The sequence below is a fragment of the Salmo salar genome, chromosome ssa02 (genome assembly GCF_905237065.1).
Source record: "Salmo salar chromosome ssa02, Ssal_v3.1, whole genome shotgun sequence".
NCBI classification, from domain to species: domain Eukaryota; kingdom Metazoa; phylum Chordata; class Actinopteri; order Salmoniformes; family Salmonidae; genus Salmo; species Salmo salar.
In genome coordinates this window covers 16,445,345-16,589,523 of record NC_059443.1, presented here as the reverse complement: position 1 = coordinate 16,589,523, position 144,179 = coordinate 16,445,345, and the positions used below count along the sequence as shown (strand labels likewise).

Here is a 144,179-nt window from a genome sequence, read left to right as displayed (position 1 = left end):
TCCTTTATGTAGGTCTCCAAAGCTACCCGTTCAGGTCGAGAGATACTGTATAACCGTCCCTTGGGATAGGCAGCTCCAGGGAACAGGTTAATGGAACAATCATAAGGTCGGTGGGGAGGAAGTGACAGAGCCTTCTGCTTACTGAACACTTCACCCAATTCGTGATATGTTTCAGGAACCAGGGCCAAATCTGGGGGGGGTAGAATAAATGACCTGACTGGGAACAGAATGGGAACAGGCCGTCTTAAGGCAGTTAGCATGACATTCAGTGCTCCAACTAGTTACCTTGCCAGTCACCCAATCGAACGTGGGATTGTGTTCTCTCAGCCAGGGGTATCCAAGAACCAGAGGAACATGGGGAGAAGGCAGAATGAAGAAGGAGAACCTCTGATTCCCTGACAACAGCATCTTAACCGGTTCAGTCCTCATAGTGATACGTGCCAGACTACTGCCGTTCAGAGTGGTTGCTTCAATGGCTTCCGGTAACTTCTCCTTGGAAAGCCCCAGCTGTTCCACCAAGTCGGCATCTATAAAGCTGCCATCGGCACCTGAGTCAATAAAAGCGTGAATCGCTAAACTCTGATTCTTGTTCATGAGTGTAGCAGGAAAAAGGGGTCTAACAGGACTATTGAGAGGGGGACAAGCGGAGATGTAATGTCCCGAGCTACCACAGTAGAGGCAGCTGTTGGTCTCACGTCTACGTTGGCACTCCTCCTTGGTTAACCCGTGCTGCCCCACTTGCATGGGTTCAGGATCTGGAAGCAGGACCCCTCCGCTAATCCCGTGAGGTGAATAATGATCGACTCGTTCCGGTCCACTTCCTGACCCGAATGGTAACCGAGCAGCTGATTGATTGGACGTGCCCCATTGCTTCTCCCTCCTCTCTCGGATTCTGTTATCCACCCGAATAGCTAATGCTACCAGACTGTCCAGGTCACTAGGCTCAGGATAGGAGATCAATTCATCCTTGAGTTGCTCCGACAACCCCTGGTAAAAAAACGCTTGTAGTGATTCCTCATTCCACCCACTCTCCACAGCCAATGTCCTGAATTCAATAACAAATTCTGCCACACTGCGAGCTCCTTGGCAAAGAGAGAACAAACGCTTAGCTGTGTCCTTACCTCGGACAGGATGGTCAAAAAGCTTCCTCCGGTCTGCTGTGAACTCCTGGTATGACACCATGCAGGTGTCCTGTCGTTCCCATATGGCTGAAGCCCACTCCAGAGCTCTTCCACGCAGCAGTTCAATAACAAAAGCTATCCTAGCCTTGGCTGTGGCGTAAGAGTGGGGCTGCAGATCAAACACTAGCCCACACTGCATAAAAAACGAACGTCATCTTCCCAAATCCCCTTCGTACTTATCTGGCGTCGGAACCTTGGGCTTACGGAAGGGAACATCTCCAGAAGCGACAGGTGAGAGGGATGAAGTAGGTGGTGGATGATCCGCCGGCAAACTGAGCTGAGCCTGGATACTCGTCAGACTAGCAGAAAAGTTCCAAACCGAAAGTGCGATCTCCTGTAGCGCCGTGCTGTAGCGCCGTGTTGTCCCAACATCTTCCCCTGAAGGGTAATGGCATGGGCGAACGGAGTACAGGTCCGCTGGGTTCATTTCAGGCCGGATCGTTCTGTCACGATTCTCTAAAGCTGAACCCAGAAGCAGACCAAGACAAGGTGAGTAAAATGAAGATGAGTATTTACTCACAGACTCGAGGTGAAAATAGAATAGTCCAGGAGACGGAGCGGCAGCGGAGGTGAGTTGATGAGAGTGAATAGGCAGATCCAACGATGTCACTGAAACCACCGACGACCAGGCAAGGGGGGTGAATGTTCCGGGAGGATGACTGTAGACAGAGTAAACGGGGTTGAGTAACCGACAAAAAGTACAGAACAACAAAACTAACTCTGGTAACATGAGGCTGATACGCTGACACAACATACTGTTCATTGCTAACGATCCGGCAGGGAATGGATGTCAGGTCAGAGCTTATGAAGAGAAGAGGTGATGATCAGGACCAGGTGTGCAGATGGCTGATGAGATGGAGGTGCGGGTAATTGAGAGATCTCCCGCCTAGCTTCGTCGCCCGGCAACCAGACAGAGTGTGTTCAGAAACCTCAGGAAACAACTCCAACACAAAAAACAGGCAGCTCAGGCAGAACACAGACTCAGGAAGCGGGATTCATGACACCTACATATATCTATAATGTCTGTACATCCCATAATATATACTGCTCCAAAAAATAAAGGGAACACTAAAATAACACATCCTAGATCTAAATGAATGAAATAATCTTATTAAATATTTTTTTCTTTACATAGTTGAATGTGCTGACAACAAAATCAGACACAAATAATCAATGGAAATCCAATTTATCAACCCATGGAGGTCTGGATTTGGAGTCACACTCAAAATTAAAGTGGAAAACCACACTACAGGCTGATCCAACTTTGATGTAATGTCCTTAACCTCTTACATCTAGATGTTCCGCTAGCGGAACACCGCTCCAATATCCAATGATAGGGCGTGGCGCGAATTACAAAGTCCTCGAAAATCCGAAAACTTCCATTTTTCAAACATATGACTATTTTACACCATTTTAAAGACAAGACTCTCCTTTATCTAACCACACTGTCCGATTTCAAAAAGGCTTTACAACGAAAGCAAAACATTAGATTATGTCAGGAGAGTACCCAGCCAGAAATAATCAGACACCCATTTTTCAAGCTAGCATATAATGTCACAAAAACCAAAAACACAGCTAAATGCAGTACTAACCTTTGATGATCTTCATCAGATGACACTCCTAGGACATTATGTTATACAATACATGCATGTTTTGTTCAATCAAGTTCATATTTATATCAAAAACCAACTTTTTACATTAGCATGTGACGTTCAGAACTAGCATTCTCACCGAACACTTCCGGTGCATTTACTAAATTACTCACGATAAATGTTCACAAAAAACATAACAATTATTTTAAGAATTATAGATACAGAACTCCTTTATGCAATCGCGGTGTCCGATTTTAAAATAGCTTTTCGGTGAAAGCACATTTTGCAATATTCTGAGTAGATAGCCCGGCCATCACAGGCTAGCTATTTTGACACCCACCAAGTTTGGGACTCAACAAACTCAGATTTACTATAAGAAAAATTGGATTACCTTTGCTGTTCTTCATCAGAATGCACTCCCAGGACTTCTACTTCAACAACAAATGTTGGTTTGGTTCCAAATAATCCATAGTTATATCCAAATAGCGGCGTTTTGTTTGTGCGTTCAAGACACTATTCGAAGGGTAACGAAGGGTGACGTGCCGGCACGTATCGTGACAAAAAAATTCAAAATATTACATTACCGTACTTCGAAGCATGTCAAACGCTGTTTAAAATCAATTTTTATGCGATTGTTCTCGTAAAATAGCGATAATATTCCAACCCGGAGACGTCGTTTTCGTTCAAAGACTGAAAATGTAAAATGGACTCTTCACGTGCATGCGCGCACCCATCTCATTGTTCTCAGATCGACCACTTTCCAAATGCGCTACTGTTTTTCAGCCAGAGACTGCAGAGTCATCATTCAACGTTCTGGCGCCTTCTGAGAGCCTATGGGAGCCTTAGAAAGTGTCACGTTACAGCAGAGATCCTCTGTTTTCAATAAAGAGGCTAAAGAAGGCCAAGAAATGGTCAGAGAGGGCACTTCCTGTTTAGAATCTTCTCAGGTTTTGGCCTGCCATATGAGTTCTGTTATACTCACAGACACCATTCAAACAGTTTTAGAAACTTTAGGGTGTTTTCTATCCAAATCAAACAATTATATGCATATTCTAGTTTCTGGGCAGGAGTAAAAAATAGATTAAATGGGTATGTTTTTTATCCGGCCGTGAAAATACTGCCCCCTATCCATAACAGGTTAACCTCTCACATCTAGACGTTCCGCTAGCGGAACACCGCTCCAATATCCAATGATGGGCGTGGCGCGAAATACAAAGTCCTCGAAAATCCGAAAACTTCCACTTTTCAAACATATGACTATTTTACACCATTTTAAAGACAAGACTCTCCTTTATCTAACCCCAGGTCCGATTTCAAAAAGGCTTTACAGCGAAAGCAAAACATTAGATTATGTCAGCAGAGTACCCAGCCAGAAATAATCAGACACCCATTTTTCAAGCTAGCATATAATGTCACAAAAAACAAAACCACAGCTAAATGCAGCACTAACCTTTGATGATCTTCATCAGATGACACTCCTAGGACATTATGTTATACAATACATGCATGTTTTGTTCAATCAAGTTCATATTTATATCAAAAAACAGCTTTTTACATTAGCATGTGACGTTCAGAACTAGCATACCCACCGAAACTTCCGGTGAATTTACTAAATTACTCACGATAAACGTTCACAAAAAAACATAACAATTATTTTAAGAATTATAGATACAGAACTCCTTTATGCAATCGCTATGTCCGATTTTAAAATAGCTTTTCGGTGAAAGCACATTTTGCAATATTCTGAGTAGATAGCTCGCCATCACGGGCTAGCTATTTAGACACCCACCAAGTTTAGCCCTCACCAAAGTCAGATTTACTATAAGAAAAATTGGATTACCTTTGCTGTTCTTCGCCAGAATGCACTCCCGGGACTTCTACTTCAATAACAAATGTTGGTTTGGTTCCAAATAATCCATAGTTATATCCAAATAGCGGCGTTTTGTTGTGCGTTCAAGACACTATCCGAAGGGTGACGAAGGGTTACGCGCCCGACGCGTTTCGTGACAAAAAAATTCTAAATATTCCATTACCGTACTTCGAAGCATGTCAACCGCTGTTTAAAATCAATTTTTATGCGATTTTTCTTGTAAAAAAGCGATAATATTCCGACCGGGAAACCCTGTTTTCGTTCAAAGACGAAAAAATAAAAACATGGTGTCACCTCGTGCACGCGCCTCAGTCTCATTGTTCTCAGATCGACCACTATCCAAATGCGCTACTGTTTTTCAGCCTGGACCTGCAAAGGCATCATTCAGCGTTTTGCCACCTTCTGAGAGCCTATGGGAGCCGTAGGAAGTGTCACGTTACAGCAGAGATCCTCAGTTTTCAATAAAGAGAGTGTAGAAGGCCAAGAAATGGTCAGAGAGGGCACTTCCTGTAAGGAATCTTCTCAGGTTTTGGCCTGCCAAATGAGTTCTGTTATACTCACAGACACCATTCAAACAGTTTTAGAAACTTTGGAGTGTTTTCTATCCAAAGCTAATAATTATATGCATATTCTAGTTTCTGGGCAGGAGTAATAATCAGATTAAATCGGGTACGTTTTTTATCCGGCCGTGAAAATACTGCCCCCTATCCATAACAGGTTAAAACAAGTCAAAATGAGGCTCAGTAGTGTGTGTGGCCTCCACGTGCCTGTATGACCTCCCTACAACGCCTGGGCATGCTCCTGATGAGTTGGCGGATGGCTCCTGAGGGATCTCCTCCCAGACCTGGACTAAAGCATCCGCCAACTCCTGGACAGTCTGTGGTGCAACGTGGCGTTGGTGGATGGAGCGAGACATGATGTCCCAGATGTGCTCAATTGGATTCAGGTCTGGGGAACGGGCAGGCCAGTCCATAGCATCAATGCCTTCCTCTTTCAGGAACTGCTGACACACTCCAGCCACATGAGGTCTAGCATTGTCTTGCATTAGGAGGAACCCAGGGCCAACCGCACCAGCATATGGTCTCACAAGGGGTCTGAGGATCTCATCTCGGTACCTAATGGCAGTCAGGCTACCTCTGGCGAGCACATGGAGGGCTGTGCGGCCCCCCAAAGAAATGCCACCCCACACCATGACTGACCCACCGCCAAACTGGTCATGCTGGAGGATGTTGCAGGCAGCAGAACGTTCTCCATGGCGTCTCCAGACTCTGTCACGTCTGTCACATGTGCTCAGTGTGAACCTGCTTCATCTGTGAAGAGCACAGGGCGCCAGTGGCGAATTTGCCAATCTTGGTGTTCTCTGGCAAATGCCAAATGTCCTGCACGGTGTTGGGCTGTAAGCACAACCCCCACCTGTGGACGTCGGGTCCTCATACCACCCTCATGGAGTCTATTTCTGACCGTTTGAGCAGACACATGCACATTTGTGGCCTGCTGGAGGTCATTTTGCAGGGCTCTGGCAGTGTTCCTCCTGCTCCTCCTTGCACAAAGGCAGAGGTAGCGGTCCTGCTGCTGGGTTGTTGCCCTCCTACGGCCTCCTCCACGTCTCCTGATGTACTGGCCTGTCTCCTGGTAGCGCCTCCATGCTCTGGACACTACGCTGACAGACACTGCAAACCTTCTTGCCACAGCTCGCATTGATGTGCCATCCTGGATGAGCTGCACTACCTGAGCCACTTGTGTGGGTTGTAGACTCCGTCTCATGCTACCACTAGAGTGAAAGAACCGCCAGCATTCAAAAGTGACCAAAACATCAGCCAGGATGCATAAGAACTGAGAAGTGGTCTGTGGTCACCACCTTCCGAACCACTCCTTTATTGGGGTTGTCTTGCTAATTGCCTATAATTTCCACCTCTTGTCTATTCCATTTGCACAACAGCATGTGACATTTATTGTCAATCAGTGTTGCTTCCTAAGTGGACAGTTTGATTTCACAGAAGTGTGATTGACTTGGAGTTACATTGTGTTGTGTGTTCCCTTTATTTTTTTGAGCAGTGTACATATATTCCGGACTGACATTGCTCCTCCCAATATTTCTTAACTCCATTATTTTACTTTAGATTTTGCGTGTGTTATCAGATATTACTGCGCTGTTGGAGCTAGGACCATAAGCATTTTGCTAGACCCGTAATAACATCAGCTAAATATGTGTATGTGAACAATAACATTTGCTGGCATTCCTAACTAAAGCCTACATGCTCCCGGTAAGTGACGGTTGCAGTAATTCAGGGGGAAAAAGCTAAGTGGTGGCTAACTGATAATACAGTTGCCCTACGACAAATGCAACTATTGGATATTAACATAAATTCAACAGTTAGACATCGACATTTACAGGATAGCCTGCCCTATACATTACCGGTAACGTCAGAAAACAAACTGCTCGATAACGAATTCAACATGATAATTGCAAAATACTTTTCTATGTTGAAGGGACAAACAGAAACACGTGCTACTGTACATTTCTTTGAGAATGAGTATAGTCTATAAGCATCTGATCGAACGATCGAGTCAAGTGATAAAATGAAATAGTATATAAACTCACGTTCTTGAATGTGTGCTAGACTGAAGTCCTCTAACCAGAATAAAACAGCAGCTTTAAGTTGTCTACTATGCCTTTCTTAGAGGCCCTCTGACATGCAGCCTACGGCAACTTGCTCCGGTATCCTGCCTTCCACGATCAGAGAAGTTCATTAACGGCACATTTCACAAATTGCACTTTTTTCTTATAGTGAGAGTATGAAAGATTGAGTATTTTTTCTGATGTGAATAAGAAACGGAAGGGGAAAGAGCAGGCCAACGTGGAGGAAAAACTTAAGGGCAAATCCTCTGCATGGACGTCGTTTGTCGTCGATAAGGAGGTCGGTGCTGTGAAGTGCAACACAACATATTGTTTTGGTTGCCTAACATAGGCTTGGCCTATTTAGTTTTAGTAGGCTATAACCAATGTATCACCATGTAGCCTAATAGGACTATTTTCATATTATTATAACCAATTTTATTACTCCTATATTTTTTATGTGTTATTTTATGGGTCATTTTCGTTATTTTAAAATACAGTTATGACTAATGTTGAATGACTCAAATCAAGTGTGATATGTGTCAGCATAAAGCTGAGTGACTCACTCATAAGATAGTTCTGTTCCGTGGGTTTTGTTCAAAATAAGTTACAGGCCTACTATAATGCAAGGTTACCAACACAGTATTTGTGATCATCTTTAATGAAGAACATTTATGACCAAGTTAATCTCCTGCTCATGTGTCCCGTAAATATTGTTGCCTTATGTTGAAAGACTGCCGATGTATTGATTGTGTAAATAAGGCATGTTATCCATGGATACAATAAATATCAGGACAATCTCTTAAATTATGAATATTTAATTAATCTGGTATTCAGACCGGAGTGGATCAGACCCAGCCATCAAACCCTAACCCATCAGAACCAAACTCAGACGGCATAGCTAATTCTATAAAATATACATTTAATTTAGAACAAAACATATTAGGCTACTATAATGGTTTAGACCTAAAATATAGCCTATACCAATCCATGTATACCTGTCTATAACACACACACACACACACCGCTGGCCAATGCTGACATCCTAAAAACACCACATACAAATGTTCTAATCTCATAAATTCGGGCAACTGACAAAATAAATAAACAGATTCTCCGAAAACCTCAATATTATCCATCCAACTATAGTGTACTAATAAGAAATAGTAAGTGTACCCAACTAATCCCAACATGAACATTATACAGGAATGCAGATCGGGACTCCCATCTTATAGCCTCCATCTTTCCGTAGCCTGTTCAACATTGATTTTATATATATATAAATATATATATATAAATACACACACAGTGCCATCGGAAAGTATTCAGACCCCTTGACTTTTTCCACATTTTGTTATGTTACAGCCTTATTCTAAAATGGATTAAATAAAATAAACTTCAATCTACACACAATACCCCATAATGACAAAGCTAAAACAGGTTTTTGAAAATGTTACGAATTTATAAACAATTCTAAACTTATTTACATAAGTATTCTGACCCTTTGCTATGAGTCTCGAAATTGAGCTCAGGTGCATATTGTTTCCATTGTTCATCCTTAAGATGTTTCTACAACTTGGAGTCCACCGGTGGTCAATTTAATTGATTTGACATGTTTTGGAAATACACACACCTGTCTATATAAGGTCCCACAGTTGACAGTGCAGGTCAGAGCAAAAACCAAGCCATGAGGTCGAAGGAATTGCCGGTAGAGCTCCGAGACAGGATTGTGTTGAGGCACAGATCTGGGGAAGGGTACCAAAAAATGTCTGCAACATTGTAGGTCCCCAAGAACACAGTGGCCTCCATCATTCTTAAATGAAGAATTTTGGAACCACCAAGACTCTTCCTTGAGCTGACTGCCCGGCCAAACTAAGCAATCGGAGAGAAGGGGCTTGGTCAGGGAGGTGACCAAGAACCCGATGGTCACTGACAGAGCTCTAGAGTTCCTCGGTAGATATGAGAGAACTTTCCAGAAAGAAAACCCATCTCTGCAGCACAGCCAGACAGAAGCCACTCTTCAGTAAAAGGCATATGACAGCCCGCTTGGAGTTTCCCAAAAGGCACGTAAAGACTCTCAGACCAGGCAGGCTACATCGCATTCGGCCGTGATTGGGAGTCCCATAGGGCGGTGCACAATTGGCCCAGCATCGTCCGGGTTTGGCCGGGGTAGGCTGTCATTGTAAATAAGAATTTGTTCTTAACTGACTTGCCTCGTTAAATAAATGTTACATTTTTCTTTTTTTTATGTAAAAAATAGATTCTCTGGTCTGATGAAACCAAGATTGAACTCTTTGGCCTAACTAGACAAAGTGACTGAGCCCTTTAATTTTCAGTGTAAGGAAGGAAGAACAATCAACGATACTACTGTAAGGTCATATGGAAGTGTTGCTTCTGCTTTTCAACTTGGCGTGATAACTATTATCAAGTCACAATCTTAAAGTTACAAACAGACTATCTGCAAAGAAAATCGTATTGGACTCACGGTAGCGCCGTAAAGCTGGCTAGTTCATTTTGGGCCTACCCCCACACCAAGGCTAGTTAGCGTTGCTAGCTAACAACTCAGAATACATTTACATTTTAGTCATTTAGCAGACACTCTTATCCAGAGCAACTTCCAGTAGTGAATGCATACTGCCCCCCGTGGGAATCAAACCCACAACCCTGGTGTTGCAAACACCATGCTCTACCAACTGAGCCACACGGGACCAGAATAATGACCAAACTCACCCCTGGATGTGTCAATTGTCAACAATTGACCCAGGGTAGAGTGTCTACTCTTCATCAGATTAAAGAAGATGAACAGCTGATTGACTCTGATTGAGTCCGCCAAAAATGTGGTGAACGAAGCCCATGGCTTGTCACTGCGGCCTCGGAGGAGCCTGCGGCTGTGAGACGTGCTTTGGTCCCGCTGGAAGAGCCTTGGCCATTACCGGGAGCTGTGCTCGAGCACCCGGTCTGCTCCACTCCCTCTGCTCCACCTCAGGAGCCATGGATTACTGTACGGAAACCAAAAAACCTTGGCAGGAAAATGCCAAGGCAAAGTGATGCCTTGGAACTGGGAAACAGATACCGGGCATTGTAAGAGTTGGAGATTTCTGCCGCTGGCCCCAAAGGAACAAACAATTTTGCCCGGAAGCAAGTGGACCCCTGCCATCTAAACAATTTACAATGAAACAGGTCTATAACTAGCCCCAAACAACCTTCTAGGAGGAAGACAACTCAAGAGAGATGCAGCAGTCCCACTATCCTTATTGTGGGCTCATCTATGATCCAAAATGTTTCTATTAGGAAAGCAGAGACCATCTGTTACCCGGGTGCCCGGATCCAGGACACTGACTGTATGATCCCGCTACTCATTAGTAAACACCCGACTGCTTCAGCTATCACTGTCCATGTAGGGTCAAATGATATTCAACTACAGGAATCTGAGCAACTTAAAAAGGACTTTAAATCACTGATTCATACTGTAGTTAAATCAGGTAAACAATGCGTTATTTCAGGTCCATTCCCGTCTCCACGCTCTACGGATAATAATTTCAGTCGTATACGCCAGCTACACATCTGGCTTAAAGGTTATTGTTGTTCAATAAGCATACAATATGTGAACAATTTTACAGCTTTTCTACATCGACCAAATGTATTTCTCCGGGATGGATTACATCTGAATAGGTATGGTACAAGCATTCTCTCCTCAAACCTGGCTCTCACTTTGTCCTCATACAGGGCATATGAGAATTGACAATATATAGCCATGGGGGTTGATACTCGGAGTTGGTCGATTCCCCATCAGGCTATACTGACTGCTCCCCCCATAGCTTTAAATAGTTCTACAGGTGCTGCTAACATGGATGAAACTTTTACATTTTAGTCATTTAGCAGCCACTCTTATCCAGAGCGACTTATAGTAGTGAATGCATACATTTCATACATTTTTCCCCCGTACTGGTCCCCCGTGGGAATCAAACCCACAACCCTGGCGTTGCAAACACCATGCTCTACCAACTGAGCCACACTTTTGATGGACTTTAAGTTATTGTTACACTACTGTCAAGGTACCGTGTTGCCACTTCTTCGCACATGCAGAGGGGTATTGTTAGAAGTAATCTCATCTCCATCCAACTCAGGCCTGTCAGTAGTTACACAAGGAAGCGTCGCTCATCTAATATTACCTTGAATGCTCCATCTGATATGAGCTCTCGAAATAGTGGCCTAGGAATTATTCATTTGAATGCTAGAAGCTTAATTCAAAAACTAGATTTGATTGAAATACTGGTCTCACAATCACATGCTGACATAATGATTATATCTGAATCCTGGCTCTCTGTCTCTGTTCCAGACTCAGATGTTCTGTTAGCTGGGTATAATGTCTATAGAGCAGACAGAGTGGGTAGAGGTGGAGGTATTGCCATATATGTTAAATGCAACCTAGACGTCACTGTGTCCATTTCAACTTCTGTTCCAAAACAGTACGAATGCTTAGTTCTAAATGTGGTCCTTGGTCATAATGCACTATTAACGCTAGTGGGAGTTTATCGCCCACCCTCAGCTCCGGTATCTGCTCTATCGCCCACCCTCAGCTCCGGTATCTGCTCTATCGCCCACCCTCAGCTCTGGTATCTGCTCAATCGCCCACCCTCAGCTCCGGTATCTGATCGATCACCCACCCTCAGCTCCGGTATCTGCACTAAGCAAATTGTTTGAGTTAATGTCTAATTATGTAAACTCTGAATTATTGATTATCGGAGATCTCAATCTGGACTGGCTGATGCCAGCATCATTTAAATTAAAATATATTTTTAACAAACTAAATCTTACTCAACTAATAACTATACCTACCCGTCCTAATCCAAAAGACCCCCAAAAATCTACATTAATAGACCTTATCTTACCAAATACACCTCACAAATATATAGCTAGTGGGTTATTTGCTAATGACATCAGTGACCACTGCCCTATTGCATGTATCAGAGATACTAGGCTAAAAAACCCTGACCCCCGTATAATTCTAAAGAGAAATTATAAACACTTCTCAGAGCAAGCTTTTAACCATTACCTTTATTATTCAGAGCTTTTATCCGTAAACGGCATAATGGACCCAGTTTTAGCGTTCTCTTTCTTTTCATCAATTTTTACCTTCATGGCTGATAAACACGCCCCGTTAAAGCGACTTAGGGTAAAAAATCAAACTAATCCTTGGTTTTCCTGTGATTTGAAAATCCTTTTTCTGCAAAAGAATCAAGCATGGGCCTTGGCGAGGAATTACTGGTGTGATTGGCTGCTTTTTAGGCAATTGAGAAATAAATGGACCGGAGGAATAAAAAAGGCAACATCTAGGTATTTTCTTGATGCTATGACAGAGTCTGCTGGTGATTCCGCTAAATTCTGGAAAACTGTCAACTCACTTAAACGAGGAAACTCCTTGACTTCCCTGCCGAAGCAAATTACATCGGAATCTGGGATCATCAGTGATCCGAACTGACATTTGTGATGTTTTTAATAAGCATTTTATTTCTGGTGGTTTTCTTTTTGAAAGAAAAAATGGCCAACGTGATCCTGACCAGTCTATTGTTTCAGTCCCTCGGCCTTCAGCTGATGTGGAAAACAGTAAGCCGGTTTTTAATTTTCAAAAAGTCACAGAAGATGAGGTCTTATCTGCACTATCTGCTATAGATTCTAAGAAATCATTAGGCGCTGATAATCTGGATCCATATTTACTCAAGTGTGCGGCACCTATTATTGCTGGTGTAGTGACGCATATTTTTAATCAAACATTTGTCGTAGGAAAGATTCCTAAATCTTGGAAAACGGCTTTTGTTTTACCACTCCTCAAGGGAGGTGATGGTAGTGAATTGGATAATTATCGGCCCATCTCTGTGCTCTCCTGTTTGGCTAAAATTCTAGAGTCACTGGTGAATAGGCAACTACAATCTTTTTTAACTGTTAACAATACTCTTTCTAGTAATCAATCTGGCTTTAGACCTAAAAACAGTACTATTGCGGCCACTGTACGTGTTGTAAATGATATTACTAATGCCCTAGATAATATAAAGTACTGTGCCGCCTTGTTCATAGATTTGTCTAAAGCTTTTGACACTGTAGACCATGTGATACTTTTGGATAAGCTGTCGTTAATAGGACAGGGACTGGATGCCTGTCGTTGGTTTCATGACTATCTAAAGGATAGAAGTCAGGCTGTTAGAGTCAACGGCATCCAGTCAGAGCCATTGGAGTTGGTTAAAGGGGTCCCACAAGGTTCTATACTTGGTCCATTACTGTTCACTCTACATAAACAATATCAGTGTTGAGATAAGAAAGTGTCAAATTCATTTATATGCTGATGACACTGTCATGTACTCTATCGCTTCAACGGCTGACCAAGCATTATCACTATTGGAGACAGATTTTAAGATATTACAAGGGTGTTTTATACAGCTGAAACTTGTTTTAAATGCAAAGAAAACACATTTTATGATTTTTAATAGGTTCAAAAAGTTGGTTGAAAATACACTTGCACTTACGAGCTTAGATGGTTCTCGAATTAATCAGGTCTCTGCATATAAATACTTAGGGATATGGTTGGATGATAAACAGTCTTTTAAAATGCATATTGACGAACTTTGTAAACGGCTAAAAATCAAGTTAGGCTTCCTCTATAGAAACAGGACATGCTTGTCCTCTACAAATAGAAGACAAATTGTGCAAGCTACTTTTATGTCTGTTATAGATTATGGGGATATTATTTACATGCATGCTACGGCATCAACACTTAAATTGCTGGATGCTACTTATCATTGCGCACTTAGGTTTATTATGGGTGCTAGCTACAGAACTCACCACTGTGTTTTATATCAAAATGTGGGTTGGACTTCGCTGTCCGTGAGACGAGAACAACATGCTCTCGTGTTTGTCTATAAAGCACTTCTGAATAAGCTACCTTCTTATTTATCATCACTCATCAATATTAGAATTAGAATTCCTAAAACCAGTTCTCAAGCATGGATTACACTTGAGGCCCATGCGATTTCCATAGAGTTGTGTATGGCTGCCTTTTCCTGTTACGCTCCTTGCCTATGGAATAGCCTGCAGACTAAACTTAAAACTCTTGTCCCCCGTGCTCATTTTAAATATTTATTGGAGCATTTTTATTATTGTATTGCTTGTAACTGTTTCGGGTAATGCAAGTTCTTGTGCTGTTAGTAGAATAACCTGTGTGTAAATGTAATCTGTTGCTGTATTTTTTTTGTTATCTGTGATCGTTTGTTTGTCTTGTTTAGTTTTTTAATCATTGTACCTAAACTGTATGTGTAAACATGTATATGCAGGGCCCAGCTGTAAAAGAGACCTTGGTCTCAGTCTGTGTTCCTTGTTGAAATAAAGGTATAAAAAAATATATATACACTGCTCAAAAAAATAAAGGGAACACTTAAACAACACAATGTAACTCCAAGTCAATCACACTTCTGTGAAATCAAACTGTCCACTTAGGAAGCAACACTGATTGAGAATACATTTCACATGCTGTTGTGCAAATGGAATAGACAACAGGTGGAAATTATAGGCAATTAGCAAGACACCCCCAATAAAGGAGTGGTTCTGCAGGTGGGGACCACAGACCACTTCTCAGTTCCTATGCTTCCTGGCTGATGTTTTGGTCACTTTTGAATGCTGGCGGTGCTTTCACTCTAGTGGTCGCATGAGACAGAGTCCACAACCCACACAAGTGTCTCAGGTAGTGCAGCTCATCCAGGATGGCACATCAATGCGAGCTGTGGCAAGAAGGTTTGCTGTGTCTGTCAGCGTAGTGTCCAGAGCATGGAGGCGCTACCAGGAGACAGGCCAGTACATCAGGAGACGTGGAGGAGGCCGTAGGAGGGCAACAACCCAGCAGCAGAACCGCTACCTCCGCCTTTGTGCAAGGAGGAGCAGGAGGAGCACTGCCAGAGCCCTGTATGTGCATGTGTCTGCTCAAACGGTCAGAAACAGACTCCATGAGGGTGGTATGAGGGCCCAACGTCCACAGGTGGGGGTTGTGCTTACAGCCCAACACCGTGCAGGACGTTTGGCATTTGCCAGAGAACACCAAGATTGACAAATTGGCCACTGGCGCCCTGTGCTCTTCACAGATAAAAGCAGGTTCACACTGAGCACATGTGACAGACGTGACAGAGTCTGGAGACGCCGTGGAGAACGTTCTGCTGCCTGCAACATCCTCCAGCATGACCGGTTTGGCGGTGGGTCAGTCATGGTGTGGGGTGGCATTTCTTTGGGGGGGCCGCACAGCCCTCAATGTGCTCGCCAGAGGTAGCCTGACTGCCATTAGGTACCGAGATGAGATCCTCAGACCCCTTGTGAGACCATATGCTGGTGCGGTTGGCCCTGGGTTCCTCCTAATGGAAGACAATGCTAGACCTCATGTGGCTGGAGTGTGTCAGCAGTTCCTGCAAGAGGAAGGCATTGATGCTATGGACTGGCCCGCCCGTTCCCCAGACCTGAATCCAATTGAGCACATCTGGAACATCATGTCTCGCTCCATCCACCAACACCACATTGCACCACAGACTGTCCAGGAGTGTGAGCATGCCCAGGCGTTGTATGGAGGTCATACAGGCACGTGGAGTCCACACACATGTCTGAACCTCATTTTGACTTGTTTTAAGGACATTACATCAAAGTTGGATCAGCCTGTAGTGTGGTTTTCCACTTTAATTTTGAGTGTGACTCCAAATCCAGACGTCCATGGGTTGATAAATTGGATTTCCATAGATTATTTGTGTGATTTTGTTGTCAGCACATTCAACTATGTAAAGAAAAAAGTATTTGTAAGATTATTTAATTCATTCAGATCTAGGATGTGTTATTTTAGTGTTCCCTTTATTTTTTTGAGCAGTGTATATATTTAACTAGGCAAATCAGTTAAGAACAAATTCTTATTTACAATGACAGCCTACACCGGCCAAACCCAGACGACGCTGGGACAATTGTGCGCTGCCCTATCGGACTCCCAATCACAGCCGGTTGTGATACAGCCTGGAATCGAACCAGAATGTCTGTAGTGATGCCTCAAGCATGGAGATGCAGTGCCTTAAACCGCTGAGCCACTGATGCAACAGTGACAAAATGAAATGTGATTGATGGAGTGAAGTTGTAACGGAGTTCTCTGTTTTTCACACAGTCCTAGTGGGGTGTCTGCTGCCTGTTGTAGACACTCACAACCTGGTCCAAAACTACCTCCAACCTGGTCCCTTAAAGGTATAGTTTGGGAGTCAGATGAACTTGTTAATACCATTTTTATGTTTCTACATCCAGTATGATGGAAGTTGGAGCTAGTTTTGCGAGCCAAATCTAACTAGTGTTAGCGCAATGACAAAGTCTATGGGAACAGCATGCTTGCTGTAAGGGCTAGATAACTTCATATGTTCAAATAAAGCATAACTATGAAGTTGTATTTACATTGTACTGTAAAGATAGTGATTAGTGTTCTGCAGAGGTGGACCAGGAAGAGGCCTCAAGATTAAAATACTGTATACAAGGGCCACATGTTTGAGTTCATATATTCTCATCAGACAGCGATCTGGACTGATCAAGATGGTCTTGTCCTGACATTTTATGGGTTTCTTGTAAACACATTGACAGTCTACTTAGCCTACTACAAAACCAAAGATGCAGTCATGTCAAAATGAATTCAAGTTCATTCCTTATGTATTGTCAGTTCATGCATAATCTAGTCCATCCTATTTTTGTCTTTGTTCTATTTTATTAGAAAAAGCCCAGTCTTCTATTTACATGCAAGGGATTCTACAGCCATCAATATCCTGGTGCAAGTGATGCTCATCTTATGTGCTCGTTCCTTGTCTATTTTCAGAATAAACACCAAAGACCTGGGATCGCTGGCTGGGCAAGTGTTTATTTACACATCACATAAATAGCAGTACAATCACATCTGCTTCTAAAACTGGTGAGGCCATACCCAGAGAAGAATAAGGGTGAAAGGGACGTGAGAGGGAACAGGTTTTAGGACTTCCATTCCTATTGACTAAAATCCATATCTGGATACACACTGAAAGTGTTTCAACTTTTAATCCAGTATTCTGTGTCATGGTTGTTCCCACAGCAGTCTCTCAGCCGAACACAGAGCAACTGTACAGGTCAATTTACAAATCAGGTCAATTACATCAAACCTACATACAGAAATGTCTATTTGTTTCAAGTGGGTCACTATGGATATGAACAGTAAATACCAAAACAGAACAGGAGTTTTCCGGTTTACCTCCCTGACTCCAGTATGACAATGCCTTATTGGATTCACAATCTGGGATAAATATATGGGCTGCTTAGGTAAACATCTATAACACAACTGATTCAACTAGTCAACTGACTGTTAATGGTCTTCAATCTAGACCATGATTAGTTTGAAGCAGTGTTTTTAAACTTGCCTGTTGTAAATGTGCAGAGTTAAAGCTATCAAACTAACAACCCGACGTGATGGGGAGACAGTGTTCCAGCTACACAGCCACCTGGCTGATAGAGCTGAAGGTCATCTGAACTTAAGAGAACACTGTCCCCTCCAGTTGCAGGTTAAATACACACCATAGGTTTAAATAGGACATATCCAATACATTTCTAACAGGGTAAATGTCTGAGATATTCAAATCTTGGCACAATCCTATTCCCTGCAGGTCCAACTCTTCCTCTCTTCCTTGGCTGATGGTATCAAACTCTTCCTTCAGTTAATTTGAATAGCACTGGGGTTACCCTGATTTGACTGCTGGAGGGGCCACTGGAAGACACCTGAAAAGACAATCACTCAAATAAATCTGCCAAAAGGGAGCACATTGATGATACAGCTCTTTAAAAACACAGAAGGCAACAATATAGTTAAATGATGAGAGTCAGGTTAGGTGCCCAGGCTTAGTGACTGTATAAAAGCCTGTATAACACAAGTGTTAAACCTGTATTCGCCAATATTTTAGCCCGTAAACCGCCTGCTTACTTAATCTGGTCCTTGTAGCGCCAAGCAACAATGACGAGGATGGCAAAGAAGGAGAAGGTAGCAGCTAAAATGCCAATAGTGAGCTCTTCTTCCTTAGATAACTTCCCAGTACCACCAGGGGTGGAAGTGGGGACATTTGGATCTGTTTGTGGGAGAGGACAGGGGAGCATTTGAACACATAGAACACTAATCATCATCTAAGACTGTTATACACTACTACAGATTGCTGATCTTCAGAATAGATTTATAGAAATTCCTCGAACAACAAAGTGAAATACCGTTTGAGTATTGAATGGCACTCACCCGTCCAATCAGTTGAAACAATGCTTGTGCAATCTGTAATGACAGTACAGGTATGATTAGTTGAAACAATGCTGGGGCAATCTAATGACAGTACAGGAATGAGTCCCTACAACAGAGGGCTGGATCAGCTGGGAAATGCTCATAGCAGTGACTGGTTTGAGACACAATAAAGCAATATACCATAGTGTATAATAAACTACAACTTCCAATAACACCTTAGCAATAATAAATTGACACCTATGACCATTTCCTGAAATCTGCTTTGTTTGTTCCCTCTTGACTATCCTCTTGCCAGGTTGTACTGTCATGGGCCCTCACAGAAACTCACTGGCTTTGATGATAGGCATGGAGTTGCCTTGACCCTCAAAGACTGGCTTGATGATCTCTGAGTCACACACAGCGTAGACCTTCTGGTTCTCAACACACAACAAGCATTTTCCAGATTGCGCGGGGGAGGTGGTGGGGCAGGGAGAGAGGTCAGCCATTTTACCTCGCGACCACAGAGTCAAATTAGCCGTCAAACGGTCATAAACATACTCAACGGTTGGGCAGTTATCATGGTTACAGAGGTAACAGACCTGGGAGGTCTTCTGAGCTGCAAGACAGAGAGATGAATACAACAGGAAGAGAGCTAGTTAAACAGTACTCAGACAACATTAAATATCAAAACATTACTCTACATCCCCACTGCGCTTTAATATACAAGTTATTTTTATAGAATTCAAAATGCACAAATGAAATGGTGAGATCAACTTGATGAACACATGCATGGCAGGCATGAGAACAGCTCACCTTCAACAGAAGCACCAGATACAGCCCAACCAGCCAGACACAGAGCCAGGCAGACTAAGAAAAAAAACAACAAGGACCCATGCATGTGCAAACACCCACTCATGGTCTTATTAACGGTTTCTATATGACTAAATTCTATGACTAAAACTCAAAACACACATTGTTGACTTACTTGGATGTATCGCCCCACTCATGTTTGGATGTTACTGTGGCATAAAGCAAATAAACATTGTGTAAACATTATGCAAACCTTTGCTGCCATTGATCAATCTAATGTCCTCAAGATTACTGAGCAGGTGGAACTAGGGGCGTGGGGTTACAAATATTTTTGACAACACAATCAATTTTTTCCCCCAGTCATGAAGTAGTTATATTATATTCTAGTAGGCTATAGTCTCATCCCCACTGGACTGATCATCCCCAGGGTCTGTTTTAAAGGGTTCTGAGTCTCTGTGGGACAGTGGCGATTTTAGCATGTACAGTTGAAGTTGGAAGTTCACATACATTTAAACTCAGTTTCACAATTCCTGACATTTAATCCGAGTAATATTTCCTTGTCTTAGGTCAGTTAGGATCACCACTTTATTTTAAGAATGTGAAATGTCAGAATAATAGTAGAGAGAATGATTTATTTAAGCTATTATTTCTTTCATCACATTCCCACTGGGTCAGAAGTATACATACACTAAATTAGTATTTGGTAGCATTGCCTTTAAATTGTTTCACTTAGGTCAAACATTTCAGGTAGCCTTCCACAAGCTTCCCACAATAAGTAGGGGGAATTTTGCCCCATTCCTCATGGCAGAGCTGGTGTAACTGAGTCAGGTTTGTAGGCCTCCTTACTCGCACATGCTTTTTCAATTCCGCCCACACATTTTCTATAGGAGTGAGGTCAGGGCTTTGTGATGGCCACTCCAATACCTCGACTTTGTTGTCCTTAAGCCATTTTGCCACAACTTTGGAAGTATGCTTGGGGTCATTGTCCATTTGGAAGACCCATTTGCGACCAAGCTTTAACTTCCTGACTGATGTCTTGAGATGTTGCTTCAATAAATCCACAATTTTCCTGCCTCATGATGCCATCTATTTTGTGAAGTGCATCAGACCCTCGTGCAGCAAAGCACCCCCACAACATGATGCTGCTGCCACCACCGTGCTTTACGGTTGGGATGGTGTTCTTCAACTTGCAAGCGTCCCCATTTTTCCTCCAAACATAAATGGTCATTACAGCCAAACAGTTCTATTTTTGTTTCATCAGACCAGAGGACATTTCTCCAAAAAGTACGATCTTTATCCCCATGTGCAGTTGCAAACCGTAGTCTGACTTCATGGCGGGTTTGGAGCAGTGGCTTCTTCCTTGCTGAGCAGCCTTTCAGGTTATGTCCATATAGGACTCGTTTTACTGTGGATATAGATACTTTTGTATCTGTTTCCTCCAGCATCTTCACAAGGTCCTTTACTGCTGTTCTGGTATTGCTTTGCACTTTTCGCACCAAAGTACGTTCATCTCTAGGAGACAGAACGTGTCTCATTCCTCAGCGGCATGATGGCTGCATGGTCCCATGGTGTTTATACTTGGGTACTATTGCTTGTACAGATGTACGTGGTACCTTCATGCATTTGGAAATTTCTCCCAAGGATGAACCAGACTTGGAGGTCTACAATTTGTTTTCTTGAGGTCTCTTTCTGAGGCTTTTAACATGATGTGAAGCAAAGAGGCACTGAGTTTGAAGGTAGGCCTTGAAATACATCCACAGGTACACCTCCAATTGACTCAAATGTCAATTAGCCTATCAGAAGCTTCGACATCGTTTTCTGGAATTGTCCAAGCTGTTTAAAAGGCACAGTCAACTTAGTGTATGTAAACCTCTGACCCACTGGAATTGTGATACAGTGAATTAAGTGAATTAATCTGTCAGTAAACAAGTGTTGGAAAAATTACTTGTGTCATGCACAAAGTAGATGTCCTAACCGACTTGGAAAAACTAGTTTGTTAACAAGACATTTGTGGAGTGGATGAAAAACGAGTTCTAATGACTCCAACCTAAGTGTATGTAAACTTCCAACTTCAACTGTAAATCTTGGTGGGGCAAAAAAAAATAAAGTGGGATGCATGCAAAGCCACTACACAACAACACATGAATTGCACTATAACGATGACAAACAGTGCCCACAAACTATTAGGGCCTACATAAAGCTGTCCCAAAGCCGTCCCAACATCTTACCACTTCTACACCTGGATATCAGCGGAACCTTGTCTGGCAGCGAAACAGTTCATTCAGCCTCATTTACTGCTTTTAAAAAACAACATTGCTGATATGGCTGGGATTGGTGTCCCTAAACTGGGACGTTTGTTAGCTCAATATGCGATAATGTGACTAGAAAATGTTGTATACAACAGCCAACTTTCCAGGACATAGACATGTCTTATATGGGCAGAAAGACAACAAAAACATGCTATAGTTTTAGGATAATACAAAACACTTATCACTGCAACTGGTTTGATACATTCACCTCTGAAGGTAGATAATGTACTTACATTCAGTAATCTTGCTCTGATTTGTCATCCTGACAGAGATCAAATGTAGCAGTTTCGTTTGATAAAAATCAATTTTTATATTCAAATGTAGGAACTGGGGTCTACAGTTTGACCCCACTGCTGTCTCTTTCTCCACACCCACCCTGCCATCTAGATGTGTGAAAGTTAGTGTATTTTCTGTAGGGAAGCTAAATGATTCATCATGCTTGACATTCATGGGAGTGTGTAAATTAAATTGTTTTATTACCATTGCATTTTTGTATGTTCTCTACAGTTATGTACTTGAAAATGTATACATTTACCAATTCTGCACATTTGGGCAACCTCCTGGCAGACATACAAAATATTGTGTAGTGATGTAATTATTCACTGGATCAGTGTGAAACTGCACACAATGCCACCATCTTGTGGCCAAAATCTAAATTATACTTCCTAAATGTATGGTTTCAAAGCTGAACAAAAATGTTATATAATTATACTTTTTTTAAACGCATGATTGTTTGTATTATCTTTTACCAGATCTAATGTGTTATATTCTCCCACATTAATTTCACATTTCCACAAACTTAGTGTTTCCTTTCAAACACTTCCGGCGCCGACAGAGATGGCCGCCTCGCATTCCTAGGAAACAATGCATTATTTTGTTTTTTTATGTATAATTTTTTACATTGTTACCCCAGGTAATCTTAAGTTTTATTACATACAGTCGGGAGGAACTATTGGATATAGGAGCAACGTCAACTCACCAACATTACGACCAGGAATACGACTTTCCCGAAGCGGATCCTGTTTGGCCTACCACCCAGGACAATGGATCGGATCCCAGTCGGCGACCCAAAACAACGACGCCATAGAAGAAGGGACAGACGGAGCGGTCTTCTTGTCAGGCTCCGTAGACGGGGACATCGCGCACCGCTCCCGAGCATACTACTCGCCAATGTCCAGTCTCTTGACAACAAGGTAGACGAAATCCGAGCAAGGGTAGCATTCCAGAGAGACATCCGAGACTGTAACATTCTTTGTTTCACGGAAACATGGCTCACTCGAGACACGCTATCTGAGTCGGTACAGCCACCTGGTTTCTTCACACATCGCGCCGACAGAAACAAACATCTCTGGTAAGAAGAAGGGCGGGGGTGTATGCCTTATGATTAACGAGACGTGGTGTGATCATAACAATATACAGGAACTCAAGTCCTTTTGTTCACCTGACTTAGAATTCCTCACTATCAAATGCCAACCGCATTATCTACCAAGAGAATTCTCTTCGATCATAATCACAGTCATGTATATCCCCCCCAAGCAGACACATCGACGGCCCTGAAAGAACTTCATTGGACTCTATGTAAACTGGAAACCACATGTCCTGAGGTTGCATTTATTGTAGCCGGGGATTTTAACAAGGCTAATCTGAAAACAAGGCTCCCCAAATTCTATCAGCATATCGATTGTGCTACCAGGGTTAGCAAAACCCTGGATCATTGTTATTCTAACTTCCGCGACGCATATAAGGCCCTCCCCCTCCCTCCCTCGGAAAAGTTGACCACGACTCCATTTTGTTGCTCCCAGCATATAGACAGAAACTAAAACAGGAAGCTCCCGCCCTCAGGTCTGTTCAACGCTGGTCCGACCAATCAGATTCCACGCGTCAAGATTGCTTCGATCACGTGGACTGGGATATGTTCCGCATTGCGTCGAACACGCTGATTCGGTGTGCGAGTTCATTAACCTCTCTAGGGTAGGGGGCAGTATTTTCACGGCCGGATAAACAACGTACTCGATTTAAACTGGTTACTACTCTTTTCCAGAAACGAGAATATGCATATAAATTGGCAGATTTGGATAGAAAACACAAAGTTTATAAAACTGTTTGAATGGTGTCTGTGAGTATAACAGAACTCATATGGCAGGCCAAAACCTGAGAAGATTCCATACAGGAAGTGCCCTCTCTGACCATTTCTTGTGCTTCTCTGGCATCTCTGTCGAAAATACAGCATCTCTGCTGTAACGTGACAATTTCTAAGGCCCCCATAGGCTCTCTGAAGGTGCCAGAAAGTGGAATGAGATCTCTGCTGTCTCTGGGCTAGGTACAGGAGCGCTGTTTGTGAGTGGTCAGGCTGGTGGCTCAGAGACAGGAGAAGTGGCCATGTTTTTCTTTCAGCCTTTGAACGAAAACAACGTCGCCCGGTTGGAATATTATCGCTATTTTACGAGAAAAATAGCATAAAAATTGATTTTAAACAGCGTTTGACATGCTTCTAAGTACGGTAATGGAATATTTTGAAATGTTTTGTCACGACATGCGTCCGCGCGTCACCCTTCGGATAGGGACCTGAACGCAAGAACAAAACAGAGGATAATTTAACATAATTATGGATTATTTTGAACCAAAACAACATTTTTGGTTGAAGTAGAAGTCCTGGGAGTGCATTCTGACGAAGAACAGCAAAGGTAATCCAATTTTTTTACTAGTAATTCTGAATTTACTGAGCCTCGATGTTGGCGAGTGTGTCTGTTTAGCTAGCCTTGATGGCCGAGCTATCTACTCAGAATATTGCAAAATGTGCTTTTGCCGAAAAGCTATTTTAAAATCTGACACCGCGATTGCATAAAGGAGTTCTGTATCTATAATTCTTTAAATAATTGTTAAGTATTTTGTAAACGTTTATCAAGAGTAATTTAGTAAATTCACCGGAAGTTTTCGGTGTGTATGCTAGTTCTGAACGTCACATGCTAATGTAAAAAGCTGGTTTTTGATATAAATATGAACTTGATTGAACAAAACATGCATGTATTGTATAACAATGTCCTAGGAGTGTCATCTGATGAAGATCAAAGGTTAGTGCTGCATTTAGCTGTGGTTTTGGTTTTTGTGACATATGCTAGCTTGAAAAATGGCTGTGTGATTATTTCTGGCTGGGTACTCTCCTAACATAATCTAATGTTTTGCTTTGCTGTAAAGCCTTTTTGAAATCGGACAGTGTGGTTAGATAAAGGAGAGTCTTGTCTTTAAAATGCTGTAAAATAGTCCTTTGTTTGAAAAAAAAATGGAAGTTTTTGTATTTTTGAGGAATTTGAAATTCGCGCCACGCCCATCATTGGATATTGGAGCAGGTGTTCCGCTAGCGGAACGTCTAGATGTAAGTTTTAACAAGTGCATCGGTGATGTTGTACCCACAGCGTCTATTAAAACATTCCAACCAGAAACCGTGGATTGATGGCAGCATTCCCGCAAAACTGAACGCGCGAACCACTACTTTTAAATCAGGGCAAAGTGACCAGAAACATGACCGAATACAAACAATGTAGCTATTCCCTCCGCAAGGCAATCAAACAAGCTAAGCGTCAGTATAGAGACAAAGTGGAGTCACAATTCAACGGCTCAGACACGAGAGGTATGTGGCAAGGTCTAAGGTCAATCACGGACTACAAAAGAAAAACCAGCCCCGTTGCGGATCACGATGCCTTGCTTCCAGACAGACTAAACTTTTTTTGCTCGCTTTGAGGACAATACAGTGCCACTGACACAGCCCGAACCAAAACCTGTGGGCTCTCCTTCACTGTAGTCAACGTGAGTAAAACATTTAAACGTGTTAACCCTCGCAAGGCTGCAGGCCCAGACGGCATCCCCGCGTCCTCAGAGCATGCGCAGACCAGCTGACTGGTGTGTTTACAGACATATTTAATCAATCCCTATTGATTGTGGTGGTATCTTCGTCCGTCTGTTAGACTGGATCCGTCGTCCGTCCTTTCCTAGCCCACGTTACAGCGGCCGATGCTAACTCAACGGCTAGGAAGTAGCACTTCTGTAGTGAATAAGCTCAAAGTTCATAACATTCGCCATCAAAGCTCACGCCGAGGTTGGCATAGTTCTGTCCTTGATATGTGTGTCTCCTAACGTGGAGGCTGCAGCCCTCCCGTACTGGAACTCCTGGTTATCTTTTCGTCAAAGGATTATATAGTGGAGAGGGGGAGGGAGGTGTTTCATCGTTTATAACCCCTGTCTCTTCACAGGGTTGGCCACTGATCGAGCAGGGCACTTTCCTTATGAAAACCCAAATCTCTCATTCGGAAGCTAAAATTACATTTCATCTCCTAACAAACATTTTCAATATCAAACATTTCAATTGCATAACACTTCCATGTGACTCTGATAACTAGAGGGTGTATACTTTCTCAGATACAATTTATGTCGTCCTGTCATCAGTCATAATGTCTCAGATGACAACCGAACTGACATACATACTCATTACGTTCCCAAGCATATTTCCAACTGTTTTATTAACCAAATATGTGGTACCTTTCTCCATTTGTTTGATGTTCCCAGACTCTCTATATTTAACAGGACAGCAGTCCTTCAGTAGGGTCAGTAAGAGAGGAAGAGAGAAAGGTATTTATGGGGGGGGGGGTCATAAACCTTACCCACAGGCCAACGTCATGACAACTTTCTTAGCTACAGTATACATATCTCCCTGGCATATTACATCATTTATGCAGCAGCATACAATACATTTTTGGACTCACCTTGTTGTGCTGTGATCACTTGAACAGGAAGGTGGCGTAGCGGTCCAACATGGGCAAATTTTGTCAAAGTCTGTAATTCTCTGGATTTATGGTGCTTTCAAGACAACTGGGAACTAGTTTTTTCCCCCAAGGTTGAATCATGATGACATCATTGATCTTCAGGTCGTAGCTCTAGAATGAGGCCGGATTTACAATTCCGAGTTGGATGACCATTCAAAATGTATTTTTCCCCAGTCAGAGCTCGTTTACTCCCGACTTCCCAGTTGTCTTGAACTCACTGAAGTCAGATTTCGCAGTTCCGAGTTAACAGTTGTTTTGAGCGTGGCACAAATAATGCTCCATTGACAGCATGGCCAACGTTGAATGTTTAGCATTTTAAAACTTGGGAAAAAAGAGCCACTTAATCCCAGATTTGGGACCCCACAGCCTCTCCACTGAATAGCAGGCTAGCGATTGCTTTGCAATGCATGCAGTTAGCCACTAATTCCTTACAAACCACTCGGTGAATTCGCCATTTCCAACTTGTGTAACGTTAATGTCCAAAGGCCGATGAGCTCCGATATGTTTTATCTAAAATGTCTCTTAATTATTTATCTTCATATGACAAGGATTAAAAAGGATTTGCCAGTAGATTGTAGACTTTATTCATGATGACTGCTAGCTAAGATTTTCAAAGTCCAATCAAAGCTACTGTAGATATCATTTTATCTGTGGTCAATGACCTTGAGCCTTCTTGAATGTGCACTTCTAATGTAACTCTATGGCAGCACCCAAGGGGCTTTAATTTTCTAGCTCTACCCTTAGACTTGGAGGTGATGTAGCGTTCCCATGAGTGACAGAACACTGAGACAATCACAGATTTACTAGAAAACAACCCCTGCCCCACCACCGCAGAAAGCACTGAGCTAGGCTGAAACACAAAAGGAGACCATGTTTGTATGCGGCTTTATTAACTCAATGATAAATACATCTTTTTTACATTGTTTGCAAACTGATGTGTGACAATGCCAAAATGACATGCAAAAATAGGCAAAAATGTGGGGCTCCACTGGTGTGGGATATCAACCATCCTCCGGGATATCCATTTTATCCCCATTGTTTCGCAATTCCTTGTCTGATCCTCAACTACCCTAAAGCTATCAGTTTCATAAAAGGTTAATAGGCCTATTTCCACCTTCATTTATTCTGGTTAGTCTTATTGAGGCAATAAAAATAATCTACAATCCACCTCATTTGGACATTACAGATGTATTTATTGTAATCTGACCCTTTAGACAAGCAGGGCTCCCCAGGTGGTGGTGCACACTGCCTGGCCTCCAGGACATCAAAGTTGGAACCGAGAGACTGGAAAACAGCTTCCATCTCAAGGCCAGACTTATTAAATAGTCACCACTAGCCGGCCTCCACACTGTAACTGCCCTGTACTTAACTTACTGTCAAAAGTCGGCTACCACTTTGTATTCAGAGATTTATGTGCATAGTCATGGAACACTGGCAACAATGTTTACAAAGTTTTATCCACTTCATATGTATATACTGTATTCTAGTCGAGGCCTATCCTTTTTCACGATTCACTTTCCTATCCTACATATGATATCCATAATGTCAATACATCCCATCATATACATATATTCCGGACTGACATTACTCGTCCCAATATTACATATATACATTTACAGGACAACATGCCCTATACATGACCGGTAACATCAGAAAACAAACGGCGTGATAACGAATTCAACATGATAATTGCAAAATACTGTTCTATGTTGAAGGGACACAAACAGAATAACGTGATACTGTACATTTCTTTGAGAATGAAGTATAGTCTATAAGCATCTGATCGAACGATCGAGTCAAGTGATAAAATGAAATAGTATATAAACTCACGTTCTTGAATGTGTGCTAGACTGAAGTCCTCTAACCAGAATAAAACAGCAGCTTTAAGTTGTCTACTATGTCTTTCTTAGAGGCCCTCTGACATGCAGCCTACGGCAACTTGCTCTCAACTTTTTCGCTGTGTGCGTATCCAGCCTTCCACGGTCAGAGAAGTTCATTAATTAATAAAAGCGCTAGAAATGACTCCGCCCTCAACATTTAATTTATTTTTATTTACCTTTATTTAAACTTGGCAACTCAGTTAATAAGAACAAATTATTCTTTACAATGACGGCCTATCAGGGAACAGTGAGTTAACTGCCTTGTTCAGGGGCAGAACGACAGATTTTTATCTTGTCAGCTCAGGGATTCGATTCTGCAAATTTTCGGTTACTGGCCCAACACTAACCACTAGGCTACCTACCACCCCTTGGCCTTTATGTTGGTAATTTATGAACAACAAAAAGGCACATTTTACACATTGTATTTTTTTTTTAGATGTGAATAAGAAACAGCAGGCCTACTTGGAGGAAAAACTGAAGGGCAAATCCTCTGCATGGACGTCGTTTGTCGTTGACAGGAGGGGGGGAAAAATGTCAGTGCTGTGAAGCGCAACACATACAGATAATTATTAACATAGGCATGGCCTATTTAGTTTTAGTAGGCGTTACCAATGTATCACCATGTAGTTGAATAAGTTATGAAAAAAGGTATATTTTAATGTCACATTTTATTAGTCTTATTTTTGTAAATGTGTTATTTTATGGGCCATTTTTGTTATTTTAAATAGAAGTTTACTAATGTTGAATGACTCGACTAAAGTGTGATATGTGTCAGCATAAAGCTGAGTGACTCACTCAAACTAGTTATGTTCCGTTGCATTTGTTCAAAATAAATTCGGTTGCTGGCCCAACGCTCTAACCACGATGGCTACGGCTACCTGCCGTAATCTACGGATATAAGAAATATCAGGTCAATCTCTTAAATTAGGAATCTTTAATTAAGATGGTATTAATTTCCTGCAATTCTACATGACTGGAGACGTTACAATAATATATATTTTTTCATGACAAGCTACTCCGACATACATACGGAGATCAATACAACAAACGATCCATTTATTAAATGCAACCAATAGCATAGCCCAATGAAGAGTGGATACACAGATTTTAGGCCTACAATATGAGGGGGAAGTTATAGTCCAAACTTTCCAGTTGCACTCACCCATTAAAAAAAATTAAAAAAATAAAAAAAAGATTCTTCCTGCAACTGTATTTTGACATATCTTATAGCTGCTGCCTGCTGTTCATTGACAGCCACAAGTTAAACGTCAGCTGTTTTATATGTGCTGTGCTGACTGCCCAATTGATGGATTTTTGGCTGCAGACTATAAATGTGACAAAACACAAGCTACAGCAATATTCTAAAACCTGTAAATAGCCCATCCAACAAACTACCTACCTCATCCCCATATTTTTTGTTGTTGCTCTTTTACCCACCAGAATTTATACTTGCACATCCTCATCTATCATTCCAGTGTTAATTGCTAAATTGTAATTACTTCGCCACTAAGGCCTATATATTGCCTTCCCTCCTTACTTCTTTTGCACACTGTATACAGATTTCCTATTGTGTTATTGACTGTACGTTTGTTTCTTCCACGTGTAACTTGTTTTTGTCGCACTGCTTTGCTTTATCTTGGCCAGGTCGCAGATGTAAATGAGAACTCGTTCTCAACTGGCCTACCTGGTTAAATAAAAGGTGAAATAAAAATTGAAACCAATGTAGGCCTTTTTAGACAAAGAATAAGTCGAATGACTTGAATAGCCTATGGGAAAAGTGTACAAATATGTATTCGCATCAGTAGGCTAAGTGACTGAAATGAATCAGAAAAGTATTGTAAAGTTCAGGAAATCGTCAGGGAAGCTCATCAGGTAGGCTATAATGCGTGTGTGTAGAATATCTGCATTGTTTTCAAATTCTAGATTAATGAGGTGAATGCTCTTGATCAATTTAGCTAACATTTCCCAGCCTAACTGTAACCAAATATCGAAACGGAGATTCAGTGAAAACAAAAATCTGACATTGATTTATCAAGATGAGTTCCCATGCTTGTCTCAAAGCAGCACAATGATACTGTCCCAATCAAAACGGTGCTGGAATTATCAGTTGACCACACATGGCAATTGCTTTACATGTATTATAACCAGTGTTAGTTATTTTTTATTATATTAGGCCATCACTGTCAATCGTGAATGACAATTCTTCACGTTTTAGAGGTCAAACGTCCATGCATACCAACCATTTGATCTCAATTAGTTTCACGGGAATATGAATTGCAATCTTCTTGAATGATGTGAGGGAGGCTAACCGGCCTAACTAATCACATAATATAACTTTATTGGCTCAGTGTTGTCACTCATGGGGACACTCACCACAATCTACAGGGAGAGCTAGGCAGATGAAGTCCCCTTAGGTGCTGCCATAGATTTACAATAAAAGTGCCCTTCCATTGGCCACAGATAAAAATGGCCAAATCATGTCACCATCATACTTTCAAAATCTTAGGTAGCAGGCTAGCAAGCTAGATAAGCAGTCATCATGAATCATGTTGATAATCTACTGGCAAATCCTTTTCAATCCTTGTCATAAAACAGATTATAGATACAATGTATTGGTGTTCATCGGCCATACATATTCAGAAGTGGGAAATTCAACAATGAGTAGTCAGGAAGGAATCAGTGTCTAAATGAACGTGTTGCAAAGTAATCACAACTTTGCTTCCCTGTCTGTCATTTGGTGGTCATATGGTTAAAGTCTGGGTTTAAGGATTTTAAACATCTGTCTGAATGGTCTCTTTTCCCAAGCTTAAAAGGATAAACATTCACACGCAACTCCATGGGCCAGAAAGTTGAATACATTGGCCATGCCATCAATCCAGCATGACTTCCTCTAGAGAATGCCAGACTTTAAATGACAGTTTTCCCACAAGGACTGCAGCACCACCTTCCTGTTCAAGTGACCACAGCACAACAGTAAGTCCAAAAATATATGTCTTGTATGCTGCTGCATAAATGTTGTAATATGCCAGGGAGATCCACTAATTTGAAGGCCATTTAGTGTATTCGGCTATTTCAGCCACACCCGTTGCTGACAGATGTATAGAATCGCACACACCGCCATGCAATCTCCATAGACAAACATTGACAGTAGAATGACCCGTACTGAAGAGCTTAGTGACTTTCAACGCAGCACTGTCATAGGATGGCACCTTTCCAACAAGTCAGTTCGTCAAACTTCAGCCCTGCTGCCCCGGTCAACTGTAAGTGCTGTTATTGTGAAGTGGAAACGTCTAGGAGCAACAACGGCTCAGCCGCGAAGTGGTAGGCTGCACAAGCGCACAGAAAGGTTCCGCCGAGTGCTGAAGCACGTAAAAAAATATACAAATAATACATTTAAAATTGGCTGTCCTCAGTTGCAACACTCACTACCGAGTTCCAAACTGCCACTGGAAGCAACATCAGCACAAGTACTGTTCGTCGGGAGCTTCATGAAATTAGTTTCCATGGCTGAGCAGTGTGCGTCTGATGAATCACACTTCACCAACTGGCAATCCGATGGAGTAATCTGGGTTCGGCAGATGCCAGGAGAACGCTACCTGCCCGAATGCATAGCGCCAGCTGTAAAGTTCGGTGGAGGAGGAATAATGGTCTGGGGCTGTTTTTCATGGTTCCGGCTAGGCCCCTTAGTTCTAGTGAAGGGAAATCTTAACATTACAGCATACAAGGACATTCTAGACGATTTTGTGCTTCCAACTTTGTGGCAACAGTTTGGGGAAGACCCTTTCCTGTTTCAGCATGACAATGCCCCTGTGCACAAAGCGAGGTCCATACATAAATGGTTTGTCGAGATCAGTGTGGAAGACCTTGACTGGCCTGCACAGACCCTGGCATTGACCCCATCGAACACCTTTGGGATGAATTTGAACACGGACTGTGAACCAGGCCTAACCGCCATACGGAAAGCCTTCCCAGAAGAGTGGAGGCTGTTAAAGCAGCAAAGGGAGTCCAACTCCATATCAATGCCTATGCTTTTGGAATTAGATGTTCGTGGAGCAGGTGTCCACATACTTTTGTTCTTGTAGTGTACTTGTTGCGGGAGAAAGGGATGAAAATATTGTTATTGCCCATTTTAATTTCACTTTCATTCATCCTATATTTGTTGCAGAATATTGTTATGTTCGTTTTTAAATAAGATAGCTTTAAGACAAATGTTGAATGACACGAGCCAAGTGTGATATTTCTCACCATAAAGCAAAGTGACTCACTCGTCATACGCTAGTTCTGTCCCATGGCTTTCGTTGAAAAAATAAAGTTAAGTTATTAATGCAGAGTTACGGACACATTATTGGAATATGCACTGCTGTCTGTCACGCGATCATCACAAACTGGTTATGGCAGGTTGCCTATTCTGAATGCACTGGGTGAGGTAGGAGCTGATACGCGTGCAGCTGTCCCGGTTGGAGGACAAGTATAGGGAGAGAGACTTGTTGCGTTTCAGAGAGTTTGAGCTCCCATTTATTTTCGCCCTTTAAAATCGTCCATTTAATTCCATTGACTTGTGTGCTAAAAATTAAAAAACGTTCGCTTCAGCACATTTTACATCATAATATTCCTTCTCATACACATAGTAACAATCTTAGAGTAGCCGAACTATAATTATAATTCTCTTCAAAGCATTTACAAATATATAAATGAGATCCTTCCAATCTTATCAAGATGTAACTCAACATCCTACAGCGCATCGTAAAATTAGAGTCTATACATGCATGAAAAAGGAAGTCAACTGTAAACAATATTTCGAGTTACTTACGTTTGAGTATTGGACGCACAGATAACCGTAGAGAGGTTCTTTACAACTGCTTGGATTGTATGGCACAGAACTAAAAGACAAAATTGGTTGCAGGTGTGCGGCTCAGAGCGTAGAGCTGTATAGAGAGCTCTAGTGCCCACAATTCTGTATAACGTCAGCGGCGCCATTTGAGGACTGATACGAAGCGATCTCTACACATATTTGTGGCTCAGAGGCGCCTGCAATTAAAGGGACAGTTAACAAAAAGGTGCAATTAAAGGGACATTAAACTAAAGTTCAAGAAAAATTAGAGCCTTTTCTACAATCATCCTACTCAAATATAAGGAAAACATTTCAGAATACACATTCACCATCTACCTATAGTGATAGAAAACGTCAAACTTCAAGTCAAATCAATTTTGCTGGCATACACAGCAATAAAGCTGCATTTTTAATATTTTAGATCCATTTGGGTTAGATATACACCCGACCCTACTTGGACCCGGCCCTCTCTCATCTTGTATGTGTTTCGGGTCGAATCTGGTCCACCTCGGATCCAAATTGGGTAGGGTATTGATTTAAAAAAATTGGCAGATTCTGTTAGGTTGGGGTGGGAAGTTTGTGTGTCCAATTTGGTTCGGTCTAATTTCCGGATCCCAGAAGACCTCTAGTTTAGGAACTAAACTTTTCAAATGTCAAATTTTGGGTCTGGTTGGTATTTCACATATTTTCACACAGACCAGAGGCCATGAGGCTCCGGACTGGGGAGTGTCGCCGGAGGCTCCGGACTGGGGAGCGTCGCCGGAGGCTCCGGACTGGGGAGCGTCGCCGGAGGCTCCGGACTGGGGAGCGTCGCCGGAGGTTCCATGCCATGGATCATCACTACCGGTTCCGTGCCATAGATCATCACTGGAGGCTTCTTTCGTGGAGCTGGAACAGGTCTCACTGGACTGGGGAGACGCACTGGAGACCGGGTGCGCAGAGCTGGTACAGGGTATACTGGACCGTGGAGGCGCACTGGAGGGAGAGTGCGAGGAGCAGGCACAGGAAGGTGAAAGGTGGCAGAGCTAGAGCAGTGTTTATCAGACCATGAGACATCCCAAAAATCGGTCTTCTCACGTAAACGTCTGTAGTGTCCGAATAGTTTGACCTACCACTCTATGGAAAGGCAGGACCCTCTGTGCAAACTTGTCTTCCAAACCCTAGGAAACCCATTAGACTAATTTCCCCCGTTTCTAATGTGCAGTGTTAAAGCTATCAAACTATAACAACCTGGCTTTCTAATAGAGCTTACTGTTTCCTCAAGTTAAACCATAGGTTTGAATAGAAACTAGACAGGAAGTAGACAACATTCACCCTGAAAATATCTGATGAGATGTTCACATCTTAACACCCTCCTTGCAGGTCCATCTCTTCCTCTTTTCCTAGGCTCACACAATATGAACATTTGTCTTTAATAACTTTAACTGGGTCTGGTGTTCCTCTGAGTGGACTTCTGAAGTGGACATCTGAAGTGGACATCTGAAGTGGACACTAGACAACACCTGTGACGATAACCACAAGAAAAAATATCACATTGCCAAAAGAGAGCACTTCACTGATAATATACTGTACATTTCAGTCATACAGCTCAGCTTAGAAGCAGAAGGCAACAAACAGGCAGGTGCCCAGGCTAAGTGACTGTATAAAATCCAGCTAAGTGACTGTATAAAAGACATCAAAACACGAGTGTTAAACCTGTAATCTCCTATAGAGAGGGACATGTTTAGCCAGTAAACCCTGTATCCCCGCCCCCGCCTGCTTACTTGATCTGGTCCTTCTGAGCAAAGCAACGATGATGATGATGCCGAATAAGGCGATTGTGACTGGCACACCAAAAGTGATCTCTTCTTCCTTATATAACTCCCCAGTGCCATCAGGGGTCAATGTGGGGACATTTAGATCTGTTTGTGGGAGAGGACAGGGGGAGGAGTTGAACACAAAGAAAACTAATAATCATCATCTAACACTGTTATAGACTACTACACATTGCAGATCTTCAGAATAGATTTGTAGAAATTCCTCAATGAACTACAACAAAGTCTCTCTCACACACAAGCAAGAACTCAAGAGTTTGTATCTTTATTCTTGGTGCACGTGATCTTGAGTTGAGCATTGCTGTTCTGTGGGTCTCTGCACTCACCAGGATGCCTGGCTAAACCTCCAGCTCCACCTGGTGAAGACAAACACACTGTAGAATACCCAGACTGCTGATCTCTGTTATAGTATTTGCTCTTGTGATGTAAAATTACCATAAGATATGTTTGAAATACAGTTTGAGTATTGAATGGCACTCACCTGTCTGATCAGTTCAAACAATGCTGGAGCAATCTGTAATGACAGTACAGGTATGATTCCATACAACAACAGAGGGCTGGATCAGCTGGGAAATGCTCTTTTTTTTTTAACTAGGCAAGTCAGTTAAGAACAAATTCTTATTTACAATGACGGCCTAGGAACAGTGGATTAACTGCCTTGTTCAGGGGTAGAACAACAGATTTTTACCTTGTCAGCTCGGGGATTCAATCTAGCAACCTTTCAGTTACTGGCCCAACACTCTAACCACTAGGCTACCTGCCGCCCTCATAGCAGAGACTGGTTTGAGACACTATAAAGCATTACACCATGCTCTATAACAAACTACATCTTCCAATAGCCCCTTAGCATTAATAATTGTCACCTATGACCATTTCCTGAAGTCTGCTTTGTTTGTTCCCTCTATTGACTACCCTCTTCCCAGGTTGTACTGTCATGGGCCCTCACAGAAACTCACTGGCTTTGATGATAGGCATGGAGTTTTCTTGGCCCTCAAAGACTGGCTTGATGATCTCTGATTCACACACAGCGTAGACCTTCTGGTTCTCAACACACAACAAGCATTTTCCAGATTGCGCGGGGGAGGTGGTGGGGCAGGGAGAGAGGTCAACCATTTTACCTCGTGACCACAAAGTCAAATCCGTCAAATGGTCATAAACACACTCAACGGTTGGGCATTTATCATGGTTACAGAGGTAACAGACCTGGGAGGTCTTCTGAGCTGCAAGACAGAGAGATGAATACAACAGGAAGAGGGCTAGTTAAACAGAGGACTCAGACAACATTAAATATCAAAGTTACTACACTTAGTTTTAGATCAGTCTGGGTCAAAACATTACTCTACATCCCCACTGCGCTTTAATATACAAATTATTTTTATGGAATTAAAATGCCCAAATGAAATGGTGAGATCAAGTTGTCACCACTTTCATATTTCACTTTGAAACGTTCACTGACTGATCCCTGTTTCAGCACTCTGGCTTTTCTTTTTCCAGGGCACCAAGATTCCAAAACTTTGTGTAAATCTGTGAAACTGTGACATGGTTTGAAAAACAATAATGTCGGGGGAAGTGACTTATTCAGAGTGTATAAAACAAAGTACAGTATACATTTCATTTTTACGCCATAACGAACACATGCCATGGCAGGCATGAGAACAGCTAACCTTCAACAGAAGCACCAGATACAGACCAGCTAGCCAGACATAGAGCCAGGCACACCGCAAAATCTGAAAACAAAACAAACAAGGGCTCATGCATGTTGATGTTACTACAAACACCCATTCATACAGTCTTGTTAACGGTTTCTCACTTTCAGTAATCTATATATGACAATCTCAAAACGCATTGTTGACTTACTTAGATGTATCGCCCCACTCATGTTTGGATGTTGCTGTGGTGTAAAACAAATACAAAACATTTAGTCTAAACATTATGTAAACCTTTGCTGCCATTCATCAATCTAATTTCCCCAAGAGTACTGAGCAGGTGGACCTAGGGGTGCGGGGTTACAAATATTTTGACAACACAACAAATCACTTTTTCCCCCCAGTCATGAAGTAGCTATATTATATTCCAGTAGGCTATAGTCTCATCCCCACTGGACTGATCATCCCCAGGGTCTGTTTTAAAGGGCTCTGAGTCTGTGTGGGGGATATCAACCAACCTCAGGGAGATACATTTTAGCCCCATGGTTTCGTGATCCCTTGTCTGTACCTCAACTACCCTAAAGCTATCAGTTTTCATAAAACGTTAACAGGCCCATTTCCACCTTCATTTATCCTGGTTAGTCTTATTGAGGCAATAAAAAAACGCTACAATCCACCTCATCTATACTTCTTTTCCGTATTGTAATCTGAACTTTTAAACAAGCATGCACGGCATTCCTGACCTATAGTCTATGCTCTGGTACGACACAATCTCACACTCAATTTGTGCAAATATGCATCAAAAGTATTTCAGCAGATTTTGTGCGTTTTTGTGTGGCTTAATTTGTATGAAAATACAAAAAAAATGCGACTTCAATACATTTTGGGGGGCAAACTTTGGAACAAGCTTTTGAAAGTTATTGGAGCAAGGCATTTTAGGCAATGGTGTTGTATACTGCCTTTTTTTGTGTCCCACATTTATTTATATAAAAAAACAAACGTGTTAACAACCCAATATTATTAAATCAGCCAGGTTGTCACCGACATACTTCTAATTTAATAGTAGCCTTACGGGTTTTGTTTTCGCTTAAAACATTGGGATACTGGTGATATGTCGGATTTTATGAGGGTTGCCAGACTGGAATAAAAACCTGTATATGTCTGTTATTTTTTAGGGATTAATGAAGGTATTTGATTGGGGAATGAGGATACATTTTCATGGTGGTAAATGAACTAATCAATAAATGTGGGGAAACAGAAGATCTGCAAAAAAAATCAGTTTGATTTAAATTCCCCTGGTGCAACTGCATGGTATTTTCAACTATAACGAGACTGGACTACAATGAAGTAAGCCTTATCAATGCAGTTGAACAGGTTAATGTAAAATAATCAATTACTGTATGTTGGCTTACACTTATGGCACTTCCAAGGCTGTTTCATGATGATTATTACGGACGTGTCAATCATGTTATATATTTAGGCTATTGTAACAAGGCATATGCCAGCATTGTAAACCGACTGCCTCTGCCCAGAGGCATACTAGGCTTTCATTGCAACGCCCGTTAGAGCTCACTTTGCCACGTATGAGCCCTGGTTAGAGTCCCTGTTGCAGCTTTCACTTTCTTCTGCTACTTAGGATCACATCCAGCTCATGTCTAGTTATGTGATCTAGTGGTGGGAAGCAATCTGTTTTCAATATTACGTTGGGTGGAATTAAATTATGTCTAGTGAACAATGTATAAGCAACAATGGGTGTGATGGATAGAAGTACTCAATACAAGTGTGATCAAGCCTTACATCAAAGTTGCCTGAAGCTGAATGGAAAGTGCTATGCCCTGACCAGTTATTCAGAATAAAATCCGCTGTGACTGTCTAATTTACATAAATTAACTTACCAGTGTGGACCCAAAACAAACACATTCTACACATGTACAAACTACCCGTTTAAAGTGTTATGACAACCATGGTTTTATTTTGTTACTGAAGCATATATATATATAATACCCTGACAATGATCCTCATCATATGGGTAGACACATAATGTAAGTGGGTTATGCAGAAAAACACAACTATAGGAATCACTGTTGATCCATCCTGTTCTGATCTAATGAGATGGATGTAGGATTTTCTACGGCCTAGAACTGAGACCTTTCCCAATCATGAAGAATAAAGCTAGGCCCCTCTTGGTTCTCATTGGCGAAGACTGAACTCAAGTTAGAGGTTATATGTTAAACTCTCCTATACCACTTTGCCCAACATGTTATAGCCAAGAGGTTGTAAATAAACACTTTTTAAGGTGATATAACATGTATCATATTATAGGGCTGTGAAACCCATAGCCGAATCGCTTCAGATTCATAATTTCACACCATTTATTTATGGAGAGCAATTTCCATTTTATAACATGTAGTGTCCATTTATTTACAGTAGTGTGTTAATTAATTATTGCTTTCTTCAGTAGAAATACAGAATATGTATAAAAATGCCAAATATACCAAAAGCTAAATCAAGCAGAGAACTACAAACATTTAACCAGTTAAAGAATAAATGACAACTAGATACAAATATTTTATTTAAAATAATTCATGCAAAGTCAAGAGTTGGCTATAATATGAGTATAAACAAAGTGAGTGTGTGTATGTGTGTAAGTGTTTGTGTGCGTGTGTATTATGTTGTGATTTATAATTTCCCATCATAAAAATGTATCTCCATTCCCCAATTGAATACATTCATCGATACCACCAAAAAATATATATTTTTCGTCCAATCTGGCAACTCTCATTAAGTTCGACATAGCCTTGTATAAAATGCATTATGAAATAAATGGTGTAATATAAACGAAAAAGTGGAGCCTTGTAAAAAATGCATTATGAAGAAAAGTGTGTAATATATGATGATGGCCTAATTTATAACAAGGTAAACCTAATTTGGTGTTTTACAAATAAATTTTTAAAAAAGTAGCATTTTCCTTTAGTCACTTCCAGTATGTGTGGGTATAGTCAACGATGCAATTTGGATGATGCATTGTCTGTATATTCTAAAATGATTTTATACAATAGGTTTCATATCGGTACCAACTTTCACTCACAAAATAATGTCACTATAACACTGGTTATAACACATATAAAGCAATTGCCATGTGTGGTGAACTGATAATTCCAGCACCGTTTTGATTGGGACAGTATCATTGCGCTGCTTTGAGACAAGCATGGGAACTCATCTTGATAAATCAATCTGTCAGATTTTTGTTTTCACTGAATCTCCGTTTCGATATTTGGTTACAATTAGGCTGGGAAATGTTAGCTAAGTTGAGGTGAGTGCTCATGATCATTAGTCTAGCAATTGAAAACAATGAAGATCCTCTCTACACACGCGCATTAGGCCAATAGCCTACCTGATGAGCTTCCCTGATGTTTTCCTGAACTTTCCAATACTTCTCTGATTCATTTCACTCACTTAGCCTACTGATGCGAATACACATTTGTACACTTTTTCCAATAGGCTATTCAAGTCATTTGACATATTTTAGTATTGTTTAAAAATGTCGTACGGTCTACATTGTTTCAATAACAATATAACTGAAACCACTATTGGCTTAATTGATTTACTGAACGTATTCTCGTAGTTGTAGGCTAGTCTACTTGCTGATAGATTATTTTAAATATTATTGTAACAGTAGGCCTACACTATAACCCCATATGTGATTGAATTAATACAAATAAGTGTTGATTAATTTATTTGGCAATAGGGAGAACACAGTGCATGGAAGAAAACAGCGCTGCAGGAAGGGGTGCTGGAAGTGCTGCAGATACATTGACATTTGCCAAATTATATAATTACTCCTGTCTCTAAATAAATTAAATCATTGAAAATACTACAGCAGCATAACTTTGCCACAGAGGATAAATATCTTATTTAAAAAATTGCTGTAGATTGTGTTTTATCACATTATGAGCTGATAGGACTAGTCTAGAGTCGGGAAATCCAGCAATTGGGCAGTCAGCGCAGCAAATATAAAACAGCTGATTGTTGTGGCTGTCAATGAACAGCAGGTAGCAGCTAGAAGTTATTTCACAATATTTCAAAATACAACTACGGAAAAAAAATTGTTTGAATAAGTGAGTGCAACTGGAAAGTTGGTGGACTATAATTTTCTACTCATATTCTAGGCCTCAGACCAGTGTATCCACTTTTTTCATTGGCCTATGCCATTGGTTGCATTTAAGACATGGGTCGTTCGTTTTATGCAAATGTAAGCTTGTCATTTTGATAATTTGAGTGGTATAACAAAATATTATTGTAAACTCTCCAGTCATGTAAAATGATGTAGAATTACAGGAAATTATTTTAGAAAAGGCCCATTTTTTCTTGGAACCATGAACGTCTCAGCCTCTGGTCTTCAGGACTGAGCCCCGAATGCTATGGAACTCTGAAGACGGCCCCGGCCTGCCCTATACATTATCCGTAACAAAATATATAAACTGCGCGATAATAACGAATTCAACATGACAACTCAACATGTGAACGGCAAAATACTTTTCAATGTTGAAGGGACACAATTAACTGAATAACTAGATACATTCCTATGAGAATGAAGGACATTGGCATTCTATAAGCATCTGATCGAACGAGAGATTCAATTGATCAAATGGAATAGTAAACTCACGTGCTCGAATGTGTGCTAGGCTGAGGAGTCCTCTAAACTGAATTAAACAGCAGCTTTAATTAGTCTGGAATTCCTTTGGGTCTCTGAATTGCAACATACGGCAACTTGCTTTCTCTATGCGTATCCTGTCCTGCCTTCGACCCTCAGAGAAGTTCATAAATGTATGATAGTGCGGAAGAGCATCTCTTGTGAAACTTTGACTCCGCCCTCAACAACCGGCGGTGGTAAAATACTTGTGGGAGAGGAAGACAAGGAGGAGGAATACATGTATAATATGTGTCTGAAAGATGGCTGAAAGATGGAGTCTTTTTTCGATGTGAAAAATAAACGGAATGAGAAAGAGTACGTGGAGGAAAAACTAAAGGGCAAATCCTCTGTACGTACATAGTTTATTGTCGATACGGAGGGGTAATGGTCGGTGCTGTAATGTGCAACACATACAGAATATTATTCTGGTTGCCTAACATAGGCGTGGACTATTTAGTAGAGTGTTTTGTTTTAGTAGCCTGTAACGACTGTGTTATCACCTATTGTTTATGTTATTTTTATAGCCTATGTTTATTTTATTTTAAATAAAAGTTACATTATTTATCACATTGGAATTAATTGATTTCAATATGTGTACTGGTGCTCAAAACAGCATTAAGTCAAAACAAAGTAGAATAGCCTGAGATTAGCTATAAAACTGCAAATGTTTCGTATAACAGCAACATTTTCTCTCAGCCTCATGGCAAAAAGTGTAGAATAGGAGAATAGCATGAGATTAGCTATAAAACTGCAAATGTTTCTGCCCCATGGCAAAATGTATTACAGCAACATTTTCTCTCAGCCTCGTGGCAAAATGTGTAGAATGGCATGAGATTAGCTTTTGCAAGAAGTTAGCTGTATATTTTCTGGGTTGGGTGGGGATAACAACAGACAATTGTCACATCCTTACAGAGTAGAATTACCGCACACTCTCCTTCCATTCGTGAAGTATATTAAAAGTGAAAAAGGGAGAAACTATCAAGATAGAAACCAAGACAGAAGTGAAGACAGCTTGAATGGTTTCATTTTTTTTAAACAACCTGTCGAACAGTAGTAGGGCAAAGTAAAGATGGATATAGATAAAGATGGATGTTACAAATCATTACTTATTTTCTGTGTGTTGAGGAAATGTACACGGGAGGAGGAGGAAGAGAGAGAGAGGAGGAGGAGAGACAGGGGGAGAGAGGGAGGAGAGAGAAGGGAGGGGAGGGAAGAAGGAGATGGGAGAGAGAGAGGGGCAAGGGGAGGGAGGGAAAGAGGGGCAGAGAACAAGCCTTCTCTACACTCCCTCCCTCTCTCTCCCCGCCCTCCCTCCCTCTCTTAGAGCCCTCCCTTCCTCTCTTAGCACCCTCCATTATCCGAGACCAGCAGTTGAAAACAGAGTACTTTGCCCTTGCCTAACAGGTTTCCTGTTCAAATAATTATTGGGATGGTGATTAGATAGACTTGAAAGGTCTGTCATAAATGTTTTTATTTTATTTAACTAGGCAAGTCAGTTAAGGATAAATTCTTATTTACAATGACGGCCTACACCGGCCAAGCCTGGACGACGCAGGGCCAATTGTGCGCCGCCCTATGGGACACCCAATCACGGCCGGTTGTGATACAGACTGGATTCAAACCAGAGTATCTGTAGTGGCGCCTCTAGCACTGAGATGCAGTGCCTTAGACCGCTGCACCACTCGGGAGCCCTAAAGTTATTTAACTCACCCAGCTTTTGATTGTAAATGTATTTATTTATTTACCTTAGGCAGATCAATTAAGAACACTTTCTTATTTACAAGGAGGACCTGGATGTCCACACAGTTGATTAAATAAAATGTGAATAACTGAAACAATAAGTGTTTGAAGACAGTGAAATTATGTTCCATAGCCTGTCAGTTCAATTATCTAGATACAGGGTCAATTCCATTTCAATTCAGTCAATTCAGGAAGAAAAACTACAATTATATGAGGCCTGCTGTGAATGAGAGATTTTGGCAGAGGTTACCAAACTAAAATAATGGCTGTTTACATTACTGCATAATTACAGCTATACCTGGGTATGAAACTGACTGAAGTGAATATGTGCCATCCATAACACAACATGAATATGAGATTACTAATATAGCTAAACTGTAGTTCTCTCTACTGTTGTGACTTTCACTAACCCAAACCAGAACCCACAACAAAGAGTAGCTAAGGCCTTACAGTGCTTTTGTTTCTGTGGGTTTAAATAACTAACAAGTTAACCTCACATATCATATCCTTACTGTAAAACTCTTACAGATTGGCCGGAGCAAGACTACCCCCTCCAACACAAAATCATAAGAAATCAGTCATCGATTTCTCAGTCAGTGCACACGCAGCATATGAGCTAAGGGACAGATTGGAATTCACTTTTTATTTATTTATCAAATTCTAGCTAGCTGGCTAAAGTAAGCTAGGGTAAGGGTTATGGTTAGATGTTAGGGTTAAGGTTAGTGTTAAGTCTAGGAGTTAGGTTATAGGGTTATATACTATCGCGACCAACAAACCTTTCATTTTTGCCTTTAGTAACCATCTGTCGTATTTAACCATACCAAACAGTCCACTATCCCAATAAGATAAGAAAAGTTCGGAACGCTTTGCTACTGTTGTGAAATCGAAAATCCAATGCGCATGTGGTGGCCTATTCTCGCCAGTCACACCGCCCAGACTACGCGAAAACCACACCAGGATTTGATTAAACACCAATCGCATAGGGGGCAGTATTGTCACTTTCGGAAAAAATACGTGCCCATATTAAACTGCCTCCTACTCAAACTCAGAAGCTAGGATATGCATATTATTAGTAGATGTGGATAGAAAACATTCAGAAGTTTCTAAAACTGTTTGAATGATGTCTGTGAGTATAACAGAACTCATATGGCAGGCAAAAACCTGACAAAAAATCCTACCAGGAAGTGGAGTTCTGATGCGTGGGCTCTTTTCAAGTCATTGCCTATCGAACACACAGTGACGTAGTAATTATTGTGCACTTCCTAAGGCTTCCACTAGATGTCAACAGTCTTTAGAAAGTTGTTTGAGGCGTCTACGATGAACAGAGACCGGACGAGAAGGCTGGGAAGTTGTAGACCCAGGGAAGGACTATTTTTCTAGAACCATAAGGGTACAGTGGTTTTTCTTTGTGGAATTGTTCAGATTAGTGATTTTGATCTGATTATGTTATTTGAATATCTTTTGACCAGTAGTAGTATTCTTATACATTATCTAGCCAAGTTTATATTCCCTTAGGTAGTCAGTTGTTGTTGAATTCAGTGGAAGAGATTTAACACAACAAGGCGGTGGTATTTATATAATAGTATTATTATATTTTGTTGTTGAATAAGGTTATAATCTTAGCAAGAGAAGTTTAATAATGGTAAGACTTGGGTTAAGTGTTTAGGACATATTCTAAACCAACAGGACAGGGATATATGACATCCGTGATGATCCAGGATCATTGAGAGTATCAGATAAACTTACTTAACTATGCAATAATCTTGATATTACTACCATAGACATGTTGATTTTTCTAAAATCCAGGAGTGCAACCAGGGAGACAGTCAAAATTTAGTCAATATTTGGAAACAACCCATATTTGATACTGACTGTTATGACAAAAAGCGACAGACAGTACGAAGGAGGGCAGACGGAGAAGTCCTCCCCTGCACTGCTGAGACCTTGATGGTTTGGGAGTAGCAGGAGGAGAGCATAAGCCAGGAAGAGAAGATAAAAGTGACACAGAAGGGTAAGATAACAGTTACTGAGTGGAGACCAGCATAGTTAACCTGTTTAGGATAGGGGGCAGTATTTTCACGGCCGGATAAAAAACGTACCCAATTTAATCTGTTTATTACTCCTGCCCAGAAACGAGAATATGCATATAATTAGTAGATGTGGATAGAAAACACCCTAAAGTTTCTAAAACTGTTTGAATGGTGTCTGTGAGTATAACAGAACTCATATGGCAGGCCAAAACCTGAGAAGATTCTATATGGGAAGTACCCTGTCTGACCATTTCTTGTCCTTCTATAGCCTCTTTATCGAAAATAGAGGATCTCTGCTGTAACGTGACATTTTCTAAGGTTCCCATAGGCTCTCAGAAGGCGCCAGAACGGGGAATGATGACTCTGCAGTCCCTGGGCGAAAAACAGTATGGGTTTTGGAAAGTGGTCGTTCTGAGAACAATGACACTGGTGTGCGCGTGCATGTGAAGACTCCATTTTCTATTTTCAGTGTTTGAACGAAAACAAGGTCTCCCGGTTGGAATATTATCGCTATTTTACGAGAAAAACGCATAAAAATTGATTTTAAACAGCGTTTGACATGCTTCGAAGTACGGTAATGGAATATTTTGAAATGTTTTGTCACGATACGCGCCGGCGCGTCACCCTTCGGATAGTGTCTTGAACGCAAGAACAAAACGCAGCTATTTGGATATAACTATGGATTATTTGGAACCAAAACAACATTGGGTGTTGAAGTAGAAGTCCTGGGAGTGCATTCTGATGAAGAACAGCAAAGGTAATCCAATTTTTCTTATAGTAAAAACATACCTGATAAAAAACGTACCCGATTTAAACTGGTTACTACTCTTGCCCAGAAACAAGAATATGCATATCATTAGTAGATTTGGATAGAAAACACTCTAAAGTTTCTAAAACTGTTTGAATGGTGTCTGTGAGTATAACAGAACTCATATGGCAGGCAAAAACCTGAGAAGATTACAAGCAGGACAAACTGTCTGACAATTTGTAGTCCTTCTGTTGCATCTCTATCGAAATTACAGTATCTGTGCTGTTACGTGACACTTTCTAAGGCTTCCATTGGCTCTTCAGAAACCGGATTGAGGCGTCTCCTGTCTCTGGGCAGATAACAGCAGCACAGTTTGTCAGTGGTCTGCCTGGTGACAGAGAGACTGGAGATGTGCATTCACGAGACCTCGCCATTTTTTTCTTTCCCTCTTTGAATGAATACAACATTGTCCGGTTGGAATATTATCGCTATTTTACAAGAAAAATAGCATAAAAATTGATTTTAAACAGCGTCTGATATGCTTCTAAGTACGGTAATGGAACATTTTGATTTTTTTTGTAACGAAATGCGCTCGCGCGTTACCCTTTGGATAGTGACCTGAACGCACGAACAAAACGGAGGTATTTGGATATAACTATGGATTATTTGGAACAAAAACAACATTTGTTGTTGAAGTAGAAGTCCTGGGAGTGCATTCTGACAAAGAACAGCAAAGGTAATCCAATTTTTCTAATAGTAATTCTGAGTTTAGTGAGCCCCAAAGTTGGCGGGTGTCTGAATAGCTAGCCTGTGATGGCTGAGCTATGTACTCAGAATATTGCAAAATGTACTTTCGCCGAAAAGCTATTTTAAAATCTGACATAGCAATTGCATAAAGGAGTTCTGTATCTATAATTCTTAAAATAATTGTTATGTATTTTGTCAACGTTTATGATGAGTAATTTAGTAAATTCACCGGAAGTTTTCGGTGGGAATGCTAGTTCTGAACATCACATGCTAATGTAAAAAGCTGTTTTTTGAGATAAATATGAACTTGATTGAACAAAACATGCATGTATTGTATAACATAATGTCCTAGGAGTGTCATCTGATGAAGATCATCAAAGGTTAGTGCTGCATTTAGCTGTGGTTTGCGTTTTTGGGACATATATGTTTGCTTTGAAAATGGCTGTGTGATTATTTTTGGCAGGGTACTCTCCTGACATAATCTAATGTTTTGCTTTCGTTGTAAAGCCTTTTTGAAATCGGACAATGTGGTTAGATTAACGAGAGTCTTGTCTTTAAAATGGTGTAAAATAGTCATATGTTTGAGAAATTTAAGTTATAGCATTTTTTAGGTTTTTGTATTTCGCGCCACGCGATTCCACTGGATGTTGACTAGGGTGGGACGCAAACGTCCCACCTAGCCCAGAGAGGTTTTAAACTGACAACGGAGTGAAGAGCAGAAATCTCAACTAGCAAGCAAGTCACAGCAATGAAGAAAGCAAATGGGGGGGGGGGGGGATTCTGTCAGGGGAGAGATTCTCGGTACAACACCGGAACATGTGGTTTGAAGCATTCCAGTATCTATCTGTAGTTTGGCATTTATTGTCATGAATCTTACCTTGGAGGCAGTTCTGCAGAGATGTCAGCCACAAAGTCATAAAATCGGATTTTAAACCTAACCTTAACCACACTGCTAACCCTAATGCCTAACTCGAATGTTAAATGAAGGCCAAAAACCGCTGGCCCAGAGAAGAAATCGCTCAATTCTGCATAAAGGGCAAGATTCATGACAAACGTCGACCTGCTCCCTATCCTGGCGTGTAGACTCTGAGACCGCAACAAGGTTATCGAGTTGGGTCAGACGATTGTCTGGCCAAAACGATCTAGAGGCTATCAGAACAGTACGATATATTCAAATAAATAGGCTATATAGGCTCAATATGGCTCTGATATTTCCGGTTATATTCCATGCAAAATAAGATTATATAGTCTACGTCTACAAGCGTGGCCGACCTTGACATGTGATACAATTCCATAACAAGGTCTAGAAACACCATGAAAGACAGCGGTACTCTATAAACAACATTCAACAACCCAACCGATACAATGAAAATAAACTCACCTGGCGGTTGTATCCTTTGGTACCGGCCCAGTATTTTCTGGCTACTGTTATCTACCGGTGCGTGCAGCCCTATTTACTGCCCTCTCCGCCTCTAGCCTACTTCAAATTACATGCTGAACAGACCTCACTCGTGCTTTTTTGTCCACCCACACCAGACGTGCTCAGGACACGCAGGTTGACATATAATAACAAACTCTGAACCACCTATATTAATTTGGGGACAGGTCGAAAGGTATTAAACATTTATGGCAATAGCTAGCTTTCTGCTGCTAGCCAATTTGTCCTGGGATATAAACATTGGGTTGTTATTTTACCTGAAATGCACAAGGTCCTCTACTCTGACAATTCATCCACAGATAAAAGGGTAACGCTAAACCGAGTTCATTTCTAGCAATCTCTCCTCCTTCAGGCTTCTTCTTTGGACTGTATCTACTACTATTCATGCAGGTCCAGGATTTGTTTTAGCCTGGGTTCGTTTGCGTTTCACACGTGTTTTATAGCAGCAAACGCTCCAGGATGAGATCTAACAGGATATGCGAAAGCGCAGTAGCTGCATAGCTCAGGACTCCTGACAGTTAGTTTTAGCTTCTTTGGTTCTGCTGCCACCTTCTGGTCAGTCGAGCGTTGGAAAAGTAAACCGATGTCTTGGCTCTTTCTGGCCCTGGCTCTGGCTGCAAGTGGTGAGTTGTCCTGTAATGCCATTGCTGCAGACTCTGTAGTATGCACCACTTATTTAGCTACATGGTATGGATACTCAACTATTGTTGTCCATGTTCAGAAGCAGGCTACTGCACCTTGCATGTAGCTTGGTAGCCGTAGTGTTTCTGCTTTAGCCAGCAACTCATCATGCATGACAATGCCAAATAAGTCTTTAAAGCAGGAACAAGCAGGTAAATGTGCTACATGTACTGTTCCTTTTCCTAATGAGCATCATTATTACTGCTAATTAGAGATGAGTCCTGGGGGATTGCAGTGAGCTGGCTTGTTGTTTATCAGGCAGCCTGGGGAGGGTAGGCCACTGCATCTGCTGCTAGGTTTAGGAACAGAACCTTACAACTGGCCTCTCTGTGTGGTAACCTACAGTACCATAGTCTGCTGTGTGTGTAGCCATATGTAACTGTGAGGCAGGGGAAGTACTATTGGGTCAAAGTTTATGGTACACCTAATGTCCAGTCATGATCATTATATTTATGGGATTCTGAGTGGCGCAGCGGTCTAAGGCACTGCATCGCAGTGCTAGAAGCGTCACTACAGACCCGGGTTTGATCCCAGGCTGTATCACAACCGGCCGTGATCGGGAGTCCCATAGGGCGGCGCACAATTGGCCGGGTTAGGGGAGGGCTTGGCTGGGGTACGCCGTCATTGTAAATAAGAATGTGTTCTTAACTGACTTGCCTAGTTAAATAAAGGTAAACAAATATATATATTTGAGATAGGGGTTGGCTTTTGTTGTCATTGTGTACCCAGTTCATCTCAAATAATGCCATTGGCAAACTCAATAGAGGTCCAATTCAATTACTCACATTTCAGTATTTACACAGTAGTATACACAGTAGTATTAAAAAAAAAAATCATACTAAAATCAAAGACTCCCCTCACTGTTTTCAGAGAAAACATTGTGAACACTGACAGCCTATTGCATTTGGCTCCTATGTGTTGATATTGAGCTGCTCAGATTTCACCCCAGCCCTATAGGGTAGTAATATCCTTCTCCTATTGGTGGTAGGCCATGTTAGATGTTTCTGTAACGTATCGGTCTCATGCTGTGTACATGACAGTGTCACTATCTGGATCCGCTGTGTCTGTTGACCTTTCCATTGGTTGAGGTTCATCACCCACCACTCCTAAAGAGTTCCTCATAGATAGATGTTTTATGTGAGTTTCCAATCTCTATGCGTTTTTCTTTGTGTATACAGTAATGGTTGAGGCTCTGTCTGGGGGAACTCAACCCTCTGGTATATGATTCTGTATGGATCATCAACTAAAGGTCAAATGTTCAGGACCAGTTTATAAAGTGAACATTTTCAGCCTGTGTCATATTTCTAACAAGGAAATTGTTAGTCAATGCAGTGAGGAACAACATTTGATCTCTTTGTTATTAATATGCCATTGTGTTCATATTGTTATGTAATGTTTAGTCAAATATGGCCACGGCTGTTTCCCAAACTCCAGTCATCCTGTGTCTTTTGACCTGCCACACTGTTACAGGGAAAGATGGTAGCATTACTTATATTACTGTGAGGCTACTTGATTGAATATAGGGCCTAGTCATTCTGACCTTCCCACCCATTGCCCAATCTCTTCATCTTCAGAAATACAAATATTTGTTTACCCGCATCTCACTCTCATTGTCATTTGTGAAAACATTCCCCTACCTCACTGAATGTAGAGAAGACTAAATGGAGAGAGCACTGAATGGAGAGAGCTTCTGCCCTGTGTAGTCTTTGATAAGCACAAAGATATGAAACAGGACTAAACCTCACTACAAGGTTGTTTTTTTACCATGTTACAAAGTTGATATGATGCCATAGGGTAATCCCAAGGATCTAAACTTCCATAAAGGTCAGTTAAAGGTCATTGTGTGGAATGGACGTACAATAACAAGATCCACAGGGCCATGATCGGTGTACCCACTCACAGACATGCTCCCGAGTGGCACAGCAGTCTAAGGCATTGCATCTCAGTGCAAGAGGCGTCACTATAGTTCCTGGTTTGAATCCAGGCTACATCACACCTGGCTGTGATTGGGAGTCTGTAACGGCTGTCTTCAGAAATGAACCAAGGCGCAGCAGGTATGTGAATACTCATCTTTAATTACCCAACAAAAGGAGTAAAGCATCCACAGGAAACAATAAACACGACGACAGCAACAGTTTGCAGGCAAAAAAAAAATAAAAATAAATAAATATATATATATTTTTTTTTTAAACGCAGTGCAAAACAACCACCCACAACCCCAAAGAAAAACACACACACCTATATAGGACTTCCAATCAAAGGCAACTCAACACACCTGCCTTCAATTGGAAGTCCCAATCAACAACACAAACATTTAACAAACACAAACCACCTGCCACATCCTGACCAAGACTAACACAATTACGCCCTCTGCTGGTCAGGACGTGACAGAGTCCCATAGGGTGGTGCACAATTGGCCCAGCGTCGTCCAGGTTTGGCCGGTGTAGGCCGTCATTGTCAATTAGAATGTGTTCTTAACTGACATGCCTTGTTAAATAAAGGTTACATTTAAAAAAATATGTACACAAAGATCATGTCTCTCATGTTTGAGTAGGTACAAGTTGCAACTAATTACTGGTTTTCATGTTAACGTGTATTTGAAAGTTCACTTGTGTTTGAGTCATTTGAAAAGATTACGTAAAAGAGATTTTAAGCCTTTTTCCAAGACACAAAACATTTCTTCTCTGAGAATGTATTTCTCTCTGATATAGTATGATAATGATGATCTTTGACATAAAATGACTGTGAACTAAGGCCTGATTACTGTAACATGGCCAACATAGCATTCCCACACACAATACTGTGGGCTTGTATGAGACACACACACACACAGAGCGTATGCACCTGGTCTGACACCTGTACAGGTAACCTCCCAGGAGGGAGGGAGGGAGAGAGGACACATACACTCTTCTCCTGCTGAACATACTGCTGTTACATACTCTACTCTACATCCAACAAAAAAACACCATTCAGTAAGTACATTTATATTTGGTTTGGTTGTGGACTCCATTATGGTTAGAACTGTGTTGGTTGTGGACTCCATTATGGTTAGAACTGTGTTGGTTGTGGCCTCCATTATGGTTAGAACTGTGTTGGTTGTGGCCTCCGTTATGGTTAGAACTGTGTTGGTTGTGGCCTCCGTTATGGTTAGAACTGTGTTGGTTGTGGACTCCATAATGGTTAGAACTGTGTTGGTTGTGGACTCCATTATGGTTAGAACTGTGTTGGTTGTGGCCTCCGTTATGGTTAGAACTGTGTTGGTTGTGGCCTCCGTTATGGTTAGAACTGTGTTGGTTGTGGCCTCCGTTATGGTTAGAACTGTGTTGGTTGTGGCCTCCATTATGGTTAGAACTGTGTTGGTTGTGGCCTCCATAATGGTTAGAACTGTGTTGGTTGTGGCCTCCGTTATGGTTAGAACTGTGTTGGTTGTGGCCTCCATTATGGTTAGAACTGTGTTGGTTGTGGCCTCCGTTATGGTTAGAACTGTGTTGGTTGTGGCCTCCGTTATGGTTAGAACTGTGTTGGTTGTGGCCTCCGTTATGGTTAGAACTGTGTTGGTTGTGGCCTCCATTATGGTTAAAACTGTGTTGGTTGTGGCCTCCGTTATGGTTAGAACTGTGTTGGTTGTGGCCTCCGTTATGGTTAGAACTGTGTTGGTTGTGGCCTCCGTTATGGTTAGAACTGTGTTGGTTGTGGCCTCCGTTATGGTTAGAACTGTGTTGGTTGTGGCCTCCGTTATGGTTAGAACTGTGTTGGTTGTGGCCTCCGTTATGGTTAGAACTGTGTTGGTTGTGGCCTCCATTATGGTTAAAACTGTGTTGGTTGTGGCCTCCGTTATGGTTAGAACTGTGTTGGTTGTGGCCTCCGTTATGGTTAGAACTGTGTTGGTTGTGGCCTCCGTTATGGTTAGAACTGTGTTGGTTGTGGCCTCCGTTATGGTTAGAACTGTGTTGGTTGTGGCCTCCGTTATGGTTAGAACTGTGTTGGTTGTGTGTTGTTGCTCTGTCAATTGCATCATTATCTAATAAGGTGTGACAGTGTGTTGCTTTTTACATTTTGAAGTAAACAATTATGTCTCACAGAAGAAGGATATTTATAATACTTTAAAAATGCCACCATTTTCAGTCTATGAATAGTTAATCTATGAAAAATGCATCACTAATGTGCAAGGACAGAGTATTAAACATGGACTAATGAACTAATTCAAATGAATAAGATATTCAGAATAGACTGGAGTGTATTTAGAGGAGACAGTCCCAGGAATTTGTAACCAATGTATATTCATATAGTGAAATAATTGTGTGATTGGTGATTATGACCATAAACCCCAGAATCCTCATGCTCAGACAGGCAGATTGCATGACACACCTCAAGGCCAAACCCAAATGAGAAGTCAAATCTTCGGAAGCCATGCAAATGACTTAGAGAGGAAAGTCTTTTACAGAAGTGATGATAGGAAAGCAGTGGTTTTGAAAGAGAGACATGGAAAGAGAGGAGGAGAGAGAGAGAGAGAGAGAGAGAGAGAGAGAGAGAGAGAGAGAGAGAGAGAGAGTGGAGGGAAGAGGGAGAGAAAGGAGGAAAAGAGTACGGTAGAAAAGCAAATATAACCGAGAGAAAGATAGAGAGATGGAGAAAGAGCGTGACATAACATAACAATTAAAGTGCATGTTTTTCTCAGCATGTTCTCCTTTACCCCCAGTGGGCTATATCCATGGGGCAGGTAACTAGGTGGGTAACTAGGTCGGTAGCTAGGCAGCTGTGAGCTCACAGCCTCAGAGGAGGAAGCCTTAAAGAATATACCCTAGTATCCCTGAGACCTGGCTCACATGGAGACACGTTGTCCAACTGACATTTTTCCGACAATAAAAGTTGTCTTTTACTGAGAACGAAGGGATGCACGATAGATAGAAACAATATTAGAATTACGTTTAGTGAAAGGTGGGAAATTATAATGATTCCACGTTTAGAATTGATGTTTACAATGGCTGACATTACCTCTCTCCTCCTCTTTAAAGCAGAGGTGGACTGTTCCACCATGGCTTCACCAGGGGAGAAGGCTCTCCTCCTCCTCTTCCTAGTCCATGCAGTCTCAGGTAAGCAGCAAACGCACCAGGCCTAATCCTCTTCCATTTTGCAACAGTGGATCATTCCTAAATTACAGTTGGATCCAAACAGGAAACAAGTGTAGCATACACACATAACATGTTGACAGTTTGTGGACGTGTGCGTGTCCGTGCTCATGCGTGTGTCTGTGTATGCGATATTCCCCTCTCAGCCCTCTACCCAGATACAATGTCACTGACGTCTCCCATGATGCTTCACACTGACCCCGCGACCCCAGGTTTCCCATCTCCGCCCGCTCGCTTCCAAGACATGGCCAAGAAACTGGTAATCAATCAAACAACCAGTCAATCAATCAACCAATCAATCAATAGTCTATGGCCTGCCTTACCTGACCAGGTGTGACCTCCCTCACCAGAGGTGTCTGTAAACTGTGACCACAATACACAGAACCATGTGACTGGATGATCTATTTTCCTGCTTTCCCCTGAAGGACACATACTACTCCCTCCACCTGGATCAAACACACACCGCTGGGTGATGTTACTACAGTACTGATCAAACACACACCTCTGGGTGATGTTACTACAGTACTGATCAGTACACACACCTCTGGGTGATGTTACTACAGTACTGATCAGTATACACACCTCTGGGTGATGTTACTACAGTACTGATCAGTACACACACCTCTGGGTGATGTTACTGCAGTACTGATCAGTATACACACCTCTGGGTGATGTTACTACAGTACTGATCAGTATACACACCTCTGGGTGATGTTACTACAGTACTGATCAGTACACACACCTCTGGGTGATGTTACTACAGTACTGATCAAACACACACCTCTGGGTGATGTTACTACAGTACTGATCAGTACACACACCTCTGGGTGATGTTACTACAGTACTGACCAAACACACACCTCTGGGTGATGTTACTACAGTACTGATCAAACACACACCTCTGGGTGATGTTACTACAGTACTGATCAAACACACACCTCTGGGTGATGTTACTACAGTACTGATCAGTACACACACCTCTGGGTGATGTTACTACAGTACTGATCAGTATACACACCTCTGGGTGATGTTACTACAGTACTGATCAGTACACACACCTCTGGGTGATGTTACTGCAGTACTGATCAGTATACACACCTCTGGGTGATGTTACTACAGTACTGATCAAACACACACCTCTGGGTGATGTTACTACAGTACTGATCAAACACACACCTCTGGGTGATGTTACTACAGTACTGATCAAACACACACCTCTGGGTGATGTTACTACAGTACTGATCAGTACACACACCTCTGGGTGATGTTACTACAGTACTGATCAAACACACACCTCTGGGTGATGTTACTACAGTACTGATCAAACACACACCTCTGGGTGATGTTACTACAGTACTGATCAAACACACATCTCTGGGTGATGTTACTGCAGTACTGATCAGTACACACACCTCTGGGTGATGTTACTACAGTACTGATCAGTACACACACCTCTGGGTGATGTTACTACAGTACTGATCAAACACACACCTCTGGGTGATGTTACTACAGTACTGATCAAACACACACCTCTGGGTGATGTTACTACAGTACTGATCAGTACACACACCTCTGGGTGATGTTACTACAGTACTGATCAAACACACACCTCTGGGTGATGTTACTACAGTACTGATCAGTACACACACCTCTGGGTGATGTTACTACAGTACTGATCAAACACACACCTCTGGGTGATGTTACTACAGTACTGATCAAACACACATCTCTAGGTGATGTTACTGCAGTACTGATCAAACACACACCTCTGGGTGATGTTACTACAGTACTGATCAGTACACACACCTCTGGGTGATGTTACTACAGTACTGATCAGTACACACACCTCTGGGTGATGTTACTACAGTACTGATCAGTACACACACCTCTGGGTGATGTTACTACAGTACTGATCAGTACACACACCTCTGGGTGATGTTACTACAGTACTGATCAAACACACACCTCTGGGTGATGTTACTACAGTACTGATCAAACACACACCCCTGGGTGATGTTACTACAGTACTGATCAAACACACACCTCTGGGTGATGTTACTACAGTACTGATCAGTACAGACACAGTTGGCCTATGTTCATGTTACCCAGCTGTAGTTTAAACCCTACACAGACTCCTTCACCTGCTATGTGTATTGTGACACCCTAGAAGGCTGACTGGCGAGGCTGTCTCACACCTCACTGTAAAGTGGTAAGACATTATACCTCAGTTTGTACTGTAGGTTACATGTAGATAGTCAATGAAGATACAACAGGTAGAAAGACATCAGTAAAAGTAACAGTTCCGTAGTTCATTCTGGTGTCCCTCTGTCCCCACAGATGATGAGATGCCTGCAAATGGGTGAGGACACAGCACATACCTCCTCTAACCTAGTAAACACAGAGGGTATCACTAATGTATCGTTGTAATAATATTGCTCATGAACAACATGCTGGAAACAGCACTACATTATTGTTGCATACATTAAAACAGTTTGATAATGGTTATTACATTATCGTGTTTCTTAATGCATGGTTGCTATGCTACAGGACACCTGGTACCCATGACGATGGACAACCCCTTTAATAACAGGCAAGGTGACCCGTGTGTGTGTGTGTGTGTGTGTGTGTGTGTGTGTGTGTGTGTGTGTGTGTGTGTGTGTGTGTGTGTGTGTGTGTGTGTGTGTGTGTGTGTGTGTGTGTGTGTGTGTGTGTGTGTGTGTGTGTGTGTGTGTGTGTGTGTGCAAATTAATGGATCTACAAGTTAGCCCCCCCTCTCGCTCTCTCTCACGCTCTTTCTCTTTCTCTCTCTATCAGTGGGGTGCAAATGGAAGACAGCATGTCTCGTCCCAACCCTCTCTCCCACTTCCACTCTCTCCTCACCTCCCTCTCTGCTGAGGAAACAGATACCTACTCAGACATGGACTCTGCTTCCCACTTCTATTTCCAGCCCAATGGCACCATGAAATACCCTGACTCTGACCGTGAATGGGTACCTCAACATTCATCTTCATTTACATAGCTAGCTATATTCAAAATATGCAAATACACTGACAGTACTCTAGTCATACACCAAGAGTGTTGCAAACAATTATTTACATAATGGGGATTGTATCCATTTTAGACACAAAGGCCATATTTGGTCTTGTTTTATGTAAGGTTTTACAGTGGCTTTTATAACCTGTTTATTAAACTAAAAGGCATAAGATAATGACATTTTTAATAAATGTTCCTCTATCTCTCTCTTTCTAGAACGTGACAGAGAGGATGTGGAACTTTTCCACTCTACCAAGCTTCATTGAGCACATGAGGAACTCTTCGGTCAGTGTCACTCAAACCCTCTCAGCCAATTACCAGCTGTTTTCAACAATACTGCATCTTCAGCCCTCCCACTAGTCGTGGTTTTGTCACGCCTGCTTCCGCTCCCCCTCCCTGGCGCTCGAGGGCGCCAGGCTACCTGTCCTTATACGCAACTGTTACCATCATTACACGCAGCTGCGCTCATTGGACTCACCTGGACTCCCTCACTTTGTTGATTGTCCCTGCATATATGTCTGCTCCTCTGTGTTGTTCCCTGTAGTAGCACTGTTTGTCGTGTCATATCTATGTCCAGACGCTGTTCTTGTTCCGCTGTGTGTCCGTCTATATTAAATGGTTCACTTCCTGTACCTGCTTCTCATCTCCTGCGTTGGGCGTGACAGGTTTAGCCCTAGCATGAGATTATAACCTGGCTTCATCAATGCTCCTGTTTTACTTCCCAAATGCAACATCTTTCTTTCTCTCTCTCAGGCTGGTCCCCAGTGCTTCCTGAGAGCGTTCATCGCCCCCCTCTCTTGGGTTGCCCTGATGATGAAGGGTGGGGACGACATGGAACCAGAGGATTATGGGAGGCTGGTGTGGGCCGCTAAGCCCCTCTTACAGAACATGCCCCCGCCTCAGATGACCCTGCCTCCCTGGATACAGAACCCCCACCTGGAAGAGATGTGAGTGGATGTGGGGCTGGAGTGTGTGTGTGTGTGTGTGTGTGTGTGTGTGTGTGTGTGTGTGTGTGTGTGTGTGTGTGTGTGTGTGTGTGTGTGTGTGTGTGTGTGTGTGTGTGTGTGTGTGTGTGTGTGTGTGTGTGTGTGTGTGTGTGTGTGTGGTAACAGTATGGTCTGGTTCCAGGATGAAGATGTTGGGAGAGGTGTTTGGGTCTCTCTCTGAGGAGCAGCGTGTTCAGATCAGAGAGTGGGCCAAGGAGCGGGTGGTCCAGAACAACTACAACTGCAGCCACACTGCTGCAGCCTGGCGCCTCAGACCTATACCAGAACAGAAACCAGCACCGACACACAGACCAGAACAGGAACCAGGACAGACACACAGACCAGCACAGGAACCAGGACAGACACACAGACCAGCATGGGAACCAGGACAGACACCTAAACCAAAACAGGAGCCAGGACAGACACTCAGACCAGAAGTAGGACAGAACTGGCCTGCTAGACCACCACAGCCTGATATGACAGGTGAGAACCACCTCTGCAGAGATAGAATATGTTACATTATTCATTATTATAATTAAACTAAATACTGATACAAATATGTTTAGTTGAGATTTTAGATGTTACAACAACCTTTGATTTATCAAGTTCTTAGAAACAGTCTCGTTTTTTATCCTTGAATTATCAAGCTCTTAGAAACAGTCTTGTTTTGTACCTTTTGACCCAAATACTAATGATCAATCTCTTCAAGTCAAACCGGGGAAAGAAAAAGATAGATAGGATGAGAGGGACCCAAATCAAGAGGGGGAGAGAGGAAAGGAAAGAGGAGTAGAATGAGAACGAGAAGAAACTATTGAAAGGTGGGAAACCTAAAGGAAAACCAAATGGAAAGAAATTATGAGAAAATACAGGAAACAAGCTTGGAAGAAGAGGAGAAGAGCAGGGAGGAAGGAGAGAAGGATATAAGCTGAAAATGAGAGGAGAAGAGCAGGGAGGAAGGAGAGAAGGATATAAGCTGAAAATGAGAGGAGAAGAGCATGGAGGAAGGAGAGAAGGATATAAGCTGAAAATGAGAGGAGAAGAGCAGGGAGGAAGGAGAGAAGGATATAAGCTGAAAATGAGAGGAGAAGAGCAGGGAGGAAGGAGAGAAAGATACAAGCTGGAAAGGAGAGGAGAAGAACATGGAGGAAGGAGAGAAAGATACAAGCTGGAAAGGAGAGGAGAAGAGCATGGAGGAAGGAGAGAAAGATACAAGCTGGAAAGGAGAGGAGAAGAGCATGGAGGAAGGAGAGAAAGATACAAGCTGGAAAGGAGAGGAGAAGAGCATGGAGGAAGGAGAGAAAGATACAAGCTGGAAAGGAGAGGAGAAGAGCATGGAGGAAGGAGAGAAAGATACAAGCTGGAAAGGAGAGGAGAAGAGCATGGAGGAAGGAGAGAAAGATACAAGCTAGAAAGGAGAGGAGAAGAGCATGGAGGAAGGAGAGAAGGATATAAGCTGAAAATGAGAGGAGAAGAACATGGAGGAAGGAGAGAAAGATACAAGCTGGAAAGGAGAGGAGAAGAGCATGGAGGAAGGAGAGAAAGATACAAGCTGGAAAGGAGAGGAGAAGAGCATGGAGGAAGGAGAGAAAGATACAAGCTGGAAAGGAGAGGAGAAGAGCATGGAGGAAGGAGAGAAAGATACAAGCTGGAAAGGAGAGGAGAAGAGCATGGAGGAAGGAGAGAAAGATACAAGCTAGAAAGGAGAGGAGAAGAGCATGGAGGAAGGAGAGAAAGATACAAGCTGGAAAGGAGAGGAGAAGAGCATGGAGGAAGGAGAGAAAGATACAAGCTGGAAAGGAGAGGAGAAGAGCATGGAGGAAGGAGAGAAAGATACAAGCTGGAAAGGAGAGGAGAAGAGCATGGAGGAAGGAGAGAAAGATACAAGCTAGAAAGGAGAGGAGAAGAGCATGGAGGAAGGAGAGAAAGATACAAGCTAGAAAGGAGAGGAGAAGAGCAGGGAGGAAGGAGAGAAAGATACAAGCTGGAAAGGAGAGGAGAAGAGCATGGAGGAAGGAGAGAAAGATACAAGCTGGAAAGGAGAGGAGAAGAGCATGGAGGAAGGAGAGAAAGATACAAGCTGGAAAGGAGAGGAGAAGAGCATGGAGGAAGGAGAGAAAGATACAAGCTGGAAAGGAGAGGAGAAGAGCAGGGAGGAAGGAGAGAAAGATACAAGCTGGAAAGGAGAAGACCGAAGCAGAGTAAAGAAAGGAGGGAGGAAGAGGAGGAAGAGGAGGAGAGGCATGAAAAGGAAAGTAGGGATGCTGAGGGTGTTGCAGCACCTCCTGAAAAATCACCCCAAAACTACTTCCCGCGGCTATGAAAAGGGAGAGAGTGAGTTGTGTCCAAAGGACAGCGGAGAGGTGTGTGTTTGAGACACAACACCTGATTTGCGTGTGTGTCACACAGATCTTCACTCTGCAGTGTGTTTATGTGTTTATTACATCTGCATGTGTGTGTTCAAGTAATACTGGGCCCTGCCTGTGTGTGTGTGTGTGTGTGTGTGTGTGTGTGTGTGTGTGTGTGTGTGTGTGTGTGTGTGTGTGTGTGTGTGTGTGTGTGTGTGTGTGTGTGTGTGTGTGTGTGTGTGTGTGTGTGTGTGTGTGTGTGTGTGTGTGTGTGTGTGCTTGTGCGTGTGTCTACTGAACACAACTCTGGTGACTACAACCACTGTTGTGACATCATGTGTGTGTTCAAGTACTACTCTGCCCTGTGAGTGTATGTGTGTGTGCCAACTGTGTGTGTGTGTTTGCCACCCTCCTCTCTCTCCAGTGATGCCCAGCCCCTGTCCTCCCAGGCTGGTGTGGCTGAAGATGGATGTGATGAAGATGATGGGGCCCTTCCTTTCCGGGCTGCACATGGACGACATCCAAACCATCCCCAACGACCAGGTCTTTGTTTGTTGTTGTTCTCCCCACTCTGCTTTTTAATGGATCACATCAAACCACACTGAGGCCCTCAAACAGATCACAGTCCCCTATTTTAATCTATCTGTTTTCCACACTATCTCTCTCTTTCCCTAGTTGTGTCAATTCTTCCATTCGCCCCAGTTCCCTTCCTCCTTCAGAGGGGTGGGGGGGCTCCCTCCTCTTCAGGGCAGAAAGATACTCCAGAAGATCCGAGAGTGTTCCCAGAAGAGAGATGACTTGGTCCAGAACCTGGACAGGTCTGTACGTGCCTGAGAGAAGGACTGGAGCAGTATCACCTGGACATCACAGGAGGCTGCTGAGGGGAGGACGGCTGATAATAATAGCTAGAATGGAGTGAATGGAAAGGAATCAAACACATAGAAACCATGTGTTTGAGTTCAATTCCATTCCATTCATTCCATTCCAGCCATTACTATGAGCCCATCCTCCCCAATTGAGGTGCCACCAACCTCCTGTGCTGGACATGCAAATTACCATTCATTTTCTAATTGTTCAGACCATCCTGTAGTTACTTAATTACTTTACTAAACAAAATAGGCATTGACGGTTAGATTAGCAATTTTCCTGAATTAGCCAGATCTACAGTACATCTACCTTGACCATGAGCGAGTACTTAGTCACAGAAATGTGACAAACAAACAAGGGAGAGGAGTTCAGAACAGATGTTGGATGACTTACCAAACACAGTACTGAATAGCCAGTAGGGTATTTCACTTAACTCTGACCTATGACCCCTGACCCTTTCCTATCCAGACTAGGCTCGCTGGCATGTTTCTATGACGACGCCCCAACGCTAAACTCCTCCTTGAGCCGGCTCCTCCTCTCTCAACTCGACGACTGTAGCAACTCTGGAGTCAACAAGGTATCCCCCCAGTCTCTCTCTCTCACTCTTTCCAAAGTTGTTGTAGTTTATAGTTTATAACTCAGGAATCACTAAAGTAGGGATTTTACAGAGAACAATTATGGGAATAATCTGTGGTGTTTATTTTTAACCCTCCTCTTCCTCCCACATCTCCCCTCCACTTCCTCTCCCCTCCTCCTCCGGCTTCCAGCTGAAGAAGAAGCTCGTCAACACTGTGATGTCATCATCTGTGGATGATTCCAGTCCTGAGCTGCTGCGTGCGCTGGGTCCCGGTGTTACACTGCTTTCCCCTTTCCATCTCTCCCAGTTCTCCCCCGACGCCCTCAAGGACACCCTGATGTCACTGGGGTCAGAGGTGAAGTGGGGTCTAACCCAGGCCAAAACACTGGCCAATAAACTACTGCAGGGGAAGCAGGTGAGAGAGGTGTTACTCTTATCAATATGTCTTTGTCTCAGTCAGTACTATTAACAGGCTTCTTAACCTCTATGGGCTAGGTGGGACGCTTGCATCCCACCTACTCAACAGCCAGTGGAATCCCGTGGCGCGATATTCAAATACCTTAGAAATGCTATTACTTCAATTTCTCAAACATATGACTATTTTACACCATTTTAAAGACAAGACTCTCCTTTATCTAACCACACTGTCCGATTTCAAAAAGGCTTTACAACGAAAGCAAAACATTAGATTATGTCAGCAGAGTACCCAGCCAGAAATAATCAGACACCCATTTTTCAAGCTAGCATATAATGTCACATAAACCCAAACCACAGCTAAATGCACCACTAACCTTTGATCTTCATGAGATGACAATCCTAGGACATTATGTTATACAATACATGCATGTTTTGTTCAATCAAGTTCATATTTATATCAAAAACCAGCTTTTTACATTAGCATGTGACTAGCATGTGACTAGCATTCCCACCGAACACTTCCGGTGAATTTACTAAATTACTCACGATAAACGTTCACAAAAAACATAACAATTATTTTAAGAATTATAGATACAGAACTCCTTTATGCAATCGCGGTGTCCGATTTTAAAATAGCTTTTCGGTGAAAGCACATTTTGCAATATTCTGAGTAGATAGCCCGGCCATCACGGGCTAGCTATTTTGACACCCACCAAGTGTGGTACTCACCAAACTCAGAATTACTATTAGAAAAATTGGATTACCTTTGCTGTTCTTCGTCAGAATGCACTCCCAGGACTTCTACTTCAATAACAAATGTTGGTTTGGTTCCAAATAATCCATAGTTATATCCAAATAGCGGCGTTTTGTTCGTGCGTTCAAGACACTATCCGAAGGGTAAAGAAGGGTGACGCGCCCGACGCGTTTCGTGACAAAAAATGTCAAAATATTCCATTACCGTATTTCGAAGCATGTCAAACGCTGTTTAAAATCAATTTTTATGCGATTTTTCTCGTAAAAAAAGCGATAATATTCCGACCGGGAGCCGTTGTTTTCGTTCAAAGAGAGAGAAAGTAAACATGGTGTCGGCTCGTGCACGCGCCTCCAGTCTCATTGTCCTCAGATCGACCACTATCCAAATGCGCTACTGTTTTTCAGCCATGGCCTGCAAAGTCACCATTCATCGTTCTGGCGCCTTCTGAGAGCCTATGGGAGCGTTAGAAAATGTCACGTTATGCCAGAGATCCCCTGTTTTGGTTAGAGATGATCAAGAAGGCCAAGAAATAGTCAGAGAGAGCGCTTCCTGTTTGGAATCTTCTCAGGTTTTGGCCTGCCAAATGAGTTCTGTTATACTCACAGACACCATTCAAACAGTTTTAGAAACTTTAGGGTGTTTTCTAACCAAATCAAACAATTATATGCATATTCTAGTTACTGGGCAGGAGTAGTAACCAGATTAAATCGGGTACGTTTTTTATCCGGCCGTGCAAATACTGCCCCCTATCCCCAACAGGTTAACTGGAATGTTTAGGTGATCCTCTTCTATTGTATGAGGGGCCGAGTTAGGAACTATTGGTCAAGTAGAGAGCAGCTCTAAAAACTCTCATTTCTGTATCTCTACTCTTCCTTCTTCCCTCCCTCCCTCCCTCTCTCTCTCTCTCTCTCTCTCTCTCTCTCTCTCTCTCTCTCTCAGGAGGTGTCTGGTAAAGAGTTAATGTCTCTGGGTTCAGCTGTGACGGGCGTGGCCTCCTCTGTCCTCAGGAAGGTCAAATCCCAGGGGCTTCTGGGTAATAAGGGTCTGGACATGATGAGTCAAAAGATGACCAGTCTACAGAGAAAAGCATTGTTGGAGGGGGTGAGAGGGGAAGGGAGGGGTGAGAGGGGAAGGGAGGGGTGAGAGGGGAAGGGAGGGGTGAGAGGGGAAGGGAGGGAAAAGTCATAGAAGAAAATTAGATGTGCAGCAAAGATGGTTCAGGTTGATCCTAAAGTTGTGTGTGTGTGTGTGTGTGTGTGTGTGTGTGTGTGTGTGTGTGTGTGTGTGTGTGTGTGTGTGTGTGTGTGTGTGTGTGTGTGTGTGTGTGTGTGTGTGTGTGTGTGTGTGTGTGTGTGTGTGTAGCTGCTTGGGGATGTGAATGCCTCAGAGCTGATCCAGAAAGTCCCTGCCTCTCTGCTGTCCAGCCTATCCCTGACCACCTTGGACAAGGCTAACCTGACCTCCCTCGACCAACTGGAGGGCAAGCAATGGACACGTGCACAGGTGTGTGTGTGTCTTCTGAACGCAACTCTGGGGACTACGGCCACTGGTGTGACATTACACACTGTTCTCTGTCTTGCAGTCGGCCTTTCTGGTCAGAAATATCCTAGGCAAGAAGATGACACTTACAGACATGCGGTGAGAACACACACATACAGTTTTTAATGGTACTGATGATGAGGATGATAAGCAAGGTAGTTACTCCTGTAAGTCGCTCTGGATAAGAGCGTCTGCCTAATGACTACAATGTAAATGATGATGATGATGATGACAGGAAGCTGGGCTCGGCGATGCAGGGCGTGGCCTGTGAGATGATTGAAAAGGTGGCTGAAAGTGGCGTCATGGAGATGGCCCAAGCTGTAACAGAGACTCCACGCTGGCTCTCTAAGGCACAGGTACACACACGCACACATATACACACATACACACATACACACACACACAAGTCATGACTGCAACTCCTACTATTCTGTATGTAAATCTGTGACAACTGATAGGTTACATTAGGTTACATTATGAATGGAGTAGCGCTCATTAAATATCATATGAATTAGAGGACGTATTGTATCATACAGCTTACCTGGTCGTACAATAGCATACGAATTGGATGATGTAAGTTATTATACATCTTGGAGGACTGATATGTATTTCTCTGAGACCAGGGTGCTTGTTGCGTCGTAACAGCGAAGGAGAATTACGTTCGTGGTTAGGTGAACTAACAACAAAGGTTAGGATAATTTGCATAGCCTTTTAGGTGAATTGGGTCAAGTTTAGAAGAAGGGTTAATTTGGGTTAGCTAATTAAGTGATAATACCTGATAAAACGGTGTTTGGAGGATATATTGGCATGGGTGTTGTTAGGCCCGTGACAAAGTCGAGGGCCGGCAAACTGCCAATATATCTTCCAAACATCGGCTTCGAAGGCATTATCACTTTTATACAACGGGTTACCAACATATTAAAATAATGATTGACATATTTTCATTAAAAACATTATTTTGATTAATTTATTCATACTATTTCATCCTTCCACAAGATATAGTCCGGTCACAAATCTAGGGTTGCAGCCAGAAAAATAGCAAAGTAGCTGCATTTGTTTAAGCTGTTTTCTAGTGACATTTATTTGGATACATCCATAACAATTCGTTAGGACACTGTTGTTCAGAGGAGCTAGCCAACAACACCGCTAACACAATCACTTCAAACTGAAGCTGGAAAGACTGCAAACTAGCTGCACTTTGTTTTGTTTGACCTTTTTTCAATTTACATTTCTTTGTATATATCCATGAAAATGATGCCAGCTGATTCATGATTTTGACTGGCTGAGAAACCTTTCCCTTCATGTCTCGTCCCAAAACGTTCATTACTATGGGACAGCTGGAGTCGAAGTTGAATATTGAAACAATGTTGCAAATGTTGGAGAGACAGACGGCAAGGTTTATACAAATCTCCGCTGTTGAAAACTAAACACTGTCTAAAAGAAATGTGAGATAATGTCTAAATGCTTCTTATAGTGGAGATCAAGTTTATAAATTGCTTGGCTGGGCTGATGAGACAGTGGATTGTGCAGTCAGATGAAACGGAGTAAATGGGTATTTTAACGTCATTGATTTAGCCGGTGGTAATTTATGGAATAGACACCGGCTGGAATGCGATTTTAACCAATCAGCAATCAGGGTAAGACCCACCCGTTGTATAAAAAGCTACAATTGCCCCCGATACAACTCAAACACGCAACCTTTGGATTGTTAGATGGTCGCGGATTACACCCACTCATCCTCTCCGACCAACCTCCCTAAATTATTTTCTGTCTAAAGTAACTAGGCCATTAGTAGATATCATACGTCTTGGAGATGCTCAGAAATACATACAAGTTTGTTTCATATAGCTCTGAGGTCAGGCTGGTTATTACATGCTTAGGGGCTTTTTTTACATTGATTTTGAGACACTCTTTTATCTCCCGCCCTCTCACTTTGTCTGTCAGGTGTGCTGTACTGCACAGAGTCTGTTTGCAGGTTTGGAGAAAAAGAGAGCAGGCTACTTCAACAACATCACAGACACAGAGCTGGAGGAGATCCCCACCCTGCTGCTGCTTCACCTGCCGTGATTACACACACACACACTGGCAGATTTTGCTGTGTTTCAGGGGTTTCAATTGAAATCGTCCCCAATTGAAATGTATTTCTTTTAAGTGTATACCCTATATATTTCAGAATTTCCTGAAATTAAAAACATACATTAAATAAATATTTTCAATTGTGGGATAATAAACTAAGAATCAATCAGCAGGTAATGTCTGTGGAAAAATTGCTCTTTTGGGGGTGGGGGGCCCCAACACACAGACACATATACTCTTTTTCACTCTCTCTCTCTCTCTCTCTCTCTCTCTCTCTCTCTCTCTCTCTCTCTCTCTCTCTCTCTCTCTCTCTCTCTCTCTCTCTCTCTCTCTCTCTCTCTCTCACACTCTCTCTCTCTCTCTCCCCCCTCTCTATCTCGCTCTCTCTCTCTCTCAGGGCTGAGAAGATAGCCAGTCTACCTGCCTCTGTATGTGCTGTGTTCATGAAGAAGATGAAAGAGGCTAACCTGAGTTCTTTGCCTCTCACCTCTCGCTCTCGCCCCACACTGACCAACAGAGCCCTGAACTGCCTGGTAAACACACAACCCCAACCATAACCCTACAGATGTAGGATCTTTATTTGATCACTCTATTGTTGCTGAGACCGTAGGAATGCAAACTTGTAGTGTATTCAAGGTTTAAAAGGGCTTCTAAGTTTATAATTTCTACTTTAAAATGTCAGACTTGATTTGCCATAACAATATTTTTTATCAACCCCAACAACAAAAAATTCCATTGATTATAATCCACATTTCCTGTTGCTGCAGGATTATTGTCCTACTGTAGCAGACGGGCTCAAATTAAGATCCTACATGTGTAGCTTCATGTCCACATCCCAGTTCAATCCTAATCCTAACCCTGGGTTCATGTCTATATCCTAGTTCAACTCTAACCCTAATCCTAACACTAGCTTCATGTCCACATCCCAGTTCCATCCTAACCCTAATCCTAACCCTAGCTTCATGTCCACATCCTAGTTCAACCTTAACCCTAGCCTCAACCCCAACCCTAACCCTAAATCTTAGTGTAAATCACAAACACACACACACACACACACACACACACACACACACACACACACACACACACACACACACACACACACACACACACACACACACACACACACACACACACACACACACACACACACATACTGCAATGAGTGACAGAGCCCGGTGCACCCCTGTGTCCCCAGGGGAGGAACATGTCAAAGTTGTCCAGTGAGGAAGTGTTGAGTCTGGGGTCGCTGCTGTGTGAGTTGGCCCCCTCTCAGATGTCCCTCCTGGCCCCTGAGGTCCTCAACTCCACCGTGCAGGCTCTGGCCTCCTGCAAACAGATTCCTCCACGCCACTGGAGGGCGCTCTTCCAGCTGCTCAATGATACATACGGGTACGAACAAGCACATCCTCCCATCTTTCTAGATAGAACTGCTACTGCCAAAATAACATGTGACAAATATACAATTATTATTGTTTCTCTCCTCTGAAAGTGACCCGTCTGATTGGACAGCTGACACCATCAAATCCCTGGGTCCTCTCCTCCTGTGGGATGATTCTGCTGTCCGCTCACTGCGCTTTAAGGTCAGTGACTCTCTATCACCATGATCTCCCTGACAACCACATATGAAAGGCCCTTGACTAGTCTCTCCCTGATGTTGTCTACGCTTGTGAAAAAAAAGAAAGCTTTCATAATCCAAAATGTTTCTGTGAATTTCAAAAAATGAAGATAACCTCTGCTCTTTTACTATCTACCCTGACTTCTCCCCCCTCTAGTCGTGGCTGAAAGAGACTCTGTCTGACCTGATGGACAGCCTACCCAGCCCTCCGGTCCCTACCCCTCCTCAGGAGTTTAGTAGGGGTCCGGACCTCTCAGCCCTGCGATGGAAACTCTTCTCTCTCTCCACCTCCACATCTGAAGTAATGCCCATGCGCAGGAGGAGAGCAGGTGAGAGAGGAGAAACACACTGCACTAAGGTGCAGATAAGAATGTGTGTGGGATTATTTTGAATATGAACATGTTAAAGAGGTACATTACAATACATTTACCACAACCTCCCTGGACCCTCTCTCTCTAGTTCTCCCTCAGGGGGAGGCGGGCCTTACTGTGTCTCTGTTGGAGGAACTAGGCGGAGCCAATGTCTACTGGAGCCCAGCCCAGCTCTCCAAGATGGACGCCGCCACAATCACCGCTGCCGTGGAAACGCTGGGGGAGGTCCTTGATTACAGCGCCGAGCAACTAGTGGTGCTCAGAGAGAAGGCCATCCAGGTAGTTGGCCAGGCTCAGGCACAGATCAGTTTACCCTCTTCAAGTCTACAGGGGATTCCGAAACGTACCTTAGATCAGTGTCTTAATCTTGGGGCCATTTCATCCAACTCCACAGAAGTTAGAAGAATCTCGAGTGCAGGGGTGAGCATCTTCTTTTGTTCTGATGTTGAGTGTCTTTCTGAGCTGTGCTGTACTATATTGTACTACAGGCCTGGGGTCCAGTGTCAGGTTTGAATGAGAGCCAGGTGCTCCGGCTGGGCTGTGTCTCTCAGGGGTTCAACCTCACTGAGCTGCCCAGCCTCCCCTTCTCCTCCCTGGACACTCTGGAGACACTTTCCCGCTGCTCCTGGACACAACCACAGGTACTGTATATATGAACTTACACACACACACACACACACACACACACACACACACACACACACACACACACACACACACACACACACACACACACACACACACACACACACACACACACACACACACACACACACACACACACTAACTAACTACTAGACTCTAATGATGGTCATGTCTGGTTCCTGGCAGAGGGAGGCTGTGTGGAGGGGTTTTGTGGAGCGTATTAATAAGACAGTGGGAGAACTGGGAGCTGTGGAGTTGGTGGGACTGGGCCAGTTCATCTGTGGTCTGAACACTGAGGAGACTGGTCAACTCAACACTGATGCCTTCAGGTCAGACATGGACAGTGTGTGTGTGTGTTTGCGTGAGCTTGTTTTATAATGTGTTATGTATCTCTATAGGGAGGCAGTACAGTCGGTGGGCGAGGTGCAGTGCCCCCTGGCAGTAACAGAGCTTCTGAAGCAGCGTGCCGTGGCTGTGTTTGGAGAACCACAGGGATGGACCGAGGCTCGGGTCAACTCTCTGGGCAACATCATGGGTCAGATACACTCCTCTGTTCCCCTCTTTCTCTCTCTCATGCTCTATGGCTCTCTCTTATTTTGTGAAATACATTTTAAAATGTAAGCCATTTCTCATCCCTCCTCCCCCCCTCTATCTTTCTCTGCTTTATCTCACTTTTCTCCAGCTGGTTTGACTTTGTCAGAGTTTCCTTCTCTCAGTCCCTCTGCCTTCTCATTCCTCAGTCCGACCAGCGTTCCCCTCATCCCCCCAGACCGCCTCGCTGTGAGTACACTCTCTCCCTGCCTCTATCAATTCAATTTCAATTTCAAATTAAGGGCTTTATTGGCATGGGAAACATGTTTACATTGCCAAAGCAAGTGAAATAGATAAACAATAGTGAAATAAACAATAAAAAAATGAACAGTAAACATTACACTTACAAAAATTCCAAAAGAATAAAGACATTTCAAATGTCATATTATGTCTAAATACAGTGTGGTAATGATATGCAAATAGTTAAAGTACAAAAGGGAAAATAAATAAACAAATATGGGTTGTATTGACAATGGTATTTGTTCTTGCACTTTTCTTGTGGCAACAGGTCACAAATCTTGCTGCTGTGATGGCCCACTGTGGTATTTCACCATGTAGATATGGGAGTTTATCAACATTGGGTTTGTTTTCGAATTCTTTGTGGGTCTGTGTAATCTGAGGGAAATATGTATCTCTAGTATGGTCATACATTTGGCAGGAGGTTAGGAAGTGCAACTCAGTTTCCACCTCATTTTGTGGGCAGTGTGCACATAGCCTGTCTTCTCTTGAGAGCCTTGTCTGCCTACGGTGGCCTTTCTCAATAGCAAGGCTATGCTCACTGAGTCTGTACCAGTTTGCTTAGGGGGCTCTTCTCTATCTCTGCTGTGTTCCACTGAGGTTTTCTAATTACTAGGTTTATGGAAAAAAATTGGCTGACTTTGGAACCCAGCACTCCATACTCTTCTGATTTCTGATCAGGCACTCTCAACCAGCCAGCTGAAGGCCCTGGGTCCTGACAATGCTGCCATGGTAACCAATGCACAGTGGGCGGTGCTGGGGGAGGCACAACGGGCCGCTCTTGACAATGCTCTGGGTGTGGCCTACAACCGAGTGGCCTATGACCGCGCTGAACCGACTACAAACCCACCCAGCAACCTGCCCCAACTCTCAGGTGAGTAGGAGAGAGGGGACTGGGAGGGGAAGAGATGAATGCTGCGTTCATAGCAAGTGGGAAACTCAGGAAATACTACTTGTAAAGCGTTCTAGTGCTTTGAACTAGTTGAGAATGCTGATTGGCTAATGGCAAACAAGCTGAGCTCACAGATTTTTTTATTTTTTATTTAACTAGGTAAGTCAGTTAAGAACAAATTCTTATTTACAATGACGGCCTACCGGAGAACAGTGGGTTAACTGCCTTGTTCAGGGGCAGAACAACCGTGTCAGCTCGGGGATTCGATCCAGCAACCTTTCGGTAACTGGCCCAACGCTCTAACCAATAGGCTACCCGCCGCCCCATTATTAACAATAGGATATTTCCCAGTCATATGCTGGTAATTACAAATTTACGAGATGTTATGAACACAACAGGAGTGAGAGATGGAGATAGGTAGAGATAAAGGAATGCTCCTGTGGTCAGGTAAGAGAAAGATAAAGAGTTGATTAGACTATGAGGAAGAAACTGAAATGAAGATGGATAGGCAGGAGAGAGAGAGAAGTCAAGTGGCGTAATGCCTTTTTTTCTCCAGCAGGAGCATCTATGCTGGGAACTCTGGGAGTTGGAGTCTTTATGCAGCCCTTCTTGTTCCTACTGCTGGGGTTTGTCCTGTAGTGAGAAACTACACCTCCAATTGACACGCATGACATATGGAACTACTCATGCATGTGTTGAACAAGAATAGAGATTGTTAATATATATGGCATATTTTAACACATTTAACAGTAACAAATATAACTTGTATATCCTGCTTCTTATTTGACCTATTCTAGATTAAGCCAGAGCAGGTCTTGAGCACATCAAAACAGATACCTGTGACAATGTAAAAGCACTTAAGATATTTGTATTCTATTTGTTAAAGAAATATGTATCTTTCTATATCTTTGTTGCAATGGTGGGTCTCTTCTAGTAGGACAATGCTGGAACATGTAATGTGTGAGTCGGTGATCTGCATTGGTTGTTTTCTGAGAGTTGGGATCATAAGACGAGGATTATGGGTGCTAACCCAGTGCTGACAAGATTGGAAGATGAACTTAATAAAAGATTATGAACCTACTATCACTTACTCTATCTATGGATTGTTACGACTGACAGAAGCTCAAATGAGACTCAGAATATAATAATCACTTTATCTCTGGGTATTTTATTAGAAATGCTCTACACAAGAAAGAAAACATAGAATTGGGTTACAGGGAGAAAGAGGGCTGTGTGTTAACATTGTAATCTCTGAAGACTGAAGAAACTCTAGCTGGAGACACGCACACAATACCTTTATCAAAAGAGTAGAAGGGATAACAGTTAACACCGCTGATTGGGTGACTAATCTTTAAGTTAAAAAAAGTATATATTTTTTTTACTGCAGTTCAACACGCCTTACATGCTTTTCTTTAACATACAATCACTGTCCTCAACCCCTCACACCTCTCCTCCTACACCAGGAGTTTCACTATCACTCCATCTATATCTCCCTCCCTCCCTTTCAGAGAGAGAAAGAGAGGATAGCTGTCTAGTACTCATATTTACATGGTTATGGTTCAGTTATGTTCAAGTACAACCACACTTTAGTAATGGAAGGGTCCAACCCCTCCAGGTTATAGAGGGTCATCTTGAGATGGGATGTTTCCTGATTCATCTGGAATTCCTGATGTTACAAGGATGAACAGGAATACTCTGCCGGACATCTCTGTGGAGCCAATCTCATCCCTGATCATAATATATGGTTAGACGGACCGGGATGAGAATGGAGAACATTCAAGAGACCAAGCCAATCCAGAGCTTACAATGAAAAACAAATACCCACACATACACAAAACCTAAAATCAATGCAATAGTGAGAATGAGAACTGGGACTGGCTCTACACAGAGAAAGGCCAGTGGTGGCTGTCACCAATCCACTGTGAGATTCTGTGCTTGGATGAACCATAGGAAACTGAAACATTCAAATCAATAAGCAAATCACACCCCCATGTTGACTAGTATCTTCCAACACCAGTCACATTCCCTGTTGATGACGGACAACAGAACCCTAATAGAACTCAGCTGTAGACTGACTGGTGGTTAACTGTCTCCATTTTAAAAAGTACACTTCTGAATGGAAGTGTTATTTGGTAATATAACCTGTAATAATGCGTTTCATAACTAATTTACAACCAAAGGAGGTTGGTGGCACCTTAATTGGGGAGGATGGGCTCGTGGTAATGGCTGGAGTGGAATCAGTGGAATGGTATCAACTACATCAAACACATGGAAACCAGGTGTTTGATGCCTTTCCATTGGCTCCGTTGCAGCCATTATTATGAGCCGTCCTCCCCTCAGCAGCCTCCACTGTTTACAACTCAGTGAGAAGATGTTAATACTACCTCAGCTTAGACAGGTACAGCACCTGAGGTACTGCGTTCAGAATCAGTCAGACAAACACACACAGGTTATGGCTGCCATATGACAAATGTGCCAGAAAATTAAATAAGAAAAAATTGAATGAAAACAACTTATCACAACGTGCTTGTGTGTCGGATAAGTGATGACAGGAACACACTGCTGAAGAACAGTTTACAGTGAAGAGCTTTCCTTCCCATACCTCCTCTCTCTTACTAAAATATCTGCAGTTTATAGTACTCTATCACCCTCCTTCCCTCCAAAATATGATCTCCTCCTCCTCCTCCACCTTCCCCTCCCTCTCTCTTTTTTCTCTCAGACAGGTTTGTCTGTCTTGCGTGCGGTGATGAAGGCCATGCCGTGAGTCCTGAAGTGTGTGTTCAGATCCGAAACCTTCTCAAAGCGTTTCCCACACACCTTACACCCCACCCTGCCCTCCCCGTCCTCCCCCAGCGGTGTGGGGGGGTGAGACGAGGAAGAGGGAGACCCTGGCAGGGAACCCCCTCTGGGACTCCCGTCACCATGGTTACCGCCGTTGCCGGGAGATGATGTCAGGGAGCGGTCGTTATGGCCGTGACGGCTGTGGTTGTCAGGGGGCGTGTCTCGAACCCTGTGGCTGATGAAGCGGTGGCGGGAGAGGGAGGGGGCGGAGGCAAAGCAGGCTCCACACTGTAGACACTGCAGGCTGACTCCTCCCCCCAGGGCCTCGGAGCGGTGCTGGAGGATGTGGTCCAGGAAGACGGCGCGGTCCTCGGTGGTGAAGCCACACGGAGCACAGTGGAACCCAGACTCTGGCTGAGGAGGGGGGGCCGAGGAGGTGACGCGAGGTCTCTTAGCAGGGATGATGCCCTCGGACACATCGTCCTCTTCCTCCTCAGTCTTCAACCCTCCTCCTCCTCCGTCTTCCTCAGCTGAAACAGTGAACGGAGGGTTGGAGCCTCCGTCCTGCTCCGAGGAACTGTCGGCCCCCTCTGCACCCCTCCCTCGCTGACAGACAGAGAAAATTAGAGTTAATGACATTTAGCATTAATAACCGGTCTTCCTATATTAAGGCTGCAGTCGGTAGTTGTGAGAGAAAGTGGAACTCTACCTTTGTGTCCACAGCTGACATGCCGTGTCTCAGCTGGACATGTCTCTCCAACACCAGTCTACTGCTGAACGTCCTCTTACCCTCACTACACAACCTACACACACAAACACACGTTAGGGTTTAGTGTAGGGGTTAAGGTGAGATACAGCTGCTGTAGGGTAGTATAGGGGTTAGCGTGTAGTGTGCATACTTAGTAGCAGTGGATGACTCATTTAGACTCTAACGTGGGGGTAGGGTATGTAGGGGTTAGGGTGTAGTGTGCATACTCACCGGCAGTGGAAGGCTCGTTTGATGCCCTTGTGTTTGACTCTGATGTGGCGTCTGAGGCTGGACGTGGAGGAGAAGGAGTTCTCACACAGACTACACGGGAACTTCTTCAGGATCTACACAAAACACAGGCACCTTACAGTGAACAGTCCCCTCAGCTCCCCTAGTTTAAAAACAGAAAGGCTACTAAAGACAATGATGCTTACTGAGAAAAACGGCTGAAAATCTGTTCTTCAAAGAAAAAAAAGAGGGCAAACTTTCCTGGATCCCTCCACTTCATGTGAGAGGTGACTGTGCTCCAGAACTTTAGATATACATGATATGACTTTATAACCTATATGATCGGGCCCAATCCCAACTTGAGAAACACCTGGGGAGCTCAAAGGTGAGCATAAATAAACTCTGATCGTATTTTGATGGAAGAACGTAAGTGACGTATTAAGCATAACTTTTCTCAAGTGAGGATTGGGCCTGTGGTGATTAGGTGATTCGTTTAAGGGCCAGATAGGGGTTAATTTTGGGCGGGACTGGGCCCGTGGGCCGGCAGTAGAGTAGGCCTGACCTAGAGGGTCAGAAGATACAATGGATCACTGATCAGTTAGAACCGATTCAGAATCAATCTACTGTACTGCACATCAAACAGTATATCACTACTGCATGAAACATTTAACTGTCTTTATGTGTAGTCTATGTGCAGTCTGTGTTCCTGACCTTGCCATGCTGCTCGGCCATATGGGTAATGTAGTCCTCTCTGTCAGCGTAGCGGGCGTGGCAGGGAGCACAGCTCCACCCTGGGCTTGTCTTACTGCTCTCTTCCTCCTCCTCTTCCTCCCTTCCCCACTCCTCTCCGTCAGAGCTCTCCGTCTTCACCGAGCTCCGCACCCGAGGGGGAGGGGCAGGGGAGGGCGCCATGGCAACGGGAACTTCCTGTTTGACTGCGGGGCCTCTGTGAGTAGTCTGAGCGAGGGAAGGGGGAGGAGAATAGAGAAAGGAACACAGCAGATAGGGAGATTGAGGAAAGTTAAGCTACATATCATATCAACAGAACTGACTGACCCAAACCCAGTCTGGAGAAGGACTGTGTGAGAGGAGAACCCATAGATGTACCTTGATGTGCTCCAGCATGGAACTTCTCTGCGCGTAGAGCTTGGGGCATTCAGGACACTTGAACACGTGCACCTTCTGCTTGACTAAGTGGGTGTCAAAGTGTACGTACAGCAGTGGCTTCTGGGTAAATACCGTGTCACACATCACACACTTGTAGATCATCCTGTAAGGAAGGAGTGAAGGGTATAAGCTTTAATGCCATATAACACTCCTTCCGTGGCCTCCAACTGCTCTTAAACGCTAGTAAAACTAAGTGCATGCTCTTCAACGGATCGCTGCCCGCACCCGTCCGCCCGACTAGCATCCCTACTCTGGACGGTTCCGACTTAGAATATATGGACAACTACAAATACCTAGGTGTCTGGCTAGACTGTCAACTCTCCTTCCAGACTCATACTAAACATCTCCATTCCAAAATTAAATCTAGAATCGGCTTCCTATTCTGCAACAAAGCCTCCTTCACTCACTCTGCCAAACATACCCTCGTAAAACTGACTATCCTACCGATCCTCGACTTTGGCGATGTAATTTAAAAAAATAGCCTCCAACACTCTACTCAGCAAACTGGATGTAGTCTATCACAGTGCCATCCGTTTTGTCACCAAAGCCCCATATACCACCCACCACTGGAACCTGTATGCTCTCGTCGGCGGGCCCTCGCTACATATAAGTCGCCAGACCCACTGGCTCCAGGTCATCTATAAGTCTTTGCTAGGTAAAGCTCTGCCTTATCTCAGCTCACTGGTCACCATAACAACACCCACCCGCAGCACGCGCTCCAGCAGGTATATCTCACTGGTCACCATAACAACACCCACCCGTAGCACGCGCTCCAGCAGGTATATATCACTGGTCACCATAACAACACCCACCCGCAGCACGCGCTCCAGCAGGTATATCTCACTGGTCACCATAACAACACCCACCCGTAGCACGCGCTCCAGCAGGTATATATCACTGGTCACCATAACAACACCCACCCGCAGCACGCGCTCCAGCAGGTATATCTCACTGGTCACCATAACACCACCCATCCGCAGCACGCGCTCCAGCAGGTATATATCACTGGTCACCATAACAACACCCACCCGCAGCACGCGCTCCAGCAGGTATATCTCACTGGTCACCATAACACCACCCACCCGCAGCACGCGCTCCAGCAGGTATATCTCACTGGTCACCATAACACCACCCACCCGCAGCACGCGCTCCAGCAGGTATATCTCACTGGTCACCATAACAACACCCACCCGCAGCACGCGCTCCAGCAGGTATATCTCACTGGTCACCATAACACCACCCACCCGCAGCACGCGCTCCAGCAGGTACATCTCACTGGTCACCATAACACCACCCACCCGCAGCACGCGCTCCAGCAGGTATATCTCACTGGTCACCATAACACCACCCACCCGCAGCACGCGCTCCAGCAGGTATATCTCACTGGTCACCATAACACCACCCACCCGCAGCACGCGCTCCAGCAGGTATATATCACTGGTCACCATAACAACACCCACCCGCAGCACGCGCTCCAGCAGGTATATCTCACTGGTCACCATAACACCACCCACCCGCAGCACGCGCTCCAGCAGGTATATCTCACTGGTCACCATAACACCACCCACCCGCAGCACGCGCTCCAGCAGGTATATCTCACTGGTCACCATAACACCACCCACCCGCAGCACGCGCTCCAGCAGGTATATCTCACTGGTCACCATAACAACACCCACCCGCAGCACGCGCTCCAGCAGGTATATCTCACTGGTCACCATAACACCACCCACCCGTAGCACGCGCTCCAGCAGGTATATCTCACTGGTCACCATAACAACACCCACCCGCAGCACGTGCTCCAGCAGGTATATCTCACTGGTCACCATAACAACACCCACCCGTAGCACGCGCTCCAGCAGGTATATATCACTGGTCACCATAACAACACCCACCCGCAGCACGCGCTCCAGCAGGTATATCTCACTGGTCACCATAGCAACACCCACCCGCAGCACGTGCTCCAGCAGGTATATCTCACTGGTCACCATAACAACACCCACCCGCAGCACGTGCTCCAGCAGGTATATCTCACTGGTCACCATAACAACACCCACCCGTAGCACGCGCTCCAGCAGGTATATCTCACTGGTCACCATAACACCACCCACCCGCAGCACGCGCTCCAGCAGGTATATCTCACTGGTCACCATAACAACACCCACCCGTAGCACGCGCTCCAGCAGGTATATCTCACTGGTCACAATAACACCACCCACCCGCAGCACGCGCTCCAGCAGGTATATCTCACTGGTCACCATAACAACACCCACCCGCAGCACGCGCTCCAGCAGGTATATCTCACTGGTCACCATAACAACACCCACCCGCAGCACGTGCTCCAGCAGGTATATCTCACTGGTCACCATAACAACACCCACCGCAGCACGCGCTCCAGCAGGTATATCTCACTGGTCACCATAACAACACCCACCAGCAGCACGCGCTCCAGCAGGTATATCTCACTGGTCACCATAACACCACCCACCCGTAGCACGCGCTCCAGCAGGTATATCTCACTGGTCACCATAACACCACCCACCCGTAGCACGCGCTCCAGCAGGTATATCTCACTGGTCACCATAACAACACCCACCCGTAGCACGCGCTCCAGCAGGTATATATCACTGGTCACCATAACAACACCCACCCGCAGCACGCGCTCCAGCAGGTATATATCACTGGTCACCATAACAACACCCACCCGCAGCACGCGCTCCAGCAGGTATATATCACTGGTCACCATAACAACACCCACCCGCAGCACGCGCTCCAGCAGGTATATCTCACTGGTCACCATAACAACACCCACCCGCAGCACGCGCTCCAGCAGGTATATCTCACTGGTCACCATAACACCACCCACCCGCAGCACGCGCTCCAGCAGGTACATCTCACTGGTCACCATAGCAACACCCACCCGTAGCACGCACTCCAGCAGGTATATCTCACTGGTCACCATAGCAACACCCACCCGCAGCACGCGCTCCAGCAGGTATATCTCACTGGTCACCATAACACCACCCACCCGTAGCACGCGCTCCAGCAGGTATATCTCACTGGTCACCATAACACCACCCACCCGCAGCACGCGCTCCAGCAGGTATATCTCACTGGTCACCCCCAAAGCCAACACCTCCGTTGGCTGCCTTTCCTTCCAGTTCTCTGCTGCCAATGACTGGAACGAATTGCAAAAATTGCTGAAGTTGGAGACTTATATCTCCCTCACTAACTTTAACCTGTTGGGGCTAGGGGGCAGTATTTTCACGGCTGGATAAAAAAAACGTACCCGATTTAATCTGGTTACTAATCCTACCCAGTAACTAGAATATGCATATACTTATTATATATGGATAGAAAACACCCTAAAGTTTCTAAAACTGTTTGAATGGTGTCTGTGAGTATAACAGAACTCATTTGGCAGGCAAAACCCTGAGACATTTTCTGACAGGAAGTGGATACCTGATGTGTTGAATTACCTTTAAGCCTATGCCATTGAAACACACAGGGGCTGATTAATGTTTTGGCACTTCCTATGGCTTCCACTAGATGTCACCAGTCTTTACAAAGTGTTTTGAGTCTTATACTGTGAGATCTGACCGAACAAGAGCCTTGGAACGGTGATGGCCGATTAGACTCTGGCGCGCGAGGTCATGTTGGGTACCCTCGTTCCAATACGTTTTAAAAGAGAATGCATTCGTCCACCTTGAATATTATTCATGTTCTGGTTAAAAAAGGCACTAATGATTTATGCTATACAACGTTTGACATGTTTGAACGAACGTAAATATATTTTTTCCCCTCGTTCATGAAGTGAAGTCCGGCGGGCTTAGATCATGTGCTAACAACACGGAGCTTTTTGGACATAAATGATGAGCTTTTTTGAACAAAACTACATTCGTTATGGACCTGGGATTCCTGGAAGTGACATCTGATGAAGAGAATCAAAGGTAATGGATTATTTACATAGTATTTTCGATTTTAGATCTCTCCAACATGGCCGTTTGTCTGTATCGCAAAGTGTGATTTCCCAGTAAGGTTATTTTTAAATCTGGCAAGTCGATTGCGTTCAAGAGATGTAAATCTATAATTCTTTAAATGACAATATAATATTTTACCAATGTTTTCTAATTTTAATTATTTAATTTGTGGTGCTGACTTGACTGCCGGTTATTGAAGGGAAACGATTTCCTGAACATCAACGCCATAGTAAAACGCTGTTTTTGGATATAAATATGAACTTGATAGAACTAAAAATGCATGCATTGTCTAACATAATGTCCTAGGAGTGTCATCTGATGGAGATTGTCAAAGGTTAGTGCATCATTTTAGCTGGTTTTATGGTTTTGGTGACGCCTGTCTTTGAATTGACAAAACATTACACACAGCTATTTTCAATGTACTCTCCTAACATAATCTAACTTTATGCTTTCGCCGTAACACTTTTTTGAAATCGGACAACGTGGTTAGATTAAGGAGATGTTTATCTTTCAAAGGGTGTAAGATAGTTGTATGTTTGAAAAATTTGAATTTTGACATTTATTTGGTTTCAAATTTGCCGCTCTTGAAATGCACCTGCTGTTGATAGGGTGCACCACGGGTGGCACGCTAGCGTCCCACATAGCCCCAAGAGGTTAAGCATCAGCTATCTGAGCAGCATACCGATCATTGTACCTGTACACAGCCCATCTGTAAATAGCCCATCCAACTACCTACCTCATCCCCATATTGTTTTTATTTACTGTTTTTGCACACCAGTATTTCTACTTGCACATCATCATCTGCACATCTATCACTCCAGTGTTAATCTGCTAAATTGTAATTACGCTACTATGGCCTATTTATTGCCTTACCTCCTTACGCCATTTGCACACACTGCATATAGACTTTTTCTATTGTGTTATTGACTGTATGTTTTGTTTATTCCATGTGTAACTCTGTGTTGTTTGTGTCGCACTGCTTTGCTTTATCTTGGCCAGGTCGCAGTTGTAAATGAGAACTTGTTCTCAACTGGCCTACCTGGTTAAATAAAGGTGAAATAAATAAAAAATGAAAAAATATCTGAGAACACAACCAGTGTGTGTGTACATACTTGGCCTGTCCTCCAGTGAGTGTGGGGTGCTGGGTGTTGATGTGGCTCTGGGCGCTGGGGGAGGACTTGAAGGCCATCGGGCAGCTGGGACACTTATGGAACACCTCACAGTGGGCCGTCTGGATATGGGACTTGACCGAGTTTAACCCTCCAAACACCACCTGACAACTAGAACACCTGCAGACAGAGAGAAATATCATTGTAGATGTTGTCCCTAAACACTGGCTGCCCTACAGGCCAGAGCACGGCCTGTAGGGCAGCCAGAGCACGGCCTGTAGGGCAGCCAGAGCACGGCCTGTAGGGCAGCCAGAGCACGGCCTGTAGGGCAGCCAGAGCACGGCCTGTAGGGCCGCCAGAGCACGGCCTGTAGGGCAGCCAGAGCACGGCCTGTAGGGCCGCCAGAGCACGGCCTGTAGGGCAGCCAGAGCACGGCCTGTAGGGCCGCCAGAGCACGGCCTGTAGGGCAGCCAGAGCACGGCCTGTAGGGCCGCCAGAGCACGGCCTGTAGGGCAGCCAGAGCACGGCCTGTAGGGCAGCCAGAGCACGGCCTGTAGGGCCGCCAGAGCACGGCCTGTAGGGCAGCCAGAGCACGGCCTGTAGGGCCGCCAGAGCACGGCCTGTAGGGCCGCCAGAGCACGGCCTGTAGGGCCGCCAGAGCACGGCCTGTAGGGCCGCCAGAGCACGGCCTGTAGGGCAGCCAGAGCACGGCCTGTAGGGCAGCCAGAGCACGGCCTGTAGGGCCGCCAGAGCACGGCCTGTAGGGCCGCCAGAGCACGGCCTGTAGGGCCGCCAGAGCACGGCCTGTAGGGCCGCCAGAGCACGGCCTGTAGGGCAGCCAGAGCACGGCCTGTAGGGCAGCCAGAGCACGGCCTGTAGGGCCGCCAGAGCACGGCCTGTAGGGCCGCCAGAGCACGGCCTGTAGGGCCGCCAGAGCACGGCCTGTAGGGCCGCCAGAGCACGGCCTGTAGGGCCGCCAGAGCACGGCCTGTAGGGCCGCCAGAGCACGGCCTGTAGGGCAGCCAGAGCACGGCCTGTAGGGCAGCCAGAGCACGGCCTGTAGGGCAGCCAGAGCACGGGCTGTAGGGCAGCCAGAGCACGGGCTGTAGGGCAGCCAGAACATGCTCCTCAAACAATGGTTGGTGTGTGGAGTGAAATAATTGTTATATTTATTTCTCAGCTGCTCATATTAAGCACATGCTCCGCTATAAAACCCAAGTAGCCTACAAAACGGACCAGCGGGAAAGCGCACAGCCTCCATTCACTATTGGAGTGCATACAGATGACATGTCTTTTTCCCCTGCCCCTGTGATAATGAGCCATTCTAAATCAAAATAAATTTGACATATTAGTAAAGAAAAGATTAAATTAAGAATAGTCTGATGGGTGAAAATATGATCACTTGATGAGAGCACAGATGTGCAGCCTGAGGCAAGGAACAGAGTGCAAGCCTTTTCTGCTACTTTTCTCAAATCATCAGTAGCCTGTAGTCGCACCATGCAGCCCATATGTTTTGATTTCTAAGACATTTCTGTATCATTCACAACTAAAGTTCTTAAATAACTCAAAATCTAGAATATAGGACCTGTTTCAAATGATCACTTTTATGCTCAACATAGCTACTTCATATGCGAACACACTCTGTAATGGGATTGTTTTCCCCCAGTTTTACATATCAATTATACTGTTATAAAATCATATAAAATAAGGCATATATTGTCAGCTAAATGAACAAGCCTACAGCCTATGGCATGGAGCATAGCCAGATAACATAGGCCTACAGTAGCCCAACTCAAATGTTATTCTTCTGAAATACATTTTCTTCATATCAAAATGTTTCTTTACACCTGACTAAAATAAATAATCAGTTTATTCTGATGGTGTACATTACATAGATTTATTATACTTTTTTATATGGTGACGTTCCGAAAGTGCACACGTTTACGTTAATTAACGGTCAATTTCCTTGAGACCGGCAGACTTTAGCAAAATTTCATGACCGCTACAGCCCTATTTGGTGGTAAGGCAATCTGATCCTAGATGAGTGTCTACGGGAGTAACTAGGTTTGTTTCAACTACAGAGGGATTGAGGGGTGAAAGGTCACCTGTATCCGATGCGTCGTGTGAAATGGAGACAGGCCTCCCCCAAATGGGATTGGAAGGCTGGCTGCTTGGCCACACCCCCACACTCTGGGCAGACGTAGGGGGGGCGGGGGTTGTGGATGCGAGCGTGAGCAGAGGCACTGCAGCCGTTAGGAAGGAGCATGGGAGGAGAACACTCCGTACAGGACTGGAGAGAGAGAGACAAATGGGGAAAGGAGGGTGCACAGGTCAGTAAGGCAGGTACTCCTAAAGCTATTACATACAGTGTCTAGACTGAAAAAGTTCTGTGGATTTTTGAACACACACACTGCTCTACTCACAGTGTTAAGGGCTGGTTTGACCTCTTGGAAGTGGGCAGCCACCTCAGCCTTGCTGCAGAACTGCACCTTACACTCAGGACACTTGTTATTGGTGTACAGCACCGGCTCTGTCGCCTTCTTACTGATGATTGGCTGCTGCAGCTGGGGTGCGGGGCTCAGGGTTGCCGGGGTCACTGCTGAAGTCACAGCCGGAGCAGAGGAAGCTGGGACAGAGGAGGTGGAGAGGGAGGGAGAGAGCATGCCTGAAGGAGGCATAGAGAGAGACAGGGAGATAGATAGGGGAAGGGGAGTGAAAGGTAAAGAGGAAAAAAGAGTGAGAGGTAAAGAGAAAGGTGGGGTAGATAGGTACTGATAAACAGCGCTGCACTAGTATTCATAAAGCGTCTCAGAGTAGGAGTGCTGATCTACGATCAGGTCCCCCCGTTTATATAATATTCATTATGATCTCAAAGTCAAATCTGATCCAAATCAGCACTGCTACTCTGAGATGCTTTACAGTGCATTCGGAAAGTATTCAGACCCCTTGACTTTTTTCACATTTTGTTACGTTACAGCCTTATTCTAAAATTGATTAAATTATTTTTTCCCCCTCATCAATCTACACACAATACACCATAATGACGAGGAGAAAAAAGGTTTTTAGAAATAATTGCAAATGTATATATATTTTTTTAACAGAAATACCTTATTTACATAAGTATTCAGACCCTTTGCTATGAGACTCCAAATTGCGCTCAGGTGCATCCTGTTTCCAATGATCATCCTTGAGATGTTTCTACAACTTGATTGGAGTCAACCTGTGGTAAATTCAATTGATTGGACATGATTTGGAAAGGCACACACCTGTCTATATAAGGTCCCACAGGTCCCATGTCAGAGCAAAAACCAAGCCATGAGATTGAAGGAATTGTCCGTAAAGCTCAGAGAGAGGATTGTGTCGAGGCACAGATCTGGGGAAGGGTACCAAAAAATGAACAGTGGCCTCCATCATTCTTAAATGGAAGAAGTTTGGAACCACCAAGACTCTTCCTTGAGCTGGCCGCCCAGCCAAACTGAGCAATCGGGGGAGAAGGATCTTGGTTAGGGAAGTGACGGAGAACCAGATGGTCACTCTGACAGAGATCCAGAGTTCCTCTGTGGAGATGGAAGAACCTTCCAGAAGGACAACCATCTCTGCAGCAATCCACCAATCAGGCCTTTATTGTAGAGTGGCCAGATGGAAGCCTCTCCTCAGTAAAAGGCACATGACAGCCACTTGGAGTTTGCCAAAAGGCACCTGAAGGACTTTCAGACCATAAATGCCAAGCGTCACGTCTGACGGAAACCTGGCACCATCCCTATGGTGAAGCACGGTGGTGGCAGCCTCATGCTGTGGGGATGTTTTCCAGCGGCAGGGACTAGGAGCTTAGTCAGGATCGAGGGAAAGATGAACAGAGAAAAGTACATTGATCTCCAAGACGAAAACCTGCTCCAGAGCGCTCAAGACCTCAGACTGAGGCGAAGGTTCACCTTCCAACAGGACAATGACCCTAAGCACACAGCCAAGACAACGCATGAATGGCTTCGGGACAAGTCTCTGAATGTCCTTGAGTGGCCCAGCCAGAACCTGGACTTTAAGCCGATTGAACAGCTCTGGAGGGACCTGAAAATAGCTGTGCAGCGACACTCCCCATCCAACCTGACAGAGCTTGAGAGGATCTGGGAGAATGGGAGAAACTCCCCAAATACAGGTGTCCCAAGCTTGTAGCGTCATACCCAAGACTCGAGGCTGTAATCGCTGCCAAAGGTGCTTCGGCAAAGTAAAGGGTCTGAATACTTATGTAAATGTGATATTTCATTATTTTATTTTTTATACATTTGCAAACATTTCTAAAAACCTGTTTTTACTTTGTCATTATGGGGTATTGTCTGTAGATTGAGGCGGAAAAACTATTTCATCCATTTTTGAATAAGGCTGTAAACTAAAAACATATGTGGAAAAGGTCAAGGGGTCTGAATACTTTCCGAATGCACTGTATGTATACAGTCCTAGGTGAGATATGAAGGTAATAGCACACAGTCTCTCTTACCGATGGGAGTGGTGTCCTGTTGGCCTATCATCTGCTCTACACTGACAGGTCTCATGACCAGGTGGGAACACTGCATGACCAGTCCCCTCTCCTTGTGTTCCCTGGCGTGGAGCAGCAGGCTGCACTTGTTGAAGAATGCCAGCCGCTTGGCACAGTGGTTACAGGTCACCTCGATCCTCAGGGACCGCCGGTCGTAGTGGCGGGCCAGGCTGCGCTCCAGGGCAAACGCATCGCCACACTCCAGACAGCGGTAGCCCTGCGACGCAAAGGAAGAACAACATGAATACAATACCTGCATACTCATTGGTGTTGTATGTATTGGCTGGCGCAATCAAATTTCCCCTTTGGGGATTAATATGTGCCCTTGAGCGAGGCACTTAACCCTAATTTGCTCCAGGGGTGCCGTAGTACTATGGCTGACCCTGTAAAATAACACATTTCACTGCACCCATCTGGTGTGTGATCATAAAAAACAACATAAACAAGAGCGATTTATTGGTCTACTGAACACAAGGTCAAACAGAAATTGGACGTCCGCTTTTACTCCAACCACTACTAGTGCAATATTGAATCCATGCTGATATAGACCCATCAAACTCAACTCTGGACCTTAAAGCCAGTTCCACTGTGTTTTTTCATTGTTCCCATCTAATCTGGGACCGATTTAGACCTGGGACACCAGGTGGGTGCAATTCATTACCATGTAGAACAGAAAAGCAGCAGGCTCTGGACCTCACGGGGTAAGAGTTGAATACCCCTGATATAGACCTAGGTCTGTTACCTGTGCAGGCAGAGGCAGGTCCCACTCCGGTGGTAGTGGTGTACAGAGGTCTGGTCTGTAGCTGGGCAGCAGGTTCTTGCTGTTGAGGATCTTGTTGAAGGCCTCCACCAGACTGGACTGGCTCCTGGAGATAATGGCTCCTGTACTGTTCACTATGGAGGCTGGTCTACTGCCCCCCTGAGGGGTGAGGAGGGGGGAGGGGGACACAGACACACCTCCATTCAGGGTCTTCTGGCCCAGGCTGCGCACGCCGCCCCCCCCTGGACTGAATCTGGGGGATGAGGAAGAGGCGGAAGAGACAGAAGGGAGGGCTGCTGACTTGGTGATGCTGACAGCCGTAGCCGACACTTTGGGCTTGTTGCTGTCGGCGGCCATCTTGTTTTGGGCCTTGCTGGCAGCCATCAACATGGCGGTACTTGCATCCTGGAGTGTAGACACAGGCAGGAGGCTGCCACCCTTTGACTTCTGCTGCGGAGGCTGCTGAGATGCCACCCTCCGGCTGAGGACCTTACGACTCCCCGGGGAGGGTTTGGAGCCATCTGCGCCTTTTGAGGGGGTCCCCCCTGCTCCTTTGGATGCTACTCGCGTCACTGTCCTGGTGATGCTGCCTGTAGGGGTCTTGACCGTTTTGATTCGGACTTTCAGCGGGCGAACGGGGGCTGTTGGTGTTGTCGTAGCGTTGGCCAGAGCTGTCTCTGTGTCTCCTGTTTGTCTTCCATCCACAACCTCCATCTTCTCACTGTTCTCTGACCTGCTCCCCAGGCTAGGCTCACTCTCCATGGGCTCCTCTCCCTCTCTAGCCCCCTGTGGAGTTGATGCTGAGGTTGGTACAGGGCTGGAGCTCCTCTTGGGCACAGTGGACATAGCAGAACCTGTCTGGTCAGGCGGGGGGCTCTCTGGTGAGTCCCTCTCCTCGATCACATGTTCCGGGTTTCTTTCCTCCATCACAGGGCTAGAGATGGGTCTGGGGTTACTGAGGGCAGCAGCCAGCCAGGACTGACGGGCCAGGGGCTGGGCAGGAGGAGGGGAGGGAGACCTGGGGGTGGAGGGTACTTCATCTGGAGGGGGGGGTTTAGAGCTGGAGGATGTCTGAGAGATGGAGGGAGGGGGTTTGGAGGAGAGAGGAGGAGGGCAAGAGAGGAGAGGAGGGGAGGAGGGAGTTGGGGAGCTGAACAGCTCTGAAGAGGACACTTGGCGGTGTCTGCGTGGAAATTTGGGAGGGGAGCACATGGGAGAATCTGGGCTCTCTTGGATCACTAGCGGGCTTCCCAAATCCGGTTCAGAGTCGTCCTCATCCGAGTCCATGATGCGCCTCACCCCCACTCTCAGGCTTCCGTTGGAGGGAGGGGGGGAGGAAAGAGGCCCGGGAGAGCACGGAGTGTCCTCACTCAGGATGGAGGGAGGAGAGAGGTGTGGGTTGACAGAGAGTGAGGAAGAGGATGATGATGATGAGGATGTGGAGGTTATAGGACCAGCAGAAGTATGAGAGGAGAGAGGTTTCCGTCTGTTGAGAATATTAACTGTATGTTTGGTTGTGCAGGCCGACCCCCCTGCGCCTCCAATGCTGCCCCCTCCTTCACTCGCAGTGGGAGGGGAGCAGGTTGACCAGAGATCCCCGTTGGCCTGGCCCAACGCCTGGCCTCTCACACTGGGCTCCAGCGTGACTGTGGACCCCTCAAACCCATTCTGGAGGAGAGGTTCTGAGGAGACCAGACCAGGCATCCTAGGAGCCAGTTGTGAATTCAGCAGGGCCCCCTTGACTCCCATCCCAGTCTCCACCTCAGGGTCTGTCCCACTGCCCCCAGGGCTGTCCCCATCCTCTTCATCTGACCCCTCAGTCTCTTCATAGGAGTCAGGCCTCACCCTGTTCTTAACAATCACACTGACCACTGGAGGCTCACTTTGGGAGTTGGGAGGGGAGTCAGTGGGGCTGGAAGGTCTTGGCGAGGGACCTCCGGCCCCCGACACGCTGCCCCCGACCTTCCCTGACCCCTCCCCACCCTCTTCCGGCGCAGACTGGATGGCCTCTTTGGCATCGATGTCTGGAATGTCGAAGGCTGCCAACAAGTCGTCGAAATCTGGGGTTTTCATGTCCCCCATTCCTGGATTACAAAACCTGCAGAACAGACACACAGGAGTGAGAAACAAACACTGTTGTCTCCAACCCAACCGAAGCCTGAGGCAGGACCGAATACTATGAATCTTGATAATACATGACAAACCTAGATGTGACTTCCTGTTTTGAACATGCATCATCATCATCATAATGTTGAATTGCAATGTTGAATAGCCTATATTTCAGGTAGCTATGTAAGTAAATTACTAGAACCCAATAAACCTCAAACCTGGCAAACTTGTTGAATGAGTTAGCAGTTAGAAGCAACCACTTTATTTGGAAGTTAGAAACTTGTTTGAAAGTTCAAGTTCCCCAACTGCCCTCGTGTGAACTGGCTACTGAGCTAATGTTAGCAAGTTAGTACAGCAAAGACAGCTAGCAAGACCGATTGCTAGGCCTAGTTTTTTCTTGTTACACATGCTTCATGCAGTGCAGCTGTACTAGCTAGCTAGCTATTCTCGCTGAGTTTGCGAGAACACAAAATGTGGATATTTTATCGTTATCAGACAGAATGTGTATTTAGCTATGTAGCTAGCTACCACACTGAACTGTCAACCACCTCGGCACACATACACTAACTAGTTACGTTCCCTTCTAGCATTGCTCCGACAAGCTAGCGTAGCTAACATTACTTAGCTAGCTAGAATTTTCTACGTCGTCGTCAACGCAAGGAAGCCTTTTAACGCCTGCTTTTCAGGTATTTAAACCATACAATTGGAAATGATTTAAGGACATTCATTTGAATAAGCGGTTTATACGGGTATATGTGACAAGCAGAAATGTATATCTAGTTTTAATGGAGTTTTAAATGTGAAGGAAATGTGGTTTGTTTACCTGGTTCTTCGGTTCCAGACTTTCCTTTTTGACGCATGAGTTGTTCGTCACCAGAAACGATGGGGGAGATAGGTCCTGCCAGGTTCATAACGTGTCAACGTTGGAAGCTGATGTGTATGCAATTTTCCAGCTGTTTTCCACACTCCTGCCGTACATACGTGTTATATTGTAATGCCTTGTTCTTGCTCTGGCGAGTGTTGGCTATCATTTCCTGAAAATGGCAGTGGTACAATCAAATAACCTTTATGGCACAATGTCCTCCAAAGCCAAGGGCATGCTTTTGCTGCATTTGTGGTGTTGCAGGGACAACATTTAGACAATGTATCTTATGTGTTTCACAAAGCATGGCTTTTCAGAAAGACCTACAGTTACACAGGGATAGTTTGCAATAAAATCAATGTTTATCTGACATTTTTATAATAAAAGTCCATATTCCACCACATCTGTTGTGTAGTCATCAATCCCCTCTTTGGAAGGAGTATGTGTACAGCATGTCAACATTGGTACAAAATTCCACAACAACCAGACGAGGTGTTCTCTTGAATTATGTAAATGTATTTATTATTATCAGCACACAAATGTACACTTACTGAATGTGCTTGGGTTGATAAGGTCCCACTTTAGTACAAACTTTTTTTTTTTTTAAAGGCAACATGCATCATTAACCTTGACACAACAAAGATAAAGAAAGCCCTGTTGAACTGTTTGAGTATGGCAATACAAAAAAACCTAGAGGTCATTTGAGGTTACAGTTTGCACAACTATTATATTAAAGGAGCCATTGTCAACAGGTCAACGCCAGGGTATCTATTATGTTTACTGTGTAAATGTTCATTTCTTCTTCTCATCGTTTTTATCTTTCTTGCTGTCAGGTTTGGATCCTGTCTGTGAGGCCAGCGAGCCCATGGCATTCCGGATGGCCTCGTTGTTGGGGTCGACACCCGGTAGGTTCTCCAGGACGCTCTGGAGGAACTCTGGGTCCTGCATCACATCATAGTCCTCCTCATCCTGCAGAGAGAGATTAACATACGCTAGAAAAACAAGAGCCTTTGAGCATGTGTAACAAGCGGGATATGTCCACTACACATGTACACTTTCATCTCAGTGGTGTGTGAGAGTTGGCCGTACCTTAGCACCCTCTGAGTCTACGGGGGCTCCTGTGTCCATGTCCATTGACTCTGCACCAAACTCTGCTGGGTAGGATAGGACAGATGTTACAGACTGACTGTGCCATGTTATAACTGGCTATGGCTGGTTATAACAGGTGTATGTCACTGACCTCCACCCTGCATGGACATCTGTAGGGCGTAGGCAATCTGCTCGTCCTCCGTCATGCGGCTGAAGTCGGGCATAGCGGGCGTGGCCGTGTCAGCCTGGGGGACTGACATCTTCAGCAGAGCTTCGTCTGACTCTGGAACAGGGGGAGGTTAACAGTTTAGTCCCACATATGCAGTGTCTCCCTCCAGGGAAAATTCAAGTACAGAGAGGGGAGAGAGATAATGGTGTATGGGCATTGGTTGGTTGCCAGTTATAGATGAGTGATTAGTTTGTAGGTGGAGGGTTATAGTTATGTGTACAGGGTGTAGATGGAGAGTTGTGTATTTGTCTCACCGTCAGCGGTAGGCGAGGGAACCCCGGCCTCAGCAGCAGACACCACTGCTGCCCTGCGAGTCTCATCCTCCTGCCTCTGTCTCTGCTCCTCCATAGACACCCTCAGAGCCTGGAGAAGGTGCAGAAAAAGTTCATAGGAGGAAGATTGTAGCATACGCTAATAATCATCCAAAAAAGAGGCAATGCGAGAGAGAGAGAGAGAGAGAGAGAGAGAGAGAGAGAGAGAGAGAGAGAGAGAGAACTAGAAAGCGTAAAAACAAGAGTGAGAGAAGATGATCAATCCATCTAGTCCTCCCCCTCTCACCAGTGCCAGCTCTGGGTCTGCACTGGGGTCCACTCCAAACTCAAAGTCACTGGAACCCAGGCCCAGCATGGCTCCTCCCTCTCCAGCAAGGATAGGAGAGGACAGCAGGGCATCAGCCAGACTGGGGCCTGGAGGCACTGTCACAAGGTGGGACCCTGCTCCTTCCTTCCCATTCAGAGTGTTGATGAAGGCCGTCAGCTTTTCTGTGTTCACCTCCTGGAGACCAAAAGGAGTTTATGTAAGGGAGACAGTGATGGCTATAAAGAAATAATGAGACCAGATAAATATTAGGTAAGATATTTGGTACCTCCTCGCCAAAGTTAATGATGTCCACACTGACTTTCTCTTTCTTTAGACGCTTTGCCATTTTCACCAGCTAGAGAGAACGTGACAGGAAATGATGTCAGAGGGGACATGCATGCAGTTATCAACACATGCCACACACTGCATTGATAGAACACTCACATCCTTCTCGTTGTCCTCCACTGGGCTGCCCACAAAGGCAATTATACGCATCTTGTGGTTCTTCCCCTGTCTGTGCTTCAGAGCCAACTGGGAGAGGAGAGGACACAGGGTTCAGTGTCGTGACATACAATAAGATGAAGTGTATTGTATTATTGTGTAGTATACATACATGTGCCACTCTGATGCCTGTGCAGAAGCTGATGTTTCCACGGGGCTGGACAGCGTGCAGTTTAGACAGTATCCTCCCCGCGTCTGCAGTCAACGTGGTCAACACCTCACAGTTACTGCGCAGAGAACAATAGTTACTACACATTTCTTACACGCAATCACTAAAAATAATCACAAGTATCCTGGCATCCTGTAATATCTAAATGATGAATGTTTAAAAATGTTGTTGCGACCATAGGACAAACACAAAGACACATCTCACACACACAGCTCCTTACTTGGCCATGGTGATGAGGCCCACATTGTTCTCGGGGTTGCTGCGCGTCTTGGAGTGACACACAATGTTGACAGCATCTTGCTGGGCCTGAAGTCTGGTGGGGAGGAAGTCTCCATTCCTCATATACTCACTGTTGTCCACACTGAGGCACACGGACAACCCAGTACATACATACATACATACATACATACATACGTTACACAGTGTAGCATGTAGGCCAGGGAGGGGCAACTCCAGTCCTCAGGGGCCAGAGTTGTGTCACACCCCACATCATCCCATCCCTAGCAAACACAGCTGATTTAAACGAATTGCATTCTAAACTGAAGATCATGATTAGTTGATTCTTGGAGTCAGGTGTGTTAGCTGGAGCAAAACTGTGACACCAACTAGGCTCCCGAGGACTGGAGTTGCCCATCCCTGATGTAGGCCCACTAGAGCAGGGTTTCCCAAACTCGGTCCTGGGGCCCCTCCTTGGGTGCACATTTAGTTTTTTGCCCTAACACTACACAGTTGATTCAAACCACCAAAGCTTGATGAGTTCATCATTTGAATCAGCTGTGTAGTGCTAGGGCAAAAAACAAAACGTGCACCAGGCCTGAGTTTGGGAAACCATGTATTAGAGCACAGTGACAAGGTGGCTGGTATTATATCTATATTTAGAACAGTGTAGCATAAATTAGTTAATGCTGCCATTTGTACGTTTTTGGGCGCCCCCGACCAAATTCACATAGAAATGTGAGTTATGTAATTCTCATTGAAAGCAAGTATTTTACATTTGGTTTTGTACACCAGCTTCAAAACAACTGAAAACACAATATTTGTGGTTATGGAAAATATATTTCACAGTGGTTTAGATGGTACAATGATGCTCTACACTATACTTGCTTTTTTTTGTCACAAACAAATTATAACTATTAGAATTTTAGAAACCAGGAAATGGCGGAGCCATTTCTGCAACGTGCATCTTAGTGTGCCCTTTAACTGGCAACAGTTTAACATTCTGCCAACCGTTTTCCCCAACCAGGACTCTCCATTTTACCCCCTTCTCCCATACTACTGCTAATCCCTAGACAGACTGACGGTAGGGGACATATTGAAGTGCCTAGCTAGCGAATGTTGTCGATGTTGACATAGGAAGCTTTTATCCAGAGCAGCTGAGGTAATCGTTTACCGAACCTTATGTTTAAACCACTGCCTTGTTTACCAAATAACAAAGAATACTAGCTAGCTAACGATAAGTTTAGGGATGAAATGCTTGCTACATTGGCAAAAATCCATCACGACCTTACTTGAAACAACTTCTCGGAGAACATCTTGCTAGCTAACTAAGCTGCTCTAAATTCTCTGATGTGTTGTATTGCAATCATAACCGTTGCATGTCATAGCGAAGCTAGCATTAGCAAGCCAAAAATGACTCAGGAAAATGGCTAGGATTGCTGGCCGGACGTGTTTACATAACTCATGTTAGCGGCAATTTCATGATTTAAAAAAAAAAAGACGCACGTTCACATTAAACTAAACAAACTCTTCCTCTTACTTAGTTTAAAGAATAATACATATGACAATTTATTGTACCTTACCAGACCATAGTACTTTCGAGCCCCATCTTGGAATCTTTTTGTTGCTGTCTACGTCACCAGAACTGATGATCGATGGGAAATGCAGTTCAGCCCCAAAATACCTGCTCATATATTTGTTGACAATGACTTACACGTACACCACAGGAGGTTGGTGGCACCATAATTGGGGAGGACGGGCTGATGGTAATGGCTGGAGCAGAATTAGTGGAATGCTATCAAATACATCAAACCATGTAGTAATTAGTGTAAATAACTCATTGTGGACCCAATAGCACCCTCTTCTGTGCCCTTCCTTCCTTTCCAGCCATTATGAGCAGCCTCCACTGACATACGTTATGGACCAAGAGAGACTGCAATCCACATTTTGGTTTGGTTTACTGAGCAGGGAAGCTGAGCAGGGTTATCAGGGTCAAAGGTCAAAACATTCAAAAGAGCACAACTTTTGAGGGCCATGGTTGGAAATAACATTAACCAGGAATACATTAGGAGCTTTTTACAAAGAGGGTGGGTTAGGGAGAAAAAGTAGTGAACGCAAGAACACCTAATATAACATTTTTAGGGCCCTGCTTAAGGCCTTCTTTGCCTCTCCTGCAAATAAAAACCTAAAAGTCAATATACTGTAAAATTCCATGTCAAGGACATGACTCCCCCACTCACAAATAAAATGATGTGAGTTTGTGGATCTACTGTAGTGTAGACCTACCCTTCCAATCCCTAAACAGTTGTATCATGTTCAGGAATAAGGACAAGAACCAACATTTAGAAAATAAGTTTATTCTAAAATCAGAGAGCCAATATGAAAAACATCACATTACTGAAAGATGGTAGAAGGAACAGGCAGCATGAGAAGGCATTTCAGTGACTACTATATACATATACACATTTTATACAGGAAGAGTAAAAATAGAGTAATTGAAGCATAGACGGTAACCAGCAACATTGGCTCGGAGGCTGTGTGAAACATTCAACATAGAAAAGCATGGGACATCCTTGCCCCAGGACAATGGAGAATATATCACTATCAAAATCAAACATGAAATATAAAAAGTGAAATTGTCAAATAATCCCCTCCCATATGCAATACACTACTTAAATCTGACATTTCCTGTCAGAAGAATACATTATTATACGTACAATCATCTACGGTACATGTACAACTTATGAATAATTTCAGGCTACAAGGTCATAATAATACAAATACAATAAATACGATTCTTGAAACTTTAAGATGGCAGACTTGTTCATATTGCATTAGTTCATATGTTCTGTAGTGTCTGTGTTGCAAGTGTACCGCCCTTTGAGCACCAAAGGGTAAGGTGTCTGTTGTGCTGTGGTCCAGTCAAGTCACCAGACACTGCAACGGGTTTAATCCAGCATCTACACAGAAGCACACAGGCTTTAAAACAACATTGTTCTGACTGTCAGATGTTAGTTTGTAAAGTTAAGCATACACTAAGTCATGATCAGTGTTAATGGAGTCAAATCCAGACCCTGTTGTCACACTAAGGCCCTTGTTATAATAAGACACAATACCATCTATTGAAAACGTAATTCAAAACTTGGGAACATGGGGCTTGGAGTGTTTTCTTTGGTGTCCAACTGTTCTCAAACAAAAAGCACAAGACTGAACTGAGGTCTTTGAAATGATGGGGAAGCTGAGCAGGGTTATCAGGGTCAAAGGTCAAAACATTCAAAAGAGCACAACTTTTAATTGAGTGCCATGTTTGGAAATAAATTAACCAGGAATACCATATGAGCTTTTTACAAAGAGGGTGGGTTCGCGAGGAAAAGTAGTGAACGCAAGGACTTGAAATGAATCAAACCATGTAGTAAGTTATTTGTGTAAATAACTCATTTGGAACCAATACCACCCTCTCTTGTGCCCTTCCTTCCTGTGTGCTTTAAAATATGTATAGTTATCATGCAGGACAGCTCCTCTCAAACTGTGAGCGCTGCAACTCTGTTTGAAGGGTCATTAAACTCAGATCTGTTAGGAAAACATCAAGTTCATCAAAACTCATAGTTCTGAAGCATAGGTCTCCATGTAGTTTCCATATGCAGTGAGTTCATCCATGTTCCAAGTCCATACCATTTTGATTGCTTTTCCAATTTGTCATGACAGTTGATCAGAAAGAGCTCCACTTCCAGCCTCTAGTTTCTTCAGGGCATGGCTGTGTTCTTGTACTCCCCCATTCCCTTTAAACATTCCCTATTGTCTCACGGTGCAGTGATGAACATGAATCATTTCCACCACAGGCTGATATCCCGCAGTTTGTCAATCTGTCCATCTCTCTGCTTTGGACCACATGTGCACTCCCATCTACTTAGAAATGTGTCCTCACAATCAGGCCATGGTGGCCCTTTAAATCACACTGTGTTGGTGTGAAATACAAGATCTAGCATAACCACTAGGCAGTGATATGTATCCCTGTGTCTGAAATATCCTACTACAGGATAAATAGTATGAGCGGCCACCTTGCGCTTGTGTTAGCATTCTACACATTGACTGAGCAAATGGGAAAAAAATAACAAACCCATGTTTATATAAACGTTAATGTACAAGAGGTGTACTACAGAGACGCAAACAAAGTCATTCACACAATGTGGTGAGTCTCAAACTCAGTGGGGTGAAGCAGCCATTTCTGTAGCCAGCAGAAATCCCTTGTTGCTTATTAATGAAAGTCAGGTCATTGTACATAAAAGTATCAAAGTGCTTGAATGACAGTGGTAGAATTACCATTGCTTGAAGAACACTTATAATCTTTGTGCACAAAACAGTCTAAATGGCTGGGTGTGAATGACTGTGATGAAACTGAACTGCCATACGAAGACAGAAAAAGGCATGTGTAGAGTGTGCGTTAAACGCTCGCTCTGAATTTTGATTGGCTCATTCCTTTCAACCCTGCCCGTTGATTGGTCAATTTTCTTTCAAAGATACTTTTGATTGGTAGTGAGAATATAAAAACAGACTCAAACAAGAGTTTGAATGTATGTGTAACGGGACATTAAAGAAACAAAAATATGAGACACACAGCTCAGCAAGACTAGCACCAGACAGACACAAAGGCACAGATATAAAAAGGAAGACCGTAAGTGACAGGCAGCTAGCGTTAGTGTGGTCAGGTCACTGTCCTTCTGTTACTGCTCCTCTTTGTCTCTTCTCTGGTGTGGTGAACCTCCATTCGAAGGATCATCAACTAGATTCAGCTGTGGGGTGATTTTCTTTCTTGAGTGGATGGTCAGGGGGCCGGAACATAATTACAAATCATTTGTAGACTGCAAATTGACCACAAGAAAGCCCAAACATAATATTTGACAAACAATTTCAAACCTTGCTTACAAATCACACATCTCTATTTTGCATAGGAATACTTTAGAGCAGATTTCTTAAATTGAAATCATTTGGAGCTGATTTGCTGGTGTTTACCTTTTATGTCCACCAATTAAAAAAATTGCATCCGCAGGCCACCAGTTGGAGAACCCCGCTCTACTCTAAGGGCATGGCGGCCATTACTATGTTCTTGCTCTGGTCTCTCACTCCTAGATCAATATAGCACATGTGGTCTCATCAGAGAGGAAGATTCCAGGATAACCATGGAGACAGTGACAGACAGAGCCATCCCATCAGCCGGTAACACTGTGTATAGCAGTGGAGGCTGTTGAGGGGAGGACGGCTCATAATAATGACTGGAACAGTGCAAATGGAATGGAACAGTGCAAATACATGCGTTTGATGTATTTTATACCATTCCACTCAAGCCATTACCACGAGCCCGTCCTCCCCAATTAAGGTGCCACCAACCTCCTGTGGTGTATAGCCTACCCATACTGCCCTACCAAGAAAAAAGGCAGTAACTGCTCATTTGGTCAAAAATGAGTTAGCATGTATTTAATGTAGCAAAAATGACTTAATCATGTGGGCAAGTATCCTGCCTCGTATTGTGTTTGAGAAAATGGGGGTCATATTAGCAGTAACTGCACTAGGTAACTGTGAAACTAAGGTAAATAAAAGCCATTTTTCTCAGTTCCACGCTATGAGCAATTACTGCCTTTTTGCTTGGTAGGGCAGTATAGCTCTGGCCTGTACATTCCTGCCCCCAAATCCAGTCAGTCAGCTACTGTATACATCTATAATCTAAAAGAATAGAAGGTCTGTGTGATGAAGTCATATGTTCTGTCCATAGCAGTAAAAGTGTGGTCATAATAAAAATAATAAAAAACACTACATATAGAGATGATTCTCCTGTGTCCGTCCCATCTCCTGGCTGTGTGGAGGGAGGAGGGGGTGGACAGATGTAGAATGATAACATATGAGATATTATGCTCAGAGTCACTGAAAACCAAACCCACTTAGACTGTCCACAAGAAGGAATGCACAAAGTAACAGAACAGAGAGTGATATAGAGCATGGTGTTCCTCCTCCACACTGTTGATGCAGGGGTGTCTATGCCCACATCCCTCTCCCCTTCAGGCTTTGTGATAGGTGGGACAGTGTAAGTGGGTTTCGTGACACAGAGACTCCTGTAACTTAGTTGGAGAAGGGTTTCTTGCAGCATACCCGTGTGTCTGTCTGGCTGACCAAGCCTTTAGACAGCCACCACCTCCTCACACATATATATACACACACACACACACACACACCTCTCTCTCTCTTTGTTCCTCTCTCTGGCACCCAGTCACACTCTCCCTCTCTTTCACTTCCCAACCCCCCCATCCCATTCAGTCAGCCTGAAGTATGTTCTAAACCTCCCCCGCAGAAAAGGAGGGATTGATCGAAAGAGTAGTGAGGATGGAGGATGCAAGACTACTCTCCCCCTCTTCCACCCACCTCCTTGGTTCCAGAATCACCTTTTCCTCAGATGACTCCAGATCAGTTGTTACTGTGGGGGACACACAGGGAGGGAGGCCAGTGAGCTATGGGAAACACCATAGTGAAGATCTTAAGAAGAGGAGGAGGAAAAGGATAGGGCCAGACTTACAAAGCAGATGTTGGTCTCTGGGACGATGTCTGATAGTGAGATGGCATCTTCATTACCTGACTGATCACCTGATGCTTCCACTTCCGCACCCATACTGAGAGACAGAGAGAAAAGACTGATAAGGGTGTGTGTGTTCATGTAAGTGGAATTATATGAGTCAGTGGTGTAATTCATTTGTGTACCTGTGGGAGACACCGTGGTCTTGGTCTGTGCTTGTTACTGCTCTATGCACCTCAACCCCTACTGACCTAGAGAGAGAGCGAGAAACACATGAGAACTGGATGACTTGAAGAGGAGGACTGACTTTGTGGAGGAGAGGGGATGGAGGGATGTGTTACTGTAGCGGAGGAGAGGAGGAGGTGAGTCCTGTGCTTCCTAATGAGGATGTGGAAAAGTTGGCCTCTGCATCCCCTGACCCTGCCGCCAGGGGAGGGGTCCTTGGCACCAGGTCTGGCCTGCCCGACTGCATGCCTGAACAGAAAGAGGGAGTAAAGAGGGGGAACTAATAGCACAATTCCAAGTCCACCTCTAATCCCTTGTCCATAGGCACTTCATGTAGCTCTGGTCCACCTTGACCTCTGATCAAACATACAATCAATGTTTGTGTTAACTGTTCACTCACCACTGTCTCCCTCTGCGTCAGCCCTGTTGAAGTGGGATTGGTAGACGAGTCGGGAGTCCACCACAGACTGTCCAGCAGCGTGGGAGAGGGGTGTGGGGCCTCCCAGGGTATGAGCTCTCCTCAGACCCCCCGGACCCCCACCACGTGACTTCTTGGATGGGGAGAGCTTCACTGAGGGGTGGGGAAAACAAAATAACGACAGCATGTTATATCATAAAAGTAAATATTGAAAAGAGAAGATACACACACAGCAGTCTTACATGGGATCTTCTTGAACACTGTGTTACACATGAATTGTTGGAAGCGCTCAGCGTAGAAGCCTGGTCTGTGCACCGACACTGTATCCTACAGAGGAAAAGGAATAAACCAGTTATAACCTGACAGAGGCCTGACATAAGGAGTGGCAGATCTGACACATGCATCTGTGGCATCTTTCATAATGTACTACAGGTAATGTGTGTGTGTAGATCTTACCCCATCATGGACGAGGGCCTTCCACGAGTGTTCCAACTTCTTGATGAACCTGAAAAACAGTCTTAGTGAACGTAGCTCAGTTGGTAAAGCATGGCGCCAGGATAGTGGGTTCGACTCCCGGGACCATCCATACGTAAAATATAAGCACGCATGACTAAGTCGCTTTGGATAAAAGCATCTGCTAAATGGTATATACAGTGAGCTCCAAAAGTATTGGGACAGTGACACATTTTTTGTTGTTTTGGCTCTGTACACCAGCACTTTGGATTTAAAATGATACAATGACTATGAGGTTAAAGTGCAGACTGTCAAGTTTGATTTGAGTGTATTTTCATCCATACCAGGTCAGTGTATCATTTCAAATCCAAAATGCTGGAGTCAAACAAAAAATGTGTCACTTACCCAATACTTTGAGTACTGTGTCATTATATTACTATGTGAAATTGTATGTAGTCTGTACACAAGAACGCACACACACAAAGAAACACAAGCACCTACCTGTAGGACTGCAGAATGTCGATGATGCCGATAAAGACCAGCAACCTCTCTCCTTTAGAGTTCCTGGCTGGGATCCCACCCATACTGAAATGACATCATACACCACACCAACCAATCACCATCAACAAATCCTGATTTACGTGACAGTTTGCATTTTTCCCAAGGTAATATTGTGTGATGTATTGATTGACTCACTGGTCCTCAGACTCCAGGGCTCCCTTCCCGCGGGCCTCTCCCTGTATAGACTCCATGGCTGTGCAGTATAGACTTTTCTGGGCCTGGGGTCGGCGCTGGTCTGGGGTCACCGCCCCCTCTGACCCCCCACTGTCCCCCATCTGCCCCCCACCTCGCTCCCTCTCTCTACTAGCCTGCTCCAGGTTATGGATCCCCACCAGTAGACTGTAGTCCATGATTTTAAAACTCTGCAGGAGCTGGAGCACACACACAAACACATAAGAGTTACTATACAGTAGACCCAAACAGCACACACAGAACACACACACCCACCCTCCCTCCCTCTCACCAGGCAGTCTCTCTGGATGGTCTTGCTAAGGGCGTTGTAGTTGTCCGTCTCAAGCAGCAGTCCATCAGGCAGGTCCTGGATGAAGTCCAGGTCTTTAAAGGTGGGAAAAGTCTTGTCCCTCTCCTTGGCTGAGGCCCGTCTCTTATAGGTGGAACCCTTCATGTCGTACTTATGGTGCATGTGGACCACGCGGGGCAGCAGGTTGTTCATCACCACCAGGCGGATGTTCTTCCCTCCCGCCTGGATGCAGTACAGACCGTAGAACTTAGGGAGCAGGGTCCGTTTGTTCTGATTCAGGTTCTATAGAGGAGGAAGGGATGGTAGAAAGGAGAGGAGGAGAGTGAAAAAGACAAGAGGCCACCACAGACAGCTAGGTATTATCTCCTCCTTCAACGTCTCACCATGAAGGATCTCCTCCTTCAACGTCTCACCATGAAGGATCTCCTCCTTCAACGTCTCACCATGAAGGATCTCCTCCTTCAACGTCTCACCATGAAGGATCTCCTCCTTCAACGTCTCACCATGAAGGATCTCCTCCTTCAACGTCTCACCATGAAGGATCTCCTCCTTCAACGTCTCACCATGAAGGATCTCCTCCTTCAACGTCTCACCATGAAGGATCTCCTCCTTCAACGTCTCACCATGAAGGATCTCCTCCAACGTCTCACCATGAAGGATCTCCTCCAACGTCTCACCATGAAGGATCTCCTCCAACGTCTCACCATTAAGTACCTCCTCCTTCAATATCTTTCCATGAAGTATCTCCTCATGGAGTCTCCCCCCTCCTTCAATATCTCCATGAAGTCTCCCCCCACCTCCTCCTTCAAAATCTCACCATGAAGTCCCACCCCCCTCCTACCCCGATATCGCTCCATGAAGTCTCCCCCCCTCGTCCTCCAATATCTCTCCCCTCCCTCCTCCTTCAATATCTCTCCATGAAGTCTCCCCTCCCTCCTCCTTCAATACAGTTAAGTCAGAACTTTACATAAACTAGTTTTAATGACTCCAACCTAAGTGTTTCAACCACTCCACAAATTTCTTGTTAACAAACTATAGTTTTGGCAAGTCGGTTAGGACATCTACTTTGTGCATGACAAGTCATTTTTCCAACAATTGTTTACAGACAGATTATTTCACTGTATCACAATTCCAGTGGGTGAGAAGTTTACAGACACTAAGTTGACAGTGGCTTTAAACAGCTTGGAAAATTCCACAAAATGATGTCATGGCCTTAGAAGCTTCTGATAGGCTAATTGACATCATTTGAGTCAATTGGAGGTGTACCTGTGGATGTATTAAGGCCTACCTTCAAACTCAGTGCCTCTTTGCTTGACATCATGGGAAAATCAAAAGAAATCAGCCAAGACCTACATTTTTTTTTTGAAGACCTCAACAAGTCTGGTTCATTCTTGGGAGCAATTTCCAAACGCCTGAAGGTACCACGTTCATCTGTACAAACAATGGGACCACGCGGCCGTCATACCGCTCAGGAAGGAGACGCGTTCTGTCTCCTAGAGATGAACGTACTTGGTGCGAAAAGTGAAAATCAATCCCAGAACAACAGCAAAAGACCTTGTGAAGATGCTGGAGGAAACAGGTACAAAAGTATCTACATCCATAGTAAAACGAGCCCTATATCGATATAACCTGAAAGGCCGCTCAGCAAGGAAGAAGCCACTGCACCAAAATCACCATTAAAAAAGCCAGACTACGGTTTGCAACTGCACATGGGGACAAAGATCGTACTTTTTGGAGAAATGTCCTCTGGTCTGATGAAACAAAAATAGAACTGTTTGGCCGTAATGACCATCGTTATGTTTGGAGGAATAAGGGGGAGGCTTGCAAACCGAAGAACATCATCCCAACCGTGAAGCACGGGGGTGGCAGCATCATGTTGAGGGGGTGCTTTGCTGCAAGAGGGACTGGTGCACTTCACAAAATAGATGGCATCATGAGGTAGGAAAATGATGTGGATATACTGAAGCAACATCTCAAGACATCAGTCAGGAAGTTAAAGCTTGGTCCCAAATGGGTCTTCCAAATGGACAAGGACCCCAAGCATACTTCCAAAGTTGTGGCAAAATGGCTTAAGGACAACAAAGTAAAGGGACTGGATTGGCCATCACAAAGCCCTGACCTCAAGCCTATAGAATATTTGTGGGCAGAACTGAAAAAGCATGTGCGAGCAAGGAGGCCAACAAACCTGACTCAGTTACACCAGCTCTGTCAGGAGGAATGGGCCTAAATACACCTAACCTATTGTGGGAAGCTTGTGGAAGGCTACCCGAAACATTTGACCCAAGTTAAACAATTTAAAGACAATGCTACCAAATACTAATTGAGTGCATGTAAACTTCTGACCCACTGGGAATGTGATGAAAGAAATAAAAGCTGAAATAAATCACTCTCTACTATTATTCTGACATTTCACATTCTTAAAATAAAAGTGGTGATCCTAACTGACCTAAAACAGGGAATTTTTACAAGGATTAAATGTCAGGAATTGTGAAAAAAAATTGTTTAAATGTATTTGGCTAAGGTGTATGTAAACTTACAACTTCAACTGTATCGCTCCATGAATTCCCCCCCCCCTTCAATATCTCACCATGAAGTATCCTGGTAGTAGCTTCTGGAGAAACTCAGCCTCTTTGTGCTGCACCGTCTTGATAATGAACTCATCATCACTGGACACGTAGAAGAGAGAGCCGCTGGCCCCGGAGTTAGACAGCTCTATCAGGCCGTCGTTACACAGAGAGTACTGTAGGAGAGGAGTTAGTTAGCATCCTGACCACAGAACTACAACCAGACACAACCAATCAACCATAGAGAACTACAACCAATCAACCAGATTCAATTAAGTGCATTTTTGTAGTCTACTGACCAGGTAGTCGTCTGGCCGGATGCCAAAGAGTTCTCTGAAGTAGCGGAAGGCGATAGGGGCGTAGGTCTTAAACCTGAAATCACTGTAGTGGTGGGCAGGGGTCAGGTTACTGCCCTCACTGAGACAGAGAGTGACAGAGACAGAGAGAAGGGTGTTAATGAGTGCTAAATACAGGAAGACTTCTCTCAAGGTGGTGTAGCACAGTTCAGAAAAAAATGTTTTCCAGCTAATTTCATGGTGTTTTACACATTTTGCCATGAAGCTGAGAGAACATGTTTCAGTTTTAAAGCCAATTTCCTGTAATTATAAACATTTCCTTCAAGGTTTATGACATGTTCATATAGTATCTGGGGGGGCCCGACCTATATTTTGGGGGGAGTCGGGGGCCCCCATACCTTATGCAGGTGCTCCGGGGTTGTGTGCTACGCCAGTGACACACACACACACACACACACACACACACACACACACACACACACACACACCTAACCTGGGGAAGAAGATGCTCTCGACCACCACAAAGTCCTGCATGAGAACATCCCTCTCAGCCTTCTGACTCAGGCTGCCCACAGTGTGAGTGATGCCCAGCTGAATTGCTCCTTTCAGGGCTGACGACGTGGTCTGGAGGGGGAAGTAGAAGAGAGAAATGGAGGCTTGTCAAGAGAGATTGATCAATTCATTCTGTCTGAGGAATTCTCATGTTATAATTAATCTATGACTCTCAAATGCTTGTGTACATTACATTCTGCGAGTCATCATTGGGTGTGGATGTGGAAGGGTTTCAGGCTACGGGTAATTTTAGCACACATGTGGTGTGTGTGTGTGTGTGTGTGTGTGTTGACCCCATGCTGACCTTCTTATAGGTGGTCTCTCCAGTGTTCGTCTCAACTCCTCTGTGTCCAATGGTCTTCTTCATACTCTGACTGGATCCAGGCATCTGAGACAGAGAGAGACAGGATGAAAGAGAAAGAGGAGAGGGAGATGGAAGAGAGAGCATGGGGAGAAATAAAAGGTATTAAGAAACTAAGAAATGCACAGTAGAGAAGGTGTGTTTGACTCCATTAAAACAAGTTGCAGCATCATCCTGTTCTCTCCATTGTTTGGTTTTATGACACACAGCTTAAAGGTAAACATCTGCCATTGACACACAGAAACCATCAAAACCAGTTCCCCCTCCTTTTCCACATATCCTGTGTCCTCTCCCTAGACAGAGAGGTGATATACAACACATCTTCACCAGGGTCTATAGATGTTGTGTAAACACACACACACACACACACACACACACACACACACACACACACACACACACACACACACTTCCCTAAACCTAAAGGTAGTGGAAAACACAGTTTCACCAACAGTGCTCCAGCATCATCAGCAGAGTGCTGTAATTAGTGGTTTTGTGAGTCAGGGATGGTGTCTGTCTTACCTCTGGAGATGCCATTTTCCGAGAAGCACTGGACCCTTGAGATGGAGAGAGGCGAGAGAAAAAAGAAAAACATTAGAGAGCAGAGTGACGGGCCAATTTTTGTTAGGCTCCTCCATGTTCCATGCGCATCTCAGTCCTCTTAGAATCTAATAGTTACCGACAGAACCTAGCGAATATCACAGAGCTAGAGTCATGCTAGCCAGCTGTGGTGATGAACTTATCATATAGTATAGTAGTTTTTGGAGGAAGGAACCCGCATTAAAGTGTCTGATCGGGTTGTGCGATGTCTGGAATGACACATCGTCCCATCCAAACGTCGTTGATATACATTGCGCACGGAGGGGAAAAACGCAATATAAAAAGACACATTGGTTATACCAGAACTGTGATTTGGTGCATGTCATCATTGTTCTCATTCAAATTGTTACAAAAGCCACAAACAAGTTGATTAAATCATTGTTCAAAACATGGTTTACTTATTATTTTTACCTTGTTCTTGACTACAGAAGGATTTTCAAACTGGAAGGTCTATTATTCTCTTGTCCATAAAAATACTCCGATTTCAGTTATATTAGTAGACCTTTTAAAAACAAATATTACAGCCATATCAAGTGTATTGTTATTTCATCTTGGTCATCTGGAAAAGCGCATGTGACATTCTTTCTTCCATTAAGCTTCTTTCCTTCAGTTTCAAAAAGTGGATTTCACTTAGTAACTATAGTGTAGCCTGCTTTTGCTAAATCAGAAGAAAAAAAACTATGGCTGACTTTTAGTTGGGGGGAAGCACGTCTTCGCCTGTTTGGCAGTTTTTCGCTCAATTTCAGGCCATATGATTAAGGTGAGCCAGCAGACCTTACCCAAGGCACTTGCAGAATATGCTAAAAGATTATCAAGGCAAAGGATGGACAGACTACACACCTCCGTCATCCTGCTGAGTTCGATACTCTTTGTGAGACAACATTCATTTATTTTTGGTTCCCGCTTATTGAACGTGCTGCTGCAGGAGCTTATACCGATTGCCCGTTGCACAATTCAAGGACATTAATAAAACACTTCGACAATATTATAAATATTAGTTGAACTTGTCAAAGTAACGTTTACTGCAACTTATTGACAGTAGCCAATATTATTGGCTGTTTGGTTTGTAAAGAGGGATTTAACGGCAGAATTTATTTTGCCAACACTGATCAAGTAAAGCAGAAACGTACTGTATCAGGTTTGTTTAAACTTCCTATTCAATTAGTTTATCTTGCAATTGTTTTCGCTCTCTCGTTATTACTATACTATGTTTTTATTTAGGCCATTTGCAAACAACTTTCTGAGATGGAACTCCGTCTATAGATTCATTGGATGGTTGATCATGAAAGAGCAGGCTATGCCTACAACAACAAAGACACATTCCAATCGAATGGGGATTAAGGACAAAAAGGGAAATTAAGATTTTAAAACAATAAACCAGACAAGAGTGTCAGCTGCAAAAGGCCCATTGGAGAGGGGATTTACATTTTTTTAAAAACACACGTTAGGCCCGGTCTGACATTTTGCTCTGCGTTGCTGCTCTCCGCTCTTTCTACATTGTTCTCTTGCATTATGTTAATAATCTAACTACCACATGTATTGAAAATGTAGGTTACGGCAATTAGGGTGTAGGCCATTTGGCATGTCGCCCTGCTGTGTTAACAGACTCCAGCGGTGTAGTCAAATTCAAATAAGTTAAACTATCGTTTGACATTGAGATGTCATCATGAACGATGCAATCGTACAAACCTAGTGTCTGACCGAATTGCTTCATTGCAGTCTTTCCACTCCATGCACAAAACCTAATACATTTCAGCGTAATTTTGACTTGAGAGAAAATTTGTCACAGTAAATGCTTGACAACCACTCTTAGTTAATTACAAAAACAGCCATCAACCGGGTAATTTTCCAGATACAGAGCCATAGTTAGACCTACACAGCCACAGGAATGGATAGGCCTAGGCTAACTGCTGCTCCCATTCACATTCTGTTCTAGATTTACACCACTTTCCCTCTAATGCTGCTTCCATGTCAGCCTGCCCTCGATGCTGTTGTGGTTGGGCCTTTGCCTCAAGCCTAAAACAATCCAGGGGAACCCTTGTACTTCAGTCACTGCTCAGGATGCATTGCATTTGTATGACTTTTTTCACTAAATTCTAAAACACCAAATGTTGTAGCTTGCAGTTGCTACCCTTACTGACGGCCTATCAGTTACTTAGTGCCTCTCCATCTCCAGACAGTATAGTATGACAGCAGACATTCCCTCTCAGACAGTCTACCACAGAGCAGATACTGTGAGAGAGCATAGAGCAGTGGAAGGGCAACAAGTTAACTGACCACTCGCTGCATAACACACCACACACAGAAATACAGAGCGATGAGTGGACATAGCCTGGTATTAGGTTTAATGGGGAACACCGGATACAGGGAAAGGTCAGGACGGTGGGAGGAAATTACGAGAACTCTTGGCATCGACACAGGGACATACACCAGTCTCTGCAAAACATAACTCCAGTCTGATACTGTATCTAGACCACTGGGTCCTCTACAACAGGTCTCTGGCAGACATAACCCCAGTCTGATACTGTGTCTAGACCACTGGGTCCTCTACAACAGGTCTCTGGCAGACATAACCCCAGTCTGATAGTGTGTCTAGACCACTGGGTCCTCTACAACAGGTCTCTGGCAGACATAACCCCAGTCTGATACTGTGTCTAGACCACTGGGTCCTCTACAACAGGTCTCTGGCAGACATAACCCCAGTCTGATACTGTGTCTAGACCACTGGGTCCTCTACAACAGGTCTCTGGCAGACATAACCCCAGTCTGATACTGTGTCTAGACCACTGGGTCCTCTACAACAGGTCTCTGGCAGACATAACCCCAGTCTGAAACTGTGTCTAGACCACTGGGTCCTCTACAACAGGCAAATGACTAAACTTTTTCCATCACCCAAACTAAGCTTGGGACTTTCCCTGTGACTCATTGAGTTGCAATCTTCCTTTTTGGTAGGGGATGTGCTCATTACCAATCCACTCTAAGAATAAATTTGATCCTGCAGACCCCAGGCCCTAGCCTATTGTAAAACATTGCCAATTTGTGTGAAACATGCCAACATAGAGAAACACAGCAAACACATGTGTGAAAAATCTAGAAGCAAAATATGTCTGGTATTTTCTCAATGTTCTCACATCGTCATGACAATGCTTGAAATATGTGCTCCTCACAAAAGGATTCGCCATTTAAAATTGTGTGCGTGTGTGAGATGTGAGATTCGCCTTCTCACCCAATCCATGAGAACTTCAGGCCTGTAACCAATTGCAACTGCTATTTCTGAGTTTCAACATAGTGATATTACAACCAGTTGGCAAAAAACTTGTCTGCTGTTATAGTAATAGTGTGGGCAGGTCAGAGTTATGTTGAGGACAGTGAGAGGCAAGAGGAGGGAGATCTACTGAAAATATATCATGGAAAGGTGGGGTACTGATAGTGAAACAGGAAACAGCCTAACGGATATTTGTCTGTGATATTAGGCTAGGCCTCTTCAAATTGTGAGATGGATGAAATCAATCAATTAAACCAATCCACATTGCTTGAGCAAACACCACAAGGACTACTTCATTCAGGGAGTGGAGAAGCACTTTGTCTTGCTAAACCATGTTGTAGCCATTTCACTGCGAAATGCATTGCACACACAATAGAAAGCAAACATGCACAAGAGAAAACAACGGTTAACAGCCTATATTTGGTCCACTCGTCCTTTGCTTGCTCTCAGCTTGCTCAAATGCCACAAGGCCCTGTAATACCTGTAAGAGGCACTCACAGGAACGAAGCACACGCTCAGCCGCTCCCTCACACAGAAACACACACTGTAACCCCATGCAGGTACCTCTCTGCAAGGCTCTCCTCCAGAACTGAGTCCTAATGTCTATGGAAGAAGATACAGAACAACCACAACCAGTTACACATGAACAAGGCATGCATGCAACCGAATTAGGCTTCAATCACATTGCTCGCCTCTAAATTAGCCTAAATGGACCACATGCTACAGAGATCTAGAAACAAGCAGCACTCCATTTAAGAAAAGCTTGTTTTTACAATAGGATTTCAATAACATCCTAGTTCGACATTGTGTCCAAACATTTCCACAGTTACAATGAGGGTGCGTGCATACTAAACATATCTCCCAGTGCCAGCGCAGTTCACTTCAAAACACATGTTGGCTGTTTGCCTGCTAGCAGCCTGTACTGTAACCTGTATGTAGAGCAATAATATGGGACACTCCCCTATTTTTGTCTGACAGAGTAGAGTAAATGTGCTGGTTATTGGCCTAATTTATGAACTTATACAGTACCAGTCAAAGGTATGGACACCTACTCATTCCAGGGTTTTTATTTTTTACTTTTTTCAACATTGTAGAATAATAGTGAAGACATCAAAACTATGATATAACACATATGGAATCATGTAGTAACCAAAAAGGCTAAACAAATCTAAATATTTCATATATTAGAGACACTTCAAAGTAGCCATTGAATTGCATTCCAGGTGACTACCTCATGAACCTTGACAGCTTTGCACTATTGGCATTCTTTCAACCAGCTTCATGAGGTAGTTAATTTGTGGAATTTCTTTCCTTCTTAATGCGTTTGAGCCAAATCAGTTTCTTCAAGTGCAGTCACAAAAACCATCAAGCACTGTGATGAAACTGGCTCTCATGAGGACCACCACAGGAAAGGAAGACCCAGAGTTACCTCTGCTGCAGAGGATTTTTATTTTACCTTTGTTTAAATAGGCAAGTCAGTTAAGAACAAATTCTTATTTACAATGACGGCCTAAGAACAGTGGGTTCAGGGGCAGGACGACAGATTTTTACCTTGTCAGCTCGGGGATTCGATCTAGCTACCTTCCAGTTACTGGCCCAGCGCTCTAACCACTAGGCTACACGCTGCCCCCAACACAAGTTCAAGATAAGTTCATTAGAGTTACCAGCCTCAGAAATTGCAGCCCAAATAAATACTTCACAGAGTTCAAGTAACAGACATCTCAACATCAACTGTTCAGCGGAGAATTCAGCGTGAATCAGGCCTTCATGGTCGATTCGCTGCAAACAAATCACTACTAAAAGGCCACCAATAAGAAGAAGAGACCTGCTTGAGCCAAGAAAAACAACCAATGGACATTAGACCGGTAGAAATCTGTCCTTTGGTCTGATGAGTCCAAATGTGAAATGTTTGGTTCCAACCGGTATGTCTTTGTGAGACGCAGAGTAGGTGAATGGATGATCTCTGCATATGTGGTTCCCACCGCGAAGCATGGGAGAGGTGTGATGGTGCTTTGCTGGTGACACTGTCAGTGATTTATTTAGAATACAAGGCACACCTAACCAGAATGGCTACCACAACATTCTGCAGCGATACGCCATCACATCTGGATTGGCTTAGTGGGACTATCATTTGTTTCTCAACAGAACAATGACCCAAATCACACCTCCAGGCTGTGTAAGGGCTATTTGACTAAGGAGAGTGATGGAGTGCTGCATCAGATGACCTGGCCTCCACAATCAGCTGACCTCAACCCAATTGAGATGGTTTGGGATGAGTTGGACCATAGAGTGAAGAAAAAGCAGCCAACAAGTGCTCAGCATATGTGGGAACTCCTTCAAAAAACATTCCTCATGAAGCTGGTTGAGAGAATGCCAAGCGTGTGCAAAGCTGTCATCAATGCAAAGGGTGACTACTTTGAAGAATCTCAAATATAAAATATTTTGATTTGTTTAACACTTTTTTGGTTACTACATGATTCCATATGTGTTATTTCATAGTTTTGATGTCTTCACTATTATTCTACAATGTTGAAAATAGTAAAAAATAAAGAAAAACCCTGCAATGAATATGTGTCCAAACTTTTGACTGGTACTGTATATAGTGAAAACACCCTGTATCATTTGTATGTGTGTGTTCATTGGCCTAGTTCGCAGACTTAGATCCCCATAAAGCAATCAGTCTTGTTATTGCGGGACCAAAACAGACCTATCTATTCTCATGACCTGACTCAAACAGGCTAGCTACTACAGTACCAAGGGAAGATCAACTGTAACAAACACCGTAGTCAAGCTGATAAGAGCCTGTACCATAACAGGTGGAGAAGACTCTCCTGTCCTGACCCAGCATCACTGTTCACATCATTACCTCTATCAACTGATTCTGAACAAGTGAATAACGTGACCACAACCAAAAACGTCAGGACTATACCTGGGGAAATAAACCAAAAATGATCAACACTAATCACTTATCGCAGGCATTTTGCTGATATCGTTAATTTCCATCCATAGCCTATACTAGAAAAATTTGAAGTTTGAAATGAAATAAGTTGGCTAATTTGGGCTATTGTTAATGGGACAATTGATAACTACAACCATCAAACCAGTAGTAGTATAAAGGATGATTTTTTTTTTAAAGTGTGGTGAACATTAATGTTATAAACGCATCAATTCGGGCAATTTAACGCGATATGGATTTATGTACTTATCGCCCAGCTCTAGTCAGGACTCCCCGTGAATTCCTCTTCCTCTCTGTGACTTCCAGTGAAGTTCTCTGTAAATGTGCTGGAATGATGACAGAGCAGGAGTCTCTTCTTCAACCACATAGGCCTACATTACTCAGACTATTGCTTATTATCAGGGAGCCGGTGTGACAGGTAGCCTAGTGGTTAGAGCGTTGGGCCAGTAACCGAAAGGTTGCTAGATCGAATCCCTCGAGCTGACAAGGCAAAACTCTGTCGTTCTGCCCCTGAACAAGGCAGTTAACCCACTGTTCCTAGGCCGTCATTGTAAATAAGAATTTGTTCTTAACTGACTTGCCTAGTTAAATAAAAAAATTGTATCTCCCGTGGAAGCGAAATCTGTATCTATTCCACCATAACTAAAGTTACTTAGCCTAATTGATTAGTGACTGCCTGTTTTTTTCATGATTCCAAAAGCTGCAGAACAACATTACTGTGTCAACAACATAAACATGACCACCACATTCTATCCACAAAAACAATTGTGTTGGCATTACAAGTAACTATTCAACACACCTAGTTTGCTAGCTGGCCTCAGTTTGTTGGGTTGGCTAGTTAACTGGCGAGTTAATCAGCTAACATCAATTAACAGGTGTTTTGTCCTACTACGAGATGCGGCAAATATGACAAAATATCAACCAAGGCCCACTTGTTTCGAGCATAAATAGTTAACAGAGGCAGTAAATTAGCCAACTACTGTAGTTAGTTAACATTGCTGGAGTTGGAGAACTAGCTACATCTGATTGAAAATAACAACATTTTCGGGTGTGCGGCTATCCCATCCCAAGCCCTTACTACAAACATCCATAAAGTACATGACCCAATTTCAAGCGTGTGACGATAGTTGGTAACGTTAGATGCCTAGCTAGCTATCCATCCGATCCGATTGTTGACGTTAGCAAACTGGCTAACGGCAACTGTGATAACGTTAGCTAGCTCAGACAGAAAGAGAAATTGAGTCAGTTGAATTCAGACAAAATAACCATATTCAGTTACAGGCGGTGCTGAATCTGTAGCTACGTTAATTAGATTGCATTTTCGTGCAAACTACTTCAAGGAGACCTAAATTAGTTATTATAGATACCTGTCGGAGCAGTCAATCCCGAATCAACTGGAACGGCGGTCGCCATTTTGGGTTGGCCGGTATCGGAACAGATATAACAAATCTTTTGTATGGGTATCCACAAGCTAGTAGACGGCCAGCGGCAAAGTCAAAATTGGCTGTATCGTAAAACTATATGAAAACCAAAATGTGCTATTTGGTCTTAATTTGGGGTTATGGTTAGACATACGGTTAAGCAGTGTGGTTCTGGTTAGATTTAAAATAAAAACTTAAGTAGATAAATTGTAGAAATAGGCTGGTTTATGACTTTGTGTATCTCCCTTAGACCGGTTCGCTAATAAAACGTTCTAATTCGAAGGCGGGGGGAACAGAGATAATATGTATACTTTCTTTATGAAACACCATGCTAGTTCCTGATGTCGCGCTCTTCTTCTTCTTCGATGAGGTTTAACGGCGGTTAGCATCCAATAAACTTGCATTACCTCCACCTACTAGACTGGAGTACAACTCCCTTATACTTTGCTTGAAAAAATAAAATAAAAAATATCCTACCATCTAACGCTACAAAAAAATGAATAAAAATTAACACCACCCTACTACACTATTTAAATCTATTTAGTCCTACCTCAGGCCAACAACCTCAAAGGATGGGACACCACCACTTAACACATCCTGTAATTTTTCTGATGTCAAGCCCGCACACCCAAAAACCTCTCTGCAGCTGCCACCACAACCTCAATTTTCTGCGACTTAGGTTCCATCCCTGCAGTACAGTTGATAACCATTGCTATAAATGCCCAAAATCCAATCTTCCTGAAACGTATATCACTTGTTGGCATATCCCTCTGTACTGGTACAGATCTACAACTCACACCACTACTCTCAGGATCCCTCCCCTTGACCCATCTTACTCTACTTTCTTCACTGCCTCAGCATATGGCAACTACTCTAACCCTGGAAACCTCAACCTGCCTCTCTTGCACTGGACATTTTTGATCTTCAGCCCCATCGACACCCCTACAACTAACACATACCACTACCCTCCCCAATGCTACACATTCCTTTGTCTCATGCCCTTCTGCACACTTCTCACAACTAGGAACCTCCCCCCAACACACTGCTGTCACATGCCCAAAAGCTTGACACCTGTAACAATGTAATGTATTTGGCACAAAATCTCGTACAGGATAACTTAAATATCCTCACATCACTTTGTTGGGCAAAGACTCAACATCAAAACTCAAAAGAACAGACAATGACTTTTCTGTTTCACCACTCGCCACATTGTCTGCATCGCACCAAATGACGAGCATAACAAACACCGGGACTCTTCCCCTTCAGTTGGTCAACTTTTACATTTACTGTTAACCCAGTAATCAATCCTTTCAATGGTGCCATTTTCTTGAGAGCAAAACAATTCACATTTCTTGCCCCCATTCGTTTAATGTGGAGTGCCTTCTCCCTCTGACCAGCAGAAACACAAACAATTATCACAAGACAGCACCCATCTCACAGCACCCATCTCTGTTTTAACCCAGCCTGAAACCACAAATGGATCAGCCAAAAGGCAGGGGTCCAGTTTTTCCCAAAACTTCACTCCTACTGTCACACTCCTCTTTATCCTGACCCTCGGGCTCCGAGAACTTCACCACACCTACCACCTCCGATACTTCAACCTCATTCACTTCCATTTCTCCTCCTGTCTTCAGCTCAATCTGCTTACACTTTCTACAATTCTTCTTTAACAAATTATCTCCCTTTTTTCCGCCATTTTTAACCAACTCAAGCTCAGCCTCTTCCTTCCTCTCTCTCTTAGACCTCCTCTGCCTCTCTTTTCCCTCCATTCCTCCTCCGTATTCCAAATATACATCTCCTTGTGATAATACTGCACTTCTCCTGACATCCATCTTGTTCTTGCATTCTCAAGGGATGCCATTTAGCCGGCTGTCACAATCTCCACAATCTTCGTCTTGATGTTCTTCTTTATCAAAAGCTACTGCAACGCTTTTCCATTTCAAACAAGCGCGCTCTTCCCTGATGTTGCGCTCCCAGTTCAGCCAGAGGTAAACTAACATCGCAGGCATAGAAAGAAGCCTGAGCGGAGTCTCCACTTCTGTTTTTCAGGGGAAACAGAAGTTAGTTAAAAAATACTGTGTCCCTGAAAACCAGAAACATCCGCCAACGCTGCTATGGGTGGGGTATACAGACTTCTGCAACCTGATTGACTGAACACAATATGCAACATCTGGGACTAACATTCTTAGCCACTCTAGCATGGTGGTAGAAAATAGTGTTTCATAAAGAAAGCACATTTTCCACATTTTTTTCTGCCTTCTCGCCCACTAAATCAAACTGAGGAAATCGATGCCTTTGCAGCCTGAATGGAGAATGTTTCATGTAAAAACCGGTCCACCGGGGATACAAGTGTATATAACCGGCTTCATACAATGCCTTTGGACGGTAAGATGAAACGACTCAATGTCGCCATCTGCCAGGCTTTGGGCTAAACTCTGTGGCTGTGACAGCTAGTGAGGACCCTGTCTGTCTCTATTAATGCAAGTTCTACTACACTAACTTAGTCACACAGTCACTATAACATAAGGTCCACTTCCATCAACATTTCAGTTTATTCAAATAATCATTTCAATGTTGTTCATGTGTCAGATAACAACAAATTACAATAACTGGCAGTGCTTCACTCCAAAATGATTAAGACATGGCACAGGAAACATTTTGAAAATATAAAGATTTATTTCAAATGTTAGAACAGGAAAACTGGACTAGCAGTTCTGTAGCTATAAGAAAAATACAACTAACAAATCTGAAACATGAGTAAAAAATAAGTGGTCATACAAATGGTGATTTAATTCATAAAGCAGATAGAACACCTGGAGAGCTGATATATCATTATAACACCCTCTTAATGACAGACACTGACAGTAATACTGAAATATTATGTGCACTTGGATACCATATATTAATTGGTTGTCATCTGGCCATGCTAGAAAATATGGAATAAATGGCACTTTCTAACTATAAATTCGGCTTACTCTTACCCACACCTTATCCCCTGTTTGACTAAATCATGCACTTGCTCAACAGTTCTTCTGTATTAGCCAATTGTATCATGGTCATGTAGTGACTACTGCACAAATCCCCTGACCGCCAATTCAGATTGGCCCACTGCCATCAGAGTGAAACGTGAAAAGTCATCAACAAAAACAAAAATCAGGCGAGGGGGCATTTCCTCTTTCTAAGGTGTGGGGACTTTGTTGCCTTGGTGATGGCATTCATGAGCAGGCCGGAGAGGCACTTAGGGGCGTCCTGGGAGGAGGGAGGGCAGCATTTCTGGAAGACAGCAGGGGAAGAGGGCTTCTCTGCAGAACAGCGGCTCTCCGCCAGAGTCACTAGCTGGGTTCACAGTCAAAGAGAGAAGTTGTGAAAACAACAATACTAAAAAGCCTTCAATATGCTTAGACCTAAAATATAACTTTCTGTCTAAGATCCTGTAGACACTTGATGGCCAATCATGTTCATTTTATCCCATTGGGACAACCTGGTTAATATGAGATATGGGGTTGTCTGTGTGAACATGCAATATTAAGTTTTGAACTCACCTTTTCCTGAACACATGCAGTTCTCTGGTCTGCTGGCAGGGGGCAGCATTGGACCACTAAGTTCTGGACAGGAAGAGCCAAAGGGAACCTGAGAGACCAGATTGCAAGATTATCTCAGTATACTACATCTTTGTTTTACTCGATAATCAAATCAGTCAAAGGGCTTTGTTAGACAGATATGTACAAATGTGCCTGGATCAAACTAGCTGCTGTAATAAGATACTTGTGAAAGTTATTGTATACTATTGTTTTTAATCTTTTGGTAATGGTCTTTGATACAATGCAAATCTGAAATGTTAATGTCATTAACCACGTTCCCATCCACAGTTTTTATGCGAGTAAGCTCATACCGTATAAAACAAAACCACAGCAACTGTAATGGAAACAGGAGTTTTCGGTGAAATGTTATAAATGCCAACAGATAATTTGTTCGTTTGACATGGTGGGATCTTTTTGTGTCTGTAAAATGCATTATGTGAGAAATGGCGGTGGAAACAGCTTTATGTGCAAATATTGATATAATAACCATCAGAGCAAAGTAAACTTGTAGTCACGTGATAATATGGTGTGTGGTCCTTCCACTACGACACAGGAAACTATGCAGTTTATTAGGCTACAGATTAAATAAATGATGAACTTCACAGGGTAGTGAAAGTGCACAGTGATGAGCTTGATGTTCCTTTCCAATAAATATTGAGGGTCTTATTCTGGTGACATGATGATTGATGATTGACTGCCATTTGAAAAATGTAAATATTGGTTGCTGTTATCCATAATAAATCTCATAATCTAGACTAGCCTACCCACACTGTATCTGCTAGTTGTTGGCTAGAGCGCATGTGCCAAGACCAGAGTTGGCACATTTGCTATTTAGAGCAATCGTTTGTGACATCGGTAGAGTTGGAAATATGATGGAAACACACTGAACTTTAGATTTTTATTCGGGAAAATGGGAAAAAGTACATTTTGTGTGCACTACAAAAATCAACAACGTGTCAGTTTGGTTGAAAAACACCACTGGTGGGAAAATGCGCAAATTTAAAATCTGTCGCCAATCGGATGGAAACTTAGCTACAGTCACCATCTACTACAGTGAAATGTACCTTTTCTGAAAGCTCTGGTTCTGTCACCCAGAAAGATAAACAACAGGCTGGGCAGCATAAAAATGTGACTGAGGAGGAAAAAGGTTAACACACACACACACACACACACACACACACACACACACACACACACACACACACACACACACACACACACACACACACACACACACACACACACACACACACAACACACACACACACACACACACACACACAATAATGCTAAACAAACACACTTACTTCTTCTTGATGATTTTGTATGTTTCACAGATGTGTCCGAGGGTGTGAGTCTGTGGTGCGGCAGAGGCAGAGTCAAGCTTTTGGTCATAGTCTGGATGAGGGGCGCGGGAGGAGAAACAGGTGTACCTCTTCTCACCTTCTCCCACATCACAACAGGAGGAGTTGTGAAGCCTCCCCTTCTGCTCTTCCTCACAGAACCTGTCGAGCACCTCACGCCACTATGAGAGGAGAAAGATTAAAATATATATTATTTTTCACTGTATAGAGGATAGTTTATACAGATGTTTCAGTTTAGTAGCCTTCTTCAGTGTAGGTATGAATTGGATCCTTACTTTTCCCACGTTACCAAGTGCAGGTAGGCAGGCCATAGCCCACACACACACTGCTCCTTACCTTTCCCTCAGCACAGGGTAGCACGTCCTCCTGTCCTTTACAGCAGTGTTTGAACCCTCTCTCCAGCCGGTTCACGGCCTTTGATTGGCGGGCCAGCCAGCCAAAGCCTGTACGTGGCAGGCACTTGGGGGTGTAGAAAGGGCGGTGGTTGCGTAGACGGCAGACCAATCCGATGTTGTCGAAAGTGGGGCGTCCAGGGGGGAAGCTGATGTTAGAGTCTCTGGGAGTAGCTTGGGGGCTCTTCTTGGGCTTCTCCCCTCTGAGAGTACGTGGACCGGGCTGGGACCTGGGAGGAAAGGACACAATTCATGTAGTCATTAGTTGCCATAAAAAAGGACAATTTTTTATGCTAGGGCTGTTTTTCTTTATGTTTACTATTTTCTACACTGTAGAATAATAGTGAAGACATCAAAACTATGAAATAACACATGGAATTATGTAGTAATCAAAAATGTGTTAAACAAATCAAAATATATTTTATATTTGAGATTCTTCCACGTAGCCACCCTTTGCCTTGATGACAGCTTTGCACTCTTAGCATTCTCCCAACCAGCTTCACCTGGAATGCTTTCCAACAGTCTTAAAGGAGTTCCCACAAATGCTTAGCATGTGTGTCCAAACTTTTGACTGGCGCTGTAAGTGTTCTGACCCTTTGCTATGAGATTCGAAATTGAGCTCAGGTGCTTCCTGTTTCCATTGATCATCCTTGAGATGTTTCTACAACTTGGAATCCACCTGTGGTAAATTAATTTGATTGGACATGATTTGGAAAGGCACACACCTGTTTATATAAGGTCCCACAGTGGGCAGTGCACGTCAGAGCAAAAACCAAGCCATGGGGTCGAAGGAATTGTCCATAGAGCTCCGAGACAGGATTGTGTCGAGGGACAGATTTGGGCAAGGGTACCAAAACATTTCTGCAGCATTGAAGATCCCCAAGAACACAGTGGCCTCCATCATTCTTAAATGGAAGAAGTTTTGAACCACAAAGACTCTTCCTAGAGCTGGCCTTCCGGCCAAACTAAGCAATCAGGGGAGAAGGGCCTTGGTCAGGGAGGTGCCCAAGAACCTGATGGTTACTCTGACAGAACTCCAGAGTTCCTCTGTGGAGATGGTTGTCCTTCTGGAAGGTTCTCCCGTCTCTGCAGTACTCCACCAAATGGGCCTTTACAGTAGAGAGGCCAGACAGAAGTCACTCCTCAGTAAAAGGCACATGACATTCCGCTTGGAGTTTGCAAAAAAGGCACCTAAAGGAATCTCAGATCATAAGAAACAAGATTCTCTGGTCTGATGAAACCAAAACTGAACTTTTGGCCTGAATGCAAAGTGTCACGTCTGGAAGAAACCTGGCACCATCCCTATGGTGAAGCATGGTGGTGGCAGCATCATGCTGTGGGGAGGGTTTTCAGCGGCAGGGACTGGAAGACTAGTCAGGATCGAGGGAAAGATAAACGGCGCAAAGTACAGAAAGATCCTTGATGAGAACCTTCTCCAGAGCACTCAGGATCTCAGACTGGGACAAAGGTTCACCTTCCTACAGGACAACGACCCTAAGCACACAGCCAAGACAACGCAGGAGTGGCTTCGGGACAAGTATCTGAATGTCCTTGAGTGGCCGAGCCAGAGCCTGGACTTGAACCCAATCGAATATCTCTGTTGAGACCTGAAAATAGCCGTGCGACCAATGCTCCCCATTCAACCTGACATAGCTTGAGAGGATCTGCAGAGAAGAATGGGAGAAACTCCCCAAATACAGGTGTGCCAAACTTGTAGCGTCATACCCAAGAAGAATCAAGGCTGTAATCGCTGTCAAAGGTGCTTCAACTAAATACTGAGTAATGGGTCTGAATACTTATGTAAATGTCACATTCTGTGTAAAAAAAATGTATTTTTTTTGTTGCATTATGGGGTATTGTGTGTAGATGCAGGGGATAAAAGCGATTTAATCCAGTTTAGAATAAGGCTGTAACATAAAATATGGAAAAAGTCAAAGGGTCTGAATACTTTCCAAATGCACTTTATATGCTTAATTTTGAGTTATTTATGGAACTTTAGTTGTCATACAAATATTAGGCTATTGGTTTTGATATTGAATAGGTTCTAAGGCTGCATGACGCGACTAATGATGCTTTTGAAAAAAGCAGGAAAGGCATGTGCTCTGCTCTGTTTCTTGTACAGGCTGCACACACTTCATCATTCACAATTTGACAAGCACTTGATAATATTCTCACCCATCAGACTATTCTTAATTTAATCTGATCTTTACATATAGCCTACTAATATGTGTGGAATTACTTTTGATTAGAACGGCCCAGCTCTTCCAGTTTAGATGGACGTCATATTCTATTTGTGCCCTTCTCGTAGGCCTATTATATAGGCAGTGTCGTTTTTTATTTAAACTGTTGTCACTGTCAACAGAGTAGGCTACCCTTTAACTTGTCATATAAAAAACATATTTTGCTAATGTCTCCAGTCATATAGTGTAGTAGAAATGCATGAAATGTGTTTCCTGTTCAAAGAAAGACTCCCCAAATACAGGCCTATCTGATACAGCCTAGCCATACTCTAGTCTATGCTATACACGCTCAAAAAAAATTGTATTTCTTTGCAAACAATGATTGAGTTCTATTATTAGCCTAAATTATGACTATCCAATCTTTTCACATTTCCAATAGTAGGCCATCTTACATAAGAAACTGATGCACCTTTTTTAATAAAGCATTACATGCCTATAATACTTTATTATAAAAGCTGCATTTTTATGGGGAAACATATCTTCCCCAAATATGAAACTCACGCACTGCCTATGTATACCAGTTAGGCTACACCAGTTGTGAAGCAGATTAATGTGCTTAATTTTAAGAATTGAGACGTAAATATCAGCACATGAAAGCTGTGATCCTCTTTTATATAGTGGCCAGTCAAAACTCTGTTTTCACACGCAACTGTGCAATGACTGGGTTTATAAGAGCACATGTTTCACTACGCTCTGTAGACTCTCTCTGTATGTGCTCTTCTTACCGTGTCCCAGGGGTTCTAGGTCTGTAGGCTATGTGCTCTCTTACCGTGTCCCAGGGGTTCTAGGTCTGTAGGCTATGTGCTCTCTTACCGTGTCCCAGGGGTTCTAGGTCTGTAGGCTATGTGCTCTCTTACCGTGTCCCAGGGGTTCTAGGTCTGTAGGCTATGTGCTCTCTTACAGTGTCCCAGGGGTTCTAGGTGTGCAGGCTGCGTTTGGAGTTATTTGGCCACGTTAGTTATGATACAAATCTTGTCAAAATATATAGGCCTATGGGCTAGACTACATGACGTGCGTTTTGAAAAAGTAGGACTAAAAAAGGCATACGCTATTTCTTGCCTTACTGTACATGCATGGAATCATTAAGTGATAATACATCATTCACAAGTGATAATATTGTCACCCATCAGACTATTTTAATCTTGTCTTTACATATACTAAATAATATATGTGTGAAATGTGTTATGATTTAGAATGGACCATTATCATGCACCTATTGGAATAGGGGAGCTTTTCCCATGGTTCATTATCATGCCAGCCAGGTAGGCTGTACTCCTGTTGTAAATCGAAGCAATGTGCTTAATATTTGGAAAGTTGAGAAATAAATATAGTAGGCCTAGCCTATAGAAAGCTGATGGGATCCTCTTTTTAAAAGAGGTCATAAAAATTGTTTTGTCGATTGCATAGCCAATAGAAATGTTGCGCAACATGAGCTCATGGGCTCTCATGAAGTGTTTGATTAGATTTTCGATTTCATTTCTATTGATGTCAGTGTGATTAGAGAGACTGTAAGGTGCTGAGTACCAGCACATTAGAACTGGCTGTTAGCAAGTTTGGTACTCTACTAATGATCACCAGCACCATCAGAGTGCAGTTTTGGAGAAGCCTAGTTACCGTGACTAAACAGTCACGTAATACCGTCACCATAACAGCCCTACCCTAAACCGGTCTCTCTCTCTCTCTCCTTACTTGTGACAAGTGTTGGGGTTAAAGGTGAAGCCAGGTTCAGGTATGGGGGAGGAGCCTGCCCCCTGGGTGGTCGGCAGGTAGTTGGGGTTTGGGGTTTGGCTATGGAAACAGCTCAGTCTGGCCCCGCCCTGTTTCTTGCAGCAGTGGTGGTGGCGTGTCTTCACTGAGAACTCATCAGTACAGAATGTGGACAGGGTCTGTTCCCACTGTAAGTGACATACACAAACATCAATTCACAGATGAAAAATAGAGGTAAAAGAAGTCCTAAAATGGTGAAGGTACAGCTTTAGTGGGCCTGACTCATAAACACCTTCCCTTCTACACAGCTACACAGCTATACATATAGACTCCAAGGCTGATCTGTTGTGTCTGTATGGGCTTTCCTTCTACTGAGTCTCATCTTCCCTGGACATCCTCTGTCCTCATCACTACTACTGTCTCATCTTCCCTAGACATCCTTTGTCCTCATCACTACTACTGTCTCATCTTCCCTGGACATCCTCTGTCCTCATCACTACTACTGTCTCGGGTTGGGTTAAATGCAGAAGACACATTTTAGTTGAATGCATTCAGTTGTACAACTGACTAGGTATCCCCCTTTTCCTTATATTCCCTAGACATCCTCTGTCCTCATCACTACTACTGTCTCATCTTCCCTAGACATCCTCTGTCCTCATCAATACTACTGTCTCATCTTCCCTAGACATCCTCTGTCCTCATCACTACTACTGTCTCATCTTCCCTAGACATCCTCTGTCCTCATCAATACTACTGTCTCATCTTCCCTAGACATCCTCTGTCCTCATCACTACTACTGTCTCATCTTCCCTAGACATCCTCTGTCCTCATCAATACTACTGTCTCATCTTCCCTAGACATCCTCTGTCCTCATCAATACTACTGTCTCATCTTCCCTAGACATCCTCTGTCCTCATCAATACTACATCTGAGCACATAGAAGGTGGTTCTGTTGGTACAATAGGAGCGAACGGACCAGAACTGAACACAACACGACAGGACAGAATGGAACAGGACAGAATCCAATGTTGCCACAGAAACACTCACCGCCTGTGTAACGCAGCACAGCGTCACTTCCTGGACCTGCTGTGTCCCGTTCCTATGGCAACATGCACTGTACCAGGACTCTATCCGGTTGACGGCGTCACCTTGACGACGAAGGTAGCCAAAGCCTGTCTGGGGAAAGGAGTAGGCAGGGTACCGGGGACGACGGCTGCTATGGAGACAGATGGCCTGGAGGTTGTTAGGGGAGGGCTGGCCGGGAGGGAAGAGGACACTGGGGTGGGAATCCCCAAACGAGCGAGGCCCAGCCATTGGCCGAACTCCAGGTGTAAAGTCTGTGTCCAGGTGCAGGGTGATCTCCCTCTGGGTCATGTCTATGTCAGCTGCCCTGGAGCCCGCTGGGAACACACACTTCTGTTACTGTACTTCCCTCACACAGGATACAGCACACACATCATACTCCATTGGCTGCGTGATATGAAGTATACCAGCAGGGAAGGCATCACCACCCACCTCTCTCCTTGAGGACTTTGAGCAGGTAAGGCTTCATATGTTCATGGGTGACCTCTCTCTGCTCCATGTCAGGAAACTCTACACAGTGACAGACAGGAGTTAGTACTGACAGCCATACACTAATAACATGTCATGTGCCTACACTGTATTAATAACATGGCAGAATGGCATGGGCATAGGAGAGGATGTGTCCCAAATACTTTGGAATAGTTTCCTTCTCTCATCTGCTTTCTTTCATTATTCACAGATCTATCAGTGTTAGGCTGAATATAACAAAGCACACTCACCTATGGGTTACAGTTAGAACACACTCACCTATGGGTTACAGTTAGTTATGGTTAGAACACACTCACCTATGGGTTACAGTTAGAACACACTCAGCTATGGGTTACAGTTAGAACACACTCACCTATGGGTTACAGTTAGAACACACTCAGCTATGGGTTACAGTTAGAACACACTCAGCTATGGGTTACAGTTAGAACACACTCACCTATGGGTTACAGTTAGAACACACTCACCTATGGGTTACAGTTAGTCATGGTTAGAACACACTCACCTATGGGTTACTTAGTTACGGTAACAACACACTCACCTATGGGTTCCCAGAGTCCCCCAAACTCCACCTCCCTCTGGGTCATATCAGGCTCCAGCTGACTCGCCCCTGGAAGACACACACACACACACATTTTTAGTCATTTAGGAGACGCTCTTGTCCAGAGCGACTTACAGCAGTGAATGCATACATTTCATACATTTTTTTCCCTGTGCTGGTCCCCCGTGGGAATCAAACCCACAACCCTGGCGTTGCAAACACCATGCTCTACCAACTGAGCCACACGGGACCACACACACACACACACACACAAACCTTGCAGGAGCTCCTCTAGGTCAAAGGAGGCCTCTCGCTGTAACATGTCAGGCTTATCTATGGAAGGGATGAGAGAATGTAAACACAGACATAAAAACACAGAGACTGGCACACACGCCCACTGGTTACATAAGCCATCACACTCTGACCGTGTAATGTCAGTATGGTTGTCCGCCACCTAGATTTCACATAGAAATATGACTTATAGATATGTTATTCTCATTGAAAGCAAGTCTAAGAAGCGGAAGATCTGTTCTATGTGCGCTATTTCTATGATTCCCATTTCTTAAGTTACATTTTTGCTTCTGGTTTTGTATACCAGCTTCAAAAACCTTAAAATACAAATATTTTGGTTATTGAAAAGGAATTTCATAGCGGTTTAGATGGTACAATGATTCTCTACACTATACATTGCTTGTTTTGTCACAAACTGAAATTAGGCTCACTATAATAATTTTAGCAACCAGGAAATTGCGGAGCCACTTCTGCATATTGCACCTTTAATTAACATGGTGTGAATTCTTTAGTCTAGATGTTTGTTACACCTAAAATAATAGTTCTACTGTTAGTAGACTTGGACAAAGTTGTTCCACACTAAACTGGTGGAATGGAATGTATCACGTCCAACAAATAATGTTTTTCTTCATGATCTTGATAGTGAATCTGCGAACTTCTGCGAACTTCTAACAGACCATGCACGAACAGAAGGTGAGCCATAAATATACCAGTACATAAAACAAGGACAGAAAGAACTGATGATTACATGCAAAAACCTCATAGGCTACAAACCTTCAGATGCCGTGGACACCAGCACTAATGCACACCAGCAGGCTAGAGCCCGAGCCCAAGACCAACCCATTTCGAGGACTGACACGGGAGGTGTCTGATATCCTTGTCCTCTTTCACAGGACTGTTTCCACTCTCTCTGTTTCGCCCCTTTTCACCACCCCACTCTCTTTCCCTGTGTTTCGCAAAGTCGTTCCAAAGCCACGTCAAGTTCAGGAAACGACCCTTGAGCGTCAAATCAAGTATTTCTGGAAGTGGTATGAAATAGAGAATGAGAGTTGTGAGAGGGCATAGATACATGTATGTTTGTTTTGTGATTGGAGGGAAAAGAAGGAGGGATATTTTCCACCATGAGTCAGCAGTGGCGTGTTTTCATGGAAGAAAGCCAGGCTTCTCCCAAAAATGGACTAATAAAATAAATAAATAATTGTCCTTCATTTCGCAAGAGGCGGAATTTATCACACTGGAGAAAGCATCGGAGCGAGCGAAACAGCGCCTCTCTGTATGTGTAGCGTCGAATGCAAGGGAAGCCAGCAAGCATTTGCCCTCCCTTGATAAAACAAGTATAAAGTCATAGCCAATCAGTGTTGAGCTAAACTGAGTGAGCTCAACTGTGAATGGTCCTGGCACACCCAAAAAAGTGTCAAGGAAGCCAGTTTGGACTTGGCTGCACTCCAATCACATCATGTCACATCCAGAGCCAAATGTCATTGACAGAAACAACTTGAATCTTGTTGTGTTGTTATCCTCAAGTGACTTGCTAGCTAAGATTGTCCCTTTCCTAAATTAGCCATGGATGAAGATAAGGATTTGGACTTGTGGTTTTACTTAATTCTCCATACTGGCAAATGATTATAACAGCGATTCTGATCCAACCATAAATTCATACATTGTGCCCCATGCCTGAGAGTATGGAAGTTCAATATGTAGCTAGATGTAGAAGGCTAATGTTAACTAGCTGGCTCATCGTTTCCATTGAAAGCAAGTCAGGCTAGGGAACAAGCATTTTAGCCAGGTAGCCTAGGACAACAAAAAATAAAGGTGTGTACTGTATGACAGAGTCATAGACAGTTTCGTCAACATGAAAGAGAGGAGGATGGCATTGGCGTTTCTCTACAAGTAGGGTGAGTCAACATGTGCGTGCATGCACACAGGCACTCACACACACCCACAAATCAAAACCATGGACAGGCACATCATATTTAGCTTATGTCGATTGGACAAAATTATTTTTGGTATCTTTTAGTTGTCACTGTATTAGACTAAGCATGATTTGATGATGTTGAAATGATGAAGTTGAAATGGTGCTGGAATAGAGGACGTAGCTACTGTTTTCTTGGCGACTTGCGTAACTCTCCGTGGTTCTAAATCAATAGTTGTTTAGTAGCCTGAAAATAATATGTTTTTAACCTTAACATAAAATATTCTTCATTGGGAATGATATAAACATTAAAATATCGTTAAGAAATTCTCAGCAATCTAAATCGGAGTACATTTTTCATCAGTACTAAACACAATTATCACGTTGACACTGAGCATACTCCAATTGGTCATCATGGTGGAAATAACTATTTCCATTCCTATAACACCATCTGTAGAAACTAAAATGATCTTGTTGGACAAATCCAGGTAGTGACTCCTGGTTTAAGTAACATTTCTTCTGTTTGGTGCCTAATGAACATAACCCAGGACGAGCATCATGATCCCACTATTTATAAGGGCAATGCCTATGTGCCATTAGCACAAACCTGCTATAGTTCCTGAGTATTATCATTATCATCAAATTGTAATTTGGCAATGGGATATAGGTAAACTAGATTAGGAACAGATTCACTCTCAGGATCAGAGGGTTCCCACTTTCCATTCAGCAGGGGCATGGTGACAAGTGTCAACATCTTTATACACAACTTCTACTAAAGCTGTTGGGCAGTCACAATCAGCATAACAATCAATCCATAATACATTCATTGCTCCACTCATATAGTTATTTATTTACTAAAAACTTACTCAAACCAATCAGTCAGTTTACAAAAAAAATCTTTCAGTTTTCAAATCATAATTAAAACCCAATTAATAATCCAACCCAAATGTAGAATTACAATACTTAGTGATTCACATTAGTTCTATCACTCAAAGTTAAATCCCTCAACTTAACACACACTGGCAGAATTTACATTTACATACAATATATTCATCTTATAATTCTAGTATTAACTTTTCTCATCACGGTCATAATTACAAATTAGTATCTTAATGCATTCTTAGTCTAAATTACTATCATTTTTGCAGTGTGTAGACCTCTACAATCAACTTGATACCCCAAATAAACAATTTAGGGCAACCCTAAATCAATTACGGGCACAGTTGACCAACCCCCCCTTCAGGCACTCATTCTTCTGGCATCTCTTCGTTGTCATCTTCAGATAGTTTCACAGTTCAAAGTGGATGGCTCATGATAATGTCCCAATTTCACTGTCTCACCTGGGCCGCCACCACCTTTACCACCCATTATGTCTTGTCCATTTGCCAACCAGTATACCAGCAACATGAGAAAAGTTTGGAATGGATCTCTTTCCATGCTCCCTCCACATGGACTCATGTCGCACTCTTGAGAGAAAAGGCATGACAGAAAAGGCAGTTGATAGCTTCGACTGGATGCTGTGTACAAGTTGCTGGTTCGGACTCAGGTCTCAGGTAGAAGTGGTGAAGGACCATACTGAACACCATTGTCGTGTCTTTGACATCATTAAACTGAAGACTGTTTAGTTTATCAAATCAATTCTCTGTAATTATTATTACGTGATTAACTAATCAGGTAGATGAAATGAACTAGGAAGTCGGGGCACCAAGGAAAATATTCAGATTAAAGTTATAATTTTCCTAATATAACTTTCAGATATTTTAATATCTGATCAATTAGTCTTCTAATTAATGAATTATTCTTTACCTCACGTTAGTCTCATTCCAAACATCGTAAATTGTTGGTTATCTGCACGAACCCAGTCTTCACTATGAGTCATCCATACATCAATTGTCTCAATGCACACACAAACAAACAAGTAGATATGGTTACAAGGAAATGATAGGGGAATGTGCCATAGTGGGTTAAACCGGCATAGCGGCTTGTTAGACAAAGGGACTGAGAAGGGCGCGAAAGATAAAAGACACTACAAAGTTGATAATTATAACAATTGGAATGCTAAGCCTTTGCACATGAACGCTCACTCATTTGGGAATAATTGCAATCAATATGCAGTATCTCACAAAAGTGAGTACACCCCTCACATTTTTGTAAATATTTGAGTATATCTTTTCATGTGACAACACTGAAGAAATGTAACTTTGCTACAATGTAAAGTAGTGAGTGTACAGCTTGTATAAAAGTGTAAATTTGCTGTCCCTTCAAAATAACTCAACACACAGCCATTAATGTCTAAACCGCTGGCAACAAAAGTGAGTAAACCCCTAAGTGAAAATGTCCAAATTGGGCCCAATTAGCCATTTTCCCTCCCTGGTGTCATGTGACTCGTTAGTGTTACAAGGTCTCAGGTGTGAATGGGGAGCAGGTGTGTTAAATTTGGTGTCATCGCTCTCACACTCCCTCATACTGACTGGTCACTGGAAGTTCAACATGGCACCTCATTGCAAAGTCCCGTGTTGCTCAGTTGGTAGAGCATGGTGTTTGCAATGCCAGGGTTGTGGGTTCGATTCCCACGGGGGACCAGTACAAAGGAAAAAAAAAAAAAAAAATGAAATGTATGCATTCACTACTGTAAGTTGCTCTGGATAAGAGTGTCTGCTAAATGACTAAAATGTAAGTGTAAACTCTCTGAGGATCTGAAAAAAAATATTGTTGCTCTACATAAAGATGGCCTGGGCTATAAGAAGATTGCCAAGACCCTGAAACTGAGCAGCAGCATGGTGTCCAAGACATACAGTGGTTTAACAGGACAGCTTCCACTCAGAACAGGCCTTGCCATGGTTGACCAAAGAAGTTGAGTGCATGTGCTCAGTGTCATATCCAGAGGTTGTCTTTGGGAAATAGATGTATGAGTGCTGCCAGCATTGCTGAAGGGGTGGGGGGGTCAGCCTGTCAGTGCTCAGACTGTACACTGCATCATATTGGTCTGCATGGCTGTCGTCCCAGAAGGAAGCCTCTTCTAAAGATGATGCACAAGAAAGCCTGCAAACAGTTTGCTGAAGACAAGCAGACTAAGGACATGGATTACTGGAACCATGTCCTGTGGTCTGATGAGACCAAGATACACTTATTTGGTTCAGATGGTGTCAAGCGTGTGTGGCGGCAACCAGGTGAGGAGTACAAAGACAAGTGTGTCTTGCCTACAGTCAAGCATGGTGGTGGGAGTGTCATGGTCTGGGGCTGCATGAGTGCTGCCGGCACTGGGGAGCTACAGTTCATTGAGGGAACCATGAATGCCAACATGTACTGTGACATACTGAAGCAGAGCATGATCCCCTCCCTTCGGAGACTGGGCCACAGGGCAGTATTCCAACATGATAACGACCCCAAACACACCTCCAAGACGACCACTGCCTTGCTAAAGAAGCTGAGGGTAAAGGTGATGGACTGGCCAAGCATGTCTCCAGACCTAAACCCTATTGAGCATCTGTGGGGCATCCTCAAATGGAAGGTGGAGGAGTGCAAGGTCTCTAACATCCACCAGCTCCCTGATGTCATCATGGAGGAGTGGAAGAGGACTCCAGTGGCAACCTGTGAAGCTCTGGTGAACTCCATGCCCAAGAGGGTTAAGGCAGTGCTGGAAAATGATGGTGGCCACACAAAATATTGACAATTTGGGCCCAATTTGGATATTTTCACTTAGGGGTCTACTCACTTTTGTTGCCAGCGGTTTATACATTAATGGCTGTGTGTTGTTATTTTGAGGGGACAGCAAATTTACACTGTTACACAAGCTGTACACTCACTACCTTACATTGTAGCAAAGTGTCATTTCTTCAGTGTTGTCACATGAAAAGATATACTCAAATATTTACAAAAATGTGAGGGGTGTGCTCACTTTTGTGAGATACTGTATATATTTACGCTCAGTGTGTCGTCGTGATCTCTGTTGGAAAGTTTGTTTCTGTTGGAGAGTTTGTCCTGCCTTTCTCTCTCTGCCGTGGTTAGAATGGATTTTTCAGAGTAACATTCAGCAATGTTTTTATAGAATAGATGTTTTGGCGGTTGTCGGTCTTCGCATTCACGGGTACATAATTTCTAGCTGCAGAGTAGTAATTAGCATCGAAGAATTAGCTCTTATTCTGTCGGATCGATAGTCTCAGAGTTTAACCACGTGGAATGGTTACAAGATTCAGCAATCTACTCAAACCTTAACTCCCTCTGTGATGAGGTACTGGTCTGAAACCTTAGCCCTCTCGTGGTTATCGAGGTAAGCTGGTCTGAAGATGATTCTCCAGGTGGGGGTTATATTCAGAAAAGCAGAAAAAGGCTGTCCCATGATGCCAGATCAATGTCTGTGCTCATGGGGCGGGCCAATGACTTAGTTAACTTTAAAGAGAATTGGGTTCCCTTTCATTAAACAGTTTAAAATCACATTACATCATTTCACAAATAGTTTCATCTTTACTCATTCATTTTATACAACATTTTGATGCAAGCCTCATAACTGAGACTCTTGTATAAACAGAGTTATGGTAATGTAGCTGTATTGTCTCTCATGAGTTTCACAAACATTAAACGAAATGGACCGGTCGTAGCTGGATTCTTCCCCGACTGTGTACACCTTCTCCAAAACATGTACATTGTTCAGTTCTCAAGTTCTATGCTGGAGAAGAGGTTCCTTTGTTCTCCTGTGAAAACTCACTCTCTCTTATACTCCTCAAGGAATTTATGACCTGCCTAACAGGGCCTGTTGGTAGGGGGTGAGAGAGAGAGAGGGGGATGGTGCAGAGAGAGGGGGATGGTACTTGCTATCCCCAAAGAGGGCAACGTCATGACAACATTTTAGCCATTACTTCAGCTGGTTAGAGGGGGCTTGAGGTCCACACTGTTCCTTGGCCAAATTGTTCCTCTTTCAAGCATCTAGATACCATATCAAGAAACCTTGAGATTTCCTTAGATATCGTGCACCAGCTGTTGTTTACATACAGTTGAAGTCGGAAGTTTACATACACTTAGGTTGGAGTCATTAAAACTCATTTTTCAACCACCCCACAAATTTCATGTTAACAAACTATAGTTTTGGCAAGTCGGTTAAGACATCTACTTTGTGCATGCCACAGGTAATTTTTCAAACAATTGTTTACAGACAGATTATTTCCTTATAATTCACTGTATCACAATTCCAGTGGGTCAGAAGTTTACATACACTAAGTTGACTGTGCATTTAAACAGCTTGGAAAATTCCAGAAAATGATGTCATGGCTTTAGAAGCTTCTGATAGGCTAATTGACATCATTTTAGTCAATTGGAGGTGTACCTGTGGATATATTTCAAGGCCTACCTTCAAACGCAATGCCTCTTTGCTTGACATCATGGGAAAATCTAAAGAAATCAGCCAAGACCTCAGAAATCAAATTGTAGACCTCCACAAGTCTGGTTCATCCTTGGGAGCAATTTCCAAATGCCTGAAGGTACCACATTCATCTGTACAAACAGATGAACGCAAGTATAAAGTATTATGTACGCAAGTATAAACACCATGGATCGCATCCGTCATACCGCTCAGGAAGGAGACGTCTCCTAGAGATGAACGTATTTTGGTGCAAAAAGTGCAAATCAATCCCAGAACAACAGCAAAGGACCTTGTGAAGATGCTGGAGGAAACAGGTACATAAGTATCTAAATCCACAGTAAAACGAGTTCTATATCGACATAACCTGAAAGGCCGCTCTGCAAGGAAGGAGCCACTGCTCCAAAACCGCCATAAAAAAGGGGGGAGGCTTACAAACCCGAAGAACACCATCCCAACCGTGAAGCACGGGGGTGGCAGCATCATGTTGTGGGGATGCTTTGCTGCAGGAGGGACTGGTGCACTTCACAAAATAGATGGCATCATGAGGCAGGAAAATTATGTGGATATATTGAAGCAACATCTCAAGACATCAGTCAGGAAGTTAAAGCTTGGTTGCAAATGGGTCTTCCAAATGGACAATGACCCCAAGCATACTTCTAAAGTAGTGGCAAAATGGCTTAAGGACAACAAAGTCAAGGTATTGGAGTGGCCATCACAAAGCCCTGACCTCAAGCCTATAGATAATCTGTGGGCAGAACTGAAAAAGTGTGTGCGAGCAAGGAGGCCTACAAACCTGACTCAGTTACACCAGCTCTGTCAAGAGGAATGGGCCAAAATTCGCCCAACAAGAAGCTTGTGGAAGGCTACCTGGTACGCTTGACCCAATTTAAACAATTTAAAGGCAATGCTACCAAATACTAATTGAGTGTATGTACACTTCTGACCCACTTGGAATGTGATGAAAGAAATAAAGCTGAAATAAATGATTCTCTCTACTATTATTCTGATATTTCACATTCTTAAAATAAAGTGGTGATCCTAACTGACCTAAAACAGGGAAGTATTACTATAATTAAATGTCAGGAATTACATAACACATATGGAATCATGTAGTAACCAAAAAAGTGTTAAACAAATCAAAATATATTTTAGATTTTAGATTCTTCAAAGTAGCCACCCTTTGCCTTGATGACAGCATTGCACACTCTTGGCATTCTCTCAACCAGCTTCACCTGGAATGCTTTTCCAACAGTCTTGAAGAAGTTCCCAGATATGCTCAGCACTTCTTGGCTGCTTTTCCTTCACTCTGCGGTCCAACTCATTTCAAACCATCTCAAATGGGTTGAGGTCGGGTGATTGTGGAGGCCAGGTCATCTGATGTAGCACTCCATCTCTCTCCTTCTTGGTCAAATAGCCCTTACACAGCCTGGAGGTGTGTTTTGGTTCATTGTCCTGTTGAAAAACAAATGATAGTGCCACTAAGTGCAAACCAGATGTGATGGCGTATCGCTGCAGAATGCTGTGGTAGCCATGACGGTTAAGTGTGCCTTGAATTCTAAATAAATCACAGACAGTGTCACCAGCAACGCACCCCCACACCATCACACCTCATCCTCCATGCTTCACGGTGGGAACCACACATGCGGAGATCATCTGTTCACCTACTCTGCGTCTCACAAAGACACAGCGTTTGGTACCAAAAATTGCACATTTGGACTCATCAGAGCAAAGGACATATTTCCACCGGTCTAATGTCCATTGCTCGTGTTTCTTGGCCCAAGTAAGTATCTTCTTCTTATTGGTGTTCTTTAGTAGTGGTTTCTTTGCAGCAATTCAATCATGAAGGCCAGATTCACATGGTCTCCTCTGAACAGTTGATGTTGAGATGTGTCTGTTACTTGAACTCTGTGAAGCATTTATTTGGGCTGCAATTGGAGGTGCAGTTAACTCTACTGAACTTATCCTCTGCAGCAGATGTAACTCTGGGTCTTCCTTTCCTGTGGCGGTCCTCATGAGAACCAGTTTCATCATAGCGCTTTATGGTTTTTGTGACTGCACTTGAAGAAACTTTCAAAGTTGTTGAAATGTTCCGGATTGACTGACTTTCATGTCTTAAAGTAATGATGGACTGTCATTTCTCTTTACTTATTTGAGCTGTTCTTACCATAATATGGACTTGGTCTTTAAATCAAATAAGGCTATCTTCTGTATACCACCCCGACCTTGTCACAACACAACTGATTGGCTGAAACGCATTAAGAAGGAAACAAATTCCACAAATTAACTTTTAACAAGGCACATATCCATAAAGTTGAAATGTAGTAACACTCTTTTGGTTACTACATGATTCCATATGTGTTATTTCGTAGTTTTGACGTTTTCACTATTATTCTACAATGTAGAAAATAGTAAAAATAAAGAAAAACCCTTCAATGAGTAGGTGTGTCCAAACTTTTGACTGTTACTGTAGGTATTACAGACTCAGTCAGGGACAAGATGAAAATGTCAGCGCATGCCCTAAGTACACGTCCTGGTAATCCGTCTGGCCCTGCAGCCTTGTGAATGTTGACCTGAATGTTTAAAGTTCATACTCACATTAGCTACAGAGAGTGTGATCACACAGTCGTCCAGGACAGCTGGTGCTCTCATGCATGCTTCAGTGTTGCTTGCCTCGAAGCGCGCCTTTAAGTAATTTAGCTTGTCTGGTAGGCTCGTGTCACTGGGCAGCTCGCGGCTGGGCTTCCCTTTGTAGTCTGTAATAGTTTGCAAGCCCTGCCACATCCGACGAGCATCAGAGCTGGTGTGGTAGGATTCAATCTTAGTCCTGTACTGAAACTTTGATGTTTGATGGTTCGTCTGGATTTTCTTATGTGTCCGCCTCTTTAAAGCACCATCTCTACCCTTTAGCTCAATACAGATGTTGCCTGTAATCCATGGCTTCTGGCAGATGCAGAAATGCCCACAAGCAGGAACACCCCAAATTGCTATACAAACTTTCTAAATGTCTACAAAGAAATCACAGGACAAGTTATTGGGGACATAGCTACTGTGCACACGCAGAATAATAATAATTTTATTCAACTAGGCAACTCAGTTAAGAACAAATTCTTATTTACAATGACAGCCTCCCGGGGAACAGCCTTGTTCAGGGGCAGAACGACAGATTTTTACCAGCTTGGGATTCGATCCAGCAATCTTTCAGTTATTGGCCCAACACTCTAACTACTAGGCTATCTGCCGCCGCAGTTAATCCAGTGCAGAGTTAACACTGAAGGATTCCACTGTAAATCCACAGACTGTGGCTCCCCCTTGCCTCACACTTTTACCCCTTTCCGTTCCCTCTGTCCCTTCACCCTCCTCCCCTTCATGGGCGACACACAAACACAATGTCCCTGAGCAGTGTTTCTCAGCTTTAGAACTTCCCAGGAAAAGCAGAATTAAGAGGAGGAGGAGGAGGAGGAAGAGTAAGATAGTTTATATGACTAAAACTCAAGGGACAATCTACCGATAATCTTCAAACGGTTCTTTAATCTCACAGAATTAGTACTTTGATGGTACAGAGATTGTATGCAGATTTGACTGAGACTTCTTGTTTCAGATGTGTCTAGAAGAACCAGTAAGTCAGAAATGTGTGTTTGTGCTGGAACAGAACACACATTCCCCAGGAAAGGCCAGAGAGCACAGCAAAAAACAACTCAGAGAGAGACCACATGCAACTCTCCCTCTCACTGTTACTGTGTGGGACTGATCCTAGTCCCTGACCGCTGGGCAACCTCTCTGACCGGATTTGAAGTGTTTGTGGTTGTAGGGCGGAGAGAGAGAGTGGTTGTCTTAATCATGTCCTAACAACTCACCCGGGTCTCAGTCACTTCTCCTTGGAAGCTCAGTAAACCACATTCTTCAGTTCTCTCAAACAACCTCTTAGACCGAACAAAAGTCTTCCCATACACACAACAAAGCTCAGCTGAATGTCAGCCACTGCCACTCTCACACACAGTTAAGAAGTGGTGTCCTGTACCCACATCCAGTTAGGCTACTTTCAGCTACGAGGTACCGAAGGTAAAGTCATGAAAGAAAAACAGACATCTGCACACTGCTGAATGCCTCTGCAGTTCATCAAGGGGTGCATCTTAACTTCCACTTAAGTTGAATTTTGACTCTCAATGACATCAATGCGTGACTAAGTTACATTTGAAACTCAAGTGGAAATTATGATTCAAGCCAGGACATTGCACTCGATGAACAGCCGCAGCATTCAGCAGTGTGCTGGGGTCTACTTTGCTTTCACCACGCTCTCTCACACACAAATACACACAGATGTCGATAGAACACACTCAGCTCATTGGATAGTCTATGAATCAAACACACACACACACCGTTGAGGACGGCTCAAAGCAGGAATGTCTGTGTGTTTTGTCATAGATGTGTCGTTAAAACATGTCAATTCTACCAGTGTGCAGCTGCATGCACTGAGCTCTCCCCGCTATGTTTCTTCAAGCTCTTTCCCTTCCTGGTATGCAATTAAACATCCTCTTTTGTACATTGGGAAAACAGACAATACAGGAACACCAGTCATTTTTTAAATCATATCAGCTGTTTATTGGAAGCCTTTTCCATGGGAATCACAATAGTAACATTTAGGAGACAAACTAACAGAGAGAATGTTAAAGAAACACCGGTAATGTTTGTGAAATCTGTTTACAATAACAGTCATGCCCAAAGTTAGTCATTCAAATGCCTACATACTGTAGGCCTACAGTAATATTACCCAGCATCCAAGTTTATGTTCTAGATTATTCATATTTACATTTCTGCCTGTCTAGGATTTCTGACTCTGTTTTAATGCAACACACAGGCTCTTTTAAAGCTCGATAGAGACAGATGGGATTGTTGGTGAAATTCGATCCACACACAGTCCATTGAGAAGACTAGCTATATACTTGACTGTGTGTTTGGGTCCTGAACCGTGGGGCCCATGGGCTATAGCTCAGGTACTCAGTCTGATGGGTTAGCCGACTCTGTAAAGTCACACATTTAAAATCAACTCAGAAAACACCCATTAGATTTCATAGTGATCATCTAAATATGGTCATTTATACCAGCTAGCAACTGGTCTGGATACAGTCACAACAGCCGCCCTGAGTCAAAATAACATACATCGTCTCAAGGACGAAATACACTCAGATAACACTCTCAAAAAGGAAAAACAACAATCTATTTAAAAAAAATTGCATGAAAATAGCTTCAATGTCCAATCAGTAATAGGCTACTGAGATCATTTCCTTTCTCTCTGAAATTAAAAATATATATTTATTCAACAAGTTAATAATCTCATGTATCAATGTATACATGTGTGTGTTTGTTTGTGTGTCTGTGTGTGTGTTTGTGTCTCTGTGTGTCTCTGTGTGTGTTTGTGTGTGTGTCTGTCTACTACTGTATGCATGTCTAATTATCTGTCAACATGTACGGTGCAGTTCAGAGGGAGTTCAGAGGGAGTCCACAGAAGGCAGGTCGGAGGTGAACAGCTCCTTGTATAGAGGAGGGAAGACAGAGTGGACGGTGAGCGGGTAGAGCTGGCTGAACCAGTGCAGCTTCTCTACATGCAGACTGCACAGAGACTGCAACACTGACACCTTCTGGTAGAGCTGGGGATAACACACACACAGCTAGTCAATGATAGTTCTATATATTTTTATGTAACCTTAATTTAACTAGGCAAGTCAGTTATAAACAAATTATTATTTACAATGACGGCCTACCAAAAGGCAAAAGGCCTCCTGCGGGGACAGGGGCCTGGGATTAAAAATAATTTAAAAAATACAATATAAATATAGGACAAAACATACATCACAACAAGATAGACAACACAACACTACATAAGGAGAGAACTAAGACAACAACATAGCAAGGCAGCAACACATGAGAACACAGTATGGTAGCAACACAACATAACAACAACATGGTAGCAACACAACATGGTAGCAGCACAAAACGTGGTACAAACATTATTGGGCACAGACAAAAGCACAAAGGGAAAGAAGGTAGAGACAACAATATATCACGCAAAGCAGCCACAACTATCAGTAAGAGTGTTCATGACTGAGTCTTTGAATTAAGAGATTGAGATAAAACTGTCCAGTTTGAGTGTTTGTTGCAGCTCATTGCAGTCGCTAGCTACAGCAAACTGAAAAGAGAAGCAACCCAGGTATGTGTGTGCTTTGAGGACCTTTAACAGAATGTGACTGGCAGAACAAGTGTTGTATGTGGAGGATAAGGGCTGCAGTCTTTATTGAAGACTCATCTCTTCAGTAGGTCCTATGATTGAGTGTAGTCTGGCCCAGGAGTGTGAAGGTGAACGGAAAGCCACTGGCGCAATGAACCACCCTTGCTGTCTCTGCCTGGCCGGTTCCCCTCTCTCCACTGGGATTCTCTGCCTCTAACCCTATTACAGGGGCTGAGTCACTGGCTTACTGGTGCTCTTCCATGCCGTCCCTAGGAGGGGTGCGTCACTTGAGTGGGTTGAGTCACTGACGTGGTCTTCCTGTCTGGGTTGGCGCCCCCCTTGGGTTGTGCCGTGGTGGAGATCTTTGTGGGCTATACTCGGCCTTGTCTCAGGATGGTAAGTTGGTGTTTGAAGATATCCTTCTAGTGGTGTGGGGGCTGTGCTTTGGCAAAGTGGGTGGGGTTATATCCTGCCTGTTTGGCCCTGTCCGGGGGTATCATCGGATGGGGCCACAGTGTCTCCTGACCCCTCCTGTCTCAGCCTCCAGTATTTATGCTGCAGTAGTTTATGTGTCTGGGGGCTAGGGCCAGTCTGTTATATCTGGAGTATTTCTCCTGTCTTATCCGGTGCCCTGTGTGAATTTAAGTATGCTCTCTCTAATTCTCTCTTTCTCTCTCTCAGAGGACCTGAGCCCTAGGACCATGCCTCAGGACTACCTGGCATGATGACTCCTTGTTGTCCCCAGTCCACCTGGCCGTGCTGCTGCGCCAGTTTCAACTGTTCTGCCTGCGGCTATGGAACCCTGACCTGTTCACTGTGATTACTATTATTTGACCATGCTGGTCATTTATGAACATTTGAACATCTTGGCCATGTTTTGTTATAATCTCCACCCGGCACAGCCAGAAGAGGACTGGCCACCCCTCATAGCCTGGTTCCTCTCTAGGTTTTGGCCTTTCTAGGGAGTTTTTCCTAACCACCGTGCTTCTACACCTGCATTGCTTGCTGTTTGGGGTTTTAGGCTGGGTTTCTGTACAGCACTTTGATATATCAGCTGATGTAAGAAGGCCTATATAAATACATTTCATTTGCAGTAGATATCTCAGATAGGCCTCACTCCCCCCTCAGAGGGTTTTATAAATAAGCATCAACCAGTGGTTCTTGCGATGGGTATACAGAGATGACCAGTTTACAGAGGAGTATAGAGTGCAGTGATGTGTCATATAAGGAGCACTGGTGACAAATCTGATGGCCGAATGGTACAGAACATCTGTCCGCTCGAGAACACCCTTACCTGCCGATCTATAAATGATGTCTCTAATCTAGCATGGGTAGGATCATCATCTGAATCAGGGATAGTTTGGCAGCTGGGGTGAAGAGGAGCGATTACGATAGAGAAAACCAAGTCTAGATTTAACTTTATCCTGCAGCTTTGATATGTGCTGAGAGAAGGACAGTGCACCGTCTAGCCATACTCCCAAGTACTTGTATGAGGTGAGTACCTCAAGCTCTAAACCCTCAGAGGTAGTAATAACACCTGTGGGAGGAGGGCATTCTTCTTACCAAACCACATGACCTTTGTTTTGGAGGTGTTTAGAACCAGGTTAATGTTAGAGAAAGCTTGTTGGACACTAAGAAAGCTTTGTTGTAGAGAATTTATTACAAAATCCGGGGAGGGGCCAGCTGAGTATAAGACTATCATCTGCATATAAATGGATGAGAGAGCTTCCTACTGCCTGAGCTATGTTGTTGATATAAATTGAGAAGAGTGTGGGGCCTAGGATCGAGCCTTGGGGTACTCCCTTGGTGACAGGCAGTGGCTGAGACAGCAGATTTTATGACTTTATACACTGCACTCTTTGAGAGAGGTAGTTAGCAAACCAGCCCAAAGACCCCTCCGAGACACCAATACTCCTTAGCCGGCCCACAAGAATGGAATGGTCTACCGTATCAAAAGCTTTGACCAAGTCAATAAAAATAGCAGCACAATATTGCTTAGAATCAAGGGCAATGGTGACATCATTGAGGACCTTTAAGGTTGCAGTGACACATCCATAACCTGAGCAGAAACCAGATTGCATACCTGAGAGAATACTATAGACATCAAGAAAGTCAGTCAGTTGATTATTGACAAGTTTTTCCAACACTTTTGATAAACAGGGCAAAAGAGAAATAGGCCTATTTTTTTATTTCACCTTTATTTAACCAGGTAGACTTGTTGAGAACAAGTTCTCATTTACAACTGCGACCTAGACAAGATAAAGCAAAGCAGTGCGACACAAAACAACAACACAGAATTACACATTGAATAAACAAACATAGCCAATAATACAATATAAAAAGTCAATATACAATGTGTGCAAATGAGGTAGGATAAGGCAATAAATGGAACATAGTGGCAAAATAATTACAATATAGCAATTAAAACACTGGAGTGATAGATGTGCAGAAGATGAGTGTGCAAGTAGAGATACTGGGGTGCAAAGGAGCAAAATAAATAACAGTACGGGGGATGAGGTAGTTGGATGGGCTATTTACAGATGAGGTATGTACAGGTGCAGTGATCTGTGAGCTGCTTTGACAGCTGGTGCTTAAAGCTAGTGAGGGAGATATGAGTCTCCAGCTTCAGTGATTTTTGCAGTTCGTTCCAGTCATTGGCAGCAGAGAACTGGAAGGAAAGGCGGCCGAAGGAGGAATTGGCTTTGGGGGTGACCAGTGAAATATACCTGCTGGAGCGCGTGCTATGGGTGGGTGCTGCTATGGTGACCATTGAGCTGTGATAAGGCGGGGCTTTATCTAGCAAAGACTTATAGATGACCTGGAGCCAGTGGGTTTGGCGACGAATATGAAGCGAGGGCCAGCCAACGAGAGCATACAGGTCGCAGTGGTGGGTGGTATATGGGGCTTTGGTGACAAAACGGATGGCACTATGATAGACTGCATCCAGTTTGCTGAGTAGAGTGTTGGAGGCTATTTTGTAAATGACATCGCCGAAGTCGAGGATCGGTAGGATAGTCAGTTTTACGAGGGTATGTTTGGCAGCATGAGTGAAGGATGCTTTGTTGCGAAATAGGAAGCCGATTCTACATTTAATTTTGGATTGGAGATGCTTAATGTGAGTCTGGAAGGAGAGGTTACAGTCTAACCAGACACCTAGGTATTTGTAGTTGTCCACATATTCTATGTCAGAACCGTCCAGAGTAGTGATGCTTGACGGGCGGGCAGGTGTGGGCAGCGATCGGTTTAAGAACATGCATTTAGTTTTACTTGCATTTAAAAGCAGTTGGAGGCCATGGAAGGAGATTTGTATGGCATTGAAGCTCATCTGGAGGTTAGTTAACACAGTGTCCAATGAAGAGCCAGAAGTATACAGAATGGTGTCGTCTGCGTAGAGGTGGATCAGAGAATCACCAGCAGCAAGAGCGACATCATTGATGTATACAGAAAAAAGAGTCGGCCCGAGCATTGAACCCGGTGGCACCCCCATCGAGACTGCCAGAGGTCCGGACAACAGGCCCTCCGATTTGACACACTGAACTCTGTCTGAGAAGTAGTTGGTGAACCAGGCGAGGCAGGCATTTGAGAAACCAAGGCTGTTCAGTCTGCCGATAAGAATGTGGTGATTGACAGAGTCGAAAGCCTTGGCCAGGTCGATGAATACAGCTGCACAGTACAATCTCTTATCGGTGGCGGTTATGATATCGTTTAGGACCTTGAGCGTGGCTGAGGTGCACCCATGACCAGCTCGGAAACCAGATTGCATAGTGGAGAAGGTGCGGTGGGATTCGAAATGGTCTGTGATCTGTTTGTTAACTCTGCTTTCGAAGACCTTAGAAAGGCAGGGTATGATAGATATAGGTTTGTAGCAGTTTGGGTCTAGAGTGTCTCCCCCTTTGAAGAGGAGGATGACCGCGGCTGCTTTCCAATCTGTGGGGATCTCAGACGATACGAAAGAAAGATTGAACAGGCTAGTAATAGGGGTTGCAACAATATTGGCGGATAATTTTAGAAAGAGAAGGTCCAGATTGTCTAGCCCGGCTGATTTGTAGGGGTCCAGATTCTGCAGTTCTTTCAGAACATCAGCTATCTGGATTTGGGTGAAGGAGAAATGGGGGAGGCTTGGGCAAGTTGCTGTGGGGGGTCGCAGGGCTAGGGGTAGCCAGGTGGAAAGCATGGCCATCCGTAGAAAAATGCTTATTGAAATTCTCAATTATCACGGATTTATCGGTGGTGACAGTGTTTCCTAGCCTCAGCTGGGAGAAGGAGCTCTTATTCTCCATGGACTTTACAGTGTCCCAGAACTTTTTGGAGTTTGTGCTACAGGATGCAAATTTCTGTTTGAAAAAGCTAGCCGTTGCTTTCCTAACTGCCCTGAAAAAATGCATATCGCGGGGGCTATTCGATGCTAATGCAGTACACCACAGGAAGTTTTTGTTCTGGTCAAGGGCAGTCAGGTCTGGAGTGAACCAAGGGCTATATATGTTCCTGGTTCAAAATGTTTTCAATGGGGCATGCTCATTAAAGATGGTGAGGAAAGCACTTTTAAAGAAAAACAGTTAGGATAACAGTTAGGATCAGCTTGATCTCCCCCTTTAAATAAAGGATGAATTGTGGCTGCCTTCCAAGCAATGGGAACCTCCCCAGAAAGGAGAGACAGATTTTAAATGTTTGAACCTTAAGGAGGAAAGGGTCTAAACCATCTGACCCAGATGGTTTTTTGGGGTCAAGTTTAAGCAGCTCCTTTAGCACCTCGGACTCATTGACTGCCTGCAGGGACAAACTTTGTAGCGGGGCAGGGGAAAAAGAGGGAGAGACATTGAGGATAGTCGCATTAGAAGGGGTGGGAGATGAGGAAACGTTGGATGGGCAAGGAGTCGTGGCTGAGTCAAATAGGAATCCTGACTTAATGAAGTGGTGATTAAAGAGCTCAGCCATGTGCTTCTTGTCAGCAACAACCACATCATCAACATTAAGGGACATGGGCAGCTGTGAGGAGGAGGGTTTATTCTCCAGGTCTTTAACCGTTTTCCAGAACTTCTTGTGGTTAGACCCACAGAGTTTTACACGTTGTATCCAGTGATGTCATAGAGGGTAAACACCAGTGGTGGACAAAGTACTCAATTGTCATACTTGAGTAAAAGTAAAGATACCTTAACCTGTTGGGTCTAGGGGGCAGCATATGCACGTCTGGATAAAAAAAAATTACCCGATTTAATCTGGTTAGTAATCCTACCCAGTAACTAGAATATGCATATACTTATTATATATGGATAGAAAACACTCTAAAGTTTCTAAAACTGTTTGAATGGTGTCTGTGAGTATAACAGAACTCATTTGGCAGGCAAAACCCTGAGACATTTTCTGACAGGAAGTGGATACCTGATGTGTTGTATTGACTTTAAACCTATCCCATTGAAAAACACAGGGGCTTAGGAATATTTTGGCACTTCCTATTGCTTCCACTAGATGTCACCAGCCTTTACAAAGTGTTTTGAGTCTTCTGGAGGGAGATCTGACCGAACAAGAGCCATGGAACGATGATGTCCCATTAGACACCTGGCGCGCGAGTTCATGTTGGGTACCCTCGTTCCAATACGTTATAAAAGAGTATGCATTCGTCCACCTTGAATATTATTCATGTTCTGGTTAAAAAAGTCCCTAATGATTTATGCTATACAACGTTTGACATGTTTGAACGAACGGAAATATATTTTTTCCCCTCGTTCATGACGAGAAGTCCGGCTGGCTTACATCATGTGCTAACGAGACGGAGATTTTTGGACATAAATGATGAGCTTTTTTGAACAAAACTACATTCGTTATGGACCTGTGATACCTGGAAGTGACATCTGATGAAGAGAATCAAAGGTAATGGATTATTTACATAGTATTTTCGATTTTAGATCTCCCTAACATGACGTCTAGTCTGTATCGCAACGCGTATTTTTCTCGGGGCGCAGTGCTCAGATTATTGCAAAGTGTGATTTCCCAGTAAGGTTATTTTTAAATCTGGCAAGTTGATTGCGTTCAAGAGATGTAAATCTATAATTCTTTAAATGACAATATAATATTTTACCAATGTTTTCTAATTTTAATTATTTAATTTGTGATGCTGACTTGACTGCCGGTTATTGGAAGGAAACGATTTCCTCAACATCAATGCCATAGTAAAACGCTGTTTTTGGATATAAATATGAACTTGATAGAACTAAAAATGCATGCATTGTCTAACATAATGTCCTAGGAGTGTCATCTGATGGAGATTGTAAAAGGTTAGTGCATCATTTTAGCTGGTTTTATGGTTTTGGTGACCCTGTCTTTGACTTGACAAAACATTACACACAACTCTTGTAAATGTACTGTCCTAACATACTCTAAATTTATGCTTTCGCCGTAAAACCTTTTTGAAATCGTAAAACGTGGTTAGATTAAGGAGATGT

At 43.6% G+C, this 144,179-nt stretch overlaps 5 protein-coding genes across 9 annotated transcripts; 1 reads left to right on the top strand and 4 right to left on the bottom strand.

Moving 5' to 3' along the window:
• The first annotated feature begins 51,601 nt into the window (after positions 1-51,601).
• Positions 51,602-71,876, top strand: LOC123728082 (otoancorin). 3 transcript variants are annotated; one of them, XM_045698642.1, is made up of 29 exons: positions 51,602-51,691; positions 53,735-53,812; positions 53,995-54,107; positions 56,186-56,207; positions 56,396-56,438; positions 56,663-56,837; positions 57,098-57,166; positions 57,635-57,828; positions 58,010-58,350; positions 60,637-60,755; positions 60,888-61,030; positions 61,548-61,656; positions 61,847-62,071; positions 63,767-63,928; positions 64,190-64,330; positions 64,410-64,465; positions 64,602-64,722; positions 66,311-66,429; positions 66,840-66,975; positions 67,641-67,834; positions 67,935-68,025; positions 68,218-68,389; positions 68,520-68,710; positions 68,920-69,072; positions 69,263-69,405; positions 69,475-69,611; positions 69,759-69,856; positions 70,586-70,778; positions 71,353-71,876. In XM_045698642.1, exons 2-29 carry the CDS (start codon positions 53,755-53,757, stop codon positions 71,433-71,435), a joined length of 3,801 nt encoding a protein of 1,266 aa, XP_045554598.1. In that variant the 5' UTR covers positions 51,602-51,691; positions 53,735-53,754; the 3' UTR covers positions 71,436-71,876. The 3 variants fall into 3 exon arrangements, with proteins under 3 accessions (XP_045554598.1, XP_045554601.1, XP_045554592.1); XM_045698645.1 differs by having other exon boundaries at positions 51,605-51,691; positions 53,738-53,812; positions 71,356-71,876; XM_045698636.1 differs by having other exon boundaries at positions 51,605-51,691; positions 53,738-53,812.
• Positions 71,877-71,944: 68 nt separating this feature from the next.
• Positions 71,945-89,280, bottom strand: LOC106574387 (zinc finger protein 687a). Of its 2 annotated transcripts, XM_045698626.1 has the most exons (11): positions 89,030-89,280; positions 86,080-88,195; positions 85,299-85,554; positions 83,230-83,471; positions 82,912-83,096; positions 80,810-80,986; positions 75,661-75,823; positions 75,265-75,510; positions 74,557-74,669; positions 74,287-74,380; positions 71,945-74,183 (listed from the first exon to the last, which is right to left on the bottom strand). In XM_045698626.1, the coding sequence occupies exons 2-11, from the start codon at positions 88,177-88,179 to the stop codon at positions 73,512-73,514; spliced, it is 4,248 nt and encodes a 1,415-aa protein (XP_045554582.1). In that variant the 5' UTR covers positions 88,180-88,195; positions 89,030-89,280; the 3' UTR covers positions 71,945-73,511. The 2 variants fall into 2 exon arrangements, 1 of the variants encoding a protein (XP_045554582.1); XR_006759939.1 differs by lacking the exons at positions 71,945-74,183; positions 74,287-74,380; positions 89,030-89,280 and adding an exon at positions 74,760-75,115 and having other exon boundaries at positions 74,555-74,669.
• A 283-nt stretch (positions 89,281-89,563) lies between these two features.
• Positions 89,564-93,661, bottom strand: LOC100194679 (26S proteasome non-ATPase regulatory subunit 4). Of its 2 annotated transcripts, none has more exons than XM_014150258.2 (10): positions 93,435-93,661; positions 91,856-91,996; positions 91,579-91,693; positions 91,410-91,496; positions 91,252-91,320; positions 90,945-91,160; positions 90,641-90,749; positions 90,309-90,440; positions 90,158-90,222; positions 89,564-90,037 (listed from the first exon to the last, which is right to left on the bottom strand). In XM_014150258.2, the coding sequence occupies exons 1-10, from the start codon at positions 93,458-93,460 to the stop codon at positions 89,861-89,863; spliced, it is 1,137 nt and encodes a 378-aa protein (XP_014005733.1). In that variant the 5' UTR covers positions 93,461-93,661; the 3' UTR covers positions 89,564-89,860. The 2 variants fall into 2 exon arrangements, with proteins under 2 accessions (XP_014005733.1, XP_014005742.1); XM_014150267.2 differs by having other exon boundaries at positions 90,158-90,219.
• Positions 93,662-94,192: 531 nt separating this feature from the next.
• LOC106575371 (phosphatidylinositol 4-phosphate 5-kinase type-1 alpha) lies at positions 94,193-112,948 on the bottom strand. The gene is made up of 16 exons (XM_045698648.1): positions 112,510-112,948; positions 104,844-104,878; positions 104,265-104,348; positions 103,902-104,032; positions 103,412-103,529; positions 103,136-103,288; positions 100,531-100,830; positions 100,203-100,438; positions 100,008-100,091; positions 99,510-99,558; positions 99,296-99,380; positions 99,036-99,206; positions 98,752-98,884; positions 98,596-98,661; positions 98,414-98,507; positions 94,193-98,314 (listed from the first exon to the last, which is right to left on the bottom strand). The coding sequence occupies exons 1-16, from the start codon at positions 112,553-112,555 to the stop codon at positions 98,312-98,314; spliced, it is 1,788 nt and encodes a 595-aa protein (XP_045554604.1). The 5' UTR covers positions 112,556-112,948; the 3' UTR covers positions 94,193-98,311.
• Positions 112,949-115,219: 2,271 nt separating this feature from the next.
• Positions 115,220-125,278, bottom strand: ecm1 (Extracellular matrix protein 1). Its single transcript, NM_001173661.1, is given in 10 exon segments — positions 115,220-115,899; positions 116,106-116,193; positions 117,452-117,669; positions 117,845-118,130; positions 121,830-122,035; positions 122,895-123,247; positions 123,363-123,440; positions 123,958-124,026; positions 124,234-124,290; positions 125,023-125,278. Coding segments are annotated over 10 exon segments (1,608 nt in total). The 5' UTR covers positions 125,093-125,278; the 3' UTR covers positions 115,220-115,716.
• Positions 125,279-144,179: the final 18,901 nt, after the last annotated feature.

Excerpts from the sequence above, each read along its gene's own strand:
- LOC123728082 (XM_045698642.1), top strand. The coding sequence starts at position 53,755 with ATGGCTTCACCAGGGGAGAAGGCTCTCCTCCTCCTCTTCCTAGTCCAT. Across the intron at positions 62,072-63,766 it reads AACTACTGCAGGGGAAGCAG|GAGGTGTCTGGTAAAGAGTT; the intron begins GTGAGAGAGGTG and ends TCTCTCTCTCAG. Across the intron at positions 64,723-66,310 it reads GCTGGCTCTCTAAGGCACAG|GTGTGCTGTACTGCACAGAG; the intron begins GTACACACACGC and ends TTTGTCTGTCAG.
- LOC106574387 (XM_045698626.1), bottom strand. The coding sequence starts at position 88,179 with ATGGGGGACATGAAAACCCCAGATTTCGACGACTTGTTGGCAGCCTTC. Across the intron at positions 74,381-74,556 it reads AAACGAGCCTTCCACTGCCG|GTTGTGTAGTGAGGGTAAGA; the intron begins GTGAGTATGCAC and ends TTGTGTGTGTAG. Across the intron at positions 74,184-74,286 it reads TGTCAGCTGTGGACACAAAG|CGAGGGAGGGGTGCAGAGGG; the intron begins GTAGAGTTCCAC and ends TCTGTCTGTCAG.
- LOC100194679 (XM_014150258.2), bottom strand. The coding sequence starts at position 93,460 with ATGGGGCTCGAAAGTACTATGGTCTG. Across the intron at positions 91,694-91,855 it reads GGCCTCATCACCATGGCCAA|TAACTGTGAGGTGTTGACCA; the intron begins GTAAGGAGCTGT and ends TTCTCTGCGCAG. Across the intron at positions 91,497-91,578 it reads CAGGCATCAGAGTGGCACAT|TTGGCTCTGAAGCACAGACA; the intron begins GTATGTATACTA and ends CTCCTCTCCCAG.
- LOC106575371 (XM_045698648.1), bottom strand. The coding sequence starts at position 112,555 with ATGGCGACCGCCGTTCCAGTTGATTCGGGATTGACTGCTCCGACAG. Across the intron at positions 99,381-99,509 it reads AGGCCCTCGTCCATGATGGG|GATACAGTGTCGGTGCACAG; the intron begins GTAAGATCTACA and ends TTTCCTCTGTAG. Across the intron at positions 99,207-99,295 it reads AGTGTTCAAGAAGATCCCAT|TGAAGCTCTCCCCATCCAAG; the intron begins GTAAGACTGCTG and ends CCCACCCCTCAG.